Raw genomic sequence first — 144,179 nt, forward strand, 5'->3', positions numbered from 1 at the left:
TCAGTTTAGAATAGAGCCTATTCCCTGTCTAAAGCTGCTATCTTTGGCTATACTCATTGAAAACATGTCCCTGATCATAAGTACTGGCCTCCAACCTTTCGCTTTTTTTTTTTTTTAAGATTTTATTTATTTATTCCTGAGAGACACACAGAAGCAGAAACATAGGCAGAGGGAGAAGTGGGCTCCCTATGGGGAGCCCAGTGCGGTACTCGATCCCAGGACCCCGGGATCATGACCTAAGCCAAAGGCCAATGCTCAACCACTGAGCCACCCTGGCACCCTTAGCCTTGTAATTCTTGATCCTGCAGACCCAAGATCTCCCTGAGATGTGACAAAAGGAGGCGGGCTGCATCCTTGAGGGTATCTGTTCTGTTTGATCATGGAAGTTTCCATTTCCAGGGTGGACAGCGTTAGGCTGAAGGGTTGCAGTGTTGCTGAGACAGGTGAGATGGGCTCAGGCAGGGCACTCCTATTTTAGGTTGTATATCCATTTGTTCGGGTACATTAGAACTAACCTTTTGCCTGCTACTCTCGGCTACCAAGGAGAGACGGGTGGGGAGAAGAGTGGTTTGAAGCTTATTTACTCATTTCAGGTGAGAGCACAAATGGGAAAGGTTAGTGTTTTAAGTGAGGGAGTGGAGAGCAAGGTACAGGGTTGGAGGCAAATATTATATTCCAGTATGTTTTGACAGTCAGAGAGGTCCCGTGACAGATGTCTCTCTCACAAAGGATTGGAAGGTCTGTGGCATGGGGACTCAGTATTTCATCTGCCAGTCTAAGAACAGTTCTTTTTCTTTGGTACCCCTGTTAGGAAGCTGACTTCGGTTGCATAGCACCTGGCTTCATTTTATGCCTGCATCTAAGGCTGTGCTCGTGTTTCCAGAGCTTGGAGTCAAGATGGTCCTTCTGAAGCCCATGCTCAAACTTGAGAGTGTGTCAGAGTCCCTCGAAGGGCGTCTTAGCATACAGGTTGAGGCCTCACCCCAAGGTTTGATTCTTTATTCTGGGGCAGGCCTGAGAATCTGCATTTCTGACAAGTTTGCAGGTGATGCTGATTTGGGGACCCCATTTGGGAACCACTGCTCTAGTGAAATGGTTCTTAACCTTGGCTGTGCTGTGGAATAATTTGGTGATTCTGAAGATATAGATATTTGGGTCATACACCAAGAGGTTCTCATATCATTAGTTTGGGGTGTGACCTATGCATTTGGGGCTTGGGAAGCTCCTCATGTGATTCTAATGTCCTGCCAGGGGCAAGAAACACAGGCGGCTGGAGTCAGGACACCTGGGATCCAGCCCAACACAGTCTCTGTGATTTTGCTTGGACAAAATCTGACTTAGCTTTGGCTTCCTCGTGTGTAACACGGGGACAATAGCCCCTATGTCACAGAGTTGTGGGGATGACAGAATGAGGTGTGATGGATATTTTTTAAGTAATCTGGACACTCAGTGTAGGGCTCGAACTAATGACCCTGAGAACAAGAGTTGCAGGCTCCATAGAATGAGCCAGCTGAGTGTCCCTGATGTATGATGGATATTAGAAGGCTTCATGAACTATAAAATGCTACATAGGTATTTTTATTAAGTGTCTTCTAGTCTCTTGTTAATCAAAGTGTGTTTCAGATCAGGAACACTGGTATGACCTGTGAGCTTGGTAGAAATGCAGAATCTTAGGCCCTGCCCAAGATCTACTGAAGCAGAGTCTGCCTTGGAACAAGATCTCCAGGTGATCTGTAGGCACATTAAAATTGTCCTTTCCTCCTTCTCACTCTCAAGTGCCTGGTATATTAGTTTACTTTTGCTACAGTAACAAACCGCCACAAACTTAGTGGCTTAAACAATGTAATGGTATTATCTTACCCTTCTTGAGGTCAGAAGTCCAAAACAGATCTTACAGGGCTCAAATCAAGGTGTTGGCAGGGCTGGATTCCTTTGGGAGGCTCTAGGGGACAGCTTCCTTGCCTTTTTCAGCTTTTATAGGCTGCCTGCATTCCCTGGCTCATGGCACATCACTCCAACCTCTGCTTCTCTCTGACCCTCCTGCCTCCCTCTTTTAAGGTCCCCTGCGATTATACTGAGTCTACCTGGATAATCCACGATATCCTCCGCATGTCAAGATCCTTAACTCAATCACATTTGCAAAGTGATTTTTACTGTGTGGGGTAAAATATTTACAGGTTCTGGGGATTAGGACATGTACATCTTTGGGAGGAGGCATTTTTCTGCCTACCACACCAGTCTTCTCTGCTGCCTATGTCTTTTCCCACCATCCCCTAAAGATGCTCTTCTCAGTGTAATCTTCCTTTATGTGTGTCCTAGACATTTATTTCTTTTAGCCATCAATGCTCTCTTGTTTTCTGTCTTGTCCTCTCAGGCACCCATAAGCTGATTTAAACTAATCTCACGGGCATGGCGTACCTGAGTCGCTCAGTGGTTGAGTGCCTGCCTTCGGCTCAGGTTGTGATCCCGGGGTCCTGGGGTGGAGTCCCACAACAGGCTCCTCGCAGGGAGCCTGCCTCTGCCTATGTCTCTGCCTCTCTCTGTGTGTCTTTTATGAATACATAAAGTCTTAAAAAAATAAACTTACCTCAGCAGCCTTGAAAAGTAGTGATCTCCCTGTCATTGGAAGTATGCAAGCAGAGCTTGAATGCTCACATGTTGGGAGGGCCTTAGAGGGAATTCCTGCAGTGGTGTAAAACATCTGCAAAACATTGTTATTCCCATTGAGCTGGCTTTAAGTCCCTATGCAGCCTGTTTTTGATGGGACCATAGGAGTCTTTTCTCTCCCTTAGCTCCCTCCCTTCTTTCTCAGCGATCCCCAACTCTGTGTCCTCCTTGGGCTTTTCTGTTCCCTTTCTCCCACTACTGCATGGACTCAGCTGTGGGTCCTGTGGCTGTGCCCATGCCAGGGGATCAAGACCATGGAGAACGTGGTTCCTTCTTGGAAGGTCAGTGCTTGGTCCTCATGATCCTGAGGCTGAGGGTTCTCAGAGTCTCCAGCGTGGAGCACCAACAAGGTAAACAAGCTAGGATTGACAAAGGAAGGTAAAGGATGAGAGGGCTTATTCAATGGCCAAACTCTACCGTAACTAACACATTGAATGCTGATTGTAGTGGGCTGTCACCAAAGATGCAATGGGGTGCTTCATCCACCCTGAGGCCATGGGACCAAGGACCAGAGGTTTCAATTGGAATGGGAGTGGAGGAGAAGCCAGGCTTCAACAGAGGCTGCCTTCAGAGCCAGCTCTCTGGGCGAGGAGTTCTAGGAAGATATCCAAAATAAGTCACGCCTGGTTCCTTGTGGTGCCTAGACTAGCCATCTGCCTCTGTGGTTTAGCTGCATCATGCCCAGAGACAAAGGCAGCAGTGACATTTAATATTGCTTCGCGAATGACTAGACTGCTGCCTCCATTGCTATTAAATATTATGCAGTGGTATGAAAAGAATGGGATAGGTTTATATGTCCTGACACAGACCTCCAAGGCATACTGCTGATGGATAAATCAAGTCACATCAATATGTACAGTTTGGACCCATTTCGAACATAAAGCCCCAAACCCCAACTTTCTGTGTGTAAAAAATGAATAGAAATCACAATAAATGCATGTTAATGGAGAGTGAGTAACTTTGAGGAGGGGAGTGGGTCCAGGGGCAGTTTGAAGGGTGACTGTCACAATTTACTTTGAATACTTCTGACTTATTATGTATTTTCACAGTGAGGAGGTATTCATATAATTTCAAAAGAAAAAACCTCCTCAACCCCCTCCCCACTCCAGCTCAGACACCACTTTGCAAAGGCCTTTGCGGACCACACAAAAATGTATGTGGTGCACATACACATTTTATATATAAATATACATACTTATGTATTTGCTTTTGCTTGTACTGTTGTTATTTGCTTGTGCGGTACTTGTAGAAGGAAGTGTGTGTGTGTGTGTGTGTGTGCATTGGGAAAAGTGGCAGGGCAAAATAGGATGGGAGAAAACAGTATTTGAGGCTTTAGTCTCTTCTTGGGGTGGGAGGCACTTTGAGGCAACAGCCTTAGACAGCTTGGGCTTCTGAGCTGCCTTGTGGCAGTGATACTAGCTAACATACATGGGGCCTTTAAAAGCTGAGTGCTGTGTTAAATATACAACATATTCTCCTTTAATCCTCCCCCAAATTCTATAAGGTAGGTACTATTAATAACTCATTTTTACAAATGGGAAAAACGAAGTCCTGCAGAGGGTGGCTGATTTGTCCAAGGCCGCACAGCTCATAAGCAGCAGGTGTTGGAAATTGTCAGAGGTGCCAGAAGCTTGTGTGGAACAGCCACCAGGAATTTGTCTTGTCTCTTATCAACCATAGGGACAACATGCTGTCTCCTTTTCTTGCCAGTTTGTGCCTCTGTGCCTTCGTCCATCCTATGACCTCTGCCCTACAATCTGACATGTCTATGCTTTGGGTTTTTTCACAGGCGCCTGAGCTGAAATTAAGTAGAAGACCCTCCCCCCTTTTTGGGTCACTAAAGCCCAGGGATTGTGGAAAATGAGGATTGAATTATTTTTTTACCCTGAGCCCAACGAAATATAGGACTCTGGACTCACGTATATCTCGCCATTTATCTTCCCACTCCTGCTTTCCATTCTTGCTAGTACCCTCTCATTTAGCACTATGTTTTTTTTTTTTAATTTTTATTTATTCATGATAGTCACACAGAGAGATAGAGAGGCAGAGACATAGGCAGAGGGAGAAGCAGGCTCCATGCACCGGGAGCCCGACGTGGGATTCGATCCCTGGTCTCCAGGATCGTGCCCTGGGCCAAAGGCAGGCGCCGAACCGCTGCGCCACCCAGGGATCCCGCACTATGTTTTCTTTCATCTGCACTATGGTAGTCCTCTCTTAACTGCTTGTCCTCTCTTTCCCCATGTTGACGTACCCTCCCAGTGTGTTTACGGGGTGCCTGCTCTGTGCTCACTACTATGCTCAGAGCTTTTCACCCGTTCAAGTGACACCTCGTGACACCTCGTGTTATTCTCCCCAGCTTACAAGGGAAGCTGAGGCTTGGAGAGGCGAAGGGACCTGCCTGAGGTGACCCAGCTAGGAAGCAGTGGCAGAGCTGGGATCAGCATCCCGATTCTTATCACTCCTTATCCATTAGCTTTTTGCTACTCCATGCTGCAGAAGCCTAGGTATGGTAGGCTGAATAATGGCCCCCAAAGGGTCCATGTTCACATCACTGGAACCTGTGAATATCTTGCCTTACATGGCAAAAGGGACTTTGCTGAGGTGATTAAGGAAGAGTCTTGAGATGGAGTGGTTATCGTGGACTTTCTGGGTGGGCTCAAGGTTATAATCCCAAGAGTCCTTATAAGAGGAAGGCAGAATATCAGTGAGCAGTATTAGGGGATGATGGAAGCAAGAGGTTGGAATGATGCCAGGAAGGGGTCACAAGCAAAAATTGTAAGAGGCCTCTAGAAACTAGAGAAGGCAAGGGCATGGATTCTCCCCGAGAGTCTCCAGAAGGAACAGGGCCTAGGGTGGCTCAGCGGTTTAGCGCCACCTTCAGCCCAGGGCGTGACCCTGGAGACCTGGGATCCAGTCCCACATCGGGCTCCCTGCATGGAGCATGCCTCTCCCTCTGCCTGTGTGTCTGCCCCCCCCCCACATGAATAAATGAATAAAATCTTTTAAAAAAAGAAAAGAAAAGAAGGAATCGGGCCTACTGATGCTTTGATGTGAAATCGATTTCAGACTTCTGACCTCGAGAACTGGAAGATAATAAACTCATGTTTAAAGCAGCAGGTTTGTGGTGATTACAGCAGCAATAGGACACTCATACATTAAACTAAAGGATTAATATAAGGAGACAATTAAAAAACAGGGTTCTGGTTATATTGCTGCTTGGCAGTGCCTGCTGCCCAAGAGACATTTAGTTGTGATCCTACAAAGGTTACTACTTAGCCAGGAAGGAGCAGCTTGCTGGCCTGAGTTGCCAAATGCCAATGACCATGAAGCCCAGCAGAGGGCAGGCACCCTGCAGGGAGAAAGCAATCCTTGGAAGGGCTTTGCTCCAGTCTAGCTATATAAATAGGAAAGGGTCTTTAAAAGGAAGAAAGACCATATAATGTTTGTCCTTCTCTGATTGACTTATTTCATTCAGCATAATACCCTCCAGTTCCATCCATGTCGAAGCAAATGGTGGGTATTTGTCGTTTCTAATGGCTGAGTAATATTCCATTGTATACATTATATGGTCTCATTCAATTGGGGAATATAAAAAATAGTGAAAGGGAATAAAGGGAAAAGGAGAAAAAATGAGTGGGAAATATCAGAAAGGGAGACAGAACATGAGAGACTCCTAACTCTGGGAAACGAACTAGGGGTGGTGGAAAGGGAGGTGGGCGGGGGATGGGGGTGACTGGGTGACGGGCACTGAGGGGGTACTTGATGGGATGAGCACTGGGTGTTATGCTATATGTTGGCAAACTGAACTCCAATAAAAAAAGAAAAAGAAGATCCTCCTCGGCACTTTTGGGTTGCTCTGATTGTGTTGCATCTTAGCTATGCCTTCATGCAGGCTGGAGGAGCACAGCGAGTACAAAGATGTTTTCATTTGCCACCCCGGGCTCAGAACTTTCTTGCTCCTTTTATTTATTTATATTGCTGGGGCAAGTTCATGGAAAGCCTTCCCTCCCCCTGAAGATTAGGAGTTGGGTGATGAGGTGCAATGGAGATGGGGTGAGGGGAGACATACACATTCAATGAACAGTTCTTGCTTTTTTTCATTGCAAGTCTTTCTTGAAGGCTATTCAGGGTATTCTTCATGAAAGACTGCACTCCAGGGGCCCTTCCAGCCTAATTTTAGATTGTAGCCCTCTCAAGATGGCCATTTCCAGCTTCTTCTCAAGGAAGATCTGGGGTTAGGATTTGGGGGTTGCAGAAGCAGAGGCATTTGAACAAGAGCTGGGGGTATTTGGAATCTGAGAAGACGATTATTATTAATATTAGTAATACCTCTTATCACACACATTTTACATGCACGATCTCATTTAATGCCCTCAAGGTGATATTATCACCAGTGCACATAGAAGTTAATTAGAGCTAATTAAATCCCCCAAGTTCCACAGCTAGCACGTGGTAGAGTTGGGCTTTGAACCCAGGTCTGCCAAGTCTCAGAATCTAGATTCATCTAACTCGGCCACCTGGTCTCTAGAATTGTAATGTTACAGAAATGTGAGTTGCTGACCAGAGGCAGAGGGAAAGCCGTATGGCACCATCCTATGGCTTTGAAAACTTGTGCCCAGCCTCGTGACGGATGTCAGCGTCCACCATGAACAAGAAGAAGGCAGTCAGCCGACCTGCAGTGTCACTGGGCCTTGAGCCAAGATACCTGTGTTTCATTTCTGAGGGCTTTGCTTGCTTCTCAGTTTGTCTTTATAAGGATGTGTCTCAGTTGTCTGGCCACCTGCCCCTTTCCCTTATCTTTGGACTGTCTCCTAATCTCTGGATCAGTGTCTCACCTAGCACTCCTGTTAACTGGCTTCTCACTTTGGCCTCAATATGTCATCCTATGATGTGGTTCAGCAACAGAACATCCCAGAAGTCTGGCTCAAAATAGTGAGAATCACTGTGAGGAGGGTAAAGGTTGTTAATGCAAGGAATATTTTGGAGACTAGAGGGTAGGGCACTCATTAGTCATTGACTTGGATATTGACATGCTTTTAGGAACTCCTGCTCTAGGCAGGGTCCTGTCATTCCTCAAAAATACTTTTCTAGAGACACCTGGGTGGCTCAGTGGTTGAGTGTCTGCCTTTGGCTCAGGGCCTGATCCTGGGGTCCTGGGATAATGTCCCACATCGGGCTCCCCACAGGGAGCCTGCCTCTCCCTCTGCCCATGTCTCTGCCTCTCTCTGTGTGTTTCTCATGAATAAATAAATAAAATCTTTAAAAAAATACTTTTCTATTCAACTCCAGTTCGATTGGCCCACCTCTACTCCTCATCCCACCTGGTCTGATGATCCTATTCAGTTCAATTCTGCACGCATGGTCCTTAGGCCTGTATGCCAACAGGGATTTAACATCATGAATTTAGAGTAAATGTCATTTGTGATTACAGGTGGGCTCCACTTGAATTGGAGCTGTCTACTGCCCCAGCAATTTCTTCCTTTTTTTTTTAAATTTATTTTTTATTGGTGTTCAATTTACTAACATACAGAATAACCCCCAGTGCCCGTCACCCATTCACTCCCACCCCCCGCCCTCCTCCCCCTCCACCACCCCTAGTTCGTTTCCCAATTTCTTCTTTACTCTCTTCCTTTCTTCCCTGAAACTGGATTCTGTTTTTAAAGTCAGCTCATCAGAATCCTTATCCACTTCTGAAATTTATCCTGCTTGGGGTTTAGAAAGCTACTGATTTGTCCTGGGTGCTGGAGGAAAGTTGAACAATGACAAGCAGGTGATAAAACGGCATCTGTCATATATCTTCTAGAAGGCATATTCACCCCTGGAAGTGACTTGGTCTCCTCTCCTTCAAGAGTTTGGGATTCTCTGTCCAGATCCTCAAGATTATACCTAAGAGTCAGATTGCTGGGAGCAAGTAGCTGTGCTGAGCTTAGAGGGAGCCTGTGGGGGTGTAGTATGCTTCCAATTATCAATATCTGACTCACATAACTCATGCCAGTTCTCTTGCAACAGTTCTTGCCAAGTTTTGCAACCTTCTCTGAACTATCTGTGGATGATGATATTCACAGATAATGCTTAGATGCATTATCTGCTGCTAAGGCAGCAGTCCTTAGCTGTTGAGCTGTTGTTTACTGAACCATGGAACCATTTTGAAATCTTTTGGAAGCTATGGACCTTCTCCTTAAAAATGCACATGTTCATGTAACATACACATCATACAAACAAATGCAAGGTCCTGAAGCCCATGTATAGATTCAGGTTAGTATCCCTGGAAGAGATGGTAAGATCTTGTTAACACACACATCATGTCTTATTCTATATTCCTCCAGGCAACCTATAATTAAGAAACAGACATTGTTTTGGACCAATTGGCATAAGTAGGCAGGAACACTGAAAAAGGTGCTTCCACCAGAGAACTTTTCTGCAGAGTTTGACAGCATTGATCACTTTTTGCTCTCTTCTTGAATCCTACTTTCTCCTGTTGCTTCATCTTCATCTATCCTCCTCCTTGGTCTCCTTTGTTGGCTCCTTGGGTGCTTTAGACTCAACAATTTGCCAACCAGATTCATCAGTTTTCTCCCAAACCAGTCTTCCTCCCTGCCTTTGAACTATCCCTTGACTCGCTGTAGCTTTCCCTGACAACCTGTTGTCCACTCCCAGCTCCCTGACCCCCTAGGGGTCAGAATTAATTGATTTCTCAACTGGTTCCAATAACATTCACTCATACCTTCATTTTGACTCTCATATCTTTGTATTATGTTTATTCATACATGCAACTATCTGGCAATACTGTGAGCTCTTCAAGGGCATGGACTGGGTCTTGTGGTCCTTATGGTCTTATTTCCTGTAGTAGCCCTAGCACCTACCTCACCACCTGAGCACTCATAAACATAGAATATGCTTTTCTGTTGATGTCATGTGTGTTATTTTTATTTTTTAAAATTATTTATTTATTTATTAATGAGAGAGAGAGAAAGAGAGAGAGAGGAGAGAGAGAGAGAGAGAGAGAGGCAGAGACACAGGCAGAGGGAGAAGCAGGTTCCATGCCAGGAGCCCGATGCGGGACTCGATCCTGGGACTCCAGGTTCGAGCCCTGGGCCAAAGGCAGGCGCCAAACCGCTGAGCCACCCAGGGATCCCCTGTTTTTTAAAATATTTTTTTTTAGTTTAAAAAATACCAGTATGGGACACCCTCTCCTTTGCTGTCTATCTGAGATAAACCATCATCATCTCTTGCCTGAATTACTGCAAAGCTTCCTAGTCTCCCTGCCTCTACCCTAGTCTCCCTTCCCCAACCCCACAGTTTGCAGCCAAGGTGATTCTGCTAAAATGTAAGCCAGATTAAAATCCTTTGCTGGCTTCTCACCTCACCTAGTTAAATCTAAAGTTGCAACCTAACATGTCCCTGCCTGATCTGTTCCTCTCATCCCCATTTATCCTGTGCATCATGGATAAGGGTGCAGACATTGGAGCCACACTACCCAGGTTCAAATTCTGGCTCTACCATTGACATAGGGCTGTGTGACATAGGGCAAGTGACTTGACCTCTCTTTGCTCCAGTTTCCTCATCTGCAAAATGAGGATAATAGTATCTACCACATAGGATTGTTGTGAAAAGTAAATGAGTTAATGTATGTAAAGTACCTTGAACAGTGTCTGGTACATGATGGATATGAAATCAGATTCTGTTAAATAAAAAAAAAAATCTGTCATTCTCTTTCTTGCATGCTCCTCTCCAGCCACTCTGGTCTCCTTATTGTTCCTCAAACACACTCCTGTCTCAGGACCTTTGCACTTACTGTTCACTCTGCCTGAACATTCTTCTCCCAAATACCCCCTGGCTTGTTCCCCATCTCCTTGCAGGTCTCTGCCTCCATGTCACCTTATCAGGGAGGCCTTCTTTGATCCATCACCTTTTAAAAATAGCAACACTTCATCACTCTCTGTCCCCTTACCCTTCATAGCACTTTTCAACATCGCATGTATATTTATACACTTATTTTCCTTTTTCTGCAACAAGAATGTAAACTCCATGAGGACAGGAACTCTCCTTGCTTTGTTCACTGATACAAACCTAGCACCCATAACTGTGTCCAGCACGTAATAGTTGCTCAATAAATATTTGTTGAATGAATGAACAAAAGACAAAAGTGAGAAAATAAAGGTCATGATATCTCTGCCAAGATAACATGGCAATAAAATATGTAAGTGATATCTGGATAAAGGGAAGAAAATTCAAACAATATAGAAAGAAACAAAAGGAAGGTAAAAGCTTTTCTCCTATCCTCATCTGTTTCCCTAAAGGTTACTACAGCTCTGTGTATTTTTAATTTCATTGACCAATAGTTGTATTGGTGGCTTGCTATGTGTGCAGAAAAGGTTTGAGGTTTGAGGTGCTGTGGACTTAAAAATGAGGGACCTTTATTTTCCAGGATCTTACATACTTTCTGGGGAGATAACATGAAAGAACTAGAAGGAATGTGCTAATGAAACAGAACTGTGACTAGATGAGATGCATTTTATAGACATTGCAGTACCACAATTATTAGGACCTGGTGATTGGATAGAAATCTTTGGGTGAGGAATAATAAGGACCATGGAAATATGAAACCCCTGTTTTTGTACCTGGGCAACCAGGAAAATGGTGATAGCCTTGCTTGAAATAGGGAAGTTAGGAGGGAAGGCTGTTTTGGGATGTGGTATGGTGGGAAGTGAAGAGATGAATTTGGCTAGACTCATTGTTTGACCTTGCCTTGAATGTGAGAACTGCCTTTGGCTTCCTTAGCATTGCCCATAGAACCTAAACCTGAGCTCTCCATACAGTGGGTGCCAAATGAATGTTACTAGTGGAGATCACTAAACCTTGAACAGCAAACCCTGGTCCTCCTCTCAGACACTAAGTTCAGAAGGTCCCCTGGATCCTCATCCCCTTTCCGCTTAGACTTATGGAAATCTCTAGGCACCATCTGACCTACCAATTCCTACCAACTGGAGGCATGTTGTTGGAGATGTCCCAGGCAAACTGGGATTGTTTGAACTCCCAGGTTCAGAATATCTCTGCTGAACCTACTAGCTAGATAGTAGCAGTCTTCCCAAGTCCTCTTCCAACTAAATTGTCCTTCCCTTTGGTTGTTCTTAATCTACTCTTTTGCTTCAGCTTCCTTTTAAAACTTCATGATGATCAAGATCCAGATGTAGCCCCATTTCTCTCATTTCACAGTTGCCTGAAGAATCCAGCCAGATAATGTTGCATGCTAGTTTACCACTTTGCAGTGGCTACTTCAACCCTACATCTAAGCAACCTCAGATTCCCAGGAGCAGATAAAACCTGTATGCAATCTGTCACTGTTTAGTTTTCATTGCCAAGATAATTCCATAAAGTTAATGAATAGCTGAGCTGGATGGGGTGGGGGCACAAACACAGAATGAATGAAGGGAAACTTTGATTGGTGGAGAGTCTCCTGCTTTTGTCAGGATGTGGGTACATGATGGGTCATTGAGGGTACAGTTGTCATAATCCCATCATCAAAGTACTTTTATGAAATGCTTAATTTCTGGGGCTCTAAGCTGGGCCTACACAGAGAACTACCCAGCTCTGGAACTTCACTTTTAGACCAGGCATGGTCTGATACCAGTTATTGACATGGACACATATGAGATGGATTCAAAACTTCAATATGGCTTATATCACACTGAAGGTATGCCACCATACCTTCTATGGGTTCCTCATTATTTCTGGAGTGAAATCTACCAAGCAAATATATTTTGTCTCCTTAATGATATCATTAGCTCCAGAGGGCAGAGGACTTCACCTTACATTCCTGTCTACAGATTTTACTGTACAAGACAAATATAGATCCTCAGTAAGGACTGAGTAAGTCAACAAGACCTGATAGGTAGAGGCAGAGGACATCCTTTGAGTTAACTAATTCCTTCGAATCTCAGTTTCTTCCTCGGTACAAGGAAGGTAATTGTATGTATAGACTCCATGGGGTTAGTTATGAGGAGGGAGGGCCAGTACAAGTGAATTGCTTAGCACACAACGTAGCATATGCTTAACTATTAGCTTTCTCATTATTTATTTCTGCCTCCTGCTTAAGTAGGAGCGAGACTATGGGAAAAGGGTGAGCTCTTAGACAAATCTGGGTATTCGATCAGACTGGTTAGTTGCCTATGCATTTGGATTTAAGGGAGAAAAAAATGATTTCCCCTCTCACATACCTTCTTCACTTTTCTGCTGCAATTTCTGATCAGGGATGGTTTGAGGGGTGTGTGTGCGTGAGCGACTGGCTGGGAGTGGAAGCCCGAAAGGGGATTTTCACTGAGGATAGAGCCAGGGACTACAGTTGCTAGAGCAGCACCTTTTTCAATCTCAATTCAGTAAACATTTATAGCTAGCCCAATCAATGCCAGGCGTCCTCCAGCAGCTGAGGGTCCTGTAATAAACCCGCTTCACACCCATGCCGCGTTTCACAGACGGACTAAGCGAGAAGCTAGATAGAGTCCCTGATAGAGCGAAACACGCAGAGCGAGCCAAGGGCCTCTCCGCGCTACTACGCAAGCGCAGCTCCCCAGCGCGCCCGTCTTTCCGGCGTGGCGCAGCGCGAACTCCGCGGAGTCCAATGGGCGCACGGCATCGGCGCTGCGCACGCGCGACACAGACTCACCCGGAAGTTAACGTCTCCGTGCTGAGCGCGAACCTGAGGAGATGAAGTAAGGCCTCAGTTTACCTCTTAAGAAGTAGGGACCGGCCGCGGGAAGTTGCCCACCGGGGCTGGGGTGGTAGAGAGCCTGCGGGGCCGAGGGGTGGGAGAGGCGCGGAGACTGGAGAACTAGCCCTCTAGTTCTGCTCTCCCTTACCTCTGGCCAGGCCGCACTTAACGGCCGCTTTTCCGCCTCTCTCTGCAGCCCTTTAACTAAAGTGAAGCTGATCAACGAGCTGAATGAGCGTGAGGTCCAGCTTGGGGTGGCAGATAAGGTGTCCTGGCACTCTGAGTACAAGGACAGCGCCTGGATCTTCCTGGGTGAGAGTCACATCTTTCTGCACTGCTCATTCTCTCCTGGTGCGCTTCCTAACCTTTCAGCATTCCCGCCTTTCCTTCCTTCTGACGTTCATCACGCACTTAGATTTCTTTCTTCTGGCTGCCCCGTAAATCCGTTTTCTGTATCTCTTTTCTCTTCCATTTCTAGTTTGCTCCTCCTGCCAAGTCAGTGACCATAATAGTTACCTTTGCCGTTCACTGTGGTCCTTGCCACTTGGTTTCAGAGACTGTTATCATACCGCGCCCCCCTGTTACATAGCTGAGGAGGTTAATGGACTTCCTTAAAGTCACATGGGTAATAAGTGGAACAACCAGAACTATGGGATTCTAGAACTGATGATCTTAACCACCATCTTGTATTACTGCTAGCGCCCCCCCCCCCGCCCTTTCTCCTTCCCTCAGAATTCATTTTCCTCATTTACTTAACTTCTGCCTTCTGTCCGTGGCCATATTGTCATCTCTGTATTCACTTGTGTCGCATCCAATAATATGAAAGTTTGGGCAAAGAAGTTATTGCACCAGATATTGTGCTAAGCACTTTATGTCCATTGTTTTATTTAATTCTTACAACAGTTCTGTGAAATAAGTACTAATATCCCCATTTTACAGATGAGGAACGAAAGATTTGCAGGGGAATTTATTTCCTATGAAATGCTGAACAGTTGTCTATAGACAACCAAAGATTCCTTAGTCTATGTGAGGTGGGGTAATATTTTCATATTTAAACTGATTTTGCTGTAATCTTAGCTGTGAGTTTGTGAGTTCCGGGCACCTGGGTGGATCAGTGGTTGAGCGTCTGCCTTTGGCTCAGGTTGTGATTTTGGAGTCCTGGTATTGAGTCCTGCATCAGGCTCCCATTTCTCCCTCAGCCTATGTCTCTGCCTCGCTTTCTGTGTCTCTCATGAATAAATAAATAAAATCTTAAAAAAAAGAGCAGGTGAGTTCAAGATATGTTTGTGGAAACAGAGTTTTATGCTGCAAACTGTCTGCTTTGCAAGGTTTTGGGTGTGGGGAGTATTTGGTTAGTGATGACACTGACCTTTCCACAAAGTTAATCACTCCTTTTGCTGCACTAGTGCCGCACCTTATATATGATTCTGTTAAATCGTCAGACTGTGAGTTCTTTGAGGGCAGGCCCTGTGGCTTACTCTTCTTTGCACCCACATTGCTGGGCCTAGTGCATGGTATGGAGGAGATGCTTGGTAAATGTTTGTGGAACTGAAATGTGGTTTTCTCTCCTAGGAGGGCTTCCTTATGAACTGACTGAAGGGGACATTATCTGTGTGTTCTCACAGTAAGTCCTTTTTCATTTCCTGCCTTCTGGGTCATCAAATTATGCTTGCTTAATACATTTTGTGGCCTCACAAAGTCTATTTGTTTTATTCTAGTCTGACTGGGCTCCCTGCATGGGGAGGGCTGGAGCTTCTGCTCTAGTCTAGATCAGCCCCAGGACATGGTTATAGAGCTCCCAATATGGAAAATCCAAGAAGTTAGATGATTTAGGAGGCTGTCTTGGGGATTCTGGTCTATTTTTATTGCTTTTTAAGTGAGGCTTGTTCAGCCTGTGCCTACACCAGAATAGACTTACTCACAGGAAACTACCATGTTGGACTCCTTGGGCTCCTGCAAACCCAAGGGTAATCCATGATCACAGGGCCCTTCTGGCCTACACCTGTGTGGTGTTGTGGGATTAGGGCAAAGCACAGAGGAATGGGAGAAAAAGCAAAAAGTTTAGGCAGTTTTCTTGTTTCTAGATGGGTATAAGATTAGTAAGCAGAACCGGTCTCTTTACCCAGAAGCTGAGAATTATGGGCTGATGAGGAACAAGGATGAATAGGTGAACCTTATATTCTTCATTCTGCCCATAGATGAAAGCAGCAGCATTGGGTGGGAGAGCATCTTGCACTGGTGGTGGCGGCTGGTGGGAGAGGGGCTGGGCACAACCCAGAGCTACACAGAGTGGTTAGACAGTCCATGGGGCCTTAGGGACCCTGAGGGCAGAGGACTGTGGCAGAAGGATTTGGGGAAGTAAACACTGCCAGCACACTGTGGCGGAGACATTGCCATGTCAGGGGATGGTGGGGCCGTCCAATAGGAAGAGGACCGTGGCTGAGTGGTGGAGCAGCTTATGGAGGAGAGGGCCATGGAAAAGAAATTGGGCAGTACCCATGAGAGGGCCATGAGAGAGGGCTTCGGCAGCCCACTCTGGCTTAGCGCCCAAGAGAGACAGAGGCTGCTTTCTCTGACTTCTGGGCAGCTGGAAGTTTACAGCAGGTGCAGCCTGTAGTTTCCACCCCTTATGATACCTCTGTCTGGTCCAGCCTTCATAGGGGCTGTTTTTGTCTTATTTGCGTTGAGTGATGATCAGCTAGTGTGTTTGCTTATTCTAATTCTCTATTCTGGCTGTACACCTTGCTCTCCATGAAGATTGTCTTTGCCATTGGTAACAGTGGTTTTCAAGAAATGTTTTGTTTTCTGATTATCAAGGTAATGTATAATCATTATAGAACATTTGACAAAAAGGAAAAGCATAAAGAAGAAAATAGAACGTACTTTAAGGAAAAACTTAACATTTTGGTGTATTTCTTTATCATCTTTTTTTAACCATTTTTTTAAATGTTGGGTAGTCTAATATTTTGCTGTTATAAATTGTATTACACTATACATTGTAGAATATATATCCTTTGTATGCATTCCTGATACTTTACATAGTGAAATTACTAGGTCAATATGTTAGCATTTTTCAGATGTTTTATGAATATGGCCAAATTGCTCTCTGAGAAGTTTGTACCAGTTTCTACTGTAACTAGAATGCCCATTTTTTTTTTGGAATCCTAATTGGCAGTGGTTATTTTTAAGATACTTGTATGGTTTCTCATTATGATTTTACTTTGCCTTTATTTAATCGTCAGTTAGAACGTCTTTTAATAGATGTACATGCCATTATTTCTTGTTTTTTTATTTCTTGTTTTTAAGATGTCTTTTCGTGTCCTTTGCTTGTTTTCTTCTATTGGTGTGTTCCTCATTTTCTTAGTGATTTTACAAAAGCTCTTTTTTTTTTTTCTTTTTTTTTAATTTTTATTTATTTACTTATGATAGTCAGAGAGAGAGAGAGAGAGAGGCAGAGACACAGGCAGAGGGAGAAGCAGGCTCCATGCATCGGGAGCCTGATATGGGATTCGATCCCGGGTCTCCAGGATCACGCCCTGGGCCAAAGGCAGGCGCCAAACCGCTGCGCCACCCAGGGATCCCGATTTTACAAAAGCTCTTAATGGTTTTAATTCTGTTATGCCACTTTGTCATGTGTTGTTTACTGTGGACTTACTTTACTTAATTTGATGTGTTATACTACATTGCCATCATTATTTCTTCATGCTCCAGTTGTCCCAATTTGGTCTGTAGGAGTCTGTTTAAATGTGTTCTTGGGGGGATCCCTGGGTGGCTCAGCGGTTTAGCTCCTGCCGTGAGCCCAGGGTGTGATTCTGGAGTCTCGGGATCGAGTCCCGCATCAGGCTCCCTCATGGAGCCTGTTTCTCCCTCTGCCTGTGTCTCTGCCTCCCCCCCCATAAATATATAAATAAAATCTTTTATAAAAAAATAAACGTGTTCTTATATTTTTTCTTTTACTTTTTATTTTGAGATTATTTCAGGCTTAAAATAGGAAAGTTATGTAAAGTGATATGAAGAATACCTCTTTCCCCTTCGCTTAGAGTCCCCAGATGTTAACATTTTACCACATTTGCTTTGTCATTATTTCTCCCCATGTATACCTATTATTTTTTCTGAACCATTTGAGAGTTGCAGACATGTTGCTCATTTATCCCTAAATTCTTCAATATGTATTTTTCCCCCCAAATAAGGGCATTCTCTTGTTTAACTTCAATATGGTTATCAAATTCAGGAAGTTAACACTGATACAATATTATTATCTAATTTGTGGACTTTATTTGACTTCACCAGTTGTCCAGATGATCTTTATAGCAAAAGGAAAAAAATTGCTTTCTGGTCCTTTATCTGTGATATGAGTTGTTAATATTTTCTCCTATTTTGTCATTTGTCTTTTGACTTTGTTCTGATATTTTTCTGTGCAAAACTTAAATTTTTTATTCATTTATGTGTTTAAATTATATGGTAAAATTGACTTTTTAAAAAAGATTTTTATTTATTTATGAGAGAGAGAGAGAGAGAGAGGCAGGCAGAGATACATGCAGAGGGAGAAGCAGGCTCCATGCAGGGAGCTCGACATGGGACTCGATCCTGGGTCTCCAGGATCAGGCCCTGGGCTGAAGGTGGCACTAAACTGCTGAGCCACCCGGGCTGCCCTAAAATTGACTTTTTTAGGGGGTGTAGAGTCCTGTGAGCTTTTTTTTTTTTAAAAAATACATTTCATTTATTTATGAGAGAGAGAGAGAGAGAAAGAGAGAGAGGCAGAGATGTAGGCAGAGGGAGAAGCAGGCTCCCCAAGGGGAGCCTGATATGGGACTCCATCCCAGGACCCTGGGATTATGCTCTGAGCTGAAGGCAGATGCTCAGCCACTGAGCCACCCAGGTATCTCAGTCCTGTGAGCTTTAATATGTGCATAGATTTGTGTAGTCACCCCCACAATTAGGATGAAGAACAATTCCATCTCCCCAAAAACTCCTTTGTGCTGATTCTTTACAGTCTCATGCTCTGGTGTTTTATATGGCCAAATTTATCAGTCTTTTTTTTATTGCTTCTGAATTTTGGGTCATAATTAGATAGATGGGTAGGTAGGGAGAAATATGTCCTCTCTTCTAGTACTTGTATGGTTTCAATTTTATGCATTGAAATCTGATCCATTTAGAGTTATTCTTATGTATAGTGTGAGACATGGATCCAATTTCAGGTTTCTTTTCAATGGGTATCCAGTTCCCACATTTATAAAAAAGTCCATATTTCCCCCCAGCAAATTGGGATGTCACACTTATATTACTAATTTTTCCATGTATACTTGAGTCTCTTTCTTGGCTTTCTATTGTGTTCTTTTGGTCTGTCTGTCTCTTCATGTGCTAGTACCACATTAACTAATCATATAATTTTTTAGTATGTTTAATATCTAGGAGAGTTGCGCTCCCTCATTGTTCTTTTTTGAAAATTTTCTATCTATTCTTACATGCTCATTTTCCCACAAGAACTTCAGAATTATCCAGCTCCAGGAAAATAAAACACAACTTGTACTATATTACATTTAAGTATTAACTTGGGGGAGGATGTTGCTACCTATATGATGTTGAGTCATCCTATCCAAAAACAAGAGATGTTTTTATATTTGTCTAAATCTATGTGTGTGTCTTTCAGTTTTAAAAAGTTTTCTCTATGTAGACTTTGTACATTGTTTATTGTTAACTTTATTTCTAAGTATTTTATCTTTTTGTTGCTAATTCAAATGGGGTTTTTCTTTTTTGGGGGGGTTTTCTTTGATTACATATCTTCTGATTATTGTTTATTTGTAAGGAGTTTTATTTTTTTGACTTTATATCCTGTTACCTTACTGAATTATTATACTGTTTGTTTTTATTATTGTTCATGATTGATTTGCTTGGGTTTTCTATCCAGAGTATTATATATAATCTTCAAATAGAGATAGTTTTAGTTTTTTTTCATTTTTTGCATGTTTTCTCCTAATTGCATTGGCCTATACCTCCTGTACTAAACAGTGTGAAATAGTTGCTGACCTTAGCTGAATCCGCTCCAGTACAGATTTCCCCTGTTCCCTGAAGGTAGACTGTTCTACGAAAGCTTACTAAGCTAAAAATGCGTGAAGTGGTGAAGCAGTTACCATAATCATAAAAGCAAAAATCCTCTTCACCTTTCTTCCCGTTAGTGAAAACAGGTACTAAGTACGTGTTTTGTAAAAGCAAAGTGGCATAAAGTGAACCTTTAGGTAGCGGGGGAAACCTGTATTTTGTTAGGTAAGATGCAAGATATCTGGCCCAGATGTATGTGTATGATTGTGTTATTAAGTATCCACCAATTCTTGTTTTATTTTTATGACTCTACCTTTTAATTTATGAATCTTTAACTTATCTGGAATTTAACTTTGTATAAGGAATAAGGTAGATTTTTTTTCTATTTTCTATTTAATTTCTGCTTTTATCTTTATTAACTCCCATCTGCTTTCCTTAGATTTATTTTCTTTTATATTCATTCTGCCTTTTTATTTTATTTTTAAATATTTTATTTATTTAATGAGCGAGCGAGAGAGCGATATCTTGAGTAGAGGGGAAGGGCAGAGGGAGAAACGGACTCCCTGCAGAGCTGGGAGCCCAACACAGGACTTGATCCCAGGAGCCTGGGATCATGAGCTGAGCTGAAGGCAAATGCTTGACTGACTGAGTCACCTATGTGCCTCCTATTCTACCTTTTTAACAGTAAAATTCTTTAAGGTTGCAGATTTTCCCGAGCGTAGTTTTAGCTGCATCTTGTAAGTTTTGGTATATATTCTCATTTGTGTTATTTTTTAAATAGTCTACCATTGATTTTTTTTTCTTTATTTCAATTTCTCTTTCATCCAGTTGTTAGGAGAATAGGCTTCAAGTTCTAGCTTGTAGGGTATTTTTTATTTAAAATATTATTTCCAGCTGTATAGCATTGTGATTGGAGAACATGTTCTGTTTTTGGAGGTGATTGAAGTTTATTCTATAGTCCATTTTAATACATGTTTCATGGATTATTGAAATGGTACTATTTTTGTAAGATTCAGATATATATATCCACTAGTTTGACATTAATATTTAACAACATAATTGTTATATTATAGTTTATATTAATGTTATAATTATATATTGATATTAATTCCTCTGACCTTATTTTTGTCAGCTTTATGTGTTATAAACTTAAAGTGGTATGCTAAAATATAACTTTTGTTATTAGTTTCTCTTGGAATTTCTAAGAGTTTCTTAAGTTAAAATTTTTGACTTGTGAACTTATGTATAAAGTTTCATGACATATTTTTGTAATATATTAGGACCTTTTTAACAATTTTTTTTTAAATTTTTATTTATTTATGATAGTCACAGAGAGAGAGAGAGAGGCAGAGACAAGGCAGAGGGAGAAGCAGGCTCCATGCACCGGGAGCCTGACGTGGGACTCGATCCCGGGTCTCCAGGATCATGCCCTGGGCCAAAGGCAGGCGCCAAACCGCTGCGCCACCCAGGGATCCTATTAGGACCTTTTTAAGTGTAAAAGAGCTCTCTTAGTCCTGCTTAAGGGGAACTATTTTTTTTTTTTGGCCTTGAATTCATCTTCGATCTTAATATTACCACTCATTTTGTAATTGGGTGTTCCTGCTCTGTCCTTGTCTAATTTTTATTTTTAACTTTATGTCATCTTTTCCTAGATGTATCTCTTGTATAGATTATATTATTTGAATTGTTTTGTCATTCAATCTGAAAGTTTTTGCATTTTAAATCAATGGTGTCTTACTCTTTTATAAAATAAATAGATATGGGGAGATTGTTAACATTAATCTGGTGCGGGACAAGAAGACTGGGAAATCCAAAGGATTCTGTTTCCTTTGCTATGAAGACCAGAGGAGCACAATTTTGGCTGTTGACAATTTTAATGGAATCAAGGTGAGTGTGTTCACTAAGCAGGATCTGGCTGGACTTTTCCTGTATGTAAGAGTTCGATTTAATTTCCCACCTGATTGCCCCAAGTTCAAGGACAGTACTGGTCACCTGGATGTGTTGAGGGTTGTAGAGGTGTGGGGACATACTGACCAGGAAATGATCCCAGGAAATAATTTCATTGGCTTATGACCCTGCTGACACTTGTTCCTTTTCCTCATGTTCATCTTCCCAGGAACATAGGTATCATGTCCCTCACCCCCAACCAAGCCCCTGGTTTCTCACCTTTCCATTCTCACACCCTACTCTCATCTCTGATGTATTGGGCAGTAAAAAGACTAGCAAATACTGCTCTTCCATGCTATGCTGTGTCAGAGGATTTGGCGCTCTCTTATGGCTTCATCCTCTAAGACATAGCTCTGTGTGTCTGTCCTATGTCTCCACTGACTTAGCATTACTGGGCCTTGGAAATTCTCTAGATGAAGTCTGATGACAAATTCTACAAAAGTAACTCATTCTGAAGTTTTCCCTTGTCTGTTCCCTCTCAGAACACTCTTGGCCAGAGAAGGTGGTAGACAAGTCTGGCTTGTCTATGCTCTCCCTGGTTCCTCTGCTTATTTAGGAAAAGCACTGCAGTTAGATAAGCATTTTTTATAGGTTTGGGGGTGACTTTGGACTTGGAGAATTTGTCACTGATTGCAGCAGTATGGAACAGCTGAAAATCTCCATGAAAGGGGGATTTTCTAAAATGTTTTCAAAAGGGGAATAGGAAAGATGACCTTTAAGTTCAGGCTTAAAGGTAAGAATGAAACTCTGTTCTTGTATAGGAACAATAAAAGCCAGACATAAGCTTTTGGATGATTTTTTCCTATAGAATAGGTCTGTATCTGCCTGACTATTTTTAAGTGAGGGGCTAATTTTTTGTTGTTCACCCAGAGAGTTGTGATCCACAGCAAAAATAAGTGTGAGACAGTTGTTCCAGTATGGTGGGGGTAGAGCAAGGCGTGAGGGCTTAGGAAAACAAATTCCTTCCCCTTTCCCAAATATTGGTCTGCCTTGACCTCATCCTAATTGCTGTATCAAGAAAACAGCTGTAGTGCTGCACTCGCTTCAGGAGTTCTTTCTAACTGCCAGGCCATGGTATGTTTTACTGCAAATTAATGTGATTGAGGGTAATTCATTGTTTATGCATGTAAATTCTTAGTTTTCCCTGCTGCTTGTGCTTTGGGGCAGTACTGCTGAGCATTTTTTCATTTAATTGCATATGTAGAACCTGAAGGTTATTGTGTGGCACCCTGGGGTAAACTGAGGAGGCTGCCTGGTAGAGTTGCCTCAGGGACTCCAGCTGCCTACCTGATTGCCCCAGGGAGGGGCTGGGCAGATTATTATCTAGGTATATGTGCTGTGACATACCAGTTGGGCAGGTCTGGCTTAGATATTTCCCCAGAAATAGAATTAGCAGGAAGGTAAAGGGTGTAGTTTGAACCATGGCTTTCTAGGGTGTGGTTTGAACCATGGCTTTCTGCAGCTGGGTTCAAATAGTTCAGAAGTAGGGCCCTCTCTGCTGAAGCATTGCCTGTCTGTCTTAGATCAAAGGAAGAACTATCCGAGTGGATCATGTGTCTAACTATCGGGCTCCTAAGGACTCAGAAGAAATGGATGATGTGACCAAAGAGCTCCAAGAGAAGGGCTGTGGGGCTCACACCCCCTCCGTGAGTTCATCCGAGGGTTCCGAAGATGACAAACCCCCAAAAAAATACAAAAAAGGTAAAGCACTAAGACCTGAGAGAAGATTCTGGGTAGTCTTAGTGTTTGCTCCTCCTAGTATTCACTGAGAATTGGTAATCAGTTATTAGGTGTGAAAAGGAAGGGTGTGGGGAACCGTATAGTAATTGGGAAAGGAGAGGTATCAGTGGAAGACTAATATCATGGGCTGAATTCTGTTTCCCAGTTCATATGTTGGAGTCCTAATCCCTCGAGACCTTAGAATGTGACTGTATTTGGAGGTCGGGTCTTTAGAAAGGTAATTTGGGGATGAGGATTGCCTTATCCAGTGACTTGACCTGTCAAGGGGGACAGTTGTCAAAGTTGACTTCTCACAGATGCTTTTCTGGAAGTATAGATTATGAGTGCTTCCCAATGCTACCAGTAGTGCTTTCCTTTGGCATACCCTCCCCCCTTCCCCCTCTTCCTTTCCTTATTGGTTGTGCCCCTTTTTCCCTCCAGACAAAAAGGAGAAAAAGAGAAGAAAGAAAGACAAAGAGAACACTGACCAGGAAGTACAGACAGAGCATCCAGTCTCCTCTTCATCCCCCAGAAACCAGATGGAAAAGGAAAAGGATGACCCTGGCTCTAAAAAGCACAGCACCAAGAACCCAGAGAGGGGTCAGAAGTCAGAACCCAGAGAGGTGCGCAAGCACCACCACAGCTCTCCCGAGGTCAAGACCACCTGCCGCAGCAGAGCAGAGGACAGAGAGAGGGAGCCGAGGAAGGAGAAGCCCAGGCACGAACGTAGGTCCTCAAGCAGGAGGGAGGAAAGAGAAGAAAAGAACAGAGAGAGAGAGAGACAGAGAGAAAGAGAGAGAGACAGAGACAGAGACAGAGCCAGAGGCCGAAGCTCAGACAGGCATTCCAGCCGGCACAATGGGCGTTCTGAGGGGCATAGCCGGAGAGGTAGAAGCAGGAGCCGAGAGAGATCGCACAGGCGTAAGAGGGCCCGGCACTCGCGTGACCGGGACTCCTCCAACCCCAGTGACCGCAGGCACCACTGAAGCTGTGGCCTGTTTGACAGTCTACTAGTACTGGAAATGGACTTGATCTTGAAAATGCAGTCATACTCAATTACACTTTTACTGTGAGGTAAATCTCTGGGCTAAATTCTTCCAATCCCTTGAGTATGAGAGTCATCGAGAGCTGTAGTCTTAACAGCCACATATCCTATACTTTTGACAAAATCCATTGTTCCTGGGAACATGCTCAGGACTTAAATTTGGTTTCGTAAATATGGCCCTTGAATTTACGACCCCAGTTTATGACATAATTGCCAGGAAAGGGGAAATACCAGGCAATCTAGGGATTCTAGTCTTTGTGCTAGATGTTTAGGTGGCAAGCCAGTTGGCAGGTACAGCCATAGAATAGAGGAGTGTGGTTTAACTAGATCTGGACAGCTTGATGGGAAGGGGATAGTGATTCTTAACACCAGCCCCCTCTCTCTGCCCCCTGCCCTCCTTTAAAAAAATTTTTAAACATCTGTTTTTCAATGTCCATGCACCGCCTCACTATTTATTTATTTATTTATTTATTTTGATCGAGGTGAAATTCACATAACATCAGATTAACCATTTCAAAGGGAACAATCCAGTGGCCTTTGGTATCTTCACAGTGTTGTAAAACCACCACTCCTGTGTAGTTCTAAAACATTTCCATCACTCCAGAATGAAACACTGTGCCCATTAAGCAGTTACTCTCCATTCCCCCCTCCTCGTCTCTGTCAGCCACCAATCTGCTTTTCATTCCTATTGGAACTACCCATTCTGCACATTTTATGCAAGTGGAATTGTACAATATATGGCCTTTTGTGTCTGGTGTCTTTCACTTAGTATATTTTTGAGGTTCATCCATTATTGCGGCATGGATCAGTACTTTGTTCCTTTTTATGGCTATCCATGGCATGGATAGACCACATTTTGTTTATCCATTCCTTGGTGGATGGACATTTGGATTGTTTCTACCTTTTGGCTAGCCAGCTGTTTCCACATTTCAGACAGGCCAGGCCACTTTTGGGTCATTTCCTTTTCAAGTAGCTGTTCTTGCTGAGATGGGAACACTTTGTCAGCTTCATTGCGTATCTCTCTGGTCGCCTTGGCAGGTTTTTTTTTTTTTTTTCTCATTTTGAGAACCTTGTCCTTTTAGTTTTTCAGTCAGTCCCTTATTGAGTTAGGTAGGAATTAGTTTGCAGGACCATAACACCGCTGCTGAATTACTAAGCTTGCACTTCTGACCCTTCAAAACAAAGGAACAGAGCTTTAATAGTGAACACATTTAATTAGTTTACTTGGTATGTTAGTTTGGGTCCAAGATTAGATGTGCAAGAGATTTTGTTTTTAGGAGAAAATGCCCATGAAAGAAAATGGGAAAGGAGGCTGGAGAAGTCCGGAAAAGCAGTCCGACTCTGATAGAAGTCTAACCTCTGGAGAAGAGGGAAAGCAAGAAGGAAGGTTGGGTAGGAAAAAGGCTTAAACTGCTATGGAGTTGTGAGAATGTTTGAGCAAGACCAATAAAATGGGAGCCAAAGCACCTGTCAGAAGATTCCCACTAGATCAGCTTTGGTAAGCAGAAGTCCTTGCTCTTGGGCCATGGCACTCTCTTTATGTGTCCATCATCCCAGTTGTGTAGTAGCCACTGACAAAAGGCCTATGCACCTCAGTCATTTTGTCTGCCTGGCAGTTTAGTGCTTCTTCTGTGGTGGATGCTCTGATGAATGTTAGCATGTGATACAAAAGTATTCACACTTTGCCTTATCTCTCACATGTCAGTCCACAGTTTTTACACCATACCTCCTTGTCTCTGATTTTTACCTCTTGTCCTTCCAGTCTCTCAACTGGATGGCCAGGCCACTGGCCACTGCCCAGGAGTCTGTGTATACCCAATTAAGAGTCTCACATTATGCCTCTTCTTTTACACCAAGTCAGGTGTACTACGTTAGATCCCATTCATTGGAAGATGTTTCCTTCTCCACCCCTGAATGTGGCAGTAAGGCAGATACCATTCATCATCACTATGTGCCCACATACTGAACGAACCCACATAAAAACCAAGCTCAAGCTGTTTTCTGCCTCAGCTGGTCATACATACAGGGACCCCCATTTGGCTAGAGGTGCAAAGATAGAGGGGCTACCATTCTTTGCATCTTCTAGGTTTTTAATAGTAGCACTGATTTACTCTGGCTCCACTGAGATGTAATATTGTTTTGATTTATGTATCAATTAGGGTTTTACCGGGAAAATAACCAGTAGGATATGTATATCTTGCTGTAAGCCAATTCCTAATGAGAAAACATGCAGGCATACCTCATTTTATTATGCTTTGCTTAATTGTGTTTCACAGATAAACTGTGGTTGTTTTTGTTTTGTTTTTTTGTTTTTTGTTTTTCAAAGTAAGGGTTTGTGGCAACCCTGTGTGAAACAAGTCTCTGTCATTTTCCAACAGCATTTTCTTCGTTTCTCTGTCAGATTTTGATAATCACAACATTTCAAACTTTTTCATTATTATTACATTTGTTACGGTGATCTGTGATTGATGGTTATGATTTACTGAAAGCTCAGATATTGGTTAGCATTTTTTTAGCAATAAAGTATTTTTAAATTAAGATATGTTCATTGTTTTTTTTTTACATACAATGCTATTACATACTTAGTAAACTATAGTGTAAACATAAATTTATATGCACTGGGAAATGAAAAGATACATGTGACTTGCTTTATTGTGATACTTGCTTTATTGTGGTCTGGAACTAAACCCCCAATAGCTCTGAGGTATGCCTGTGTGTGTATGTGTGTATGTGTATGGCAAGGAATTGAATTATACAGTTGTGTGGACTGGTTAGGCAAATCTGAAATTTATAGGGCGGGACAGCAGGCTGGAAACGCTTGGGCAGTAGCTGATACTGCAGTCCATAGGCAGAATTTCTTCAGGGAAATCATAGTTTTGCTATTAGGTTCTTCAACTGATTAGATAAGGCCCACCCTGATTATCAAGGATAATCTCTTGAAAATCAACTGATGGTAGATGTTAATCACATCTATGAAATACTTGCATAGCAACACCTATATTGTTGTTTGATTGACTAGTTGGGTACTATAGCCTGAGCCAAGTTGATACAGATAAGTAACCAGTCAATGTATTCTTGTCCAAGGTGGAGGAGAACAGTTTTAGAGGTTTCCACTTGACTTTCCTCACTGTGACAGCTCCTGCCCTAAAAGCCAGGGACCCCTGTGGGGAATACTCTTTAAGTACCAACTCAATTCCAGTTACATACTTGAGGAGTGGGAAATGACCACTAGGTCAATCTGCAGGCCCCCTGTGAGTCTTGTTTGAGGCCAAGACTTCAGTGATTACTCAGCCCTGGAGCCCCCAGCCCCCTATTTAGGGCCATGATCATGCTTCAGGTGTCTAGGTATCAATGTTAACTTTGATCTTGAGTCCAGTATTCCTTGAGTGTCTGGCTGTCTCCCCAGTGTACAGACACTGATATAAGTGACTATAGGTCCCATTAGGGGAGGTCCTGGGGCATATATGTCATTGTTCTTCCTTTTAGGGACCCAGTTACCTCTTCCAGGTCTGGAAACTGAGCAAGAAATTAGGACTTTTCATTGGAGAAACCTCAAACCTCTGCTCCTCCACTGTTCTCTTTTTCAGCTTGTAGATCTTGATACCCTTGCTGGCTTTCCATCTGTATCATTCCTAGGGATACAGTCCATTTGCCATCTCTGCAACTCCCTGTAGGTAAACTTCCTTGGCTGTCCCTCAGGCCTTGTGGTTGGTTTTGGTATTTGTGGCCTCCTGGCTCTTGGTAGGTTGTGCCTCTACCTGTTCTCTATTGGTGCCCAGTTCTGTGATGGTCTCTTACTGCCATCCCTGACCTACAGAGGAGGTCACCTCTGAATGTAGTGATGCTGATGCCCCTTTGGCCACTGCCTTCCTGATGGCCTTGGTAAATGAGGTGTCTGCTGCCTCCCCTCATGGAACACTACTCTGTAATGTGGTTTTTGACCTCATGCAATCTCTCCACTGCAGTGTGTCCGCTACCCTCTGCTTTTCCATTCCTTTTGCCATTTGTCAGGACAGCTCAGACATTCCTATGTTGCTCAGTGGTAACCATTGCTTTCTCCAGGCCTCTAAGAACCACCTTAGTAGAGACTTCATATCCCCTGTGGGCCCTTGCCAGGGGATTAAATCTGTATTCTGAGAATGTGCTCCCAAGTTTGAATTTTTGCTTTTCTGCCCCTGTTGATACAGCACTCTTGAAATCTAACCCCAGGGCTTCCTTGATTCCTGTCAGTATCCATCAGCTAATTCTTGCAGTTCTTTGGTGTAGACTTTCTTCTCTTAATTAGACTCAGGACTAATGTGGCCAGGTTATGCTGGGATTTAATCCTAATTAGCAGTTTAGTAACCAGAAGAGGGGCTGGACACAGCCTCTTAGAGGGGAACACAAGTTGCCTTCTAGGGGGAGTTAGGTTCTGCAGCATCTTCCGGCACAGAGGAAATACTGTTATTAGGGAAGAGCCCTCTCTGCAAACTGAAGTCTGAGTGGGGATGTCTGCAGAGCCAACACCCTGAGGAATATCTGGCCAGATGTTCTCGCTCCATGTGTCAGGGTCCCAGGATTTTCCAACCACATGGAGTCGTGTGGCCCTGACTTGGGCAAAGCAGACTTGCCACACATTAAGTATTGAGTATTTCATCTGCCTTGAGTTCTGCCACTCCATTATTCTCTCCCTTTATCTGCTCCTCCACTGCAGAAGAGGACTTTGTAAGCTCCACAGAAGCCCTCTGGCTCTCACACTTCGTCTTTAGCTACTTATTAACTGTCAACCATTTCCATTATCCTGCTGCAGGGTGTCAGTACAACATAAGTGTCCAGACATCTCTACTGTCTTTGTAGGCCTTATTCTTCTCATATATTTAAAAAATCTGAATCCCTACATCTGCAAGATCATTCTCCCAGTTTTCCCAGGTTACTTCCAGAGAAATCTTTAGCAGTTGGGCTGCCCTCTTGTGCCTGGGATTCTCTCTACTCCACACCGCCATGAGGACAGTGTCTATTCTGTTCACCAGGCAATGACTGATGCTGTCCCGGAACCCCATCTTATCACAGCCTGTTTTCTTGGACCATCAGTGGCACCACTTGTGCCAGTTTGGGTTCTCTGAAAAGCAGATGCCAAGGTAGGATAAGGCATATTAGAGACTTACTAGGGAAAGCACCCTTGATGGAAAATGGGTGGCAGACAGAACTGCCCGACAGTACTCTATGCAGGCCTAAATCCTGTGGAGGAGAGAGGGAATGAAGGAGGGGTGAGTAGGAAAGATCTTGGACTATCTGGTACAGTTCTAGAAACATTCTGGCAAAGCAAATGGGTCTGTTGGGAGAGGCATCCACTGTGGGTTGTGAGCATCCTTGTACATTCTTGGTGAGGGTTTTTAAAGCAAGGCTTACCAGTCTCCTAATACAGAGCCATTTCTGTAGAACAAGGGGACCATAGTGGGACTACTGTTTGCTTCCTAGGGGAGGGGTGCTGGTTTGTTGCTCATTTCTCAAAGTCCCGGACCCTTGACCCTGGGCTCCTCAGCTGCCATGCAACCCACTGCATTGGTGGCATCCACCTGAGCCCATTACATTGTCTGTGGGACTTGGGACAGGGCAACTGGCAAAACTACGCCGATAACTCCTGCTGATGCTGTTTTCTGTGCTGTAATAAGTTGTCTTGTTCTGACCCACTAAGTCTCACTACTTTCTACACCTGTGAAGTAGTGACAGGTCTAGTCCTTGCTATCCTTTGTGAGGTTGGAGTTCCTCCCTGGCAGCATCTCTGACTCCAAGTCACCTGTTTTCTTATTTTTTGTGTATATATTTTTTGTATATATTTTTTATTGGAGTTCGATATGCCAACCCAGTGCTCATCCCGTCAAGTGCCCCCCTCAGTGCCTGTCACCCAGTCACCCCAACCCCCTGCCCACCTCCCTTTCCACCACCCCTTGTTCATTTCCCAGAGTTAGGAGTCTCTCATGTTCTGTCTCCCTTTCTGATATTTCCCACTCATTTTCTCTCCTTTCCCCTTTATTCCCTTTCACTAATTTTATATTCCCCGTATGAATGAAATCATATAATGTTTGTCCTTCTCCAATTGACTTACTTCACTCAGCATAATACCCTCCAGTTCCATCTACATTGAAGCAAATGGTGGATATTTGTCATTTCTTTTTTTTTTTTTTTTTTTTACTTCTTTTTTTTTTTTTTATTGGTGTTCAATTTACTAACATACAGAATAACACCCAGTGCCCGTCACCCATTCACCCCCACCCCCCGCCCTCCTCCCCTTCTACCACCCCTAGTTCGTTTCTAATGGCTGAGTAATACTTTTTATTGGAGTTCAATTTGCCAACATATAGTATAACGCCCAATGCTCATCCCGTCAAGTGCCCCCCTTAGTGTCACCTGTTAAGGAAGTCCTGTGTCTCACAGGAATGGCCAGTCTTAATATCCCTGCCACATTCAGTAATTGACGACAAGCAGCCTGTGGGAAGTTTGGCCTTGGTGAAAATGCAGGGATAATGGATTTCAGCTGCAGCAGCATTGGATTTCAGAGCTCAGCAGCTGTGACTGTTCATCACTTGTGCTCCCTGGAGTCAGAAATCTGAGAGGTGCATATTCACCCTGCACTGGGCCAGGCCTGAAACAACCAGCTAGCAACTGGTGTTAGCAGATCTTTGGGAATGGTGAATGTTTACTTGTTTCTTTTGTGGATTCACTTCGCAGAAGATAGTTGGAATTCACTGGTAGAAAAATTTCCAGTGATCTTAAGGCTAAACAACCACATTGAATGAAGTGCTCATTAAGAATGCTTTTCATGACATAAAGACTCCAAACTCTGGGAAACGAACTAGGGGTGGTGGAAGGGGAGGAGGGTGGGGGGTGGGGGTGAATGGGTGACGGGCACTGAGGGGGGCACTTGACGGGATGAGCACTGGGTGTTATTCTGTATGTTGGCAAATTGAACACCAATAAAAGAAATTATTTTTTTTTAAAAGAATGCTTTTCATGGGGCAGCCTGGATGGGTCAGCGGTTTTGCGCCACCTTTAGCCCAGGGCCTGATCCTGGAGACCTGGGATCCAGTCCCATGTCGGGCTCCCTGCATGGAGCCTGTATCTCTGCCTCTCTCTTTGTGTCTCTCATGAATAAATAAATAAAATCTTTTTTTAAAAAAAGAATGTTTTTCATTTTTTGTATTTTTTTATTGGAGTTCGATTTGCCAACATATAGCATAACACCCAGTGCTCATCCTGTCAAGTGCCCCCCTCGGTGCCCGTCAGCCCCTTGGACTACATTCCCCAACCCCCCGCCCACCTCCCTTTCCACTACCCCTTGTTTGTTTCCCAGTTAGGAGTCTCTCGTGTTCTGTCACCCTCACTGATATTTCCCACTCATTTTCTCTCCTTTCCCCTTTATTCCCTTTCACTATTTTTTATATTCCCCAAATGAATGAGACCATATGATGTTTGTCAGTTCTTGCTGTATCAGGATTTCTTTCGTGGTGTCCTAACATCCTAGTCTGTCTGTCTGTCCATTTTTGCTTCCTTTAACCCATTGGAGCATGAACCTAATAAGTATCTATCTTGGCAGTTTATGGATTCATTGAATCCTAAATTGGAAATAATCCTTATCTGGTAGAGGACATCCCTTCTGTAAACATGTTTCAAAGCTCTTGGAAAGGAATAACCTGGTTATTGTCTAAGTGGGATTCTAGTGAAGTGTAAAGTGTTCCTTGCTGTGCTGTTAGGACTAAAGAATAAAGTTAAGCGTTTCCTGATGTCTTTTATTTTATCTGAAAATGTAAACTTAGAAGACATAATTTGGGGTGTGATTATTTGCACTAGAAGGATTTAACCTAGCGTTCTTCCTTTACTAAATAAGTGGCTCCTGATTTCTACAAGTGTTACTGGAAACTGCGTCATAAAATAGATAAGAGCAGGTCATATTTTTCAGTAGGAAATAACAATTACATTTATGATAAGCATTTGGTATTCTATAAATTATGACCATCAAAGATACATTGTTCCCTAGATAAATCATTAAAAATACTGAAATAATGTGCCAGGTCCTATAAAGGGGCAAAACCGTATGATATATGTTAATAAGTTACTCTAAAGTATATGTGGAAAAGATTTGTTTAAAAAAATGAAGTGTATGCATATTATGCAGATATATGGTTGTTGTGATTGTATATTTATTTTTAAAGATTATTTATTTATTTATTTATTTATTTATTTATGAGCGACACAGAGAAAGAGAGAGAGAGGCAGAGACACAGGCAGAAGGAGAAGTAAGCTCCAGGCAGGGAGCCCGACACGGGACTCGATCTCAGGTCTCCAGGATCAGGCCCTGGGCTGAAGACGGCGCTAAACCGCTGGGCCACCCGGGCTGCCCATGATTGTATATTTAATTTGAGGCCAATATACTCTCTACAATGAACTTCAATAAAAAATGTGACTACTGGGGATCCCTGGGTGGCGCAGCGGTTTGGCGCCTGCCTTTGGCCCAGGGCGCGATCCTGGAGACCCGGGATCGAATCCCACGTCAGGCTCCCGGTGCATGGAGCCTGCTTCTCCCTCTGCCTGTGTCTCTGCCTCTCTCTCTCTCTCTCTGTGTGACTATCATAAATTAAAAAAAAAAATGTGACTACCTTTTGCCAGCTTAGGGTTTAGAAGAGTACTTTGAGGATGATTGGAGATGAACTAGCCTCTTTAAAGAAGCCATTTTAAAAAGTCTGAACTGATGTTTTCCTTTTTCTCGTGCCTCATGAGAAACTGAGGTATTAGCTATCATTCCATTCAGCTTAGGATAGGGTTACAAGTGGCTTAAGAAGTGATGTTGATGATGATCATGATGTTTCTTTAAGAGAAGGGCATTTATTAGCAAGTAGCTAACAACAGCCAAAAACCTTGATGATTATTAAATCTCTAACTTCTTTGGATTTTTTTTTTGTTAGTATGCCATATGATTAACAAATCAGAAAGTATACTTTGTGGGTGTTGTCAGAGCACACATCTTATTTTGCAAGCTGGTTTTGTTTATTTCCAATGTACATTTCTATTTAATTTTGTCACTATCCTTGTAATTTTCAGTGTCTGTATAGCATTCTTTCTTGTTAATACACTGTACCAGTTCCCCCTGCTTGGATTGTTTTAATTTTTCATCATAATTAATAGTACTGTTATGAACTTTTTTTATAAAGATTTTATTTGTTCGAGAGAGAGAGAGAGAGAGAGGCAGAGACACAGGCAGAGAGAGAAGCAGGCTCCATGCAGGGAGCCCAACGTGGGACTTGATCCCGGGTCTCCAGGATTACGCCCTGGGCAGAAGGCAGCTGAACATTTTTATATAGAGTGCTTTTTAAATTTTTCCTTTTGTATTATCCCCTTGGACTACATTCCCCAAAGGGGAGTTACCAGATCCAAAAGTACAAACAGAACCATCACTTGTCTTACTTATTGTTAGATTGCTTTTTAGAAAGATCAAATTTGTGGAACCATCAGCAATGTAGAGCTCAAATAGAATTTTTCCCTTGCATTCTGGACAGCACTGGATTTTATTATTTTATTCCTTTTCTCTTCTCTGGAATGTTTATTGTGATGCCTTCAGGTTATTCTAATTTGCATTTTCTTTCATTGCAAGTGAAGCTGTGCATTTTTATTTTTAGTACTTTCATTTATTTCTTTACATTTACATGGTTCCATCTCTAAGGACTGTAGCTACCAGCTCAAACATGCTTAGTGTATTTTGGCCAGCAGGCTTTGAACCACTATGATAGGCATCTTTCTTCCCATTGTAGTATTCATTCACCTTTTGACATTTAGTTCATTTGACAAAAAGCATTGTTTAAAGGGAGGGCTGACTTTATTTGAAGTCACAAATGCAACCATAGAAACAGACCAAATCAGTGGCTCAAGGAAATAGTATCTGTCCAATAGCATGTTTGCATTCTCTATCTTCTTCCTTTCTCACCTCCTCCCATCTCTTCCTCTCTCTCTGTTTTCTGCCTTTAGGAGGGAGGATATTCAATTAGACTTCCTTCTAAAGCTATACATTATATACTTGTTATTCATATAGTATATATCTCAAGAAGAGCACTAGATCCACTGGTAAAACAGATGGCTTCTGGAGAGGAGAACCAGGTAGCAGCTAGAAGAGCAGAAGTGAAGAGGCTTACTTTTCACCATACCATTTGTACTTTTGACTTCCAAACTGGATTTATATTATTATTTTTTTTTTATTTTATTTTTAATTTATTTATGATAGGCACACAGTGAGAGAGAGAGAGGCAGAGACACAGGCAGAGGGAGAAGCAGGCTCCATGCACCGGGAGCCCGATGTGGGATTCGATCCCGGGTCTCCGGGATCGCGCCCTGGGCCAAAGGCAGGCGCCAAACCGCTGCGCCACCCAGGGATCCCTATATTATTTATTAATAAAGACAAATCCATAGGTAAGATCAGGATTTGTCATCATTGCAAACCATTAAAAATGACTTTTTAAAAAATATTTTATTTATTTATTCATGAGAGACACAGAGCACGCGAGAGAGAGGTAGAGACACAGGCAGAGGGAAAAGTAGGCTCCATGCAGGGAGCCTGATGTGGGACTCGATCCTGGGTCTCCAGGATTACAACCAGAGCAAAAGGCAGTGCTAAACTGCTGAGCAACCTGGGCTGCCCAAAAATGACTTTAAAACTTAGGCTGCTGCATATGATGAATTTCAGTATCTAAGGGCAGGAATGAGTAAACAGATGAAGGCAGCCAAACTTGGGGATACGTGATATTTGGGCAGAACTACCTGCCATTTATTTGCAAAAGTTGGGTTAACATTTATGGCCTATAGGTACAGCATAAGGGAAATTTACTTGCCTAGAAATATTTCCCCAGGGAGTTTTGGATAAGGCCTTGACATTCCTTTGACCTAACTTTTTGGATAAAACTGAGGTATGGAATGACTAGTTGGGATCATCTTCCTGTTTACTGAGGATGGAGGGAGGCTAGAGTGGTGTTTCTGTCTCATGGAAGCAGTTTCTAGCCAAGCACTGTTTGAGGCCAGTTGGAAGGTACAGGTCCTGATATGCTCTTGTGATTCCTTGACTTTGGTGGTTCTAGAGGGGGCCTGTCCTTTCTCCATCAGTGGAGTTCTGGCAAGTGCAGGAACAGAGATGTGACTGGAAAGCATGAGGTCCCTCTGGCCACATTGGTGGTTTATGTGTCTTTTGAAGGGGCCAAGAGGATGCCTGGAGGCTTCAAATCCCCTCTGAGGAGTCAGATATTTGCACTGCCGTAGGTGTTTGGGGGATAGACTCTGGAAATGACTTTCAGGGAATTTTTTAAAAAGATTTTATTTATTTATTTATTCATGAGAGACACAGAGGTGGGGGCGTAGAGACACAGGCAGAGGGAGAAGCAGACTCCATGCAGGGAGCCTGATGTGGGACTTGATCCTGGGATGAAAGCAGGCACTAAACCGCTGAGCCATCCAGGGATCCCCTTAGGGAATTCTTCAACCTAATCTGAACATGCTACTGCCTAAGGCCATGTGCTGACTAGGCTGGCACTATCCAGTAAAGGAGCCACTAGCTCCAAATGGATATTTATTTTTAAAAAGATTTTATTTATTCATGAGAGACACACAGAGAGAGGCAGAGACATAGGCAGAGGGAGAAGCAGACTCCCTGTGGGGAGCCCGATACAGGACTCGATTCCAGAACCCGGGGATCGTGACCCGAGCCAAGGACAGACACTCAACCCCTGAGCCACCCAGGTGCTTCACTCTAAATGGCTATTTAAATGGAAATAAGATGAAAAATTCAGTTCTTCAATCATACTAATGACTAAATAGGCATGTGGGGCTAGTGGCTACTGTACTGGAAAGAAAATGTGCCCAGAGGGGGGAGAGAGAGAGAGAGAGAGAGAGAGAGAGAGAGAGGATTCCATTGGACAGCACTGAATTAGATCATTCAGGCATAGTGGCATTGTATGCAGCTCTGAAACCAGAGGCAAAAGCCTTCCTGGTGCTTTCTAGACCTACCCAATCCTACCTGTCCTTTGAGGATTGCCTCGATTGCAGTTCTTCCAGGAAACTCATACTGACCATTCTAGCTCACACCCATGAGTCCCTTCTTTGAACTCCTAGAGTACACAAAATATATGATGACTCACTCTTACTGGTGTTATACTTTTGCTTTTAAGTAAGTCTTACCAGGATCCCTGGGTGGCGCAGCGGTTTGGCGCCTGCCTTTGGCCCGGGGCGCGATCCTGGAGACCCGGGATCGAATCCCACGTCAGGCTCCCTGCATGGAGCCTGCTTCTCCCTCTGCCTGTGTCTGTGCCTCTCTGTCTCTCTCTGTGTGACTATCATGAATAAATAAATAAAAAAATCTTTAAAAAAAAAAAAAAAGTAAGTCTTACCTTCCAAGCAAGGCTTCAGTGCCCTCAGGAGCAGACTGAATCCCACACTGCCTGGCAGATGTATCTCAATGGGAGGCACTCCCTCTTTTTTGTGCCAAAATGCCTATCAGAAACATTTGTCAAACTTTTCTTCTCTCTAGCTGCCTTTTTGTATGTTCTTTGCTCTTATTTATTTATAAGAATTTAAAAGTACTTATAAGAATGAGTGTGTAGGACACAATGTCATGTTTCAAAAACCATTTATTTTTTGAGGAAGGTCAGCACCCTTATCGATGTTAGGTGTAGCAGCCTCAGCTTCTGTCCTGTTGAGGGGGTGAGGGTGAGGAAGATTTCAAAACATTGGCATTAGATCTTGAAAACACTTTGGACAGAGCTGATGATCCCTTCTTCATCATTTCAGACCCCTGTTTGGAAGTACTGGGCTTATCAGCATCTGTGAACAAACCAAAAAAGAAGTCTGGTCTTTTATTGGGCTTCCGATTAAGGCTGTCAGGCTAGGGGTTGATGATTTAGGATTCAGAAAGAAGCATTTATATAATAACTTCTGAGTTTTACAGTGCTTTCACAAAGAGTCTTTTTTTAAGTTTTTCATTTTCATTCCATTGTAGTAAACAGTGGCATATTAGTTTCAGGTGTACACTATAGTGATTCAACAATTCTATACATTACTCAGTGCTCATCATGATAACACAAAGACTCTTCATTTGCTCCTTCTGACACCCTTGGGAAGGAAACCAGAGACACTCATAAGATAATGTCAATTCTAAGACATTCTTAGATGACCTTAGTGACTTCAGATGAGGTGGGCAGGTGGCAAATTGGCATTAGAGCCCAGGCTCTGATGTACATCTCTGTACTCCCTGCACTCTGATGCTTCTTGAGCCAGGCTTAGCAGTACCTTCTCCCCCATGCCATCCAATAACTATCCAAAACAGCCTGAGGAGCTAATTCCAGATGGAAAGGTAACTTCCAATTCTCAACAGTGTGGGCATCCATTTCAGAATGTCCAGGTAAAAGCAGCAGTGCATTAAAAAAGGTTATCATTTCTCACTTGCTTTGGGTGAATTTTCAGTTGACTGACACCAAATGATCTGTTTGCTGTGTGAGCTATAAAGGACTTGTGTGGCCAATGAGTCTCCATTTGGAACCATTTTTTTCTGCACCACTGGTTTTGTGCAAATCCTATCATAGTTTATGTTAACAGAATGGTTACTGTATCTGTAAGGACAGAAATGAACATTTATCCATGTTGCTGATGCATCACAGTAGAATGTCATGAAAAGACACAGGGTAATAAAGCACATATTTTCTTGTTTCTAGTAAATGACAAAGTTCTCCTCTAGCTTTTGCAGTTATCTAGTTTTTAATCTCCGCAATATAACCTTGGGAATCTCAAGAATCTATAATTAAAAGTAAGGTAGGAGATAGCAAATTCACTCACAAATAAGGGGGAAAGTTTAGCTTTTCAAAATAATGATGCAGTACTGGAATGTGCTAGTAGTTGACAAAATAAGAACAACCTAGAAATTAATATGGAAAAAGTAAAAATCTGCATAGGCAAAGACAAAGGCTCAAATGGAGAGATGTACAGTCTGAAAAAGCAAGACTAAGACTTTTAGTTATAGGATTGAGCCATGTGCTACAGGCCATATTCTGAAAATCTCATGGGAGAGGAAAAATGAAGCTTTGTTTTTGCAATTTGAAGATCTTAGGAATGCAGATGCCTGGCTCCCATTTCCCAGAAATACTGACTGGGCAGTTCTGGGGAGGGGTCAGGATTCTGCATTGCTAATAAATCTCCTAGGTGATCCTGATGCAAGCTGGCACTAAACACCACGTTGGGACATTGCCCTGGTAGGTGCTGCATATTGTTCAAGACTGGCACTGGCTAGAATAACAGTGGACACAAAGCTCATCCCTAGGGGCACAGTGAACCCTTTGACTAACAATTACTCCTCCTTTCAAAGCAAAACTGCTGAAAAGGGAAATCAATCAGTGGGCATGAAATTCACTGTGTGTTGGAAGTAGGAGTTAGGTATTATATCAAAATGAAGCCAGCGTGGTGAGACCAACTGTCTTGCAAGATACCATGATGCTGCTTTAAATAGCTTGTGGGCAGTATAGTGGGGCTCACATGGTTGGCACTATTCCTATGAAGAGAGAGATGTGTTTATGTCCAAACTGAAATTGCCATGATGCATGCCAAGTGCTATAGAATGACACTTCATGCTATGAATTGATTTAGGTTCCCAATACAACCATATTTGTAAACAACAAAATACCAAAAAAAAAAAAAAAACAAACAAACACTGTAAGCTGTAATGGGCATGTGTTGGCCTAAAAGTCCTCTTTTTCTGTGGGTTTTCATAAACAGGCATCCCTGTAATTTCTAATCAATTCTCCTCTGTGGGCCTTTTTTTTTTTTTTTTTTTTTACTATTTTAAGCACCAGGTTGGCATTTATGTCTTTCTTCCTCCAAAAGCCCTATCAAAGCAAAAATGTGTCATTTGAAGTCATAGCTGCTGCCAGTGAGTTCCTGTAATGTGCAGAATGCAGGGGCTGGGGGGACGTGTCCCTGTCATACTAAAGGTACAGAAGAATGTGATTTTACTATTGGATTGGATAGACAGTTGAAACCTAGATGGGATATTTCCTACTTGCCACCAAACGCTGCAGGCTGTCCTTGGTCACTACCCATTCTGAGATGTAGCCCCTGGCTGGCAGGAAGAATGTAGGATAAAAGCTACAGGACCTGTGAGGTTAGAGCCCTGGTTCTACAACTTGCTGGCTTTGCAATGTCAGGCAGGTCACTTGCTTCCATTTTCTCTCCTTGAGGACTTGTAGAGGGAGCACAGTATGGGAAGTTATTGGTCAGTGACTCTCTTTCCTCATCAATATGATGGGCATGATGCTTCACAGGGTGGATGTGAGAAAATCACTTAGCAGAATGCCTGGTACATAGCCAATACTTGATAAAGGTTACTGCCAGGAACTGGCACCCTTTTGCTGTGAGGTTCAGCTCAGAGAGCCGCATAACAACTTGCAAATCGCAATACTATATACATAGTAAGTAATATTATTTTAACCCCATATTGGTGGTGGGTAAGGGTGCAAGGCAAGAGCCACTCACTGCAGGGGGAGTGAATATATTTAGAATGACATAATTGATAGTTTTATTATAAAATCATAAATATGTTGTACCTGAAGTGCCATCACTTGAAGGACACAGGCTGGCCAGAGCACTTTCACGTTGATAGAGGGTGATAAACTGCCAAGACAGAGGTGAAGTACTAACTTAAGTCTCTGTCCTTTGTTGGACAATGAACACCAGAAATATCTAGAAACCCCTAAAGCACAAAGCACAAATAACCATGTGGCATTTCTGTACCCCTGTGTTGGTACTCTGCAGGCTCAAAGAATTATCCTCTGGGATTTTGGCTGTTCTAGGCACGACTTTTCAGAATTCTTGCCAATTATGTCACCCAGGATTGGCCCCAGGCTTGGACATGTGCTGCCCTTGTAGGATAATTTCAAGGGCTCAAGTGTCCCAGGTGGCAAAAGATGCCAGCCATGCACACCTCCTCCCTCCTGGGGCCTGGAATAAATAATATGTTGTAAGTCCTTTTCTGAGGGAAGATAATGATGGAAGGAGGTCTTAAGGGGAGAAAGGTTGTCTAATCCAGTACCCCAATCTCCCTTTAAATTGTTATTAACAGTTGTGAGGTCTGGAGCAAATACGTGGCAATGTGGGGCTGCGGGGATAGTGGCTCAGATGCTGGCTTTGCTCTATGGACCTTTATCACCTCCTGGAATGCTAGAAGCAGCATGATCGCAGAAGGGCACAAAATAGGCTGGGGGGGGGGGTGTTGCCAGGCAGTAGGGTAGCCACTCCATGGTGGTGGCAGTTAAAAAGGAAGTGGCCAATCCATGAACCAAGGCATAAATGCATGCAAGATGAGAGAAGTGTGTTTCCTATTGATGGTGTGGAGGGCATAGTATTATTGTAAAAGTTTGACTAATACTTCTAAGAGGATTTGAGGCACTTTATGGCTTAAGACATTACAAAATAGGATGTTTAAAAGGATAAACCCAGGCAGGGACAATCTAAAGAACTGGTTCTCAACACTAGCAGCATGATAGAACCATCCGGATAAATATTAAAAACAGGCATGCTTGGGCCCCATCCCAATTGAACAGGAATCCCTGAGGGTGGGACAAGCATTTATCTATTTTCTAAGTTGCCCAGGTGACCCTAATGTGCAGCCAGGCTTAGCACTCCTGAGCTAAAGGAAGGGGGGAGGGGGCGCATATTGGGGGGAGGAAGCAGATGCTCCTAAATGGTCTGAAATAAGTAGGTTAAGTCAATCGTTTGCAATGTTGGCTATACATTAAAATCACCTGGGCAACCTTTAGAACTCCAAAGGCCCAGGCTGCAACCCAGACCAATCAGAGTCTCTGGGAGTGAGGCTCGGGAATCATTTTAGAAAGTTTGCCAGATTCCAATGTGCAGCCAGGGTTGCGAACCTCTGCTCTGTGTAGTAGTTCCCAAATATAGCTGTACATCTGACTAATGGGGAGAGGGCTATGGAACTCCCAACAAAGAGCCTAAATTTGGCTCTGATGGCTAAGGCTGTTCTTTCAAAAAACTATTGTTGGGCATCTGCTATATTTCAGTCCTGTGTAAGGTGATGGGCATACAGTTATGAACAAAACAAACAAATCCCTTGCCATCATGAAGCTTATAGTCAAGTGAATATAAAGTCTACCAGAAGATGACGGCAGGAATATTTGTCTGCTTCCTTTACTGAGTCTCTGGTGCCTGGCCCATAGTAGGCACTTGATAAAAAAAATTGTTAAATGAATGAACGATGGACTGAATAGTGACTTGAGTGTTGTGAAGAAAAATAAAGCAGGGTAAGTTAGGATAGTTTCTATCTTACATGATGTGGTCAGGGAAGGCCTCACAGAGATGGTGACTTTTGAGCAAAGACTGTAAGGAGATGGGGAAGGAAGACACAGCTATCCGGGGATAGAGTGTTCCTGGCAAAGAAAGAGCAAGTGCAAAGGCCCTGAGGTGAAAGCATGCCTGGCATTTTAGGGGAGCAGTAAGGAGGCCAGTGTGGCTGAAGGAATGGCAGTGAGTGGACAGAGGGCTTACAGAGTGACATATGGGTAATGGAGGTTGGGAAGAGAGAGGGTGAGCAGCTCATATAGGGCCCTGTAGACTATGGTAAGGACTTTAGTATTAAGGGAAACATGATGGCTTCTTTTCTGTGGCTGACACTGGGAAATATACGTATTCATATGTACAGTGACTAATGTTTCCCTGGAGCTGAATGCAAGCAGGAATTTCTGTGCTACTCAATAAAGAACACTGGATATCTTAATGGATCATGCCTTTACCTATAATTTTGTAATGGGAAAAAACTTAGCAAGTGAGAAGAAAAATCAGCAGAGTCAAAATGAGCTAGGGATTCAGCTTGACAATGGCAAAGCCTGTTAGCAGGCCTCCAGACTGGCCTCTAAGTGATGCTTGCGGTTGTCAAATAGATGTTAGTATTGCTAAATGAGAAGTGTCTGGAAAACTGATAAGGGGTGTGCACAGGTGTGTGCGCACGTGTGGGGGCATGCACTGGGAGGGCTTAGAGTAAACCTAGAGGAAAGCCAAAGTGATACAAAACAGAAAGGAGGGTGCATGCGGATCTATGGCTTTGGCTATTATTGGAAATTTCCTAAAATCGCCATAGGGAAGGGGCATTTCTTGGGATCACACTGAGGAGTTGCCAGCCTTTTGGCAAGCTGCCTGTGAAGGGTCAGTGCGCTTGGGGACATTGGGAAGGGGTTGGAATCAGGACTCATTTTCTTCAAGCTGCACCCCTTTCTCTTCGGAGTATCTCTTCTCTCCCTGGCCTCACTAGGTCCCTCTCCTGGGCCTGCCTGGGGTGCGCTGTGACTCTCTTCAGCTTTTCTCTAGAGGCTACAGGAACCAAACTGAGTGGCACTGTTCTAAGGTGCTAAGGGGGGCTGTAGCTTACTCTGTGCATTTGCAGAAGGACAATAATTTAACCCAAGTGTGAGGATTTGGATGAAAGGATTTTCAGGCACCAGAGGTTGGCCTCAGCTGGGAGAGGTTTGTGTGTGGGAAGGTGTGAACAAGGGAATGCTTCGTAACGCCCCTCAGAGCATGCCACCCGAGCAGTCCCTTATTTCTATCAGGGCTTCACTGGCTCACAATGAGGGGCCAGTGAAAAATATTTACCTTAATACTGCTTGCATTCTCCATATCTGAAAATTCAAAACTTTCTGTGATAGAAATACAATATTGGAAAACAGTTATTTCAGAGACATTCACAAATTGTGGCACAAACATTATCTCAATAGTTTTATCAAAGGATTGCGGAAATGAGGCAAACAGAAAAAAGTTGAAAAGGGGTGAGATTCCCTAGAAGTTTGGACACAGGTCTTGGTTCTTTACTCCCAAACTGGGAAAGATGGTGTGTGATGTGGTGGAAGGAGCACTGGCCAGAACATCAGGAAAAGAAGGGTTTGCAACTAGCTTAGGTATCCTGACGCAATCACTCAAGCTCTGTGGCCTTCTTTGTTCATCTGTAAAATGAGAAATTAGGTGGTGGGTGACTTCTAAGGACCACTGCAGCTCCCTGGTTGTAGACAGTTGAAATAACTGAATGAGGTTGATAGCTAAAGGAATGCTAGAAAGGAAGGTAGCTGGTCTTAGGATATGGTTACTTCCTATGAAAATTGGAAGAGTCAGCTGAGGCATTATCCTGAATTCCAGGAGACATCGGCGCATTGAAATTTGGCCGAAGGAGGTAGAAATGATACCAAGAGGAAAGTTTCAAAAAGACCCACAGCTAGGGAGGGAGTGAGAAGTAAAGGAGCAGTGGACTTGTATGGAGTCAGAAAAACTGTGTTTGGATCTTAGCTTCACTATATAGAGCTCAGTGAACACTGGTAAATTCTAACTTTTCTGACTCTCTTTCTTCATATGTACAAAGGGGATGGAACTACTTTCTCTCAAGAGGACCAGCTGAAGTAAGGTATATGTATTTGATAGACATTCTATACATGTGTAATCATAAAGAACCAAGATGAGAAGATTCTCTCTGGATTACCCTTTGAGCCAAGGATTCTAGAAGAAAATACAGTAAAACCTCAGGTATCTTGAATATGAGAGAGGTCCCATTACTTGAATTATCTGATGAAACTGGTTAACCAGAATACCCACTAAATTTTATTACCAGTTGCTAGTTGTTCAAAAGTGTCTGCATGTGCTTTCCTACCTTAAAGGGTCTTGTATGCTGTACATATTTGACTTTTTTTTTGATGATTGGGGCCATTTCAATATAATTTTTTAAGTGTCTAGGCTAAATGCATAGCATCCCTTCTGGGTATGTCTAAGAAGCTGTTTTGATAAAGAGGAAATGGAAAAATGGACAGTACCAGAGAGTCAGGGTCAAGTTGAGATTTTATTGTCTCCTCTGTGAAACTGAGGATGTGTATTGCTAGCCCTGACCTCGGCACTGAATTCTAAACTTAACTATCCAACTGCTCCTGTGATCTCTGCACTTGAGTGTCTAACAGCCTCAATCTCACACAACCCAAACAGAATTCTTGCTCCCTCTCCCCTCTCCACCTTTGTTCCCCTCCCTGTCTCACCACGTGGTACCACAAGCCACTTAGTTGCTTAAGTCAAAACTGTAGGAAGAATCATCCTTGATTTTTCTATTTTCCCCCATCTTCAACATTCCCTCCATTAGCAGTTCCTGCTGATTCAACCTTCAAAATACATGCTGAATCTGTTCACTTTTTACCACTTCCATTGTTACAACTCTAGTCCAAGCCACCATCATTTCTTGGCTGGATTATTGTAAAACCCTCCTCACTGTTCTCTCTGCTTTAATCCTCTCTCTACTCAGCTCACTATCCAAGTAGTAGCCAGAGGGATTTTTTTAAAAATTCATAAATTAGATTATATCACTTCTCTGCTTAAAATCTTCCACAGGATTCCTACTGCAACCAAAAAAACAATCCACGCTCTTCTCCACGGTCTGTGACAGGCCCTAACATGACCTGATGGTTAGCTATCTAACTCCATCCCATACCCATTTCCCTTCTCACTGGGCTCCAGGTACTGGCCTTTATTCTTTTCCTCTAACATGCCAAACTCACCCCCCCTCGTAGGGTCTTTGCACTTACTCTACCCTATGCCTGGGATCCTCTGCTTCCAGATCTTCCTGTGGCTCCTTCCTTTTGTCATTAAGATCTGATGTTTCTGGACTTCTTGAACTAATCTAGCCAGCCACTCTCTATCACATTGGCCCTTCTTTCTTTTCTTCATATTCCATGAATTCCAAAATTATTTACTGTGTGCCCACTCTGTGCCTCTTTTCTAGGTATGTGGGGATAGAGTGAACAGACAAAAATACCTGTTCTCATAGAGCTAAATTCTAGGGGAGGGAGAGATCCAATGAATAAAAACATGCAATTTATCAGATAGTATAAATGCTAGGGAAAATAAAGCAGGGAAGGAGGTTAGGGAATACTGGGGTGGCAGTGAGTGCTGGGGTTGCAATTTTAAGGAAGGCGCTCAGAGGAGGCTTTACTTAGAAGATGGTATTCAAGCAAAGATCAGAAGAAGACAAGGAGTGAGCTATGCAGATACCTGGGAGAAGAATGTTTTAGGCAGCTCGGCAAGTGCAAAGGTTTGGAGGAAGGAGAGTCCCTGGCATGTCTGAGGGTGTGTGTGGCTGGATTGGAGTGACTAAGAGGGATTGTATGGAAAAGTGCTCAGAGAGGGTACAGGGAATGGGAGAGTACTGTCCAGAGCACGTGGGGCCTTGTAAGCCCCTGTAAAGACTCTGTGTGAGATGGGGGTACTTATTCTTGTCTAGACATGTTATGTTTATGTTGCCCCCTGAACCCCCTCGCCCCCCCAAGTTAGGATGAGGGTAAGGACTTTGTCTCTCTCACTCATGGCTTTATCTCCGGAACTCAGAACAGTGTCTGGCACAAAGAAAGTGTTCAGAGAGGGATGCCTGGGTGGCTCAGTGGTTGAGTGGCTGCCTTCTGCTCAGGGTGTGATCCCCAGGTCCCGCACTGGGCTTTCTGTGAAGAGTCTGCTTCTCCCTCTGCCTGTCTCTGCCTCTCTGTCTGTGTCTCTCATGAGTAAATAAATAACATATTTTTTTAAATTTTTATTTATTTATGATAGTCACAGAGAGAGAGAGAGAGGCAGAGACACAGGCAGAGGGAGAAGCAGGCTCCATGCACCGGGAACCCGATGTGGGATTCGATCCCGGGTCTCCGGGATCGCGCCCTGGGCCAAAGGCAGGCGCCAAACCGCTGCGCCACCCAGGGATCCCAATAACATATTTTTTAAAAAAAGAAAAGAAAGTGCTCAGAAAATCTCTGTTGAATGTGATTGAATGAATAAACTGGACAGGTGCCAATATTACCAAAGGATAGAGGAATTAATAAGCATGACGGTGCAATGAAGTTGAGGAAAACAATGCAACAGATTCAGGGTTAGGAGACTTAGGGTCTATATGGTGACTCCGTGTATGACTTTGGATAAGTCACTTCCCCACCCTGAACCTTAGGCTTTTCATCTTTAAAGTGAGGTTATATTAGATGGCTTCCTTCTGGCTCTAAAGCCTGTGGTGATTCCATACTGCAGACTGCACACCAGTGATATATGATCTCATCCTCTGATTATGACATGTCCATGGGATTCTGGCAAACTTAATGGTACTCTATGGTTCATCTTTTAAGATTTTATTTATTTATTTGAGAGAGAGGGAGGAAAGAGAGCACAGCAGGGGGAGCGGCAGGCAGAGGGAGTAGGAAAAGCAGGCTCCTCGCCAAGCAGGGAGCCTTATGTGGGCTTGATCTGGGACCATGATCTGAGCTGAAGGCAGACACTTAACAGACTGAGCCACCCTGGCACCTCTATGGTTCATCTTTTAATAAATATTATTTCCACTTACAAGTGGAGAGGATAGCTTTCTTGAGTAACTTTTTGAGTGGGTTGCAGACTTGAAATAATCAAGGTCAACTCCAGCCCTCTAGTTAGAGTCTCAAGGCCACCTTTATAATGAAGAGTACACTCCCAACTGTAGACCAGTGCTGCCACTGTTAGAACCACATTCATCCTGAGCAATTTAAAAGAATAGGGGACCAAAAACTCAAGTTGTAAATATGCTAATGAGTCAGTTCTAACAGATCCAAAAGATAAAGTGGAGTCTACCCTAGCTAGATTCTAACATAAACAAATAAATTTAGGTTTAATTTTTAGCTTTAAAAGCTTTTTTATGGGGCACCTGGGTGGCTCAGTTGGTTAAGCATCTGCCTTTGACTAGGTCGTGATCCCAGCATCCTGGGATCGCTCAGCGAGAAGCCTGCTTTTCCCTCTCTTTCTGCCCTTAGCCCCTGCTCATGCTCTATCTCTCCCTCAAAAATTAATAAATAAAATCTTAAACAAGTAAAAAAAAGTTTTAAAAATATATTTTACTGGGGCTAAGCTAATCCTACAAAGCTAGCATACACTCTTAAAAAAGAAATGATTAAATCCTAGTAGCATGAGCTCTAGTCCACATATAAATGTGATAAACCCATATTTCCTGTATATTTCCTACAAGAGCATGGCAATTTTAAACTCATAACATCACACCATGTACTTTATACCAAATGTATTAATGAGATCTTAGTGATTCAGAAAAAGCAAACTAGTTGGCTCATGTTAATTACTCTCCTATATTAGGTCAACCTATTAGAGAACTCAGTGTTCACTTCATGTTTCACAATAGGAAACTTTATCGATGCAAAGAACAAAGTCTCCTTTAAATAGTATCTAAATTAAGAAAAAAAAATCAGTACAACCTTCTGTTATTTTGGCACTTGGATCTGAGGGACGATCATCATCATCACTAAAAAAAGATAAAAGACATTAGATTTTCTGTGCATTTAATAAATGAAGGAATACTCATTAAGTAAAAGAACAATCTGTCAAAATCATTATTCATATAGAAGGAAAGTTAGAATGGTATGTCCCTGAGTTCTCAAATCATGTGAAAATGACTGCTATATCGACTTTTATTTTGTTTTATGTGCGCCTCTTTTCTTCTCCAGTGACACAAATAATTGAGAGTGCCTGCAGTACTACTTCTGTATGTTACAACAATCATGAGGGGAGAAAGGATCAATGGTGGGCCAGGGGTAGGTGTCCTAAAATGGCATCAGGTAGAAAAGAAACTTTAATTTCATAGTGACAAGTGGAAAGGAATATATTTAACAATCTGGTAGATGTTTCTCCTTCTACCCTAGTTTTTCCCATGATACAGAGTGCTACCCTTCCCAGTTTGTGAATATTCTTATAAACATAAGAACAATTTTAGGCACATTTTGGCTATTCTAGAAAAAGCGTTAATCAGACTTCAAGTCTAGAGTGCCCTGTATTCCTCCCTTGTCTCCTATAGATACTGCAGAGTGCACCCCTTCTCTTCCAGCCTTCCCCAACCTGGATGTTCTTGTCTAAAGCTCAGCCAGATTTTAAGGCTCAACTCAAACTCCACTGCTTTTGAGCATTCTTCCCTGAATGCTCCACCTTACATAACCCCTCCATGTTGGGGATCCCTGCAACAGTGCCACACTGCTGCATGTTTAGGTACATAAGGAAACTAAGCAGGAAGCCCTTTAGGTGAGCCATCAGTGCAGGAACTACGGTTGACCTACAGGGCCTGTCTGTCTCTTAGGTTCTAGAATCTAACACATTAAACACTTAATCTAACTACACTGATTGGGCCACTATACTGGAAGAAGGAAGCAGAGACCAGATCAGTAGGGATGGGAGACAACATGAAAAGGGGACACTCAGGAAGTAACCACAGAGGAGAACAAGGGAAAGGAGTATGGGGAGTTGGAGGGTTGAGCCCCTGGCTTGCTCACATGGTTACTTGAGGTGCCCATGCTTTGCACCAACATAATTTTCATTTTGGGTTCCTATTTTCTTAGCTAACTCATATTGCTTTAATTGACTGTACCTAGAAAATGAAGGCAGATCCTCTTCATTGTATGAAGATGAACTCATAATTCTATGTAAGTAATATGCCGATTCAGTACTAGCTTTCATTTCTTCTCTCTGGAAAAGTGCAAGGCAGGTAATTATAAGAAGAAGATTTTGTAACAAATAAGTAAAATATAATGTTTCCTTAGTTATCTGTGTAGCATTTCTGATCAGGCACACTGGGTTGGCTCCTAAAATCTCACATGGCTTGCTAATAAATAGATCCTGATAAATAGACCTGAGTTTCTGTTGAGGCTATTGTTGTGGTGAACTTCTGGATTGGCCAGAGTTGTATGTATCTCTGTGTTTTCTTTTCTCGGGTTCACTGCAGTTTCTGGGTTAACCTAGAAATCGTTGCAGAGGGATATTCAAAGGGATTGTCTCACCAGGAAATCCTAAACCATGGGCATCTCCCAAACGCATGTACAGTGCAATTTTTTTTTTTTGATAGGGCTAACTCAAGAGGATAAGGCCTGGACCAATTACTAGAACAATACAGAACCAGAGACAGGAGCTGTGTGTCAGAGTGATAGTGGGGCTTATGGAAGGAAGAATATTCAACATACTTTGAATAACTTGCTATGTTTCAGCAAGTGGGGTAATTTTTGAGGAAAAAGTTGGTTAAGTATCTTGCCCAAAGGTCGCACCGCTACTAATGGCAAAGCCAGAATTCAAACCCAGATAGGCAGAATTTGCATGAATCTTTCTACTCCCCTCCGGCCCACCTTCTGGTCTGCCCACTGGCATGGAGTTTCTGCAAACAAAACTTCCAGTGAGTACTTAGAAGTCAGAATATAAAAAAGAATGAAATCTATGATTTTAAATAATTGGATTGCATTTCTCTTGTTTCCACTTTCTGTTTTTCTTGTCCTTCTAACTAACCTAGGACCCTTTTCATGATCCATTTTTCTTCAATTGAGGTTTCTGGCTTCATCTGTTCATCATTTCCCTTTTGTTGCAAATATCATCAAAGTGGGGAGAGCCTGTCCAGATTCAGTTTATGCCCTCTTATTCCTACCCAATGTAAATTTATTGGACTAAGTTTGTGAAACTCTATACCTTTTCTATAGAAACCCATTCTCATTGAGAGTCCCATTTGTAACTTACGCTTAGCTGTGTCTTTCTCTCCCAAAAGGAAGAATCTGTGCCAGTCGGGGATTTGGAGGTAGTCACATCAGTATTAGAAACAAGTCTTTGTTGTGTCTCCTCAGACTCTGTCCATAGAGTTGGTGATGCTTCAGTATTTGTTGTAGTTACAGTAGATCTGCGATGACAGCATTTCCCTAGAGACAGAAATTTTTTCAAATTTCTCTTGCTTATCAGTGGCTTGTGAAGAGCCACTGTGCCCATTATGGGCTTTATCTCTTCTTTTGCTTGATCATCAAACAGGTCTTCTGGAAGTTCTTCTTTCACAACATTTTGTAAAACAACTTCATCTTCATTGGAAGTTAAGCCCTCTTCCACTTTATTTTCTGAAACTTCTTGACCAATATCATGAGTTACCAACCGAATGATAAGATCTTTTTTGCTGTGGACATCTTTTAAAAGCTCCACTTTGGTAATGTCAGGCTTTATTAAGTTCTGGAATGAATTCCTACTAGCAGCCTGGAATTGAAGGGAAAATTAATATTAAAAACTATTGTCTTAGTCATTTTTCTTGTGGTTCTATATAGAAATAATTAAAAACTATTGTCTTAGTCATTTTTCTTGTGGTTCTATATAGAAATAAAGCAATTTTCACATGGTTTTCAGTTTCAATTGAGTAAAACTATCCTCAAATGCCACTTACTGGCAGAGTAGTGATATATTTAAAAGAAGAAATAAATAAAAATCATAAGCAATATTTTCTCATTTCAGTAATCCTCTTTCTTTTCTTTCTTTCTTTCTTTCTTTCTTTCTTTCTTTCTTTCTTTCTTTCTTTCTCTTTCTTTCTTTCTTTCTTTCTTTCTTTCTTTCTTTCTTTCTTTCTCTCTCTCTCTTTCTTTCTTTCTTTCTTTCTTTCTTTCTTTCTTTCTTTCTTTCTTTCTTTCTTTCTTTCTATCTAAGAATAGTGTCATCCAGTCCAAAGAAGGGAAACCTAGTAAGTTTTGTCTTCTGCATCAAATTTTACTTTTTACTTTCCAAGAACTGCAAAAGGCACAAATCCTTTAATTACATTGTTTTCACCATTTACCTGGGAAGATCTGTAACAGATTTAGATAGGACGTCTTTTTTTAAACTTCTTACTGAGGCAACAAATCATAGAGCAATCTAAATATAGATATCTTCATGAACAAAAGACAAGGTATTGGCTGACCCTGATTTTAAAATATGATTGTGAAAGACTTTGCATGTTCACTTTTCATCCTCCACATTCTAACCCTTAAACATATTTTCCAAAGGGAGCTTCAAAGAATAACTCTTCATTCCTCCTCACTTCCCTGGTCAAATGTCACTTTCCATCTTGCAATGGTAAAGACAGTTCAAGGAAAAGACAGTCATAAGTGACTTTTCCCATTTCTGTAGCCTTTGATGATGCCATAGAACCTTTACATTAATTTGGGTTATCAATCTTAAATCTCTATAAAACTGCAAACCAGAGTTTCAGATAAATGCTACCTTACAGTAGTATCTTTTGTGAGAAACAGAATCATAATCAGTCTTGATGATCTGTGCTGGTGGAGAGAAATAGTGGTTCAAAAGCTTAAAATTGTCTCTATGGCTCTCTTTGTGTCACTGTAAGAGTCTGATAGGCCTGTATCTGGTGTGTTAGAAGTTTTGGTATCTCAGAATAGCAAATAAAGCCTTGCTTGTGGATCACTGACTGAGGACTAGCCTGGGAATTGCCTGGGTTCCTTATACCGATCTCCTGTTCTTTCCAAAACCTCTATGCCCACGTTGGGGATGGACAGCACTGCTATCCAGATTGTTGCAAAGCATCTGTCTTAACTGAGCTAAGCTAGGTCTATTTGCTTTCCCTGAGACAGCTTTCGCTTCCATTATGAGTAGCGGCAGTAGTTGATTTGGATTAGATATTCTCTTCCAAATTTCGTGGGCTATAAAAAGATAAAGTACTGATAAAGGATGTAAAAGAAGAAAGCAGGTAGCCAAAACTGACAGATGATTGAGACGTAATGACTTAGAGGTAATGTTCTGTAGTTTAGACACATAGATTTTGTGCCCAAGGAGTTACTTATATATAAATGAAAGCTACTAAGTAAATGCTAATGTAATTTTGAGAACCCAGAGAGAAAAGGACATTTTAGAGCTGGAAAGGACTTTCATCTGGTCCAAGAAACTAAGGACCAAGAAGACTCCATCGGTGTCTATGACCATCTCAGTATTTGAGATTAAAAAGTACCCATAATGTATTCTCCAGCTCTGAGACTTAGTTCAGTGGGTTGGAAAATAATTCTAAGGAAAACATGCTCCTAGGCTTATGCTCCAAGCAGGCTGGTTCTCTAGAACTTTGCTCAGTTTGTAAATCAGAAACTATATCCTGAGTGTGAGTACATACCATCATCCTTGTAAGAGGCTCATTTATATGGAGGGAATTTGGTGTTAAGTGAGAATGCGGGGCTGGATGAGTATAGCTCCATCTCCTGGAAAGACCATCCCTATGCCCTATTGCCCTAAGATCTGCAATAAGAACTATTTTTTCAATAGTTATATTATACCAAGGACAGTGTTTTGGCATTTTTGGCCTCTTTAAAGTATATTTGGAGCCCAGATACAAGACTGCAGAAAAACTAGTTCATAAAAATAGAAGTAGGAAGACAGCTGGGTCTAGAGCAAAGGTAGAATGGGAAAGAAACTGGGTCCAGCCTGAATGTATAAGAGTATAGAGACGTGGGAAAGTATTATGTAATGAAAGTGAAATAAGAAGAAACAAGTGAATTCTAAAGTACTATTGATGAATGCTGCTAAGTAAAAACAATACTACTGTGGAGACTTACATTTGAGGATTTAAATCTTTAACCGGTTGACTTGTTATTCTAACTGGCCCATTTGGACTCATATAATACTATGATAATGTATATCCATAAAACAGAACTGTGGGGATTATAAAAATTGCATTTCTTCCATGTTGCCAAATGAGGACTACAAGTCTAGGCAGTCCTGTTTGCTGGTAAGGACATCTCCCTGCATTCCCATTCTTCAGGAAATGGCAGTTTAGTCTGACTAGTTAATGGAAAATAGCCTGCCACCTTTTACATGGAGCCACACTCCTGATGGGGTGAGTCCTAGGAAAGCAGAGAATTGCTTGAATCGGGGTGTCCCAATTCTATTGGGCTGGGCAAGAGAAAATTGACCATATTTTACAAATGCATTCTCATAGATCTGCCTGAGGAGGGAAATCACAGGACAACCAGGTCTCAGTAACTACCATTTCTTTTCACTATTGCGTTTAGCACTTACCTCTAATGGTCTTAGGTTCAGTCGTCCCACCTCATCCAATGAGACACGTTTTTTTTGCTTTCGCTTTCCTGCATCAGATATGTCCACTGAGTGACTCCTCCCACTTACTGACATCCTTCTCAGTGCCTCGATGCTATATCCAGTTCTAGTTAAACACTCCAGCTGCAGTTTCTCAAGAGGTTGTGTTTTTATAGAAAGGACTCCTAAGTGTTCTGCAACAATGTCTGGATCGATATTGATTGGCTGTTTCCCACGGTGAGGAACTATTTTAATTGGAAGTTCCTCTTCACTTACGTCTTGATCTAATTCTTTTTGCTCTAGCTCCGGCTGGCTTTTAACAGCATACTCATGCACCTTTTTGACAATTTGATCAATATCCAAATCGCTAAAGAGATCAGCCTGTGAATCTTTGGGGCTAACTGTTTCTAATGAACAGCTGGAAACTTTACTGATGAGTAAAGAAGCTATCTCTTTAGGGAAGACATTGTTTGTACCTTTCATGTTGTAATAAAGTTCTTCATGCGTTCCAGATTGTTGCAGTACCTGATTATAAACAGAATCAACCATCTGAGAAATAATTTCTATACTTTCTGGACTTAAAAAGGTTTCTTCAGGATCAGTAGAGACAACATTAATGTTATTTCTGGAAATTTCAGCTGTCACACATTTTGTCAGTCGAGATGCAATTTTCTTTACCTCAGACTTTGATAAGTTTTTCACATCTCTGCTTGAGGCCCATGGCACCTTTACTAGTTTAGCCAAGAACAAGGCCAGCGTTTCCTCTAAAAACCTAGCGTTTAACACAGTCTCCTTTCTGGTTGAAGGCTTTTTCTTTGACTTAAGGTCATCAATGATCTTAACCACTTTTTCCATAATTTTGGCAGCTTCCAGAACTAACTCTGAACTTGATGCTTCTTCTACTTGAGGATGAAATTCTGAATTGGAAATTTCCTTCACCATTAAAAATCCTATTATATCAGAGAGAACATTGCTCTTACTCATTAAATCTTTATACACTGAAATATGGGAGCCAGAGTGCTTTAAAACACTGTTATAAACAGAAGTAACTACTTTTTCAATAGTGGTACTGTCTGCTAAAGATACAGTGGGGGATTCTTTGGCCTGTGGCACTACTGTAATTTGACTTTTAGAGAGATATTCTTGGAATGAACTTAAGATTTTTGAGATTATTGTTTGCATTTCAGCATTTAGAGAATTGTTTTGTTTCTTATCTGCTTTTGGAAACATAGATAAAAGCTTTGACAAAAAATTTACAGCAATTTCTTCTATTATGGGAAAAGGCAGTTTGTAAGCCTGTGATGGCTGAGGCTGGGGAACTTCAGTGGTTTGGATGACATCTTTAAGGATGTTTTCAACAACACTGTCAATTTCTGTACACTGATGTGGTGTTAGCTCTCCAGAAAAGTAGTTCTGCAACTGGTTGCCAGCCACTTCCTGTACAACTAAATTAACTATGGTTTCTGAAAGGATTTTGCAACCACTGCTGGCACAATTTTGTATGCTCTCTTGAGATCCAAATTGTGGCAAGAGATTGTTATAAATAGTTTGAACCACTAATTGAATGATTTCATCATCATTAGGATGTAAGGATTGTACATATTGTACAATCATATCTTTATCTTTGGAAATCTCTGTCATAATTGTACTTACAAACTTCATTTGAAGGAAATCCAGTTCTGTGTGCAAATTATCTTCAGATGTTTCTGTTTTAGCACGGGCTACTGTTGAGAAAATTTTTGATAGAAGAGAAGAAATTATACTTTCTAAAAATTCATGAGGTAGCATTATGGTATATGGTGATGATGTTTGACATTCTTTGCAGGCTGTTTGGATGCCCTTATGGACCTTTTTCATAACCTCCTTAGATTCTAGAGGCAAACATGCTGCAGCCGGAACGTCATCATAAAGTAGCAAGTTTAGCTGATGCTGAAAACTTTCTTCTATCACTGCATTAGCTAGCTTTCTTGCCAAATTTTCACCATTACTATTTATGTCCTTGTAAATGGAGTCTTGAGATCTATATTCCCGCAAAATATTGCATATAGAGGAGTGAACAATCTTGTTGACCAGCCTTTTATCACTTGATGGTATGTTAGCCATAGAAGGTGCCTCATCAGAAGAAGCTGTCTTAGTTGCAGCTGCCATTTTTTTCTTTCGAGGTGCTTTATCCACAGATGGTTCTTTCTGCCTTAGAGGTACATTGTGAACTGATGAAACTTTATCTGCAGAGGGGAGGAACTGACTTCCCTGACCTGGGTTTAATACTTTAATTTGAGCATCTGAAAACTCCTTTAATAGAGAATTAATCAGTTTCATAGCTGTGTCACAGAGCTCAGATTGATTTACAGTATTGGTTACATTTTGACATGCATCATCGGTACCCCATGAAGAATTAAAAACCAATTTGTTAACTATTTCAGACAGAACACCTTCTAAAAAGTTAGCAGGAAAAACCCCACAGTTAATTTCTCGTGGATTGTCTGGTTTACTAGGTTTACTTTTAATCTCTCTATCTTTACTTTTTTTATTCTCTTCCTCTTTTGCAGGAGCACCATATTTAGCTGGATTTATTGAGGCAGGCTGGGCAAAATCCTTGACATCTACTTTGGTTATATATACTTCTTTATCACCTAAGGAATTTGGGGATTTTGAATCATCTACTGGTCCTTGGAAAGAAGATATTTCTAAAACATTTATGCAAATGCTTTCAGGGACATTTTGGACATGTTTAAGATGCAAGATCTGTTTGTCATCTGTAATTCCGTAAGCTGGAGAATCTCTCTTCTCTTGGATCTTTCTGTTTCTCACTTTGGATTTCAGAGATGATAATTCAGAAGGTGTATTTTCTTTTTCTAATGAACTCCCTCTTTTCTTTTCACTCTTCCTTTTATCTATTTTTAAATCTGGTTCCAGGACAACCTTTCTGTTTTTTGTATCATCAGTAGCTAATGAAAGATGTTGGTATATCTCAGCACCTTGCCCTTTCTCCTCTTTTATACTCAAACTGTCTTTCTTTTTGCTTTCATTCTTTCTAAGTGCCATACTCAAATCTGGCCCCCGACTATCTTCACTTTCCACATGAGTTGTTTGAGAAGTAACTTTTAATGCCTTCTCATTCTCTTTTCCAATTGAACTTTCCTTTTTCTTTTCATCCCCCTTTTTTTTACCTGCCACACCTCCACCTAACCCTGATGCTAGGGTAGTTAATTTGCCCTTCCTATTGTGAGTTATAGCAGTACATATCAGCTCCTGGATGCTGCCTGTCTTCATAGATGCCTCCACCTTTTTGAAATTCTCTTTTCTATTAAGTGCTCCTCTGCCTATTTCTAAAGTGTCCATTATGTCTTTTAGGCCTGAGGTTAGAGGAGTAAGTGTAGGTAATTGTTCTAGTGAAGAAACTGGATTGTCCATCAAGCTTCTATTTATTTTTGTAAAGGTATTATATGGTAGGTGTTGAACTCTTTGGATGATGTTATCCACATTTAGAAATGAAAAGAAGGTGGAAGACCAGTCTCCTGAAAAAAGTGGTTGAATCTTGAAAGCAGAGATTGCCTTTTTGGCTAAAGCAGCTATCATCTCTATAACGATGTTACTTCTGTCATCTTTTTGAAGATTGTTAGATCCATATATTTCTATGAACTCATTGTACACAGAATCAGATACTTTATTGACTGTCTCTTTATCTATTGGTGGAAAAGAAAACATTTCTCCAGCATTAGCTAGGACTTTGATTTCACTTTTTCTAAATTCCCCTATCAGGGCATTTGCGAATTTTATAGCCATGCTCATGCAGTCTTTTTCTGATACCTCTTTTTCCTTAGGGTTTTCAGCAATACTTGGGAAAGTATAAAGTTTGCGAACAAGGTCAATTATAATATCTTCCAAAAATGTAGCACTATACACAGAAGCCTGTGGGAAGCCTTTTGGTATTTTTTCTTTACCAGGGTTCAAGAGTTCAATGACATGGTCATTTTTGGGTAAGTCACAGAGAGATGATTCTTCATCACATAAAAATGGCTGCAGATGGTGGTCCACAATTTCTTTCATAATGAAACCGGCTATTCTCTTGAGGAATGAGCCTCCTTTTTTGTATGTATCACTCCATGTTTCATTTTCTAATTGAAGTTTTTTCATAATATCATTACATATGGAGTTAACGAAGTTCTCACTTGCCCCTAATTGCATACTTTCTACATGCTCCTCTGCTGTGGCAAGTCTAATTTCGTGTTCAGAAATTTCTGTTATAATTTCATCAGCCAGTTTTGAGGCTGCATTCACAAACTCATAATCTGGTGGCACCTCTTTCTCATTTAGTTCAGTTTCAGTCTCCGATGAAGGGAATATATGTGCTAGAAGCTTGTAAGTAATATCTTCTAAAAGAGAACGCGGCAATACAGTGATGCATGATGGTAAAACATGGCTATCATTGTTGATGCTGTCAAGCACATTTCTGATGATGTTCTCCTCTTGGAGGAAGGAATAGGAAGAAGTTACTAATTCTCCTAAAACTAATGACTCCACTTGATAATCATAAATTTCTCCTAATAGCAAATAACATAATTTTCCCCCAAAACTGATGGCATCACTTTGTATAGCTCTATAAATATGAATCAGAGATTTATAATCATCTAATATTTTTTCATAAATTAGGCTGACAGTTTTTTCAACCATTTCTTTATATCCTTCTGAAAAATGCAGACTTTCATCCAAGTGATCTGCAACTAAAATTTCTGATGTGGTGAATTCCAGCACAATTGATTTTACTAATGTAGTAACAATGTTAGTTACATTGGTTTTTGCTTTACATGAGTTTTTGGCAGCCAAGACATTATGTGAGAATACATAAAGGATTCTGCATAAAAGCTCAGAAATTACATCCTCTAAAAAGACGGCTGAATTCACAATAAGCAATAATTCCCTTTGTTTAGGATCTGTTGCTCTCTGATGAGAAGTTTGACCCACTGTACCTGAAGCAAGAGTTTTGTCTCCAGATAAGAATGACTCAAGATGATGGTTAAATATTTCTTTTATTATATAACTTGCTGTTTTTGTAATGGGTATATTACTTATGCCTTTTTTATCTTTTGTAAGAGACTGGTATAGATTTGAATTAGAAATATCAGTATAAATGGTATCAACCATAGCCTGGATATCTTTCTCTGAAATCACATTTTGTTTTTCATTTCCATGTTTAATAATGCATATTGCATGTTTAGAAATTATTGACATGATCTCATCAATCAGCCTCACAACTGTGTTGCTGGAGTCTGACTGCAAAAAGTCTGGATCTTCTGCACTGTCCTTCAATGGATTTATCTGAGATAAAACCTGAGTGACAATTTTTTCTAAATGTGTATGTGATAATATGGTGGTATATGTTGTATAAGTCTGTCTTCGGATTCTTAATTTACTAATAGCATAATGAACTCTCTTTATCAAAGCATCAGCATTGAGTCTTGAATATGGTTTAAAGGGCAGCTTTGCTATGAAATCTGGATGAATTTGGAAATCAAAAACTTCAGCCAGGATAATTTTAGTTACTCTTTCAGCCAATGTTTTTGTATCACTGAGAAAGTCTTTATCAGTTTCCAGTTCATATTCTTGTAAAACTTTGCTATATGCCGTGTCAATAATTTCAGTCACTACTTCTGTATGTACTGGTGGCAAACACAATTGTTCCTTAGCATTTTCTAGGATACTAACTTGAGCTTTTGAGAATTCTTCTGTTATCAAATATATGAGTTTTTCAGCTGTTTCCAATAGTTCTTTTCCTGAATCTCTTAATGGGTTTGTTTGCACAATACCTAACACCCTGTGGAATATTTTGCTTAAAACCCCAGAGATCACATCTTCCAAAAATGCTGAGGAGTAAACACCAGCAAAAAAATCCTGCCTTCTCATATAATCAAAGTGTGTATATGATGGAGGAAGTAATGACTTTCCATACACAAATGGATGGAGATGCTGCTGACAGATATTTTTAATGATAAAACATGCTATTCTATCAATAAGAACATTGTTACTGCTTATGATATCGTGTTCAACTGCTTCTTGAGACCCAGAGTTTTGCAACATATTTCTGAACACAGAATCAACGAGATGCTGAACATCATCCTCTGAATAAATAGATTTGGTTTCTTCTTCATCTTTTGAAAATCGAATTTCATGTTGGGAAATTTTCATCCTAATATCACTGATTAGCTTTGAAGAGATTTCACCACAATTAATTCTTGATCTGCCTTTTGGGGTTTTGCCATATGGAACAATGTTATATGTGGAAGGAAATATTCTAGATAATAGCACTCTAATTAGGTCTTCTAAGAGTGTGTATGGCAGCAAGGTATTATATGGAGATAAATGCAGGCTTGGCTTGGTAGATTCACTGCTGCCACTAAAGATGTTCTCAATAATGTTCTCTGCTGTTAAAGTAGCATGAGAGGAAGCTGACAAATCCCCAGAAAACAGTGGGTGAAGAAGATAATCAGAAATAGCTGCTACAATTAAATTGGTAACATTTTCTGCAAAAATATCACTGTCTTTGAGTTCTTCATTATCAATCTCAAGGGTTAGCCCATGCTGTTGCAGAATATTTCCGTAAACTGAATTGACGAGTTCATCCACAGTGTCTAGATCTACAGTGGGGAAAGCCTGCTCTTGGTTATCACGAAGAATGCAGATTTTAGCTTTGTTAAAATGGTTATTTATTGAGTTTACTATTTTTTGGGTCATTTTATCCAGTTCACATTCAGTGTTATATTTTGGACTGAAGACCTTTGATAATAGCCTGGCAATGATATCTTCTACAAATGCATTAGGATAAAAGTCCATTCCTAGTGATGATGGCTTCTGGGGTCTATGGGACTCTGTGACCTCACTGATAACCTCTTTAACCATATTCGATATTTCATCCAGTGGAGTCACTGAACAAGGTAAGCCCTCTCCACACAAGAAAGGTTGAAGATGATTTTCAATAATCTCTTGAATAATGAGACTGGCTATTCGGTCAATCATAAGTGGGCTTTGGCTTACTACGCTTTTCTGGACTGACACAAGAGAGTCAGACATCTGTAAAACATTATTATAAACAGACTCCACCATATTTTGAAGGGTTTTTTCTGTATATGGATGTTGACAGTCATATTTAGTGAGCCAAATCTTATGCTTTGAAATGGCTAACAAAATCTTATTTATTATACAGGTGGATATCTTATTAAAATCTGAAGTCAATAAATACTTCTTTCCCAAGCATGAAGCCTTCCAAGGTGGAGAAATGAGCTGAGATAATAGCTTCCTGATGACATCTTCTAAAAATGAGTGTGATAACACGGTAGTATAGCCCATTGAATGTTGATCTTGGTAATTAAGTTCTCTCAGGTTGTTTTGAAGTTTCTGCAATATATTTTCAGCTTTAAGAGGGTAATATGAATTAGGCATGAGCTTTCCTACAAAGCACAATGGGAGTTGGTAGTCTACACTCTCTTTCAATATGCCATTAGTTATCTGTTCTGCTATTGAGGTGGTATCATGTGTCAGACGACTTCCACCAGTGACTTGTAGTGCATATTCCCATGAAACATCACTATTAACTGAGTCGGCAATCTTTCTAACAGTTTGTTTATCGATTGGTGGAAAACATATCCTTTCTTCAACATCTCGTAAAACAGTGACTTGAGCATTGTTAAACTCATTCACCACGGAGTTGACATCTAATATATTTACCTCATTGAGTTGAGCTTCAGTGATGTTTACATTTTTGCTCTGCAATGAGGTGGAGAGCTTAAGGAAAATGTCTGCGATTATTTCCTCCAGAAATTTGGCAGAATAAACTCCTGTGTTCATGCCTCCTGGATATTGTGTGTTAAGAATGGCTGTTGCATTCACTTCCTTTTTACCTGGTCTTTGAAGAGGAGGTAGAGGATGGAATTTTCCTGAAAACTGCTTACCAAATGGGGCTTTCATTTTGGAATGAATCACCCTGAGATTATTCAGTGGTTCTGTCAAAGGCTTGCTGTCATAACTCATGAATCTTACAGAGCATTTACCCTGTCTTGAATGTTTTAATTCTGGCCTTTCTACTTTTGGGAAACCAGAGAGTCTTCTTCTTGTTCTATACGTTAAATGTTTGTTTGCAAAAAGTGGACTTCTGGGAGGTCGGTATATACCACAGGACAGTTTTTCCATTAAAGATTTTACCAAGGCATGGGAAATAATAGTAAGCATAGATTCTTGATCTATTTCTGCCAGATTTTCCAAAAGGCCTGACACGTCATAATCCTCAAGTGGTGAGCCATGGTTGATTGTTCCCCTGCAATAATTCTCTATATTTTGAAGTACGTTGCACAGTTGACCTTCTGCTGGTATTTCACCAGAAAGAGAACCATCTGTAAGGAGGCTGTTGGCTGTATATTCTTCCAAAAGTATTTTAATAAGTGTCTCACATACAAGATTCAGAATAAAAACTGATTTTGGGGAGAGCCCAGGGTTATTTCTAGGTATTCTATGACTTTGCTGGTTATTTGAAGATAGGAAACTTTTTTGTGGTATTTTACCAGAATCCCTATCCCAATTTGGGCATTCATCTGGCAAAACCAAACTGAAAACAATATTGGAAATTTTATTGACTACTTCTTTGGAGTCACGTGTTTTTAGGCTACCGACCAGAGTGCCTAACTTACATTCCAGAGAGTTTAGTTGATTTTTCTGTACTAGTTGATTAATTTGGTGAGTAGGAGATGATTTCCAATCTCTGGAGCCTGTCTGTCTTTTCATAGTTTTGGTTTTGTTGTGAATGGGCAAACTATGGCTTTTCAGCATGGAGAGTTGTTTGTTTCTTCCTCTGCTGTCAGGCTGGTGCTTTATTCCTATTTCTTTGGACAGAACATGGATCACTCCTATTAAGAGATCCTGAAAGAGATTGTCAAAGTCAGCCACAGCTACTCTTGGGCAGTAAATATATTTTGTTTTCACAGAAATGACTTCTTGTGTAGAGTCCACCTTTAAAATCTCACTATTAAAAAGGATTCGAATAATGATTTCAGAAATGCTTAAAGCAAGTCCTCTGGTAGAAACTGGAAATACTTGTGAATGAATTAAAATAACCTTGCTAAAAGATGAATCTTGGTTTTCCAGTGATTTCTGTTCTGTTCCATCATCGTCAGTACAATCAGACAGCCTTGATATTATATAGGAAATAACCAATTCAGTGAGATGTTCACAAAATTGATAAAGTGAAGAATTATAGTTAATGCTTCCTAGAGGCTGTTTGAATTCATATTTTTTCCTTAACAGTGTGGATGCAATAGATACTTTGTCATCAAGAGGACCTTAAAATAGAAAACATTACGATTTTTAGCATGCATTAAGGGGAAATGTTGAGCATTCAAAACACTAGCATTTTTTTATACATGAATTCAAGAAATAGAAAGACCTAGTCAAGAAAGGAACTGAGTTTTCTTCAAATCTCTATATCCCACCTGTGGAACTTTACTTTGGCAAGAAGGAAGAAAACAGCCTAATAAAATTCAGATCTCTAAGTGCTGGTTTATTCCTTGTATAGCGAAATCCTGGGGCAGATAAATGATTTTCAGCTTTAGTTGCAATGCCCTAAAGTGATTCTAGTCATGATTACAGACCTCATTTAACTTTTGAAGCCATTTTCAACTGTTTAGCTAATTATCCAGTTTGGGACTATATAGTACACAGTAAGTTGAGCTGGATGAAATTTCTGATGTTTGACAGTTTTGACACATAAAAATGGTTATTTCATATGGTTCAAACCAGTATGTGCATCTCAGCATTTACAGGAAGAGAGTGCAGATATCCTATTTGTAAGCATGGATTTAGAGTATTGTACTTAAAAAGAACTTAAGTCAGAACACTGAACATGAACAGAAGAAGTTTAAGGCCATTGTTCTTACAAACTGTATCATCAATAATTGCAAAGACTTTAACTGTATATCTCAAAAAGAAGTTGGATCATTACAGTCAACTATGTATGAAGCCTGACTATAATTTTAGAAGTCTTTTTAAGAAAATAAACACAAGACAAAGCAAACTTTCTTTGAACTGTTACCTGGGAATTGCCTTTAGGGCAGCTATATGTCCCAAGCAAGACATCATCATGTCATAGCGATACCTCATGCCCAATCAAAATATCTACTTTAAATTATGCCCATTTAATTCTATCTGTTGATAGTGAAAACTGAACAACACCTCTCCAAATAAAAATTATGTAAATCTGTCAACATTTTTTTCCTTTAGCATACTGACCAGTTGAAAAACACATCGTTAAACAACCACCCCAAATCCAAGGCTATTTTCAGAGAAGCAATGAATGGAGCTTCTTGGATTTGAGAGTTACAAATAAGACTCATTGACTTTTTTCCTCTAAAATGATGCCACCTCTTTATAAGTCATCCCTCCTCACTCACCTCTGGTTTCAAAGTTCTTGAAATGTGTGACCACAGCTGTAGTAACATATCTTGCTACAAGATGGATTTCATGTGGTCCCAGTTCCTGATCAGCAAAAGTAATGACTTCAGTCTCTTTGCTGGGTTCTGTTATCTCTAACTTTGGGTACTTGTCTTTCCACTTTTCTAGTAAAGTGAAATCTTCTCCACTTGCTGTAAGGTTTTTATTTTTTCCTTTGGTTATAGAGCTAATTCTTTCTTCCCATATTTTAAGCAAGCTTTTCTCATCCTTTTGTTCTTCAGACATTCTAGACAAAGGCTCTGCCTTTGATATAAAAATTGGCTTCATTGTTTCTATACTTTCATTAATATGTGGGGTTTGACTTGGAAGGTCATAACTCAATAGCATGGTATTAACAATATTTTCGGCAGCTACACATATTTTAAGTGGAGAAACTGTTGTCTGCATTTGGTTTGGCTTAAGAACTGGTTTGGGCAGCTCATAGTGAAGAACTCTTGGATTTTTACTTTCTTCCATTTCTATAAAGGACGTGGGGTGCTGTGATGCTGCTTCCACAGAGTCACTGGATTTCTGAGATAGTTTTTGTAAGACATTGTCTTCTGGGAGAGAGCTGTTTGCCTTCACAGATTGATCAAAATGGCTGAGGCCTTGGCCTTCACTTCTACAATATAATGGTTTAAGTTCTGATTCAAGTTCTTCCAATGGCTCTGTGGTTTTAGGAGTATCTTCTACAGAGTATCTGACATACGAAGGTAGATTTGATGACGTCTTCTCCTTTGCTTTTCTATCTTCCTCTGAATACAAAAATAAGCTAGGGATTTGTGGAAGATCATCCCCACAGCTAACTCCCTTTGACTTTGAAGTGAACATTTCCACCCCTGTTGCAAATCTGGGCCAACTGGCAGTGTAGGCATTTTCAGCTACTTGGGGCAGATTTTGCTTTGGATGGCTTTTGATCTTCGACTCATAGAAGTGAGTACACTGGTCCATCAGTGTGCTGATGAGCTGACTTGCCACAATGTTTTCTTCAAATGTGCTAATTGAAGATGGTTCCATTTGGCATTTTCCTTTGTCTAACCTGTTTTTAATTATACCAAGCATGTCATTGACAGTGTTAGCAGTATAAGTAAGCAGTTCTGAATGGAACGAGTGAAGCTGTTGAAGGGTGTTGTGCGTGTCCTCCTGGGAAATCATATTACTTGATTTAGATTCCTTAGGAAACTTATACGGTGGTTGTAACTTGGGCAGTATTGTTTTCATTAATGGCTTCTGTTGGACAGCAAAAAAGTTTTCAATAGGTATTTTCGCAATTTCAGAAAAGGCATACATAGAGATATGTTTAAACTGTAGGTCTGCAAATGATTCTAAGGTGTTCAGAACCCCTTCCATGATCTCTTGAGCAATTCGGTGGCTAAAGCCCTCACATATTTTGTCTTCCAACTTTGTGTGATATATAGGAATACTGTTGAGGTTGGTTGTTTTTAAGGAGCCACACTGACTTCTAGTAGTAGTTTCTTTCTTGGTTTCTAGCATTTCTTTACCATCTGTTATGAACATCTGAGTCATGAAGTATACCTCTAATTTTTCTAATAGCTTTTTAACAATTTCCTGACCAAATATATTAATTTGTGCTTGGGAGCCCTCAGCTCCAGAAGCAGCTCTTTTAAAGTTATGGTACCTGCTTTCACAAGCCTCAAGAGGTAAGGAATTTAAAAGTGAAACAGATTGTTCTAATTCCTTTGTTTTCATTGAAATTTCATTCAAAACAGTCTCAGCTATCATCAATAGTTTATATTTTTCATTTTCCATGTCATTTGATTCTGTTTGCCATTTATCAAACATTTGTCTAAAAATATCTTCTTTAGGGAAGATTTTCTCTAGCGGAGAAGAAACATTCTCCAAAGAGAAATGGGGCTCTGGATTTGCAAGAGAGATTGTCCTAAAACTCCCCTGTGAAAGTTTGAGATCATGTGAGTATGAGCCTTTTATTTGGCTGGCCAAATTTTCATTCTTTGTAGTATATAATCCTTGCAAAACTGCATTAACTATTTTACTTGCTGTCATGATTTGATCAGAAGTTAAAGTGTTTACATTTACCATTAGTCTATTTTGCCTCACCTTTTCAAATTCATTCAGAATTGTTTCCAGAATATTGATTATTATATCCTTGGCATACATTTTTAGTTCCGCAGTGGGGAGTTTTGTTCTCACTAAGGAGTTTTTGGCATCTCCTGTTGATACCAGGTATGGCAGACCAATGGCAGTATTGGACTGACTGCCTCTGAAAGTCCTCTCCCTAGGACTTAACTTGGACTTGCTTTTGGCTTTAGCACCACTAGGTCCTAGTTGTGGTTTTGTTCCAGATTTAGGTGAAGAGATAACGTTTGATTTTGCTTTGAGGTTTGTTCTAAAACTTACATTAGGGCTCCCTTTCGAACTAGAACTGCATGGTCTCAGAGATTGCACTCCATCAGACTGATCTTTAGGGGACAAATTCTCTTCTAGATACGGCAAAACAAAATTTGTGATCTTTTTGAGGACCTTTTGGACCAATTCTTCACCCACTCGTGATGGAGAAAATTGCAACAAGGTGTTTTCTAATGAAGTGACACTTCTGATGCCTGTGTAAGGATAAATTTGCAGTATCCCATGTTCAAGGGGAACACTTCTTTCTGCTTGTTTCAATTCCTGAAAGCATGTTGGATTCACCAGTAATTCATCATGGCCAGATACTTCCAATTCTCCCTTGGTCTCATTCTTTTCATATAAGGATGTCATTACTATTGAAAACATTTTTCTGAAAATACTTTCAACTATGTCATTTGCAACGTTGTTTATATGTGACTGCAAGGTTTTCTTCTGTGTTGCTGCTGTTTTCATTTTAGAATCAAATGTAAAGTGGGGGGGTTCGTTAAATGGAGGCCAATTGTCTATGTCTTCCATTACCCTTTGATACACCTTCTTTAAAATTTCCTTAACTGCACTTAACAAAGCAGTTGTTTTTTCCTGTTTAGATTCTCCATTTCTAAATATTTCTTCCAAAACCCTTCTCAGGTTTTCTGCTTCTGACATAATTCGGTTTTGATATGGGTATTTTGAAAAAAGAGACAGTTCAGCGTTGTCTTCCATCTTTCTTTGACCCGGCAATATTTCATTTTGTACAGCTAGTTGCATAAACAGGCTAGAATTCTGCTGTGAGTAAAACCTACTCGTCTTTAAAGATATTTTATCATGTAAACTCTTTAAGATGTTGTTGACAGTTTCACTTGCAATTATGTTTTCTTGGAATGAAGTATTGTTTGGATATGAATACATCTTTTGGATTTCTATATCTATGTCATTTTTTATAAGCATCAAAATGGTACTGGTGATTATGTCAGCATAATCCCTAAGACTGGCTTGTGATATATGAATTGCAGGTCCATGTTTTTCCCTGTAATTAGAAAATGTGTAATCTGTGACCTCTTGACCAAGAATGGTTCTAGCTGTTGAGATTTTTAGTATATTCACATCCGATGACATTTGGTTTGTTTCAAGAATTGCACTATTGTTTTGCTTACACTTTGTAAATTCTGGGCCAACATATGTTTTTTCTGTAGAATCAGTATCAGGAGTAAGTAGCAAATTAATTCTTTCTGTGGCAAAAGATTTTAATCTATTCAAAATGGGTTTAGTAATGAAGTGAACATTTTCCTCATATGGGTTGGAAGCAGATTTCTTGGCATCTTGTTTTTTAAGTACAGTTGTCTGATTATCATCAGAATAAACTGATTTCAGCTGTACATCTCTTCCCTTTCTTGCATATGGAAATATCACCTCATTCATTGAGTCTGCAACAGGAGATTGTCGATGCTCTGCTTTGGGAAATGCATCAGAAAATGTCAGGGGCAATTTCAGAGAAATAGAATCCTTTGCATTTATGCCAAGCATGATAGCAGAAGTGAGATTTTGAAGAACAATATCCACCATATCACTGGAAATCATAGTGACACACGACTTAGGAACTAAAAGCATTGAAATAGTCTTATTTACACACTTGGGGTTTGTTGCAGAGTTTGCTTCTAAATGTTTCCCACTTATGTTAAATTTATTAAGAGTAGACGCAGCAAGTAGGAGATTATTCTCATCTAGTGTTTTCTCACAGATGTCACTTAAGATACTCCTAATAGTATCTAGTATTTGCAATTGAAGTTTTTTTTGATAATCACTTTTATTGAACAGCTTTTCAACAATATGTTCTGGCTGATCTGGATTAATCTCTCTGTCAAATAGGTTTTTTTCATATTTGCCTTTAGTAGACACAATACTTAACACTGTGTTAACAATCTGACTTGGGATACTGTCAGAAACCACAATATTGTGGATTAAGAGTGGACTTTTTGTTTCTTTATCTAACTCACGTTTGATTTCTTGTAAAATTTGTCTAGCCACTTCTGTTGCATATGTATTTAATTTACAGGCAGTCAGTTGACATATTGAGGTGGTCTTTCCTGATTTGTTATGATCCACTAAGCAATAGGAAAACTGTTCATCAGAATAGGAATCTTTGGTTGATAGCCATGGTTGGCTTAAAGCAGTCTCATCCTCCCATAGAGGCAAAGCCAATGGAATTGTGAAGCTGATATGAGGACAAAAGAGAGCCGTCACTTTGGAAGTAGCAAATGTTTCTAAATTTGTTAAAACTGACTGTATAATACCTTCAACTACATTCCTTTTGGTCATTTTACCACTACTAAATGTGGACTGAAATGTACATGGATTTCTGTCCAATGTGGTAGAGTGAAGAGAGGCCTTTTCTCCACTGGCATATTCAGGAAAAGAGGTATTTCCTGGGTAGGTGATAGTGTTATATGTATTTTCACTTGCACTTCTATCTGTTATGACAGCAGAATAAAGTTTTTGAAGTATGGTTCTAACAACGTTATCTGCAACAACGGTTACGTCTGCCTCAGACACTAAAAGATCCATTCTTTTATCCATAGATTGAATTGATTTTTGAGCAACTGGCTTATCACCAGGATGAGGAATGTCACATAAATAGGATTGGGAGAGAGTAAGCACATTTAATTGATCAATTAAGTCATTCTGAAAAATTTCATTCAAAATATTTCTTATAATGGGCACAACTGGGGACTTTCCTGGCTCATTGAGTTCTACTTCAATTTTTTTAAATGTCCTTTCTAGTTCCCATTGCATAAGAGATTCTGGTTTAGTCTCTTCTGGTGAGATTTCCTCTCCAGCACTTTCTTTCTCTATATCTGCAGGATCATCTAGATGTGACTCTGGGTCAGCCCCTCCTGGAAGAAAATTTCCATAAGTTGGCCTGTATCTGTAATTTTCAATCTCTTGCTCTTCTGGTTCAGTTTCATTAAATATATGAGGGGCCCCTGCATCTAAAATTAGATTGACTAGATTCTTAAGCACTTCTTTATCTTGTAGTGGCTTGGTTATACATGTTTCCAAATATGGCAAGCTTACATTTAATTCCTTTTGAATAGCCTTCAAAATAGTACTTGATACTTTCTTTGCATGCATGTATAAAGCAGACTGCAATTGTTTTTCACGTGTGTTTGTACAGATGTTGATACTTTCACTTTCCCAGTACCTCTTACTGCTCTTTTTATTTTCATTGATTATAGCGCCCAGAGTTTCTAAATTTCTTTTGGCAAACTCTTTCAACTTAGCAAAAACCATTTCAAAGATACTGGAAACCATGACTTCCAGTTTATTTGGGTACTTTTCTTTTGTGGTCCCTGGTTTGGGGGCAGTTGTCTTTCCCTTGTCGTTAGTCACCCCTTGACTACCTGGCTGGATCACACTGGACACCATGCTAGAGATTATGTCAGAGCATCTGCCCATTTCCTCAATAAGCAAAGCAAATGATATGCTGTCAGTATCAATATATTCTGAGATATTTTTAAATTCTGAATTTGTGAAAATGTGATCCATCTCAACACTACATAATTTTCTAATGACATCTTCTAGAATTATACAAGAAATGAGCTGAATATTAGACTGCAATGCAGTTGTTCTCAAATTCTTGATCCACTCTCTGTTTTGTTCATCAGATAGGGGAGAGCATGGATGGTCTCCTATGAGCTTGTGTATCATATCATATAAAGTATCCCCAATTCTGTCTAACACTTGCAATCCGGTACATTTGTGAACTTCCTCTAGCATATGAGGACTTTGAGAAGGCACAAGTTTTTGTTGATCATTGTCAGAAGTTTCATATGAGACTTTAGACCTTACCTTATCTGAAGGGAGCAGAACATTGCTTTTACCTGTATTTCCACTCAACAGTTCATAAATGCAAGCTGCTAATGAACCTGTCATAATGTCATTGTTTAGCTTTGTGACAAAAGAGTCTAATTCCTTTTCATTGTCAGCAAAAATTCCTGTATCAATAAAGCCTTTGGGAGGGTCACTCTTCCCAAGATTTAGATTTTTCTTATTGTATTTCAGTTCTTTCTGCATAGCATCCAAAACAATTTTTACCACTTTAGTTGTGTAAGTACTAAGGTAATATTGAAATGAAGATTTCTTGTCAGGTGCAGGTTTCGAATGGTCCACAGGGCTTTCTGGTTTAAGGTGGTTTTGCAATTTTGGACTAATAAATGAGTTCAGCTTCTTAAAAATTGTGTAAGTGATCTTATCATTAATGTGAACTGCAGGTTCAGGTGTTGATTTAGTTTCTTCAGGTTCTAACCAGGGATGTTTTGTAGGGTCTGTGTCAAGTACAGATAAAAATTTCATCTTCCTTTTACTCTCCAGCCGTATTTCTAAAGGCTCTTCATTTGGTATGTCAGCATTATCTAGAGGAGTTTGAGGTACTGATGAAGAATGTCTGATAATGTGACTATAAGCTATGTGAAGTATTTTTAATACAGCATCTACAATTTCTTGAGCTACTATTTGGATTTCTGACACAGAGAACATCTGGTTCATCCATTCTTGATTGGACAGATCTTGTGGGCTTCCTGAGGTAAGAAGTGAAGCTTTCTTATCATTTTTATAATCGAAGTGACCAGAGGGCCCAGAAGATATGTCTTGGAGCATCTGTGCTAAAATACTTGTAATTATATTTTCTGAGGCTTTTTGTATTTGATGCTTTTCCTCTTGGCTGAAAAGCAAAAGGTCTTTATTCAAGCATGGCTTGTCCTTAAAAAGGCCCTTATTACCAGAAGCTGGAAGGTCAGTCTTTAATCCCCATTTGTAAAATGCTACTTGGTCTTGATAAGCTGGTTTTGTAGGTGAGTTCACATTTCTTTTGTACTTCAAATCAGCATTTTCCCTTGTTAACCAGTGATCAGAAACCTGTTCTTGTAATTTTGCCTTTTCATCTTTGATAGATGAAATCAGTACATTTTCCACAATCTTGTCTATTTCTTTGTTTTCATCTTCAGAATAAAGAACCATGCCAGGAACATTAATGGGTGAAAAGAGACATCCATGTCTAGAATCATTAGCTGTTCTGGTGCTGGCGAGTCTGTGCTCTTCCTCAGGGCCAGAAAGACTACTCAGTCCGGGGTATCTTCTCTTTTGAACATCTGTTTTTTCTGGTTTCTGATGTAACTGAGTCAAGACATCATCAAGTAGATGAAGGATGATGACTGTTTCCTCAGATGCAATGAGTTTCTCATTATTAAGTCCAATTTGTATATAATTTAGTATAGTGCTGATTGCTTCCTCTATATAACCAACCAGAGAGGATTGAGAAAAAATATTTGACACCAAGTTTTGTATGTGTTCTTTGCCAATCAAATTGGCTGCGTCAGGTTCAGCACTGGATTTCCTTTTGCTGGCTCTTTGAAGGAACATATATACTGGATCTTCCCTGTGTTGCCGATAAGCAAGGTCAGTCGTGATTTCAAGATGAGCAAGTTCATTTTGCTTAGAAGATGCAAGAGCTGCCAACTTTTCTAAAATCACGTGAATCATATCCTCTGCAATACCACTCATGTTCTCCACAGTGTAAGGCAGTGAAGCTTTTGAAGTTTTTTCTTCTGAAGACATGAAATGTTCCCTACTGGCTGTTAAGTCTGATTTAAAGTGAACTGACTGATTTTCTTGCGAAAATAACTCAATACATGTTTTCTCAACTGCAGACTGTAGCTTCTCAAGCACATTTTCCATAATTTCAGCTGCTGCTGAAGAGATATTGACACTGGGGAGCAAGTCTCCTTTGTCAGTGTCAGTGTGATCAACCAAAGTTTCGGCGGTAACAGAAGTGAGAGTGGGGATGGTCTTGGTTAATTCAGACACCATTTCATGAAGTATATTTTCTAAAATTGACTCAGATTCCTCTTTTAGGTGATATTTAAAGTTATTAAAAACATTCTTTAACTCCTGTATCTCATTTACAACTTTTGGTTTTTCATCAGAAGACAGTGGGTGTTCTAAGCCATCTGTTTTAGTGGTAGCATCTTCAGATTTCTTTGTACCTGTTTCAGTCCGTGTGAAAAGGTGACTATCGAGTTTATAGGTTGTAAGCTTGGGGGGTTCAGCAGTCTTATCATATTTAGGTTCAGAGGTTTTAGGTTGTTCTTTCCTGTGATGTGTTTTCCCTGTAACTGTTCTTTCTTTGTGGGCAGAAGATTGTTTTACGGGTGCCACTGGTTGCCCTACTGACCTGTCAGCTGTGTCTGCACAGGCCTCTGCCTGAAATTTTGCTGCCTGAATGCCTGTTTCATATAGAAGCATTTCACTGCATGTGCTGCAGAAACTCATACTACTGGAAGAGAGGGTAGTGTCATCAGGCATTGGGTATGCAATATTTTGCAACCTTTCTTCATATTTTGTGATGGCTGGATATAATACACTGGTTACTGCAGCCACAACCCAGGTCATTATATTATGAACTATACTGTTCAGTTCTTCTGAAGTTACCTGGAAAGGAGGTAAGCAGGACACAAGGGAAATCACATATGAATTTACTCTATTGTAAGGACAGGGGCTAACCTTTCATTCCTTTATCAAACAATACATAGCTAGAATCCAGCTATGGTGTGTAGAGAGAACACAGGAAAGGATCTATTTATTTATTTTTTATTTATTTTATTTTTGGAAAGGATCTATTTAGATGAAGAGATTAATTTCAAGTTGGTTTATTCTCTGTGGCTATAATCTATTCTTTTGAATAAGATTCCCTTTGATTCAAAATCCCTTGGAACATTGATTTTCAGCATTTATTGCTGAGCATAAATGGATTCCTGGTTAAAAAATAAAGATAAGTGGGTGTCTAGGCTCACAGAACACAAATGCTCTGGCAAGAAGTAAGACTGCGTTGATGATCCAAGTCATATTTCTTAAAAATAAAAACCAGATTATCTCTAACACAAAACAAATTTGCAGTCAAAACATTTATATGCCTTTGCAGAGATAGCCTCCTTTTATGTAGGCATCTGTCCTGCTAGTAGATAAGAGTGAAAAAGTACCACAGTGGAGGGGTCAGCCTGTGGCCTCTGTGGCCTGCCTGTTGCTGCCTTCCTGTCAGTTCACTGTGTTTTCATATATGCAGATAACTACAGCTACGTGTTAGGGATTAATTAATGGTCAACAACTAGCACTGATGATTTGGGGAAAATGAACAGGCTTTGGGTCCAGCAAAAGGTTATCAGTGTCAACTGTTTTGGAGAGGGAGGCAGAGGATGGTTCATGAAGAAACACATTCATTTAGGTTGAAAAGGCTGAGCTAGAACTGGGATGGACTCAAAGAGCCAGAAGGCTGAGCAGTAGAGGGAAGCCTTCACCATGAGCTGAAGTAGAAACCCAGAGGGACCAGGCCTAAATGGCCTTTCCCTCAATGGTTAATTGTACTTATGGTCACAGCTTAGACTGGACTGGAGGCAGATGAAAAGTGTACCTGCAAAACTCTCTACTGGCTTATGTACTTCTACTTATTGTAGATATATTTTAGGAACTTAAAAATCCTCCTGCCTATAATAAAATAGTATGTTTTTAAGTTATTGTTACCCTCAAGACAGCCAGATCAAGAATGCATACCTTCTACAGAAACTCATTTCTCAAAGCTGTGGATGCAAGTCAGTGGCCACAAAGGCTGGATGCCTGGCATTCTGGCTATGCATTATTTGATATCCTGGCATTTGGGCACCAGCTTCCCTATAATGTGGTGGTTGTCTCCCAGTTACCTTCAAAGTTAGCTTCCAGATTATTCAGGTTTAGGCTAATATTCAATGAAAAGTTAACACTTTGTCGTATGTAGCACATCTTTCCTGATCCATTAGAGAAGGTCTGAGAACCACTCCAGGAAAAGCCATTTTTTTTCCACTTCAGTTCCCAAATCTTTTAATGCATTTTTATTGTTATTAAATACACAGACCATAAAATGTACCATTTTACCATTTTAAAGCATACAGTTCAGTGGCATTAAGCATGCTCTCAATGTTGTGCAAACATCACCACTATCTGGTTCTCTTAATGCATTCTTTGTCACCTACTGCACCGACTAGAAAATGGCTGTTGAGTTTGAAAAACATAGTTTGGGAAAACAACATATGGTTGAAAAACACTTGTTTTACATAAATGTGTCCTAAATTAAACACTTCCAGGAATAACCGCTAAACATTAATAGGTAAGTTACTTACCTTCTTGGGCTAAATTGGTCCAAATCTGTTCTAATACATAGTAGCTAAGAATTTCAATATATATCATTTTCTTAATACCAGAGAAAAAGTACAGAAGACCCACACTCTTACTCTTAAGGTAGCTGAGAAGAGGCATTTTCAACCTTGATATATATAAAATAGGAGCATTCCTAAAGTTTTTAATGAAATGAAATGTGATAAACAGAATCTGATTTTCAGCTTCTTTTCACTATACTATTAAACCAAGAAATATCCTTTTGGTGCCAGAAGTCTAGGTCTTTGTGTTTGTTGCATGTTCTCTGAATTGAGCAGTGTATAGGTGAAAGAATGTGTAGGTGCACTATTCCCCTGAACCCCTCTCGTATTCATGAGTTGGGGCTCATGTTCACCTTCATCTTTACTTGGTCTAAGTTGCAGTTCTCAGGTGACCAGGTCCCTTCTCTTGATGGAGTACCATCCTAAGATTTTTCTTACTCTCGGAAAAATTAAGAGACAAATCTAGGCATCCTGGCTCACATGCCCAAGGGACAGGATGCTCAGCCCTAAAGCCAGATCTCAGTGGTCTGCAAAGGCATTTCCCTTGATGGCTTCCCATTATGGAGTGGGTTTGTGGTATTTGATGCTTTTCTCAAGATAACTAAATCTCCTAGTGCTCCCTCAACCTATCTTCCTGAGCCCTCTGCCCAAAGGGCCAATAACAGTAATTTTGGACCTCTGCAAAACTCCAGATTAACTGAGAGTGAAAGTTGAGAAGAGAAGAAGGCAAAGAGGGAGACTGACTAATGTCAACAGATGATTTTGCTCATTTTGTGATTCACAGATTTTTATCTAATTTCATATTATAAAATATCCTTAACGTGTTGCTTTATCAATGAATTTCATCGTACATACTTTTTCTTGACAGCCATTCTGTTGTCTGAAAAGTAAAAAGAAATTGATTTTATTACTTCTGATCAATAATTTATCTAATGACCCCCCCCCCCCAAATTCCTAAACATTGAATCAGATTATCTCCTTTGTGCTTGGGAGAATTTTTTTCTGTCTAGCAATTCACAAAAAATAATAAGCTTTATTTTTTGCCTAATCCCCCTATTTAGCCTCCTACTTAGATATTGGCCTGTAGGTATAGGACATGCTCCATTACTCACAGGAGTAGAATGATAGCTGAATACACAGTAGAATAGTAAACAGCTGCTGCATAAACTAATGTCTCTTTAATATTACTATTCATGAACTACTTAGCCATGTTTGTTTTCATAGTGGGTTGGGAAGAGCATGGGGTTGGGCACAAGGGGGCCCACTAGTCCTTTCTGCCTGTTCCTCTTCATCAGAGCTTCCTGATAACCTGCTTTTTGCCCACCTCCTCAAAATTGCTAGTCTTCTCCCCTCACCCAATAGTAGGAAAAGATCCATGGATTAAAATAATGGGTTTCTAATCATATGCAACACCAAATTAGATATAGCCATTTTCTAGGTATAATATTCTATTCACTGTTTTTAATGTTTTTATTTTTTATTTTTTAATTTTTTAAAAAAGATTGTATTTATTAGAGAGGGAGAGAGAGAGAGAGAGAGAGAGAGAGAGGCAGAGATACAGGCAGAGGAGAAGCAGGCTCCAAGCAGGGAGCCTGACATATAGGGCTCGATCAAGGACTCCAGGATCACACCCTGGGTTGAAGGCGGGGCTAAATCGCTAAACCACCCGGGCTGCCCTAAAGTTTTTATTTTAATCACACAGTGCTCATCTTAATCCCTATCACCTATTTCACTCATCCCTCCCACCCCCTTCCCTCCAGTAACCATCCTTTTGTTCTCTAAAGTTAAGAGTCTGTTTCTTGATTTGCCTGTCTTTTTTCCCTTTGCTATTTGCTTTGTTTCTTAAATTCCACATATAAATGAAATCATATGGTATTTATCTTCCTCTGGCTGACTTATTTCACTTGGCATTATACTCTCTAGCTCCATCCATGTCATTGCAATCTATTATATGTTTTAATCAAAATTATTTATTATCATTTACCAAATGTAAACAAAAATATATTCTACTAAATTGTAGCAAGAGAACAATACAATCATGTAAATTATAGAATACTTTAAAAGGTTAAAAAAGTCCCGAGACTCTAATTACAATTTATTTTCATATTTTCCTGCCTACATGGATCACTTGCCTTTTTTCTTCCTGACCTTCCTAAAGGAAAAAGGGTACTCTATCTTCATTTTTACTTGGCCTTACTGTGTTCTCAAAATTACTTTTTTCCCCAAGGCCTACAATTCAATTTTGAGAAATACAGTTCATCTCTGAAATTACAACCTAATTCCTAGTAGGAAAAGAAAAACTTATGGGTCTCAGCTGGGGTGAGGGAGCAGTAGCCCATCCTCAGATTACTACTTTTTTTGTAATGAGGAACCTGTAACATGAATGCTGATGTTGGTGATACAGTTCCTATCTTTTGGCTTTATTTTTCTAAGACTGTTTCTTAGGCCAACTCCAGCACAATTTCTTCTTGTAGGTCCTCTGGAACCTAATGCATCCAGATTCTTTTTTTCTGCTTTCTCTACCTCACACTACAGGCAGCAAGTGGAACCCAGAGTGTCCTGTGTATTTGTTGCTACCTGTCCCCACAGGCTTTCTGCCCCCAAAACATGCATTTAGATAAAAGGAAATGGCAAAGAACTGAAAACAAAACTAACCAGACAGATGAGAAAGACTCATATAAGGCCACTAGAAAATAGTTGTAATATCAGGTACAATCTACAGTTCACAAAAAATTATCAGATTCTTGGACAGAACATGCAATTGAACAGAAACATGCAAATGAACTTGCTGTTACATTGGAAAGTTCCATCATCATTCCAGGAGTGACATGGTATTTCATCTACTTTTCCCTAGTCTTAGGTGGTTTTCCTCAATAGGTTGATGCTACTAGAGGAAACTGTCTAAGATTTAGGTCATCTGTACTGCTAACTTCCTACTTCTTAAATAAAGTGGGCAGTGATATTAATAACCATTAGTTCAGAAGCCCCAAAGAGAAGACACACTTTTTTCACAGTTTAACTTGTCATATCACAAAACTATAAATACACCTTTTTGCTTCTGACCTTCTCCATACAAACTCACTTTAGTCCAGAAGATAACTTAAAAGATACCACATGGTTGGCCAGCCCCCCCTTGAGGATTAATGTGACAAACCCAAGTTTTAGTCTGCCTAATGATGAATATCTAATTTTTAAAAGATTTTATTTATTTATTCATGAGAGACACAGAGCAAGAGAGAGAGAGGCAGAGACACAGGCAGAGGGAGGAGCAGGCTCCATGCAGGGAGCCCTACGTGGGACTCCATCCCGGGTCTCCAGGATCAAAACCCAGGCCGAAGGTGGCGCCAAACCGCTAAGCCACCCGGGCTGCCCTGAATATCTAATTCTTAATTTAATTGGTGGCTTTCTGTTTGTATCTCAGGCCCATAGCTTTGAGGTGATGCCTGATACATCCTACTCATCCACACACATAGTCCCTCTATTGTCAAATCCATTTATTCATTCCAGTGGCCAAATGGGAATATAAAGCAGTACCTCTTTATCCTAACATCAGTGGTTTTATCTGAAAGCCAAAATCTGGGTGGTACCACGGGTGGCCTTCCTTTTTCTTGACATTTTATCCACTGCCCTGCCCTCAGTTTAATCTCTGGCATCCCTCAAATCTCACTGTCTTTTGTCCTGATGCTTTGTAAAGCACAACTGAAGTCAGAGGTAGTGCCTTATTCATCTTGGTATCCCTCTAATACCCAGAACCATACTTTGAACATAGTATGTTCTCAAGAAAGTTTGGCACATAAATTCCCACTTAACAAATCTTAGATGCATACTTCTCTCTACTCCAAAAGGAAGGCCATTGTGCAGGCCACAAATCATTAATGGACTTCTGTAATGGGCACCTATTTAACTATCTTCCATTTGTCCTACATGCTGCTGTCACAGGTGTTCGGCAGAGTTATTGACTTGATAATATCACATCCCTCCTCAAAGCCATTAGACTGTCATCCAGTGAATGAAATACAGACTTCTGAGGACAGTCTTCAGCATGAAAGACCTGCTGTCTTCTTTATTTTGTTTCTCCTCTCATCTTCCAACCCAATCATAAGAACATACTCAGTATCTAAATGCAAAGCTTAATTATTCCAACTGTCTACCCCACTGCTATCTTATCACATTTGCTTTCTTTTGTCCTGAATTCTTTGGTTTCTAATTCTGTTTTGTTAAGCTTGCCAGTACGGCCTTTGTGTAGGTATTAGAAAAAACAGAGAACTAAGGAGTTGAGAGGAGAGAAGGGAGAGAGGTAAGTGGTGGAAGAGGCATGATGCATCTAGCATTGAGGCTTGGGAAGCAAGGAGCTGCATCAGAGAAAGAGGACTAAGTCCAAGCCCTTGAACCTGTGTTCCTCTTTGTAAGGTAAGGGAATGGGACATGGGTGCATTGGGCAGAGCCAGATCAGATGGTGTTGTTAGCTCTGGCCTAGAATTGTCTTAGGTATAGCTAAAAGTACTTTGATGCTATGTATTTGAGGGGAATGGGGAAGAAGCTCCAGGTCATATGCAGAGCTCTTCATCTTAGCTGAACTAAGATTTTTAGCAAAAGGGTATCCAGAGCATTTGCTTTTGAAAAGACTCAAGTGATTCTTAGCTCTGTAGTCTAGGGTAGTGGGAAGGCAGGAGGAAGAGGGAAGCAGGAATTAACACTTTCTAAAACTACATAATCATCATTCTTCACTTTTATTTCTTTAAACTATCCTAATATTGGGCTAGTCAGTTTCCTTCCTTCAGCATCTTTGCATCTTATGAGTACTCAGTAAGTGAAACTGACTTCATCACTCCTAAGCATAATATCCTTCTTTCTTTTTTTTAAAATTTATTTATGATAGTCACAGAGAGAGAGAGAGAGGCAGAGACATAGGCAGAGGGAGAAGCAGGCTCCATGCACCGGGAGCCCGATGTGGGATTCGATCCCGGGTCTCCAGGATCGCGCCCTGGGCCAAAGGCAGGCGCCAAACCGCTGCGCCACCCAGGGATCCCAATATCCTTCTTCTACAAAGCTTGCTCTGAATGTCAACACCATTTACCACCACATGCTACTTCACCTACCCAACCATTTTCATCAGAATTTTGAATTTATAAGACCTATCCTGGATCTCATTTGATTTGAGTGTTTAAAAGATGGTGGTGTTGGATATGTGTATTCCATCAGGAGTTATTTTATATGCATGAAACATTCAAGTTTGAGGGGAATTGCACTTTAGCAGAATAAGTGGCCACCACAGTTTGAGGGCTGGAAGGCACCTAGGCCAAAAAAAGAATATCCTTTAAAAAAAAGGGGGGGGGATGATGGGCAGCCCCGGTAGCTCAGCGTTTTAGCGCTGCCTTCAGCCCAGGGTGTGATCTTGGAGAACTGGGATGGAGTCCCACGTTGGGCTCCCTGCATGGAGCCTGCTTCTCCCTCTGCCTGTGTCTCTGCCTCTCTCTCTTTCTGTGTCTCTCATGAATAAATAAATAAAATCTTTTTAAAAAAATGGGATGCCTGGGTGGCTCAGCAGTTGAGCATCTGCCTTTGCCGTGGGGCATGATCCCAGAGTCCAGGGATTAAGTCCCATATGGGGCTCCTGGCATGTAGCCTGCTTCTCCCTCTGCCTATTTCTCTGCGTCTCTCTCTCTCTGTCTCTCTGTGAGTCTCTCATGAATAAATAAAATATATATTTTAAAAAATCTTCACTGTCCTTGATTTTTGCATCATTAGAGATCCATTACTTTAGATTACAGTGCAAGTATCCTCAGGATGGGGTAACAGATTAAGTCATTAATACTATATGTAAACTAATTCATCATCATTAGAAAACCAATAACCTCAAAAGGCACAAGTAATGTATGTTTGAATGTGGACAGGGGGACGGGATCCCTGGGTGGCGCAGTGGTTTAGCGCCTGCCTTTGGCCCAGGGCGCGATCCTGGAGACCCGGGATCGAATCCCACGTCGGGTTCCCGGTGCATGGAGCCTGCTTCTCCCTCTGCCTGTGTCTCTGCCTCTCTCCGTCTCTCTCTGACTATCATAAATAAATAAAAATTTAAAAAAATGAATGTGGACAGGGGAAAAGAATAGATCTAGATCCCAGAAAATTACCTGGAAGGAAGAAGTAGTGCTACCTGAAAGGGGAGTGAAGGCCCTGGGTATTAGGGGAGTATAGAACAAAAAAGTGAGACTAGAGGTAAGGTATAAGAACAGAAATAACTCCACCTACTTTATAATTTTAGCTTAGTCCAAGAGGTTGCAAAAAAATGAATGCAATTAGAACTATAAGAACTGGGATCCCTGAGTGGCGCAGTGGTTTGGCGCCTGCCTTTGGCCCAGGGCACGGTCCTGGAGACCCAGGATCGAATCCCACGTCGGGCTCCCGGTGCATGGAGCCTGCTTCTCCCTCTGCCTGTGTCTCTGCCTCTCTCTCTCTCTCTCTCTCTCTCTCTCTCTCTGTGACTATCATAAATAAATAAAAATTAAAAAAAAAATAAAAAATAAAAAATAGATTAAAAAAAAAGAAGTATAAGAACTGATGATTCTGTGGGAGCATCTGCCCTTAAGCAGCACTCCTATGTAATTATTAAGAGGTTAATTTAAAATAACACATTAATTTATTAAGTTTTCTTACTTACCTAATTGACGAATCATAAGAAGGGAAGACTCCTTGAGCTACAGGTGAATTTTTGGAGAGAAAAAGAAAATTACTACTTGTTGGTATCCTTCACAGGCTACTTGTAAAACTGTGATTAATGTCTATTAATAGCTCTGTATCAGGTCTTTATTCCCTGTTGTCACTACTGTGTTTGAACCCTCCAGGGACTCCAAGGGAGGCATAAAATACTTTACAATCTGGGGCCACTGCCTACCTCACCAGCCTCATCTCTGGTCACCATTCTACATATATTCTGTGCTCCGGAGATCTTGAACAACACGTGATTCCCTTTGCCTGCACCCTTACTATTTACTTTATAACTCTAATATCACTCTTTTAAATCCTTATCTTTTAGGATTCACTCAGCTTGTGTCATCTCTTTCAGAGAGCCTTCCTTGAAATCTGCCTGCACAGACAGGCATCCTCTGCCAAAGCTTCTAAAGCACCCTAAACTTCCTTCTATTGTAGGACTTACAATGGTTTACAGTGTCTGGCATATAGTAAGCACTCAATAACACTTATTGTTAATAACACTTATTGTCAATTCTTTAACACAGGTGTTGGATCAATGTTTGTTTATTAGTCTAACAGTCACTAATCTCTTCCCACTCAGATACTGTCTAACATGCTTTGTACGCTATCTAGCAAAGTTCCATAAGTGGAATTAGAAAATATATCCAGATAATTACAGTAAAGGAAGACTTCATGTAGAATATCTCCATAGGAATACTGGAATGGTATATGTCAATTATACACCTACATCACTAAACAGTCTTAGACAAACGATTGCTCTGAATAATAGAAAATAGTATTACCAATTAGAGCCAGTTCAAAGTCAAGGCACATTGCTATTTATCTTTCTCCAAATAAATGTAAAGTGTATTGTGAGTAACCAGTAAAATCCAATGATCTGCTTTAAAACATTCACTTAAAATTCTATGTGCCTTCTTGAGTTTCCTTGTGTATGAGTATGTTTTTGCAGGTGTACAGTTTTGGAAAGGAAGGAGCTGGAATTGTGTATGAGCCTGAAAAACTAAGTGCGAAGATAATACTGTTGTGGTGGTTTTGATGTATGTCTACGAATTCTTCGGTAATATTCCCTCCAAGAAGTAGAGAGGTTAACTCTCTTCCCCTTGAGTGTGGGTTGGACACAGTGGCTTGCTTCTAATGAACAGTACAGGGTATAAGTGATGGTATAAAACTTCTGAAACCAGGTTATAAAATATATTGTGTGGTTTCAGCCCCTTTACCTTGGATCACTCCCTCGGGGGAAGCCAGATGCCATATCATGAAGATACTCAAGAAGCCCTATGGGGAGGTCCATCAGGTGAAGCACCAAGAACTCTTGTTAACAACCATGTGAGTGAACCATCTTGGAAGTGAACCTTCCAGTCCCAATTAAGCCTTTAAATGACTACAACAGCCCTGAATGACAACTTGACCATAACCTCATAAGAGATCCTGAGTCAGAATCACTCAGCTAGATCGTTCCTGGATTCCTAACCACAGAAACTATAAGATAATGTGTGTGTGTGTTTTAAGCCACCAAGCTTTGGTGTGATTTGTTACTTAGTAATAGATAATTAATGTGACTGTTACAAAATAAATAACTCTTCTACAGTTTCTGGGAATATGGTGGATTAAATATCCTGAAGAGCCTGTATGAAACCTATTACAAATGCAATGGGAATTTGATAAAAATGCAATTACAATGTAGAACTTCAGTGTAGCTCTTTAATGGCTGGACACATCTAGTAGACAAAACAATCAGTAAAGACATATACTCAATAAACGTAATTTAATATTTATTTAAAGCCGTCTATTCTTCAAGAAGAGAATATATTTTTTTGGTATGTCCATGGAGCACTTTCAAATAGTGATCACATATTTGGCCACAAGGAAAACCTTAACAACTCCAATGTGTTAAAGATTTACAGGTTATATTCTGTGCATTTAATTAAAACACTGGGACCTAAAATATTAATTTCTCAATAGTTAAGAAACATACTTATTGATAATTCTCAGATTGACAAGGGAATTTAGAGGACAAAATATAATCTACCTAGAAAAGTTGAACTAATTCTTTCTCTGCCAAACTTGTTCATATTTCTGTACTGCCTGTCTACTGAATGGCACCACTATTCACTACCCATTGAGTTGCCCAGTCTAGAAATCTGAGTTCTCTTCAACTCCTTCATTTCCCATATTCAATCAGTAACCAAATCTCATCCATTTGACCTCCTTAGTTTGAGTCAAATCTGTACCCAGCTCTTCATCCTCACTGCCACTGACTTTGTTCAGGACTCATTTCTAGCCTTGACTATTTTTTTTCCTTGGATCTGGATGGTTTTTATTTTTGTCTTCATATTGTCCCTTATTTTCCAAAAATTTACAAACCTATATACTGCTTTATATAATCTGAAATTGTTTCTTAAGTACATAAATGTAAAGATTTTAACATACACTATGTATGTTATATACATATGTATTTTTAACATACAACTATGGCAAAAAACTTGAATAGAACCCACCCCTACCCCACCTCACCACCAAACAAAACAAAACAAAAACAAAAACAAAACAAAACCTGAAAAAGTGCTTTTCTCTAGGTAATGGTTTTCCTCTATGTAGCTATATATATATTTTTAAAGATTTTATCTATTTATTCATAAGAGACAGAGAGATAGAGAGGAAGAGACACAGGCAGAGGGAGAAGCAGACTCCATGCAGGGAGCCTGATGTGGGACTTGATCCCGGGGCTCCAGGATCACGCCCTGGGCCAAAGGCAGGCGTCAAACTGCTGAGCCACCCAGGGATCCCCTATTTAGCTATATTTTTTAAAGATTGTTTTTGTATATTTTTTATTGGAGTTCGATTTGCCAACATTTGGCATAACACCCAGTGCTCATCCCATCAAGTGCCCCTCTCAGTGCCCGTCACCCAGTCACCCCATCCCCCCGCCCACCTCCCTTTCCACTACCCCTTGTTCGTTTCCCAGAGTTAGGACTCTTTCATGTTCTGTCTCCCTCACTGGTATTTCCCAGTCATTTTCTCTCCTTTCCCCTTTATTCCCTTTCACTACTTTTTATATTCCCCAAATGAATGAGACCATATGTCTGTCCTTCTCTGATTGACTTATTTCACTCAGCATAATACCCTCCAGTTCCATCCATGTCGAAGCAAATGGTGGGTATTTGTCATTTCTAATGGCTGAGTAATATTCCATTGTATACAAAGACCACATCTTCTTTATCCACTCATCTTTCGATGGACACCGAGGCTCCTTCCACAGTTTGGCTGTTGTGGACATTGCTGCTATAAACATTGGGGTGCAGGTGTCTCAGCTTTTCACTGCATCTGTATCTCTGGGGTAAATCCCTAGCAGTGCAATTGCTGGGTCGTAGGGCAGATCTATTTTTAACTCTTTGAGGAACCTCCACACAGCTTTCCAGAGAGGCTGCACCAGTTCACATTCCCACCAACAGTGTAGGAGGGTTCCCCTTCCTCCACATCCTCTCCAACATTTGTTGTTTCCTGTCTTGTTAATTTTCCCCATTCTCACTGGTGTGAGGTGGTATCTCATTGTGGTCTTGGTTTATATTTCCCTGATGGCCAGTGATGCGGAGCATTTTCTCATGTGCATGTTGGCCATGTCTATGTCTTCCTCTGTGAGATCTCTGTTCATGTCTTTTGCCCGTTTCAATATTGGATTGTTTCTTTGCTGTTGAGTTTAATAAGTTCTTTACAGATCTTGGATACAAGCCCTTTGTCTGATAGGTCATTTGCAAATATCTTCTCCCATTCTGTAGGTTGTCTTTTAGTTTTGTTGACTGTTTCTTTTGCTGTGCAGAAGCTTTTTATCTTGAAGAAGTCCCAATAATTCATTTTTGCTTTTGTTTCCCTTGCCTTCATGGATGTATCTTGCAAGAAGTTGCTATGGCCGAGTTCAAAAAGGGTGTTGCCTGTGTTCTCCTCTAGGATTTTGATGGACTCTTGTCTCACATTTAGATCTTTCATCCATTTTGAGTTTATCTTGGTGTATGGTGTAAGAGAATGGTCTAATTTCATTCTTCTGCATGTGGCTATCCAATTTTCCCAGCACCATTTATTGAAGAGACTGTCCTTTTTTCAGGGGATAGTCTTTCCTGCTTTGTCAAATATTAGTTGACCATAGAGTTGAGGGCCCATTTCTGGGTTCTCTATTCTGTTCCATTGATCTATGTGTCTGTTTTTGTGCCAGTACCATACTGTCTTGATGATCACAACTTTGCAGTACAACTTGAAATCTGCCATTGTGATGCACCTGGCTCTGGTTTTCTTTTTCAGTATTCCTCTGGCTATTCCGGGTGTTTTCTGATTCCACACAAATCTTAAGATTATTTGTTCCAACCCTCTGAAGAAAATCCATGGTATTTTGATGGAGATTGTATTAAATGTGTAAATTGCCCTGGGTAGAATTGACATTTTCACAATATTAATTCTTCCAATCATGAGCATGGAATATTTTTCTATCCCTGTGTCTTCAATTTCTTTCAGAAGTGTTCTGTAGTTTTTAGGGTATAGATCCTTTACCTCTTTGGTTAGGTTTATTCCTAGGTATCTTATGCTTTTGGGTGCAATTGTAAATAGGATTGACTCCTTAATTTCTCTTTCTTCAGTTTCATTGTTAGTGTATAGAAATGCCACTGATTTCTGGGCATTGATTTTGTATCCTGCCACGCTACCAAACTGCTGTATGAGTTCTAGCAATCTTGGGGTGAAGTCTTTTGGATTTTCTATGTACAGTATCATGTCATCTGCAAAGAGGGAGAGTTTGACTTCTTCTTTGCCAATTTGAATGCCTTTTTATTTCTTTTTGTTGTCTGATTGATGAGGCTAGGACTTCTTTTTTTTTTTTATAGGACTTCTAATACTATGTTGAATAGCAGTGGTGAGAGTGGACATCCGTGTCATGTTCCTGATCTTAGGGGAAAGGCTCCTAGTGTTTCCCCATTGAGAATGATATTTGCTGTGGTCTAGCCTTGACTATTTTAACAGTCTCTTGGATGGTAGTAAGCAGCAGCATGGCATCACAGCTAGAATTGGTTGAGTACAACAGACCTGGGCTAAAACCTTGGTTTTGTCACATACACTGGGAAACCTTTGGCAGGGTAATTCTCCACTCTGAGACTTAGTTTATTTGTATGCAAAATGGTAAATAAAAATACTTCTGTCCTCATTAAATTGTTGGGAGGGTTAAATGAGAGGATATAAAGAGTTTTGCATGGTTAACTGGCATATAGTAAGTGTTCAATAAATGCCATTATTTTTATTGTCTTCTCGCCTCTAATTCTTTTTTCCCTTTGTAGAAAAGACAAATTCTCATTATATTACACCCCTGCCAATATTCTTCGATAGTTGCCCTTCAATAACAGGATAAAAGATTTCTTGGCATGGCCTACCAGAAATGTAATGATCTAACCCTTCTCTAGCAGTCTAGCTTCATTTCCTGTAATTCTCTAACTTGAACTTTTAGATAAAGCAATTCTAAGAAAATTTGTATTTCTGAAAACATACAATGATCTGCTGTCTTGGTAAATCTATTCCTTTTCCTGGAAGGTTCTCCTTCCATTCATCTGCTTAGAAAATTATTTCTTATCCTTCATGTCTTAGCCCAATTGTGGCTTCTTCTGTAAAAGTTTCCCTGGCTTCCCTATGCTTCCACTGAACTACGTACATATCTCCATTACACTTATCATCATGGGTTGTGATTATTGGCATTAGTGTTCCCCCACTAAACTGTAAAACCGAGGATAGGGACCATGACTTTTCTACGTTGCATGTACGCAGTAATTAGCATAATGCTGTCATGTAGCAGAAGCTCAATAAATGTTAGTGGAATGAATGGGTTAGTAGATTGCAGGATTTACTTAACTGTTGCTAATGTTTACCTGACTCATTGGTAAAGCTTGATTTCTTGGCCCTTTTATCATTAGAATCAGCATATGTCACCTATTTATGCCACAAGAAAAAAAAAACAATAAAAATCCTCGAAGGAGCTTCAAAAAATTTGAACATTGGCTATTTCTCACATTTAAAATAACACATTTAAGAAAATGACTTTAGAAGTCCACTTGTGATAAAAGTACATGTTTTACTTGGTTTATAGTACATGTATTATTTACAGAATTCACAGGTTTGTAGAATCCATTGTTATTCTAAAATTAACTGAAGAATGCATTGAGCAGCATGGAAGGTAATCAACTGAGCAGCTAAAAAGATTATGTGTGGTCTTTAAACAAAGTTAGCTATAGGGGACATGATTTTAGAAAGCTGGAAGGCAGAGCGCTCATACAGGATGTGACTGTTTGATTTGGCCAAGAGCTCTACCTGCTTAGATAATTGTATAGAAAGATAAATCTAACACAGTAGACTTTATTTTTGCCCAGATATGAGAGCTAACAGAAGCCACTGGAAGTACATTTTCTGACACTGATGGAATGGGTGAGATAAGTTGGGAAATAGTAGCATATTCTATTGTAAATAAAAGTGGTCATGCTATTTCTCAAAATAAATCAAAATAAATCTCAAAATAAATGTAGCCATCTGATGTATTCATATTGTTCACATGTATTTTAAAGCCACCTTTAAAAAGTCTAAATTTATTTATTGACTTTTTGGGGCAAAGTATGTAGTATGAGGTTTGTCATCAATGTTACATTCAGGGCATACTTTTTTCCTGGTCTATAGTGAGGCTAGTAAGAAAAGTAATTCCTGATGTACGACTACTAAACTATCTCAAAGCAGTTAAGTTTCTTTTCTTCAGAAACTAAGCATACCAATTATGGATGTTGACAGAGTGATACAGTGCCCTGTACACAGCAGGTGTCTGATAAATATTTGCATATATGGAGAAGCATATTGTGGCTAATATGCTACATTTGAGCAGCTATATATAATTGAGCCTGCTGCTTAGTATGCATTTCATGTAGGACATTGCAAATGATGCTACTTTCTCCCTTAGTTGTGATGGTAGACTTTTGGGAAGATTTTGGTGAATTTCCTGCTTGATGACCTCTCTTTCAAAGCATGTTAACTTTTTAGAACAGCTGAGTCAGTTAATGCAGTGCTAATAGAGCCAGGGATATGGATTTGATTCTTAAAATGACAATCTGGCAGTCTACAAAGGCAATCTATGTTGTGACCAGAGGCTGCACCCTGAATGCTGCCAACTTCCCCCATCAGATGAGTGATCACTGGTCACAAAGGGGACAGGGCAAGGCAGCATGGCTATCTTGACACAACCCATCAGCACTAGAAGAAAATGATTCTCAAAGCCCGATTTGTTGCTTTCTCTGCAGGACACAAGTCTGTACTTTGAAGCTCTTGGAGCTCATCATTTAGGGAGCCTTTAACCTAAGGGCTAAGTGGGAGCAATCAAGTTGCTTCCGGTAAATCTCTATTAAATTGAGGCAAAAATAACATTCAAACTTTGGATCTGTTTAACACATTTAAAGTCTCAGTCCTACTACTTTTGCTGGCTTACAACTTGTCACTGATCGTCCCTATACTTACAGTATGACAACACTAACATAACTGGCAGCTATAAGCTTTGGAAGTCTGAAGTAGCACAGCATCATTACGGTGGGTTTGCATTTCAGTTTTTATAAAATATTACTATGGGGGGTTAATTTCAGGGAATAAGGCTGCTCTGAATTTTCTTTCAATGAATGAAATTGTGTTATACCCATATTGATCATAATTTCATACTTCATTTGCTCTGTCTGTATCTGGGACAAAAGAAATGTTACTTGCCTCTTGTTTCAAAATAGTCTGTATGGAATGTCTGGGGACATTTGCTGTTTTAGCAGAAACTCCTGGAGCTTGAAGTGAGTTATTTTTAATTCCTGGGGGCGGGGGGAAGAAAAGGTACCTTTTAATATGAAAAAATGATAATAGTTCTTACTGCCATAATGTCTGGAATTACCACAGTCAGGGATATATTTCTTCATGCAAGTAAAGGCAGTATCTCCAAATATACGATGCCTTCCAGTGTCTCACTACTACTGTCTGGGACAAGCCTGAATTCCCTAACTTGTGACCCTAAATTACTCTGTCAGCTTAATTTCCCACCACTCCTCCTGCCCCAGAATGAGCTGGTTTGCACTTTATTCAGTAGGCAAGAGGGACCCACCAAGGACTTTTGAATAGAGGAATTATAATGCTCAAAACTGTATTTCGAGAAGATTACATTCACAACCCACTATAGGATATATTAATAGGAGGAAAGAGACTGGAGGCATGTTATTGCAGTAGTTAAGGGCATGGGTGGTGTGAATGGAAAGGAGGGGAAGATTTTGAGATAGTTAAAGGAGGCAGATTGGACAAAACATGATAACTTTTGGATATAAGAACATGGGCAACAGGAAGGAGTCGAAGCTGACTCTGGCTTTGTGCCTAAAAAGAGGAACAGAGAACAGGTTTAGGGGTGACTGGAAGATGATGAATTTGGTTTTGTGCATACTGGATTTGAGATGCTGATTGGCCACCCAGGCAGAAATGGCCTAGCACTCCTGATGTGTGTATGGAATATGCATGGGAATCTTTTGCTGAGACGGACAGAGAATTAGCTAACCTCTAGTCTAGCTGTGGAGGTGGAAGCTGGATGTATTTTTATGTCTGGGGATAAAGGGTGGCATTGGAGGATAGAGGCTTTCCTGGGGAGAATTCTTTGCACAAATCACAGTACTTCAGAAACTTACTTTGCCTATCAGTATAGGCAGCCCCAGCGGAGACTCTAACTTCTTCCTGCTTTGCAAATTCCAAAGGGCCTATTCACCTAGCAATCACTCAAATGTGGGATACTAACATTTATAACCATGAATAATCTTTATATCTTCCTTTATCAAAAAAATCACAGATTTTATAATCATGGGAAAAAAGCATAACTTGGAAAACTATGACAAAACTATAATTATGTAACTGAAAGATAACAGAGCAATCATAAATATTGTTCATTTCTTACCTTCATCACTTAGAGTATGTGCTGTTTTAGTCATTTCTTTATCTTTCTGTATGGTTTAACATTCAAGAAAAAAACATTCATTAGTAATTAAGCTTCTAAAAGAGACTTGCTGGCTATAGAGCAATCAGATTGATACAGTGTCCCCCTTTGTTCCCCACCCCTTACCTCTCTCTTCTAAGCTCTGGTCTCAATGCTAATACATAAGATCAACCTCTTTGATGAGTATCTCTCACATGTACCTAAACTAACCTGTTCAAAATGAAGCTTATTATCATGTGCTCATGCAGTCCCATCTTTCCAAACTTGCTTTTCCTCTGTCTCCATATTTTTTGGCTAAAGACTTAACCAAATCATCCAATGATCCCTTCTAGAAAGCTTAGAGTTATTCCATTTATTTCAGATAGGGCCAATCCAATCCAATATAATTAGCACATTGCTTAGAATTTAAATAGGATATAAAATTCCTGAACTCAAGAAGTTTATCATCCAGTAAAGCAGACAAAAAAATATGATACAGGATAATGAGTTCTGAGAAAGAGGCAAGCCTGAGCACTACAGGAGCACAGAGAAAAGACATCCCACTTCAAGAGAACTATATATATGACAAAACATGAGAGACACCTAACTCTGGGAAATGAACAAGGGGTAGTGGTAAGGGAGGTGGGCGGGGGGTTGGGGTGACTGGGTGATGGGCACTGAGGGGGGGCACTTGGTGGGATGAGCACTGGGTGTTATGCTATATGTTGGCAAATTGAACTCCAGTAAAAAAATAAATAAATAAAATAAAAAAGAGAACCTATATACAAAAATTAAATCATCATCCACATCCTCATCCTCTCCCACTCTCTCAATCTACACATCTATTAAGTCACCAAATTCTGACATAGTCTGATTCTGAAATGTCTTAAATCTGTGGCCTGTGGCTCACCCTCATTGCCACTGCCTTATTTTTATCTGGACCATCCCAGTAGACCCAAGTCTTCCCTCTAATCTCCTCTGTCTCAAACACTGCATCTATGTCACACACTTTAATCAGATGATCTTTTTATTTATTTTTGATTTTTTAAAGACTTCTCTCTGTCTCTCTTTTAATTGCTTTTATTTGAGTTATCTCTGCACCCAAAGTGGGGCCTGAAATCATGACCCCTGAGATCAAGAGTCATGTCTTCCAACCGAGCCGGCTGGTTGCCCCCAGATTATCTTTTTAAGACCCATTTTATTCTTATGTCACATCTCTACTAAAAAATCAGCAATGGCTCTCTACTATAGAGAAGATAAATGCAATCTCCAACAAGGCATACAAAGCCTTGGCAGCAACCTACCTTTCCAGTCTCCTCTCCTGCACTGCCCTGGCTTTGCTGGCTCATAGTGCTGCTTTCACTTAAAACTTTCACATCTGCCTGTAATACTGCTTCACTGTAGCCTACATCTGTTCATCTGGAAACTTCTAGGCAGGACTAGTCTCTAAATCCTTTGTGCTCCCACTGCATTTTGTACAAATCAAAACTCTTCTCTTATTTTATGGTAATGACTTAAAAATACTTTATTTATTTGAGAGAGAGAAGTAGGGAAGAGCACAGAGGGAGAGGGACAAGCAGACTCCCCACAGAGCAGGGAGCCGGATATGGGACTCAACCTCCGGACCTTGGGATCATGACCTGAGCAGAAGGCAGACGCTTAACCGACCGAGCCACCCAGCATCCCCAGGATTTTTGTTTATATGTGTCTAATCCCTGGACAGTGAGTTCTCAAGAGTAGTGATGATGTCTTTTCCATCTCTGTATCCTATGTCAACTGTTTTGCCCCTTTCCCTTCTGTCTTCATACAGGCCCTGGTCCACAGCAAGTTCTTAGTAAACATTAGCTATCATCACTATCATCAAATATTTATGTCAGTTTCTGCTAAACCATATGGTACATTTAACATGAAGCTGACTCAGAGCCTTCTCTGCTAGGAAGAGGATCCAGACCTGTATAGGACCCCATAACTCTAACCGGTCAGTATCATGCCAGGAGGATATCCCATAGAAATAGCAGTTAACAAGGTAAATGAATGATCAATACAGAGCATCTACCTTTTGTTCTGTTTTATTTTTCTGTATGTCATGCTGAGAAGATATGAAGACTGATGATTTTTTGGCAGGAATCTTTACAAAAGTATGAGAATGCTGACCTGATCATAAAAGTAAATGAAAGAGAAGTCAGATAGCTTTAAAACAATTTTATCAAAATATGATTGGAGTACAGTAAAACCACAGATATTTAATACATACCACTTGTTCACTTTTGACATATGTACAAACCCATGAAACCAACACCACAATCAAGATAAACATTTCCACCACCCCCAAAAGTTTCCTTGTTCCCCCTTATACTTCATTCCTCTCTCTAGTTCTCCCTGTCTGCCAGGCAACCACTGATCAGCTGTCACTATAAACTGCTCGCATTTTCTAGAGTTTGCTATAAATGGAATCAAGCAGGATGTTCTCTCTCTTTCTCTTTTGGTCTGGCTTCCTTCATTTAGCATATTTATTTTGAGATTCATCAATATTGTCATCTGCAACAATTGTTTATTCCTTTTTCTTACTATGTAATATTCTATAGAATGGGATGTGCTATTTTTTATCCATTTGCCCACTGAAGGGCATTTAGGTTGTTTGCAGGGTTTTTTTTTTTGCTATTATGAATAATGCTGCTAGAAGTCACATATTCTCATTTTTGGGGGGCACATATCCAGAAGAGGGATGGCTGGATCATATGGTAACTTAAGTAAGCAAACTGTTTTCCACAGTGGTTCTACAATTTTATACTCCAACCTGAAATGTCTGAATTCTAGCTGCTTCAAGTCCTTGAAAATACTGATTTAAATTAAATTATTTAAATTCTAGCTATTTTACTGGGTGTGTAGTGGTATCTCATTGTGGTTTACTTTGTATTTCCCTAATGACTAATAATATTAAGCAGTTTTTTCATGTGCTTATTTGCCATCTGTATGTCTTCAGTGAAATGTTCATGCCTTCTCCCCATGTTTATTAGGCTGTTTCATTCTATATATTACATATTTTTCTGTATTTTACATTTTTTTTACAGTGAGTATATCTTCTAGATGTAGGTCTGGAGACCTCTCTTCTGTTGTGCTTACTTTTGGGGCTTAACAGATGTGAAACAGCCATTATGCAACAGGGCTATTGTTTCAAAACTTTATATTATTTTCTCATTTTTTACCTCCTAGGTACAAGAACTCTGCTCTAGTCTTCCATAGTCGTCTACCTGCTTGGGGATGGAACTAGGGGAGAGGAGGTTAGAATTTTTAACAGGAGAAATGCCACAATAAATACCCAAGTAATATTAAGCACCTGTCATTCAAAAATAGGATGACACAGCCAACACAGTATTCTTTGCAAGCCATACAACTGGCTTGAGAACGTCCAGAAATTTAACCTTCCTTTTTGTGTAGCAGCAGACTGGAATACTTAGCTCAGAAAACTCTCCCTTAGTGTACTGGAGATACCCTACTCCACCAAGAAGAGTTATATGGACTCAGAAAGAAGGAAGATATGACCTAAGGAAAGTTAGTTTGGGGAGTAGAGTTCACTCCTTTTATAGCTCAGAGATGGTGGGAATGTGGAAGGATGGTGGGAGAGGCTGGAGAGCAAAGAAATCAGATGAGGCTTCACGTTTTTCTTACTTTGGGCCTTGGTTGCTTCAGACAAGTGAAGTTAGCACAGAGAGAAAAGAACTATTGCTCTGCTCCCCATTTAGGACTCTAGAAAGAGATTTCAGGCTGCCCCTCATTTGCTGCCTCCTTCTCCGCACTGGGGACATGGCCCAGAAACTCTGCAATATAGTATGGTCAAGCAGAGCAAGGTTGGTCTGTCTGTCCCTCCTTCCTTCCTTTCCTATCCCACCCCCACTTCTTCTTAATTTCACTGTTAGTGATGTATATAACTGACCTATAAAATTGTAACATAGTTAAAGTGTACATCGTGGTGATTTGGTATATGTATATTATGAAAGGACCCCCCATTTAGTTAATTAACACATCCATCACCCAACATATTTATATTTTGTTGTTGTTGAAAACATTTTAAGTTCTGCTTTTAGCAAATTTCAATTATATACAGTGCTGTCAACTATAGTCACCATGTTTTCCATTAGCCATTCAGACTTTATTCATCTTGTAGCTAAAGTTTGTACCTTTTTTACCAACCTCTTCCTATTTCTCCTTGAGGTTTTGCTTTCTTAAGCCACTCTTGGTTCCTATGTGATGGACATGCCCAGAAAGGGCTGAGAGTCTAGCTGGGAAGCTTGCCAATAGGAGTCACTGGGGAGGAGGTGCGATGGCTCCACCCTGAGTGTTATGGAGCAGGCAACCAGAATTGAGGTGGAATGGGAAAGCCAGAGGGCTCTAAGCTCAGTGAGAATGGGCCAGGAGTCACTGGACTGATGGTTGAATTCAACTGTGAAAGCCCAATTGGCCAAGTACTATCTTAGTGGAGATAAGGACAGCTCTCTGGAGATCAGAGGAGGCAGAAGACATTTCATCCAAGCACCATGACTTTATTCCACCTCCATGAGGTCAAGGAAGCCACTGTTCCCTAAACTTGAAAGTGCTTATAAAGCACTGGAGATCTTGTGAAAATATAGATTCCAATTTGGTAGGCCTGGGGTGGGGCCTGAGAATCTGCATTTCTAATAATCTCTTTAGGTGATGCCCATACTGCTGACACATAGAGGAATAAGAACATAAGCTACACTTCCTACACCAGACATCTGGACAACATCTTTGGGAAAGAAGCAGAAAGATGGTGTACACTTCCTGAAAGTATGCATCATTACAGAAGGGCCCCCACAAAGGTCAAGTCTAGAGGAGTATGCTAGAAAAATCGACTACTGAGAGAGAAAGAAAAAGGAAGGCAGACACTTCTATCTGGCAAATAGTACTGGCCTTACACATATTAAAGAAGCCTATGCAAGAAATAGGTTGAAATTTCAGAACGATAACACCTGCTACTCTTCAGACTATTCTCAAAGGAGCAGGGGATCAAGAATGGGCAACATTGAGCACTATTTTCTGCTCCACTGTTGCAGAAAAATATGTGGCAGCATGAAACGTCTCTGCTGCCAATGAGGTGACAGAAGTTACTTTGAGCCTGGAAAGTTCAAAATCTAAGGAAGGGCAAGGTTTTGAGAAGGAGTGTTGGTTGGGGTCTTGGTCCTCACCAGGTCCTTAGGGCCACTGGCTTCAGAAACACCAGTGGCACCTCTAGTCGGCAGTTGGCAAGGATGACTCTCCAGGCGAATGGAACAAATGAGATGCAGGTAAAAGTTTCCCTGGGAGGTAGGACTGCTGGGCAAAGAGTGGTAGCAGTGGCGGTGGCAGCCAGTGAGGAAGAGGTTAAAAAATGCCTCGGGATCTTGTTGGCAATGGAAAAATACAGAAATGAGATTAGGAGCAGACGCCATGGAGAAGCAGGGCCCTCAACTGGGGGCTTGCAGACTTGTCAGCTGCAGAATGTGGGCTGCCCTGCTCATGGGCATATGGAGGCAATGACATGAAGTGAGAAATTAGGGAAGCTAAAGCAGGCAGCAAGAATGGCTCTAGCACTGTTGGTAAACATGACTCAAAATCCATTATTTCTAACAGAGGGTAGAGGGAGGATTTTTCTGCGTTGTAAGCAGATGAGGTCAGTACCAAGTCCCATCTTCCCACATATTACTATTTTAGCACTTCTAATCATAATCATTTCAATTTTGTTTTTGTCCTGGGTGTAGTTTCTGGTCACTGGTAGTATCATTTGTTTTATCTTTGAAGAAACTTAAAGAAACACAAGAAAATATTTATTTTTAAAATAGTAGAAATGACAAAGTAATCCAAGATAGATTCTAGGGGTTTTTTTGTGCCCAATAGGAGGAGAGGCATATGGAGTTGTAGCGAGGAACTGGAGAGGATAAGTAGTGGGGTCTCAAGTGGGAGGCAATTTGGTCCCCTGGAGGACATATGCAAATGTCTGCAGACATGGTGGTGGTTACAGATGTGGCAGAGGAGGGTTGGTTGTTCCTGTCATCTAGTGGATCAAGGCCAGGGATGCTGTTAAACATTCTACAAGGCAAAGGAGAGCTCCCACAACACAGCATTATCTGGTCCAAAATGTCAGTAGTGGCAAGGTGGAGAAACCTTGAGAAAGAGATGTGATGGAGAGGCAGGACAATGGCTTTTATGGTATTATCTTGTATAGTTAAAGCTATACTCAGGGAAACAGAGTGGTCTTCTGGGAGAAGGGAAAAACTGCATCCCTCCATCCTGCCCAATGAGAATGATGAGAACCTGGCCTCTTCTCTATGTGGGGATGCCAGTAGTGCACTAACTATGCTGGAGACACCATGAAAGTGCTCCTGATCATCCTTGGCTGTGCCTCAGAGCTCAGCAGAGGCAACAGTATGCTCATATCTCAGCTGTGAAAGAGGTGACAACAATTCCTGTATCTAATCATTTAGATAGACAAAAGGATTCCCAACTATGTGCTGATTGGATTTTCACTAGAATTTTAAGATGTGCATGACTGGGGCACCTGGGTGGCTCAGTTGGTTAAGCATCTGGTTAAGTGTCTACCTTTGGCTCAGGTTGGGATCCCTTCTCAGTGGGGAGCCTGCTTCCCCCTCTCCCTCTGTCTGTTCCTTCCCTGCTTGTTCTCTCTCTCTCTCTCTGCCCTTTCTCTCTCTCAAATAAATACATCAATAAAATCTTTTTTAAAAAGATGTACATCCCTCCATGTCTACATGGTGGAAGACAATGGCCTTATTATAGTGGTATAAGCCTATTTCACATGTGAAAGAGATCTCTTCATTCTCCTGTTACCTTTGTGATACTATGAACATTATTTTTAAAAATATTTCCCTTTTTATTTTTTTAATTTTTATTTATTTATGATAGTCACAGAGAGAGAGAGAGAGAGAGAGAGAGAGAGAGAGAGAGGCAGAGACATAAGCAGAGGGAGAAGCAGACTCCATGCACCGGGAGCCCGACGTGGGATTCGATCCCAGGTCTCCAGGATTGCGCCCTGGGCCAAAGGCAGGCGCCAAACCGCTGCTCCACCCAGGGATCCCAATATTTCCCTTTTTAAAAACCATTTGAGCTGGCCACTCTTTAAGATGCCTACCTGGACAAATGGTAAGTATTCGTCCTTTCTAATGGCTGAGTAATGAAAGGACGAATACCTACCATTTGTCTTGACATGGATGGAACTGGAGGGTATTATGCTGAGTGAAATAAGTCAGTCGGAGAAGGACAATCATCATACGGTTTCACTCATATGCAAAATATAAGAAATAGTGAAAGGGACTAGAAGGGAAAGGAGGAAAACTAAGTGAGGAAAAATTAGAGAGGAAGACAAACCATGAGAGACTCTTAACTCTGGGAAACAAAGTTTTGTGGAAGGGGAGGAGGAGGGGATGGGGTAACTGGGTGATGGGCACTAAGGAGGGCACTTGATGGGATGAGCGCTGGGTGTTATAGTATACGTTGGCAAATTGAATTTATTTATTTATTTAGTTAGTTAGTTATTTAGGCAAGTTGAATTTAAATAAAAAAATTTTAAAAAGATGCCTACCTGTAACTTTCTACCTACCTGAAGTAGAAGTTAACAGTCAAAGATGGAGGAAGCAATATACCTGCTAAAGTGATTTTTTTTTTTTGTCTCAGAGGCAGAGGGTACAGCCTCATTGTTTCACTGAACTACATTATGAGCTTTTCTTACTGACTCCCCTTTCCTAAACTTTCATTCTTTCCTTCCTTTCAACATTGTCTATTTTTACTCCTTGGTCCTTTAAAAACTTTCTCTTGCATACATTTTCTCTCTCATGTTTTTTTTTAAAAGCCCTTCATATAGGGGCACTTGGGTGGCTCAGTTGGTTAAGGGGCTGACTTTGGCTCAGGTCATAATCACCGGGTCCTGGGATGGAGCACAGAGCCTCTTTTCAGGCCCCATGCCTAGTAGGAAGTCTAGTCTTCTCCCTCACCCTCTGCGCCCCCCCCACCCCACTCATGCTCTCTCTCAAATAAATTAATAAATAAAATCTTTCAAAAGCCTTTTATTTTCTGTACTCCTTTTAAAACTTTTCTCTCTATTCCTTTTCCTTCTCTCTCTTTTGCATCCCTTCCCTCCTCTTCCCTGCTCTATCCTATCCTCCTCTGACCTATTTTATCCTATGTTATCCATCCATCCACTCTTTTTCTTTTACTATATACTGGCCCACTTTTAAAAAGTTTTCCATTTATTCCCTTTCTCTTTTTATTTTTTTTAAAGATTTTATTTATTTAGGAGAGACACTGAGAGAAAGGCAGAGACACAGGCAGAGGGAGAAGCAGTTCTCCCCACAGGGAGCTCAATGTGAGACTGGATCCTGGGACTCCAGGATCATGCCCTGAGCCAAAGGCAGCCGCTCAACCACTGAGTGTCCCATCTCTTTCCCTTTCTCACTCTCTTTGATGCACTCTTTACTGGTTTCTCCTTTTTGAAATCAGGTCTATCTATCTAGGTATCTATCTTTCTATCCATGCATATCTATCCATCCATCCATCATCTACCCACATTTACCTACCTAGATATCTATCCATCTTTAATATATTGTATATTTTATTGACTTTCATGTTTTTTACTGAAGTATACTGGACACACATTTGACTTGTACTTTGTAAACTCCCCCTCATCATACACAATAGCACCTGCTTTACTTAGTCGCCCTCCCTCTCACTCTCACATTGTCTCTCTATTGAACACTTTCCCCTGTGGACTTATTGCTCATACACTGGTCTTTTCTTCCTTACTTTCCGCTTCTGCTCTTTCTTCCTTTCATTCTTCCTCTCTTCTCCTTTCTACATTCCTTTTCTGTCTCTCTCCTCACCACCACCCACCCTGTTCCCTGTCCCTCCTATCTTCATTTCTCCCTCCCTTCCTCCTCCCCTCTACCCCACTTTTCCCTCCCTCCCTCCTCTCCTCCTCCCATCCTCCTTTTACTCTCTTTGTACTGGCTTCACTTCCAAACCTTTTGCCTTTCCTTCTTTCCTCTCTTTCTCCCATGCTACCTTCTCTGTATATTCTCTCCTAGTGGCTTCCACCTTTTAACCTTTTATTATCCATCTAGCTACCTTCTACCTACCTACCTACCATCTATCTGTCATCCTTCCATCTTTATTTCAATTTAAAAAAAGATTTTCTTCATCTGAGAGAGGCAGGGGGAGGGAGAGGGAGAGGAAGAGGAAGGGGAGGGGAGAGAGAGAGAGAGCACGAGAGAGAGCACAAGCAGAGGGAAGGGCAGAAGGAGAAGGAGAAGCAGACTCCCCATTGAGCAGGGCTCCATCCCAGGACCCCAGGACCATGACCTGAGCTGAAGGCAGATGCCTAACTAAGCCACCCAGGTGTCCTTTTATCTCAATTTTTAAAAAGATTTTATTTTTATTTATTCATGAGAGACACACAGAGAGAGGCAGAGACATAGGCAGAAGGAGAAGCAGACTCCCTGCAAGGAGCCCAATATGGGACTTGATCCCCGGACACCCACCCCAGGATCACGCCCTAAGCGGAAGGCAGATGCTCAACCGCTGAACCACCCAGGCATCCCTCAATTTTAATCTGACTTTTGTTAGATCGCTTTCTACCCGTCCTCCATTCTATTCTTTGTGTTCTTACTAGCCCCACCTTTTCAACTCCTCTGTGTCTCCAATATTCTATCTTTTCTTAAATTTTGTTATTTTCCTAGCCTCACCCCTGTTTAGAATTCTTCTCTTTCTTTCTTGCCTTCTTCTTTCCCTCTCTCCACTCCCTTCCTTGTCTCTCCTTTCTACCTTTCCCCCTCCATCTCCTGTCTCTATGTCTCCTTCCTACTCATTTCTCTCTTCTCCGCTGGATTGCTTTGTCTTCTGGTGAGCCTGCACTTTGGCCTTCCCTCCTCCCTCACCACCCCTACTTCCTGCTTTCCCTCTATTGTCTAGTCCTCCCTCCTTTCCTTTCTTTTTCCTGCTCCTTTCCTCCCTCCTTCCTTCTGATCTTTTTTTTAAAAAATATTTTATTTATTTAATCATGAGAGATATACACAGAGAGAGAGGCAGGGACATAGGCAGAGGAGGGAGCCTGATGTGGGACTCAATCCCAGGACTCTGAGATCAGGACCTGAGCCAAAGGCTGACGCTCAACCACTGAGCCACCAAGGTGCTCCCCTTCTATTCTTCATATACTCTTTTTTTTTTTTTTACTGGTTCCCCTTTTAAACTTTTTTCCCCTTCACACTCTCTCCTGTTACCTTTTAATATTATTGTCTTCTGTATGAGGTCCTCCTCAGAAGATCCTGTCTACTTATCTACCCAATTTCCTCCATACCTGCACCTTCATGTTTAGCTATCTTCTTCTTTAGATCTCTCTACCCCCTATTCCTCCTTTCCTCCTTTTCCTTCCTCCCTCCCTTTCTGCCAGATACCCTTTACCTTTCCTCACTCCGTTTCTTTCATTGTCTCTTTTTCTCTCTTTTCTTTCCCTGCCTGCCTGCTGCCTTCTTCCTTCCTCCCTTCCCTCCTGCTCCCTCCCGCTTCCTTCATCCTTCCTTGCCTTCTCCTATTTCCTTCTTTCTTACCTGTACCCATCTGCTCACCACTCACCCTATCCCGCATCTGTGTTCCTTTCTTTGATTTCCCCTCCTACCTCTTTCCTTCCTGCCTGCCATTCTTCTACTCTCTTTTTACTACTCCTCTTTTTAAGCTTCTTCCCCTTTCTCATCTTTTTCATTATGTATCTTTGTCCCGTCTTCACTGATGCTTTCTCCTATTTAAAAATCATTTTTGGCAGGGCACCTGGGTGGTTCAGTTGGTTAAGCATCTGCCTTTGGCGCAAGTCATAATCTCAGGGTCCCAGGAGGCTCTGGTCATGATCTCAGGGTCCTGGGATTAAGCCCTTTGGCCACCCCACTCTCTGCTCAGCGGGGGCGGGGGAGAGGAGGGGTCTGCTCCCCCCCTCATGTTCTCTCGCTCTCTCAAATAAGTAAAATCTTTTAAAAACTCAGTTTTTCCTACCTATACACCTGGATGGCTGTCTATACAGCTATCGATCATCTTTCTGTCTTTTATTGTCTTCCTTTACTGCCTTCTAGTTTTTATTTTTATTTATTTATTTATATATATATATTTATTTATTTATGATAGACATGAGAGAGAGAGAGAGAGAGAGAGAGAGAGAGAGAGAGGCAGAGACACAGGCAGAGGGAGAAGCAGGCTCCATGCCAGGAGCCTGACGTGGGACTCCATCCCAGGACTCCAGGATCACGCCCTGGGCCAAAGGCAGGCGCTAAACCACTGAGCCACCCAGGGATCCCCTGCCTTCTAGTTTTTAAAATTTTTTTTTTTATTTATGATAGTCATAGAGAGAGAGAGAGGCAGAGACATAGGCAGAGGGAGAAGCAGGCTCCATGCACCGGGAGCCTGATGTGGGATTCGATCCCGGGTCTCCAGGATCGCGCCGTGGGCCAAAGGCAGGCGCCAAACTGCTGCGCCACCCAGGGATCCCTTTTATTTTTTTAATTTTTTTTTAATTTGTTTTTTTTAGCCTTCTAGTTTTTAAATCTCTTGTACACCACACAATTGTACTTGATTTTCTTACTGGTCTTCCCTTCCACGCTCACATCCCTCCACTGTAAGTAACGTTTCCCCTACAGACTCATCCTGTATGAACTTTTCTTCCTTCTTTGCATCTTTCTGCTCCCTCTCTGCCTCTCTCTCTCTCTCTCTCTCTCTGGCTCATTATAACAACTTCTTTCCTTCTCTCTCATTTTGTATGTCCTTTTTTGTCCTATCTTACTACTGGTTTATCCTATTTGAAATCCTATCTGCCTGTCTACCTATCCAACCATCCATCCACTACTGCTGAGCTGTCTCATTAATTTGCCTGTCTTTATTTTACTCTATTTTTAAGTAATTTCTTTTTAGATCTTTTTTCCCTCCCTGCCTTCTTCAACTGTACTTAATTCTCACAGTAGCTCCTGCTTTTAAACTCCTGTGTCCCTCACCTGGGTGGCTCAGGGCATGATCCTGGAGCCTGGGATCGAGTCCGCATCAGGCTCCCTGTGGGGAGCCTGCTTCTCTCTCTGCCTATGTCTGCTTCTCTGTGTGTGTGTCTTTCATAAATAAATAAATAAAATCTTTTAAAAAATTTAAAAACTCCTGTATCCCTTACTCTCACATCCTGTTTTTTATTTTACCAATTTTCCTAGCCTCATCCTTTTCAGAATTCTTTGCTTTCTTTCTCCTTCCCTCCATTCCATCCTTCCATCTTTTCCTCCCTTCTTAAGCTGTCACACCTGCTTCCTATAACGTCTTCCTATTAATCTTTCTCATGCTGCTTTTCCTTTTTAGTGGACTGTACATTCAAAGTCCAATCTTTTCTATGTATCTATTTTATTTTACTGTATTTGTTAACTAATTTCTTCTGTTTAGATCTTGATCCCCCTGTCCATGATTATGTACTTAATTTTTCTCACTACCTTCTTCTTTTCAGCATCCTCTGTCTCTCATGTCCATACTCTGTTACTCCTTTACCCAGACTTATCCCTTTAATAAACTTCTTTACTTCCTGCCCCTTCCTTCCTTTAATCTAACCTCCTCTCCACTTCCCCCCATTTCTTTTAATTTCATTATATTCACTACTTTAATTTTTCCTGTTTTTCTCTTTTTTTTGTCCTGTCTTTACTTTACTACTGGCTTCTCTTTTTAAAAGTTCTAGCTATGTGTCTGTACATGTATATATGTATGTATGTATGAATTCATTGATTGACCCATCCATCTAATTTTAATGTATTTTTAAACCGACCTCTTTTAAAAAAAATTTTTTAAGTAAGCTCCAGGCCTGACATGGAGCTTGGACTCATGACCCTGAGATCAAGTTGAGTACTCTCCTGACAGGCCAGCCAGGGGTCCCTAAACTGACTTCTTTTTAGATCGCTCTTCCAAACTCCTTTGTCTCTCGCTCTCACAATCTCTTTTTATTTGGCTTTGTTCTACTGACTTCTCCTTTTTAAACTTCTTTCTTTTCCATCTCCCTTTCTCACTCTTTGTTCCTTTATTTTCTCCTGTATTTGTTTCTTCTCTCTTTCACTCTTTCTTTCTTTGCCTGTTTGTCTTTCTTTCTACTTCTTCTAGTCTCTGTCTCCTATTTCTTTGCCTTGTTTTTCCCCCACTCCTTCATCCAGCATGTGTGTATGTGTGTTTCATAACTAGATTCTTCTGTTCAGTTTTCTTTCTTTTTTTCTTATTCATTCTTCCCCTCTTCTTCTCTTCATTTCTTTCTTTTTGTACCATCTTTTTTCACTACCTCTTCCTTTTTAATCTTTTTGGTCTTATTTTTTTATTTATTTCTGTTTCATGCTTGGTATAGTTTAAATGACTCTTCTTTTGTCTCCCTTTTAAAAAAACCTTTTTTCTCTTTCTCTTGCTAGCTTGCTCTCTGGATAATCTTTTCTTATTAGTCCTCAATTAAAATTTGTTCTATTTTTAAGATTCTATTTATTTATTCATGAGACACACACACACACACACACACACACACAGGCAGAGACACAGGCAGAGGGAGAAGCAGGCTCCACATAGGGGGCCCACCGCGCGACTGGATCCCAGGTCTCCAGGATCACACCCCAGGCCAAAGGCGGCGCTAAACCGCTGAGCCACCGGGGCTGTCCTGTTCTTCTTTTTCTTTTCTTTTTTTAAAGATTTTATTTATTTATTCATGAGATACACACACACACACACACACACACACACACACACACACAGGCAGAGACACAAGCAGAGGGAGAAGCAGGCTCTATGCAGGGAACCTGACATGGGACTTGATCCCGGGGTCTCCAGGATCGCGCCCTGGGCTGCAGGTGGCGCTAAACCGCTGCGCCACCAGGGCTGCCCTGCCCTGTTCTTTTAAAAAATATTTTTCTTTGTCTCCTTCTGTTTCAGTCTGATTTTTTGGTAATGTTTTCTCTTACTGGCTCATTTTCTCTGTCTCTCACTTTACATATATCTTTGTCGCTCTTTGTCATATCTGTTTTTAGTACAGTCTCCTCTTATTGGCTCCCTTTTAAAATTGTTAATTAATTTTTTTAGAGAGAGCATGCATGTGATTGGGGCAGAGAGGGACAGGAAAAGAGTGAGAATCCCAAGAAGGCTCTGCACCCAGCACAAAACCGGAGGTGGAGCTCAATCTCAGGACTCTGAGATCATGACCTGAGCTAAAATCAAGAGTCAGACACTTAACCAACTGAGCTACCCAGGCACCTCCGCCTCCTTTTCAAACCTGTGGTATGCACAATGTTGTCTACTGATCCACTTTATGGAAGTGTTAAATTTGTTATAATGTACATGATATTGTGTGTGTGTGCGTGTGTGTATTCTTTACAATGTGAGCTGTAACTGGAAGGTACCTTGCATAGTGCTTAACATAGGTAGTGTGAACTTCTAGGATTTCCCTTTCCAAGGGTCTTCTGACTTCACCACATAAGCACAGAGGGTTTTTTTAAAGCCACCAATATTAAATATATAGATATGTACCTTCTACTTAGATACTTTATCATTTATTGTCTCTCTCTCACCTTCTTTTTCATCCCGTCCTTTGTTTTCAAATATATTTCCCTCTGGTTTGTCTTTCTTAAGGTCATCTTTTTGTATTTTTTGTAAATGATAAGTGATCCTTTTCTCTAGAAGTGCTTGTTTCTAAAATGACAAAAAAAAATATATTTAACCTTTACAAATTTAAAAGCAGCTTGCCGCTGGAAATGTAAAACAGATATTTGAAATCTGATGGTCTACTTGAAGGGCGCCCTCATTCCTATTTTGAGATTTCTGAAGTCACAATGAGTACTAAGCTAGGATGGAAGGAAGGATATCTTCCCATTTGTTGTCCAGCATTAAGAAGAACACGTAGTAACAACTAGATCCAATTTAATTCATTGTGCTTTTTCTGGAGATTGGTCCCATTTCCCACCAGTCTTTGAAGCCCAGGTTCAGACCACGTTGGGCCTCTCCATCCACAGCTATCCTCATGAGCTTAGGCGATTTTTGATAATTTATTCTTTAAAATATCAAAATTGGCAAAAGCTTTTCCTCAAATAGCCCGAGTTATTAGTAAAAGCTCACTTTACCTTCCGGTGAGCTTCCTCCCTGGCTTTTTTATGTTGTTCTTCAATTCTTTCTTCTCTTTTTACTTCTTCTCCAATCTTTGTCAGAAGTAACATTTCTTTTGTCTTCCATTCCTAAGGCACACAATGTTATGGTAGTTAGCAGAGGTTCTCTTTCATTATCTTTTTTTTTCTTTATTTTGTCAACAAGCAAATTAGATCAAGTCAAGGGCCTTACCAAAATTGGGTCAACCATAAGGCAAATCTTATGTTGGCCTTAGGATGGGCTTCTTTTACTGCTTTTTATTGGGAATATGTTGGTGGATGCAATGGGATGGCAAAAGGAAGAAAATTATTTTGCTATGGAAACTTAATTCATGTAAAGCTTTTACATTCATTTAGAGCTTAAAGATGGCTCTAAAAAGATGTTGGTGAGAGGGTTTTTTCTTAATTAACCAAGGGATGTATCATATGTAATCTCTTGCTCTTAAATGTATTTTGGTAGAGAAGATAAATAAATAGGCTTGATTGGATTATGAGAGAATTCAGGCATAATTATTTTTCACTAGAGTTAATTTCTAAAACTCGAAGAGCAGATGAGGTGTTACCGTAAATGCAACAGATATGTAGTTTGTGGTATCACTCTATGTTAAGTAAAAGTTTGTCGACTGTAACAGTGATAAAAGATCAATAGTGATTTATTCTATAAATTATTATTATTTTTAATAGTGGTTTAATTTTCAGACCTGAAATAGCTTTCGGTAATATGGTGGGACTGCTAAAACTGTTCATCAGTGAAACAACCATATGTAATTTCCTCTTCAATGTTTAAAATTTGGTTTTCCTTACCTCTTCAATTTGTCTGCGGAGACCAAGTTTTCTTCTGATGTGGTCTTGATGTTGTTGTTCTTCTTCCTTCATCCGGAGTATGCTCTGCTTTTCTGCCGTGTGCTCAACCTTGTCTAATTCCCTACTAATCATATCTAAATATCTGAGTAAAAGTGCAAATATAAGTGAAGGTAAATTAGGTGCTTCCCTTATGATGGTGTTATCAATTTCGATGTTCCCAAATCATCTTTCAAGTTGCTTTTTTATTTCTTGAATACAGAAAATGTAGACTTTTTCAGGGACCTTTAAACTAACCTGATATGCCAGCACACCAGACTGTACTAATTTTACCAGACTCTGTTATACAAGTCTGTTGTTGTGGTTGGGACAATGGCAAAATGTGGAACAAAGTGATTAAAAGAATTTCACACAGAGATGACACACAGCTCAGCAGTTCTGGGAGCATGAATTTTCAAAAACAGCTGAAATCAACCTAAAGACTGACTTCAAAACACAAGCTGATTTGAATTTCCTTTACAAATAAATGTGTACTGGCCTCTCTGTAATTCCCAAGTCTTTGAATGACCTTCCATGTACACAGAAGTCTGTGGACTACCAGTCTGGGATCCTGGTGGATCAGTGTGTATTCTGGCATATTATGATATGAACCCATGGAATTGAAGAGGTAGGGTAAGCAGAAAGAGAGAGAACTATATAGCTCATCTCTGCTTCCTGGGACCTGGGCTTGGTGTCTGAATGGGGACAGTGAATGTGTGTGGGCAGTAGCTGAATGAACACACACAACTGGTTGGGAACAACACCTGTTTGTATTAGCGTCAGGTAAAGTTACAGGAACTCTCCCTTTCTGAACCTGCAGTGACTTCAACTTAATTTTGAAACATGAGTATCTTTCTCTCTCTCTCTCTCTCTCTCTCTCTCTCTCTCTCTCTCTCTCCTACTATCGATGTTGCCATCCCAAGCTAAGGGATTTGGACTTTGGATTTCTTCAAATTCAGTTTGGCCTACCCTCACTTCTAGTGAGTCCAGTTTCCCAGGTAGAAACTCTCCTCCCAAGCCCTGGTACCTCTTAATCAACTTTCCTTTTTCTCCACATTGAAAACTATAGGGGGTTAAATAGTGTTTAATCCTTTTTGGGGCTCCTGCTTTCAACTCTTTCTAGTACTTTACAGCTTTCTGGGGTCTATAGTGCGTCCATGAAATATGTATCAACTTCAGTCATACCTGTGCTTTATTATCAGCTCTTGGTCTGGAGTTGCTTGTGTACCTTCCTGTAACAGCCATTCTTGGAAATGTGCATTTCCATAATTGTCATAGGCTCTTCTGGTTTCGTGCAATTTATTTACTTGTTTTTCAATCATTTTCTGAGAGAAAAAAATGGAAACCTTTATACTGGCTAAAAAAAACCTGTCCTTTGTAAGGCCTACCAAGTTTAGGTCTTGGTAAACCTCCTGTACTTTACAAATGGTTAATTCTATTAACCTGCATTTAAGTCTAGTGTGGCTCCATTCCAGATAAGTGAAAATATCTCTCTGTAAATTAAAGGCAAAGGTCTCATTTTTAAATCTCTTATAAATCTCTAGAGATATCATTTGATTTGTTACCTCAATAATTCTAGGTCAGGTTATTATAAATAAACATTCTTCAGAGGACCAAACCTTTCTTCCAAACTCTAAAGAAAAACTATCTTACAGACCCCAAATAAAACAAATTTAAGTATTAACTTACTTGTTCTCTTACATAGTTTCTTTCAAAGTCTAATTTTAAAGTGGTCAGATACTGCCTGTACTTATTCAATTCTTTCAAGGTACATATGACCTATAAAAGCAAAACCAAAAACCAAAGATATAAATAGAAAGTTGTAACAATCATAAACCTTTCCAGAGAAGAGTGTCATAAGAAGACTCTTTTTAGTAACAATTTGGGATGAAGGGTAATAAAAGCACATTTTGGTAGTGGTTTCGAAGGTGGTATCTAAAATTGCTCTATCACCAAGCAATTTCTATCTAAATAGTATTATTTCAGTAATCTGGTTCACATTGTAATCAGAAATTTACAATTCTCAATGAATTTGTTATTAAAACACCAGTATAATAGTGATATTTAACACCCCCCCAAATTTATTTCATCATGCTATTTTTCTGCTCGTTTCCATTTTGTCTCTAGTCTTCTCCAAAAGTATAGAAACTATTCCTTGATAGGTATACTGTGCCTTTATTACTTTTAGAGCCAGAGGAGAGGTGCTATACTACCCCAGGGAGAAAATACATGAATAAACACATTTATATGTCTGTCTTTACATATTTGAATCATTTGGTGCTGATCTTGTGATGTTATCCAAGAAAAAAGTTCAAGCAGTAACAAGTAGTCTTATTTAGAAATCCAAATACTGAGTAATTAATTGAGCTTTCTAATAAATATTCTTTACTATTTAGCCAAAGCTGATGCAGGTTCCTAGTGAAGTATGGGAGCAAGTGTCTATCATGTCCCTAAATTTCTGCTGGTTAACAAGAATGAGGCTTCAACCTACTTTATTATTGCTGGTGATGTAGCCGCCCTTCTTTAATCTCCTTAGGATATCCTTTCGCTTATGGTAAGCTTTTAAATGGGGATCATGCAGGCTTTTATAGCTGGTTTCCAAAAGTCGGCAATAAGGATCAGACAAGTTAAAGTCAAAAGAAGGCTGATAAAGCTGCAAACACACAGATTCAAAAGTATTATATAGGTAAAATGAATGAAATTTCACTTTAAACCTCAAGTTGTTTAAACCAATAGGTTGGCCAGTGAAAAATAAAACAAGCAAGCAGAACCTTAAGTGAGGGAATCTGGAAAATGGATTGATTTAGGTAAATTGAAGTGCATTTCTCTTCCCCTCTCCTCTACCAAAGCCATCTTTGGGCTGGGGGTGGTAGCCTGAATGTCAGTCCAACTTATGAACACTGAGGTGTGGTCCTAAGAGTCCTGAAGGCAAGTAGGATGCTTCATATGTGGGCAGGGGGAAAAGACAAGGTGTAATAGGGTTCTAGCTTTTTTTTTTCCATTTAGAAGCTTCCTTTATAAATTTATGACTGTTTGACGCCAGCCTCTTGTCTTTCTTAATGAACCTATATCAGGAAACTGGTTTCCCTGGCTACCTTAAAAAGGCAAAGAAAGATGTCCTTCTGGACAATGATTTAATTTAAAGTGGAACTAGATAGGAAGCCCATGTCTTTCCTAGAAGAGAAATGATCAACAGCGATGGCAACTTAAGCAGTGCTGCAATTAGCAGGTTGATTATTGCTTCTTCTTTTAGATGTTGACTATTGTGCTGACCAACTCTGGGCTACTGACCAATCAAGAAAGAGATAAATATCCATTTGTTGAGGCCAGGGTAAACTTTCTATTGTTGATTATAATAATTAGTTTCCCTGAACTGAAGAGTCTATTATATCATCACTATGTGCCAGTGGGAGGTTATGGCAGAGACTTTTAAAAGTATGCAAATTGTTCTTTTACTTCACATGTTATCTTTTCATGAAAGCAGAATGTCTAAGCTAATTGGCAAAGTATTTACAATTAACTTTCAATAAAAGCAATTTAAGGAGTTTGTGAACAGTTGCTACCTTAAGTATACTAATAAACAAGTTCATTCATAAATAAATTACCTGAGATTAAGTTTGGTATCAAAATGTTGAGGTATAGGTTCAGTTGTCAAGTTTGGATTAATGCATAGCTAAAGACATTGCTATATTTTAATCTGACTGAGAAAAACACAAACACCATAATTTTATTCTATCTGCATTCAAAATAACATGAAAGACCTTTAAATTTCCTGTTGCTGTAGTGATCTGCTAAAGTGGTCTGCAGTTGTGGAAGCAGTAAGGGCAGGTGATGGAGTGTGTGGCCTGTCAGGAGACAGTGGTTATGGTCTGAACTCTATCATCTCCTTGTGACCTTAGATAAATCATAGCTTTACCTTTACAAGGTGGTCATGAGGGTAAAATGAGTTATGAAAACACAACACCTAAAGGTGTAAATATAAAGTCTTAACTTCCTTGAGGAGATCCTGCTAAAAGGTAGTCTTCAGGGGAGCTGAATGTAGTGCCTGATCATGATTAAATGCATATACTTTGGGGTAATCAATATAATAAAGTATAGAGATAATCATTATAATTTAGTATAGAAAAAACTGGAAATAATTAGTTAACAAGTAGACAACAGGACAGAATAGAATTATAGCAAATAGAAGATATTTGAGGATAGTCTTTCCTCCTTTGTCGAATATTAGTTGACCATAAAGTTGAGGGTCCACTGCTGGATTCTCTATTCTGTTCCATTGATCTATGTGTCTGTTTTTGTGCCACTACCACACCGTCTTGATGACCACAGCTTTGTAGTACAACCTGAAATCTGGCATTGTGATGCCCCCAGGTATGGTTTTCTTTTTTAATATTCCCCTCGCTATTCGAGGAAAAAAACAATAGGGCTATAGTTACAAAGCAGAAAGCAGTGTTATTACTTGCAATGAAATGTTTCAGGAAAGCTAATTTGTGAGAGTGTGACTCAGTCAATTTCTGTGAGGTGGCATATATTTTATATTTAGTAGAACACTATGCGTTTTCAAAAGAGAAACTATGTTTTCCAGCAAAAAACCCTGAAAAATTGTTATATACTAGAGAAGTATCAGAAATACCAAGAAGCCCCTAGTCATCCTTGATGATGTGCTGGATAGTGGAAGGGTAAGGATGTCAGAATTATTCCTGTAGAATCTTTTGCTATTGTGATCAAGCACATTCTCAACTAGAAAGTTCTGAACCTCCTCCAGACTTGGCCTAAATTATGGACCAGGGGGTGGGTATCAGGCAGAGGACTTAAAGTGTGTAATAATGTGAGTGCAGCACACTGCGTCACTAACAGTGCTGAGTAACATGGTGCAGACCAAGGGCATGTAAGTTCCAAGGAAAGATGAGATAGGTGTTGTGACAGTTGGGAAAGGCTTTGCATAGTAGCTCTTAAAAGATGGATCAAATTGGAGGTCAGGAAGGGGAGGAAAGTGCATGCCAGGTTGTGGAAGCCAGACGGACAAAGGCACTGAAGTAAGAATTAGCAAGATAAGTGTAGGTAGGCAGAAAAGACCCCACCCAACCTTTGGAAACTGAAGCTTTGGGTTGGAGACAGGGCTGAATTGGATGGCTGGGGGCAACATTGAGGTTTTCCATCATTAAAGTGAAGTTCAGACACTAATCAATTCATTTAACTTCACGTGGTATGTGAAATTGAAGTTGACTGAAAGCAAAATCATAGCAGTGTTTCGAGTTTAATAGCAAGCTGAAAAGGGTAAAGAAAATAACTTAAGCACCATTAAAACTCAGTTTACCTTTTCACTTATATTCGTAGTATAGAATACATTGTTGCTTCCTGGGATAATAGGCAGCTTGACCCCAAGAGGAAGATCCAAAAGATTAGCTGCTCCGACCTCTGGAATGGTTTTTTTGTGTGAGCCCTGTCAGATACCATGAGAAAGACTGTCTATTTTTAAGAACTGTTCTTTTAGTTGAGATCGATCTACTCACATTAAAATGGGCTAATACCTCCAAATAAACCAAAGAATCCTACGCTCGGGGTTGAAAGAGCTCGCCCTGCTGACAACCTGGAAGGCCTGCCAGCTTCCCCGGGTTACCAGCCCGATCTCTGGGTCCCACCCAAGGCTGGTTGGTCCTGGCCACAGGCAAGCTCTCGCTACGGGCTGCCGGGCCCGGGAACTTGAAGCGGAGTCGTCAAGCACCCGCCTCTTTCACCCTCGTTCGGCTGAGCTCTCCGCCCCTTCCGTCCGCCGCCTTCCCGAGATCCTGCCCAGGAGCTAGGAGGAGGGTGACTACAGGCTGGCCACCACTCACGGTGTCGCACTGCTCTCTGTCGGCAGTTAGCCTGCTGGCGGCCGCCTTAGTGGCAGCGGCTTCAGCAGCCTTATAGCAGTTGCTGAGGTACAGATCCATGGCCACCCATCAGCCCCCAGGGTGCCGGGGGCTAGAGCTGCGAGCCGTCTTCGTTTCTCCTCTTCAATTACACCTTTCCCGCTCTACGCTTTGATCAAGTTTGGGCCGCCAAGACGGTGATCGCCAGGGTAACGCGTCCTCTAGGCCACGCCCCTCACTGTGATGCATTCTGCGCTGGACAGCTGACGTCCTCAACTCGCGTAGACCCTGCGGAGGTGAAAGGGAGCCGGGACGGCTAGCCGGGACGGCTCACCGCTCCGGCTGCCTTGCTGCCTCGAACCTTCGGCGCATGCGCAGGTTTTAGTGCCTCAGAATTTGGAGAAGTGGTCTGAAGGGGTGGTGTTGAGAGCGCACGCAGATTACGTTTCTCCCTAAAAGTAGCACCTCTCATTTAGACTAACCAGAATGTATCAAGTTTTGTCAGTGGGTCGCTGGCTGTAATTTTTACGATTCTTCCTGGCCCCCCCAACCAGCCGTGATTCTGTTCAACACATGTGCATATGTTGATTGTAGTAGTAATTGTGTAGTTTGTCTTAGCTCGGCTTTCCACTTCTGCGGACTTTTTAGACACCAAGCCCCCCCCCGCCCCGCCCTTGCCCTATGCATACCACCTCTCCAGATTCCACATAGGGCACAATAGCTTTTTAAGGGTTCAATACTTTCTTCCCTTGTCTTCCTTTTTCCTGACTTGGGCTCTTCATCCATCTGGCCTCCTCTCCCTCCCTTTCTCTCCCTTTCTCCAGTTTCTTTTTTCCTCCCTTCCCATTAGCTTAGCCAACATTTTTGAGTGCCTTCTCTAATACCAGACACTGAACTGGGTGCTGAGGAGACAACAGTGAGTAAAACAGTTCCTGCTGCTTAAGAGCTTACTAGATGGCAATACATTAAAGGCTGAGACCGCACCTGATGTGTCAGGAGTTTGTACTTTGTCTCTGTGTTGTTTTATGTATCTCTTTATTGTGATTAAAAAATTACTTTTTACCGTCATAACATTTTAACTGTACAGTTACATTTTAACATTTTAACTGCATAGTTCAGTAGTGTTAAGTATAATCGCATTGTTGTGCAACACATCTCCAGAAGTTTTAAATTTTCCAAAACTGAAACTGTACACCCCTTAACTCCTCTTTCTTTTCCCCCAGCACCTGGTAACCACCATTTTACTTTCTGTTTCTATGAATTGGACTACTTCAGATCACTTATATAAGTGGAATCACATATTATTTTTCTTTTTGTGATTGTCTTAATTCACTTGGCATTATGTACTCAAGATTTGTTCATGTTGTAGCATGTAGTAGGGTTTTTTCCTTTTTAAGACTTTAAATTATATGTATACACCACATTTTCTTTATCCACTCAACCATCAATGAATATTTAGGTTGCTTCCACCTCTTGGCTATTGTGAATACTGCTGCTATGGACATAAGTGTGCAAATATCTCTTTGAGACCCTACTTCAGTTTTTTGGCTATATACTCAGAAGTGAAATTGCTGGCTTGTATAACTCTATTTCTGATTTTTGAGGCACCTCTGTACTGTTTTCCATAGTGATCACACCATTTTGCAGTCTCACCAGTAGTACACAAGGGCTCTAATTTCTTCATGTCCTTACTGTTTTTTTCTTTTTAAAAAATGATTTTATTTATTTATTCATGAGAGACACAGAGAGAGGTAGAGACATAGGCAGAAGGAGAAGCTGACTCCCCGCAGGGAGCCCAATGCAGGACTTGATGCCAGGACCCCAGGATTAGGCCCTGAGCCAAAGGCTGATGCTCAACCACTGAACCACCCAGGTGCCCCCTCACTGTTATTTTTTTCTCCTCATTTTTTCTTTTTTTTTTTTTTCTCCTCATTTTTTCGATAGTGGCTCTCCTAATCGTGTAAGGTGATAGCTCATTGTGGTTTTGATTTGTATCAAAAATTATCTCTGATAATTAGTGATGTTGAACAGCTTTTCATATGCTTGTTGGCCATTTGCTGTCTCCATGTTTTTGGTCCACTTTTTTGTTCTTTTGGCCATTTAGTAACAATAAGTAGTATTTATTGGGAATTTACTAATTTCAGACACTATGCTCAACACTCATCTCTTTTAAGCCTCACAACACCTTATCTATGTTTGCTCCATCTCTACAGATGAAGACATTGCTTGCAATGGCAGTGGCTATTATGTGACACAGCTGAGATATGAACCCAGGTTAACTGACTCCAAAAGCTGTTCTTTTCTTTTCTTTTCTTTTCTTTTCTTTTCTTTTCTTTTCTTTTCTTTTCTTTCTTCTTTTCTTTCTTTTCTTTTCTTTTCTTTCTTTTCTTTTCTTTTCTTTCTTTTCTTTTCTTTTCTTTTCTTTCTTTTCCTATAGAACATAGTAATCAAAAAACTTCTGACAAACAAAAGTCTAGGACCAAAGGTCTTCAGAGGTGAATACTACCAAACTGATTCAATTTCCTTGATAGTAATAAGTCTGTTCACATTTACTATCTCTTCCTGTTTGCATTTTGGAAGGCTATATGTTTCTAGAAATTTACCTATTCTGGGTCGTCCAATTTTTGGCACATATTTTAATAAAATTCTCATGGTCCTTTGTATTTCTTTGGTGTTAGTTGTTATTTCTCCACCCTCATTTCTGATTTATTTATTTGTGTCCTCTATCTCTCTTTGATGAGTCTGACTAAAGGTTTATCAATTTTGTTGACTTTTTTCATAGAACTACCTCCCGGTTTCATTGATCTATTATTTTTAGTCTCTATATCATTTATTTCTGATCTAATTTTTATTATTCTTTCCTTCCACTGGCTTTAGGCTTTATTTGTTTTCCTTTTTCTAGCTCCTTTCAGTGCAAGGTTAAATTGAGATTTTTCTTGCTTCTTTAGATAGGCTTGTATTGCTGTAACAGTCCCTCTTAGAACAGCTTTTGTTGCACCCTCAAGATTTTGGACTATTACTGTTTCATTTTCATTTGTCTCCATGTATTCTTTTAATTTTCTCTTTGATTTCTTGGTTGACCCATTTATTGTTTATGAGCATGTTATTTAACCCCCATGTATTTGTGTGCTTTTTCCGGATTTTTTTCTTGTAGTTGATTTCTAGCTTCATATTCTTATGGTTGGAAAAGATGCACAATATGATTTCAGTCTTTTTGAATTTGTTGAGGCTTGTTTTTGGCCTAACCTGTGGTCTATTCTGGAGGACATTCCATGTGTACTTGAAAACAATGTGGATTCTGCTGGTTTTGGATGGAGTGTTATGAATATATCTGTTAAATCCATCTGGCCCAATGTGTCCTGCAAAGTCACTGTTTCCTTGTTGATTTTCTATTTTGATGATCTATTCAGTGGTGTAGGTGGAGTGTTAAAGTCCCCTACTATTATTGTATTACTATTGATTCCTTCCTTATGTCTGTTAATAGTTGTTTTATGTATTTGAGTACTTCTAATGTATTTTTAATATCAGCTATTGGGTTCCTAATCTTTGATTGGTTCTTTTTTATATTTTCTCTTTGTCTAAGGTCTCTCTCAGATCCTCCACTCTTTTCCCAAATCCATTAAGTGTCTTTATGACCATTACTTTGAATTATCTATCATGCATATTGTTTATTTCTGTTCTATTTGGCTCTTTTGCTGTGATTTTTTTCCTGTTCTTTTATTTTGGACATATTCTTTTGTGTCCTCATTTTGTCCAACTCTTTGTTTTTTATTTTTTAAAAAACATTTTATTTATTTATTTCAAAGTGGGGGGTGGGGAGAGAGCAAGCAGGGGGGAGTGGCACGCAGAGGTAGAGGAAGAAGCAGGCTCCCCATTGAGCAGGGATCCCCACATGGGGCTCAATCCCAGGACCCTGGAATCATGACCTGAGCCAAATGCAGTTGTTTAATCAACTGAGCCACCCAGGTGCTGCTCTGTGTTTGTTTCTATGTATTAGGAAAATCAGCTATGAATCCTGAGCTTGAGAGTAGTGTCTTTATGAAGAGATCCTTTAGTGCTCTATAGTGCAGTGTCCCCTGTTCACCTGGACCAGGTGCTTTAGGGGTCTCTCCTATGTGTGTTGCATGCACCCTACTCTTGTGGCTGAACTGCCTTTGCCTTTATTCCAGTCAACTGCAATGGTCCACTTGGTCCATTGTGGGCAGGGTGTTGTCCCTGTGCTCTTAAGGAGCCAGTTTCAGGTTGCTTTGGGCTTATAGTTGAATCAGGCCAGATGCCTGCCCCTAGCCCATTTTCAGGGGCTGTGGTGGCACCAAACTGCAGGGCACTCTCCCTGTGTTGACCCCTGAGTGGCTTTTGTTGGTAAGTATGGCCTGCAGTCAGACCAGAATTCTGCCTCCAGTCTACTGTTGGGTTTACAGTGACCCCAAAGTACAGGCCTTTCTCTTTGTGCTGCCCACTCTGAGGTTTTTGTTGGTGGGTGGGGCCAGCAGTCAGATGAGATGTCTGCCCTCAGCCCACTGATGGGGTTGCAGTTGAACTGGTATGTGTAGTTATCTTCCCCTCTCCCCAGGGCAGGAGTTGCTTTGAAGTGGTGCTGGTCACTATCATAGCTGCTTGTACAATGAGACTCCAGTTTGGAGGGACTCCTGCTGAGTAGGGCAGTTTGGATGGGGAGAATCCTTGGGAAAATGCATGCGTGGGGTTTGCATTTTGGAGTTGATAAGTTAGATGGAGAGTGTTCATGTTGGTTCTCACAGTTGTCTGGGTCTAGGCTGGGAGGAGCGGGGAGAGAAATGTTGCCCTCCAACTCTTGTTCTTAAAGGAGTCTCCTAATTATCCCAGCCCCTCCAGCACCTGTTCTGAAATTAGTAAATAAATCTCCTTCCCATAGACTCCAGATACTTTTGAAACTGCTTCTTCTATGCTGTATCTCTATGTTGTTTGTTATGCTGTCTCTTTAAGGGTGAGGACTTAGTTTCCTATCACTGTCTGGCTGTCCCAGAGCCAAGGCTGCTGATTTTTAAGGTACCCAGAGTTAAGTCCTGCTGGTTGTACAAACTAATGAAGTTAAGCCAGACTGGTTTTCAAAGCCAAATGTTAATGGGGACTTGTCTTCCCAGTATAGTTCCTTCATGTGTGGGGTGCCTGGTGTGGGGTCTGTTCTTTCCCTTTTCCATGATTGTGGTGTCCCTCCAATTTGTGGTTTGTCTCCCTAAGAGTTTCGTTTCCAGATGGGTCTCTGCCCCTCCCGCAATCCTGGTATGGCCTCCTCTTTATGATTGATTGTGGAGAGTCTGTTCTGCCAGTCCAGGTTGTTTTCTGAGTCAGTTGTACAGATGTGGCTGTAATCTAGGTGTATCCATGGGATGAGGTGAATTTAGTTTCCTCCTACTCTGTCATCTTCCCAGGCTCCCTCCAAAAGCTGTATTCTTTTTTTTTTTTTTTTAGATTTTATTTATTCACGAGAGACACACAGAAAGAGGCAGAGACATAGGCAGAGGGAGAAGCAGGCTCCCTGTGAGGAACCCGATGTGGGACTCGATCCCAGGACCCTGGGATCATGACCTGAGCCGAAGGCAGTTGCTCAACCACTGAGCCACCCAGGTGCCCCCAAAAGCTGTATTCTTAATCAAAGCACTGCACACTTGCATGTGTTCTTGTTTTAATTCCACATATATAGGGGATCCCTGGGTGGCTCAGCGGTTTAGCACCTGCCTTTGGCCCAGGGCGCGATCCTGGAGTCCCAAGATCGAGTCCCACGTCGGGATCCCGGCATGGAGCCTGCTTCTCCCTTCTCCTGTGTCTCTGCCTCTCTCTCTCTCTCTCTCTCTCTCTCTGTCTTTAATAAATAAATAAATAAACAAATAAATAAATAAATAATAAAAAAATAATTCCACATATATAATTATAACTCCCACATTTAACACTCTAGCCTGGTGATACACTCTACTACAAGCCAAACATCTCAATGTGGATGTCTGACAAGCAACTGAAATCGACATACTCAAAATTCAACTCAACCTCCCGTCAGTGAAACAGAACAAAACAAAGGCCTCACTATTCTTCCTGTATTTCCTCTTTCAGTGACTGGTACCACTGCTATCCAAGCTAATAACCTAGAAGCCTCTATTTCCCTGTAACATTGACATTCAATCTATCCCAGAGTCCTACTGTTTTTGCCTCCTAAATATTTCCCATATCTCTCTCCTTCTTGCCATTTCTTCTACAACTGCCCCAATTAAGCCACTCATCATGTCTTGTCCTCACTATTATCATAGCCACACTATTGTATCTCTTCCATCTTTCACCTCTCCAATCCATCTTTCATTTTGCCATAAGAATGATCTTTCTAAATTGCAAAGTGATCATGTCTCTCCCATGCTTAAAACTCCTAATGACTCTCAGGAAGAATGAAAGCAAAGTATAAAATATCTTTGTGGCCTGGTCTTCCAAGACACTATTGCAATACCACCTCTAAAACTTGACACTACAGTAATACAGAACTGCTTTTAGTTGCTCCTCTGCATGCAGCTGGCTAGTTCATAACTCTGTCTTTGCTTATGTTGTCACCACTGCCTTGCATAACTATGCTCTTTTTTTGCCTGGTTAATTCTGGGGCCTCAGTTGGAATGACTGGGATAATCAGGCTCTCTCTTCATGAGTTTTTTTTTAATCCTCTAGCAGGTAAGCTCATGCTTCTTCACACAGTGGTCTTAGGGTTCCTAGCATTGAGAAAGGACAAGCCCCAAAGTACAGGTACTTTAAAGATTTTGAATCACATCGGTCAAAGCCTAGGAGAAGATTAACCAAGGGCATGGATATAGAGAAGTGTTTTAATTGAAGATGATTAATCTAACAATATAGCACAGTCCACCTCTGGTCCCTGTGGTTCATGTTCCTCTATAAGCATAATATACTTACCTCTCCCAAGACCCTGAAAGTTTTATCCAATTATAGCATCAGCTCCAAAGTCCTGGATTTGTCATTTACGATTATATCCAGAAGTAGCTTCTTGTTATGCCAGAGAACTATCAACTATGAACAATCTGCATTAGTTACCTATTGTTACCCCTCCACTTAGGGGCTTAAAACAATACAAAACCATTTATCACTTCCTTGGCTTCTGTTTCAGACAGGGTATCAGAAGGTATAGTTTGTCTCTTCCATGATGTCTGGGGTTTCAGTTGGAAGACTTGCAGGTGGAGTCTGGAATCATCTTGAAGCTCTGTTCACTCACATGTGTGACAATTGATGCTAAATACTGGTTAGCAGCCTATCTGGGGCTGTTAGCCAGAATACCCACACCTGGTCTTTCCATATTAACTGGGCTTCCTCACAACATAATATCTGCTTTCCAAGGGCACACACACACACACGCAGAGAGAGAGAGAGAGAGAGAGAGAGAAAGAGAGAGATTTGAGCATGCACCAGGTGAAAGTTATGTTGCCTTTTATATGCTAGCCCCAGAAGTCGTGCAGCATTATTTTCACCACATTTTATTGGTTGAGGCAGTTACAAAAGTCCACCCAGGTTCATGGGGAAGGAGCACAGATGCCACCATCTCCAAGGTGTTGGCACGGCCATGCTCCTTCTGAAGCCTGTAGAGGAGTCCTTCCTTGACTCTTCCTAGCTTCTGGTGGTTTGCAGGCAATCTTTGGTTCTGTGGCTTGCAGCTGCATAACTCCAATCTCTGCTTTCATTGTCACATGGAATTCTCCTGGTGTGTCACTGTCTTCACGTAGTCATCTTATTAAGGAGCCAGTCATATTGGATTAGGGGCCCACACTACTCCAGTATGATCTCATTTTAACATAGCTGATTATATCTACAATGACCTTGTTTCCAAATCAGGTCACATTCTGAGACACTGTGGGTGAGGACTTCAATATATCCTTTTCTGGGGACATGATTCAACCAGTAATAGTTTGCCCTTTGCCCCCTTCCCCCAAATTCATGGCCTTCCCACATGCAATTTTCCCAATTCCAATAGCCTCAGAAGTCTTAACCCATTTCAGCATCAAGGCTAAGTCCAAGATCTCATCCAAATATTTAAATTAGGTATGGGTAAGACTCAGGGTATGATTCATCCTGGGGCAAATTTCTTTCCGTCTGTGGATCTGTGAAACCTAGAAAACAAGTTATCTGCTTCCAAGAGACAGACATGGGACAGTTATAGGACAAATATTTCCATCCAAAAAGGGAGAAATTGGAAGGAAAAAAAAGTGTCGCTGGTTTAAAGCAATTTACAACACAACAGAGTAATTCCATTAGGGTTTCGAGCTTTAGAGTAATTCTCTTGGTTCTGTTTATTGGACCCATGTCCTCAGCTCTTAGTGGTAGCCCACCATCTGGAAAGAAGAGATGGATTGGCCCCTGGCTCTAGGTGGCCTCCCTGACCCTCACCCCTGGACAATAACCCTACCGACTGGTCCCTGGGTGGAGGTCCCACCCCCAAAGTCTTGGGCACCTACCCTACCTTCTATAGCTGAGGGGGTGGCTCCTCCCTCTGGAAACAAGATGGTGACCTGAACTTCTTAGCCCTGGGAAGAGGCCCCAGTCCCTGAACCCAGAAGGGAGCTCAGATCTCTGAAACCCAGGACATGACCAGTCCCATGATTGCCCTCCCCCCACACCGTGGCCACCCCCTTTTCCTTGTCCTGAGTAGTAGCTCCACCCCCTTTATCATAGATGGTGGCTCTACCCTCTCATTCCTGGGCAGTGGCTCTGCCCTCTAGAAGGAAGTGGTGACTCTGCCCTCTGGAACTCAGGAGGCCTGGTTTGCCCAGGTGCCTGCAATGGCTCTCCCAGTCATTCTTTCTTCATTTTGTTCCTCTCTGTTCCTTCTAGTCCATGCTTGTAGTGTTTGTGAGGAGGAAAATTCTCAAAAACTTTGCCAGTCTCCCCTGCATTCCCAGAAGTCAAGCCATCAGAGAAGAGGGTTCTCCAGATTTTTTTTAAAGGATTTTATTTATTTATTCATGAGAGACACAAAGAGAGGCAAAGACATAGGCAGAGGGAGAAGCAGACTCCCTGCAGAGAGCCTGATTCAGGACTCGATCCCAGGATCCAGAGATCACACCCTGAGACACCCAGGCATCCCTTCTCAGATCTTAACTGGATAACTGTATCTCTATTCTTAGCATCTGCTGAGATGGTTGATTGGATCCTTGAGTCACACTCATAATCTCTTAGAGAATGTCCAGCTATACCTTTTTGTTCTCTCCAGAGCATGCTTTCCCAGTTTTTGCAATGTGATTAGACTGAGAATATTCCAAATCCTTACATTCTGGTTCCTTTTTGCTTAACAATTCGTTCTTTATCTCTTTCTTCTATCACCTTACTACAAGCAGTAAGGAGAAACCAGGTTGTGCTTTCCATGCTTTGCCTGGAGGCTTCCTTAGCTAACTAAGTTTTTCACTTACAAGTTCCATTTTCCTCCCAATAGTAGAAAATAATTTGGCCAAGTTTTCTGCCACTTTACAATAAGGATCAGTTTTTTTTTTTCTGGTGTCCAACAAATTGTTTGCTATCTCTGTCTGGGACCTCATCAAAAGCACCTTTAACGTTCATATTTCAAGCAACATTCTCCTCAAAGCAATCTAGATTTCTTCTATCATAAACCTCAAAATTCTTCCAGCCCTTATCTATGACCAATTTCAAAGTCGCACTGTTAGGTATTTGTTACAGCCACTTCCCAGTGCCAAAATCTGTGTTAGTTTTCTGGGGCATCCTTAAAGTACCACACCTGGATGGCTTCAAATAACAGAAATTTATTCTCAGTTCTGGAGACAGGAAGTCTGAAATCAAGGTATCAAGGTATCAAGGCTGTGCTCTCCCCTTCTTTGCCTCCTCCTAGCTTCTAGTGATTTGCCACCCATCTTTAGTATTCCTTGGCTTTCAAGTGCACAATTCCTGCCTTCATTGTCATATGATATCCTCTCGGTACGTCTCCGTTTTCATATGGCCATCTTCTTATAAGAACACCAGTTATATTGCATTAGGCGCCCATCCTACTCAAGTATGATTTCACCTTAGCTAGTTACATCTGCAACATACTGCGGTTCTATGGGTTAGGACTTCAACATATCTTTTTTTAAAAAGATTTTATTTATTTATTCATAGAGACACAGAGAGAGAGAGAGGCAGAGACACAGGAAGAGGGAGAAGCAGGCTCCATGCAGAGAGCCTGACGTGGGACTCAATCCGCAGTCCCCAGGATCACACCCCAGGCTGCAGGCAGCTCTAAACCGCTGCGCCACAGGGGCTGCCCTTCAACATATCTTTTGTGGGAGGGTGGCTACATAATTCAACTCGTAACCGAGCTTAAACAAGGTTAAGATATTCTTCTTTTGTGTGGGCAGCTTGGCATGGGGAATCATAGCTGGATCAATGTAAGGAGAGAATCCATACATGTGAGTGGCATGGTGTGGTGTGTCAGATCATGAACAGTGTGAGCAGGGCATCTACTCAGGAAAAGCTTGGTGAGGGAATATGAGCCCAAGCTGGATGAGGAGAGCATCTTTGAGAGGTGTGCCAGGTTTCTGATCCTGAACAAGGTAAGCAAGGCTATGCTCTACATGGGGGCAGGATGGGAGGAGTCTGGTATGGGTTATCAGAGCTACCATGGGGAAATTATTGAGACAATCAGCGGAACTTGAGGTCTGAAAATTTTCATTATTATATTGTGATTATGTAGGAAAATGTCTTTGCTCATATTAAATACTAAAGTATTTGGGACATCAAATCAGCAACTGGAAATAAAACTCCGAATTGTATCCGTCACTTTTCGTGTAAGTTTCAAAATAAAAATAATTAGAAATTCTGAAACAAATATGGGAAAATATTATAAAATTCCTAGAGACCTGAGTGGAATATACACAGGTACTCACAGTTTTCTATCCGATTATAATAGTTCCAAATAAAAAATTTGAAAATGAAAGATAATGCATGCTTATTAGAGAAAAGAAGAAAGCAAACATGAACTCATCACTCAAAGACAAAGTGAACACTGGGTATATTTCCCTCATGTTGAAAAAAGAGAATTATTAAAATAAATTGAACTCGATGATATAAGCTTTTGAAGGGCAGGTGATTTTTTTTTTAAGTTAAAATCAGATCATTTTCCTTTTTTCACTTCTAGAGAAGTTGAAATCACTCAAGGGGTCCATTCACTTGCAAATCATGACTATAGCCACCAGAGGGCGTACTCTCATCAAAGACCATACAAAGTTCGGAAAATAAAATACTGTCGTATTTTTTGAAATCTAACAAAACATTCAAATGAACTTCCATCCATCTTTGACAACACCAGCAGGGTATCCTGGTATCCCTTTCATTTATCTTATGTCTGCTTACTTTACTTTTAGAATGAGAAGATGTAGTCTGTGGGCTACATCACGGCTGTCAAAACATTGGCTTTTCTATTTAGGTTCTAATTCTACCTTTCTGCCCTAGGTAGTAGCACAAACCTTCTTGAGGTTCTTGCAATTTTCTCACATTTTCACGGAGGTGGAAATTGCCACAACTACCCTGTCAGTGATTTTGTCCTAATAGATCACCCTCCCTTTGGAGCTATGAGACTGATATATATTTTTTTAATAGATTAAATGTTTTCTTTTGTGAGTTCGATAGTTTTTGAGAAAAAGGTAAAAAATTTTTCTTTGTTCAAAAGGTAAATCAATCCTGATATTGGGGTGTTTCTGTGGGGGGGCGCAGAGCTGGGTTTACTTGAGGTGTTTAGGGGTGGCAATACTTTCTGGGGAACTCTGGCCTTGAAACCAAGCCCATTGCAGGACCCAGGATTGTACCAGTTCACGGGTGCTATGATGAATACATAATTTGTACACAGAAAGTGTCAGTGCTGAGAAAGACCTAAACAAACAACATCATTTTCTATCTGTACCTGGTAAAATCCTAGGGTTCCACAAATGTATGATATGAATTTTGTTAAGTTTTTAAGCCTGGGGTGCCTGGGTGGCTCAGTCAGTTAAATGTTTGCCTTTGGCTCAGGTCATGGACCTGGGGTCCTGGGAGGGAGTCTGCTTCTCTCTCTGCCCCTTTCTCCATTCATTCTCTCTCTCTTGCTCTCACCCTCTCTCTCAAATAAGTAGATAAAATCTTTTTAAAAAAAGGAAAATTTTAAACCCACACTTGTCCTGAAGGAAAATGTGTCCCTTTAAATGCTAGCCTAGCTTATTCTTCGGTAGACCTCAAAATAATTATTCTTGGTTTCTCAGTACTCATATTTAAACTTCTTTTAAATTTCATTAATTAGTAATAATAATAGCTGATATTTACCAAATGCTTGCTATGTGGCAATCACCTTGCGTGCATCATCTAATTTAAGAGTGCAGTTAACTTTTATTTTCTCACTTTATAGATGAGGAAACAGGTCCAGGGCTGGGGGTGGGCAGTGATTCTTTTTAAAGTAAAAATCAGATAGGTCATCTTCATTTTTTTACCATGAAGTAATTTGATGATTTAACTTAGCTCTTTTGGACATCCTAAGTCTTATTTACTTAACCATTAAACTATATGGCTTTTCCAAGTGGGCAGTTTGTAAAACTATGCTTCTCCCTCCACCAGTTCCATCCTGTATGCATTTGTTTATATGTAAAGTTGTATAAGCCACAAAGCACATATGGGCCACACTCAGTTGAAAGCTAAGCAAGCTTTCAGGAACATGCACTGGGTCAAACTCTCTGCTATTGTAATTACAGAAAAAATCAAATGAGAAGACTTGATGGAAGCTGTGTGGAAGTTTGAGGGGCAACAAAGTAGGTCAGTGTGGCTGGAGTAGAGTGAAGGGGGGTGGGTAACAGAAGGGACCAGATTCATAAAAGGGGAAGAGACTTATAAGGACTTAGAGACCTTTGTAAAGCTTTTACTCTGAATGAAAAGTGGAGCTATTGCAGGGTTTAAACAGATGAAAGACATGATCTGACTCAGAGGTTTATTAGCAGGATCATTCTGGCTGCTGTGTTAAAACTAGGCAGTGGGTAATCAAGGGTAGGAATTAGGAAACCAGTTAGGAGGTATATCAGTTTTTTTTGGACCGTAAGTAAGTACCATGAATGAAGTGGCTTTAAAACGATAGAAATTCATTGTCTCACTGATCTGGAAGCTAGAAGTCTGAAATTAAGGTATCATCAGGGCCATGCTTCCTCTGATTATCTGGGTAGAATCTACCTTTGCCTCTTCCTGTTGGTTGTTGATCCTTGGAATTCTTTGGCTTGTAGCTGCAGCACTTCCATCTGTGCCTGTGTTGTCATGTAGCTTTCTCACTGTGTATCTATCTTCACATGGGAATCTCCCTCTCTGTGATTCTCTCCTCTCTTTATAAGGACACCGGTTATATGGGATTAAGGGTCCATCATATTCCAGTATGACCTCATCATAACTTATCTAATGATATCCGCAATGATGTCTATTTCCAACTAAGGTAACATTCTGAGGTACTAGAGGTTAGGACTTCAACATACCTTTTTGGGAGATGCATTTAACCCCAAACAGGAGGATGTTGCAGTAATCTTGGCAAGAGATAAGAGGAGCTTGGGCCAGGGGGGCAGGAATAGTGGTAGTGAGAAGTAATATGGTTATGAATATGTGTTGAAGGTAGAGCAAAAACGCTTTGCTGATGAATACAAAATGAAGCCTAAGATAGTGATGAGTGCAAGATGACTCCAAGGCATTTGGCTTAGGAGACTGGAAGGATGAAATTAGCAAGAATTGAGATAGTAAATGTCAAAAAAGACCGATTTAGGGGAAAAATTATAATTTGATTTTGGACAAATTAAATTTGTGATGCCCATTAGACATTCAAGTGCAGATGTCTAGTACTGCAAGCAGGAAGCTATATGAGCCTGGAATTCAGGAAATGATTTGGAGCTAGAGACAAAAATTTGGGAGTGATTTCTAGCAAGCATGAGAACCCACTTATGACCTGAGGTCATGAAGCTTCAACTGAAACTTGCCCCAGCTAGGTAGAATCAGTTGCTGGAATGCAGATATAAAGAAGATGGAGAATCCAATTAAGTCTTGGTTCAGATTTTTCCAGGTAAGTGTCATTCCAGGAGAGGGAGTTGGAGAGTTGAGAAGGGATGCCACAGAGTGATTATAATAATGGACCATGGGATCTAACTTGGATAAACATGGAAATGATATGAGGGGGGTAACAGAGAGCAAAAAATAATGGTTAGGGGTAGGAGGATCGGTGGAGTGGATTTATTAAAGGGAATTGGAGATGAGACTGGGTACTAAAATTGAGATTTTTAAGGTGCTGCGGTAATTTGTAATGACAAGGTCTAAGAAAAGAGTGTGCAATGGATGGCTGAGCTTGGTAAGAGGATAAGATCTTTGGATTGGAAGTGAAGCAACTGAGAAGCCAGAGCATTGGATGGATTGTTTGCAATGTAGACAATGCACACATGTACATAGACTCCACATGGGTATTGAAACCTCCAAAAATGATGACATGAGCAGTTGTGAGAAAGAGTGAACCTAAAACCATTGATGAATAGGGAGATCGAATAGGAGGAGAATAGATGACTGCAATAAGGAGGGGTAGTAGGTGATATGGTCTGATAGCAAAGTGATTAAAAGGATCTGGGCCAGGGAGTTTAGGGAGCACCCATGAACAGAAAATGCAAGAGCAAGGACATATATCCTGCTTCTCAGCCCAGTGGAACATTGTGTATAAAGAAAAATGGCCACCACTTGAGAAAGCTGTACAGGAAGCAGTGTCTTCAGAAGGGAGTCAAGTTTTGGATAAAGCATGAAGTTCAAGGGAAATTGAGGATGTCAGGGATTTTGCAGAGAGCAATACAGAATGGTTGGGGAGGTTTGGGGAGAAGTGGTAGACTGAGTCTGATTAGGTATTCATTTTCATGTGGAAAAGAAGGTGAGTGAAAATAGATGATCAGGTGGTTTGAACTTTTGTGATGACTGAAGTAAATAGACATTTAGAGCATAAGTCCCAGTGATCTCTTGGCTGAGGAGCAGTTTTAAATGTAGCCTCTTCTTGGGTCTAGTGCCTTATTCAGTGCATAGAAGTTGGTAACAGAGATTACAGGGTGAGGTGGAGTGGTGGATCATGCATGACATTGGGTACTCCCATCGCCTTCTCAGGAGACGTGTCAAGTCTGGAAAAGGCTTGATCTTACCCATAGGAATTGTAATCCTCAGGCCTTCCTTTTAATCATGTTGGGTAATTGCAATATTTCTTTTGTTTTTTAAATTTTTATTTATTTATGATAGTCACACACAGAGAGAGAGAGAGAGAGAGAGAGAGAGGCAGAGACACAGGCAGAGGGAGAAGCAGGCTCCATGCACCAGGAGCCCGACGTGGGATTCGATCCCGGGTCTCCAGGATCGCGCCCTGGGTGAAAGTCAGGCGCCAAACCGCTGCGCCACCCAGGGATCCCTCTTTTGTTTTTTTTTCACATGCTGATCATCACTTTAAAATAGTGCAATGATGTTTGTTTTTGTAAAAATGATACATGATCATTATAAAATATTAAAGAACTTGAGGAAAGCAAAATGAAAATAAACCTCCACAAATAACCATCATCAACGTGAGGTGAACATCATCTCACACAACTGTGTGAATATTTATTTTGTAACTATTTTACATGCTCTTGAGTTTCTTTTAAATAATATGGGCTCACTCTGGAAAACTGTGTGGAGTTTCCTCAAAGAGTTAAAAATAGAACAGCCCTACAACCCAGCAATTGCACTGCTGGGGATTTACCTCAAAGATACAGATGCAGTGAAATGGCAGGACACCTGCACCCCGATGTTTATAGCAGCAATGTCCACAATAGCCAAACTGTGGAAGGAGCCTTGGTGTCCATCGAAAGATGAATGGATAAAGAAGATGTGGTCTATGTATACAATGGAATATTCCTCAGCCATTAGAAGCGACAAATACTCACCATTTGCTCCAACGTGGATGGAACTGGAGGGTATTATGCTGAGTGAAGTAAGTCAATCAGAGAAGGACAAACATTATATGGTCTCATTCATTTGGGGAATATAAAAAATAGTGAAAGGGAATAAAGGGGAAAGGAGAGAAAATGAGTGGGAAATATCAGAGAGGGTGACAGAACATGAGAGACTCCTAACTCTTGGAAACGAACAAGGGGTAGTGGAAAGGAAGGTGGGCGGGGGATGAGGTGACTGGATGATGGGCACTGAGGAGGCACTTGACTGGATGAGCACTGGGTGTTATGCTATATGTTGGCAAATTGAACTCCAATAAAAAATATACAAAAAGAATAATATGGGCCCATTATTATAAAGTTTGAATACTATAAATTTTCTAATTATCTCACTTGACTAATGAGGACATTGAGTTCCAGAGATAGGAAAAGACCTGTCCCATGTCGCTCATCCAGTCAGATTCAGTTGGGTTTTTTTCCTTTTTTTTTAAAGATTATTTATTTATTCATGAGAGACACAGAGAGAGAAGCAGAGACATAGGCAGAGAGAGAGAAGCAGGCTCCATGTAGGAAGCCTGATGTGGGACTCGATCCTGGCACTCCGGGATCACACCCTGAGCCAAAGGCAGATGCTCAACTGCTGAGCCACCCAGGCGTCCCTGGGTTTTTTTCCATTAAGCAGTGCTCCTCTCTTTTCTTGCCATCTACATGGCATATCCTCTGCTCTTTCACCACAAAGATATCTGAGTAGCTCACTTTGTCTTTTGATTTGAACATTTATTCATCTAGTCACTCAACAATATTTACTGAATTCATGCCTATGTCAGGCAAAAATACTAGCTATTGGGGGTGTAGTGGTGAACAAAACAGACAAGATTTCTGAAGTTGTGACACTTACATTCTACAGAATGCACAGAAATTTATGCTTTACTCCTTAACTTTATCCAATCAGCCCAAGACTCATATGATTGTTTATAACCCCAATCCTTCATTGATGATAAGAAAACAAAATAGAAATTGTTAGACTTAAAATCATACCACTAGCAAATGGGAGTACTAAATGAGTAATGGCAAGGAATAGATATTAACATAATTCATGAGGTCTAGAACACTTTTTTGTAATGATTCTTTCTTTGAGAGAAAGAGAGAGAAGGAAAGAGGGAGAGAGAGAAAGAGAGAGAGAGAGAGAGAGAACAAGCAAGGGGAGCAGCAGAGAAAGAGGGAGAAACAGGTTTTCCACTGAGCAGGGAGCCCGATGCAGGACTTGATCCCAGAACCCTGGGATCATGACCTGAGCCAAAGGCAGACACTTCACTGAGCCACCCAGGTTCCCCTTAGTTTTTGTTTTTAATAAAAAAAAAAGGATTGTGTAATTGGTATAAAAATTCAAATACTACAGAGAGACATAGATGGTATAAAGAAAGTTCTTTATATCGTCACCCCCAATCCCAGTCCTTATGGGTAACCATTAACATATTGATGTATATTTGATGCAAATACTTTCAGATCTTTTTCTACAAACAAATGTGTGCACGTGCATGTGCACACACAAACACAAGGGGCTCCTTAAGTTTTTTTGCTTTAAGCCATCAATAGATGGGAACTTAAAGTTCAGTAGTTGAGGGTGCATTCCTATGTTTTTCATTTTCTACAATTAGAACAATACAGCCGTATGCCAAGCCCTCTCTGGATTTAGTACTCGATGCTTGGAATGCAAGCAGATGCTGAAAGCTATTAACGAAGCCCTTGAAGGGAAGCCCATTCATGTACATTGTAGACACGAGGCCAAAGTTGAATGTAGTGGCCAACTGAGCAGCTGGCAGGGGGGCAGGGAATGAAGAACGTGCTAACATTGGTCGCAAGTTGATGGGCAATGGGAACCATATCATCTGCAACAGTGTCCCCAAATTCCTATAGTTTTGGAGACAGAAGCAATACTTAGAGTCTTATAGCCTTTTAACCTCAATTGTTAAATGACTGTGTTGCAAAACAAATATCCTGGTATAGTCAAAATAAGATTGATTTCTATCATGCCTAACATTGGAAAATGCCAAGGCTTTCACTTTTTAAATTCCTTAGTTTTAAAGAATAAGCCATAGTGATGTATGTCTGATTAGTGCCAACTTTCTAAACTCTTCAATGTTAACTCACTACTCTTCATTACCAAACACCACATGTGCTCTTTCGGCTTAGGCATGCCAACCCAGCTGCAGAAGACACAGTGGTGATCTCTATCAGGCCAACAATCAGGTATTTGCCTTCTAATCAGATTTCACAAGAAACTTCGATGAAGTTGTTATAACCAGACATGAAATAATTAACCTTTTCTAATTTAAAAGACCTAACAGGGAATGGTCTCTGTGACAGGTGTAAAATTCCATTCCTTCCAGAAAATTACTTGCCCAGCAGATGCTCCTTCTGACTGAAGATAAAGGAGGAAAGACTATCCATTGGAAGAAAGACAGTCTCTTCAATAAATGGTGCTGGGAAATTTCATTTTAAAACAAGGTTCATCTTTTATCATGAATATTGCACATACATGACATATTAAAGTAATGGCTTTCATTGGGGCACCTGGCTGGCTCAGTCGATGGAGCATGAGACTCTTGATCTTGGGGCCATGAATTCAAGCCCCATGTTGGATGTAGAGATCACTTAAAAAACTGAACTAAAAAATAAAGTAATGGCTTTCCATGCAGTAGTTCTGGCCCAATCTTGTGATCACTAATACTCATTGTTCACATACAGATGATACATATACACCTGTTTCCATTCTCCATCAGTGAATTGCAAGAGCACTTGAGTTCTAGTGCTTAGAGTCCCTGGAAGTCTTATAATACATCATAATATCAGGCTTTCTCAGAGAAGTACAATAGGTTAGTGCACCAAAGCCCTGATTGAAAATAGAAATTGTCTGGGGAAAATATCTATTTCCAATGCCATAGAGAAGAATCAAGAGCAAGAAGGAGAAACTATTTTTATACCATAGCGCTAAGATATAGAAACTTTTGACCTATCATTTGGATGTGACCTTGGGCTTAACTTAAAACAACTTGAAGCAATTTTCTGAATTCTTACCCTTCTCTTCCTACATGAACCCAGACTCATGTACAGAAAATTTCTTCAAGTCAAGTCCAATATGAATATTGCATTAATTCAACAGAGACCTGTGGATGTTAAGAGGCAGGCTTTAGTAGCCTGAGGTGGCCTTTGAAAGGGAGAGGTGCTTTGCACAGAGACCCAGTTTTCAGGGGGAGGAGTTGGGTGGATGATATCAATGGGAAAAGTGATGGAGCCTGCACCACCTTTGGGCTGAGCATGATTAGGTTTGAGAGGAAGTTAGTGAAGGTGAGAGGGTTGATGATCTTCGGTATGCTAACCTTGCTGAGGGATAACTGAAGTTAACATTAGGATGGCAGAGCTGGAAGGGGTGTAGGGGTAAAGCCTTCTGAAAGGTCAAACAGAGCATGCTGGATGTGTAAAACAAAATTGTTTCTCTTCTTTTCTTGCCTTGATTTCATTCTCTCTCTCTGTTCCTCCTGGGATAGAGAGTGTGAAGGATGGGTTTCAGAGAGTCTATGAGCTCCTTGAGATTTCAGGGAAGGGAAGGATCTGTAGTTTGTGTAAGCTTCTCCGAGTCGCTCAGATCCAGAACCCCCCAAAAGACAGAGGGTGGCTGCTTCTCTCTGTTCTGCCTCCCATCTAATCCAAGGTCTCTCTCTTATTTACGCATAAAATGTAAGCAAAGTTTTCTTTAGTTACTTTTATTTATTGAACAGTTTTACCTTTTATTGTGAAAAAAAGTGAATGAGATTTCTTCTATTTCTTGCCCATAAAACCTAATGTAGTTAATTTCTTTCAAGTTGTCCTTTGCCCTCTTTGGGACAGTTGCTCTTAATAGAAACATGATGGTCCATCCCTTCTATGGGTGCTTTGTATTTTTCAGGCCTACTGAAAAATAATATTCATGATAAGAATGGAGCAATTTTTGAGCTTACAGAGTAAACCAGGGATTTAACATACATTATGTTATTTAAAAATAGTGCCCACCCCACTGGGCTGTCGTTAAGGTTGAGTGAGCTCACATCATACATGAAGTGTTTGGTGCAATGCCTGATACATAGCAAACTGTCAATAACAGTAAGCTATTGTCTCTGTTATTGTTGCTATCACTGCCACTGCGACTATCTCTGCCTCTACTGTGAAATACATCCAATAGCCTTGAAAAGACAAAGTTCAGGGTCTAATAACCAGAATTCTTGCCAGATAGGGCAACATGGCTGGGTATAGGATAGTAGAAGGTTCTTGGGATATGGCGGAGGAACAATAGTTTGGAAGCAACAGGAGTAAGGAATAGGCTGACAACTGTCCCCAGTCTTAGCCCTGGGTAAAAGTCATGACTACTTCTGAAGATGGTATTTAGCAAGGCTGACTATTGTAGTGAATAAGAGGACATCCAGATTTAGGTTGCAGCCCTGGCTGTGTTATTCAACTAGCTGTATGACCTGTAATAAATCACTTCACTCTTTAGAGACTCAGTTTCCACATAGGTCAGATGGGGAAGCTAAAAGAGCTTAGCTTGGATGCTCGTGTGATGCCACATGTGAGATGATGACACATGTGTTAACCTCAGAGTGCCTGCTACCCAGTGAGTGCTGTTGCTATTATTATTAGCCTTTCAGCCACCTGCAAAATATTTTTGCATTTATAGTTGCAAAAATTTTATAGTTGAGAAAGTTGAGACTTAGAGGGCTTAAACAGCTTGTCCAAGGTACAATTAATAAGCACAAGGCTAGAATTTGAACTAAGATTGATCTGCCCCAAAGCCTCTGATCTTTCTGCCACTCCATGATGTTTCCCAGACACATTGTTCTTATCCCAGAAGTGAGAAGCCTTTCTCACAAGGTGAGAGCTAACCAGCCCCAAACATGTTCTTTAGCCCTTGAGCTACCCTGGCTTTCAAACCCAGAGAAAAGGAGCTGTTTGTTACCTACAGTTTGGTGGAACTATATATTTTTCTTCTCCAAAGCCTGCGTCCCCTTTTCATTAAATTAGTGTTATTTCCATGAAACAAAGGTGTTTCTGATGTTTCAGCCTTTTCATCTCCTGCTAAGCATCCGCTTTCTGGCAGCTTTTTATTTTCAGGTGGATTACTGTTGCCCCAAACACAAGGGTCTCAGGTCTAAGGATTTTCTGGAGTATTAGTATCTTTGTGACAATGATGCTAGCACTGGACTTGGAGCATATAGGAATTCCAAAATGTCACATTTTCAGAAGACCTATATGCTTTTTTCATCTCCTATGTGACACTGCACTCACACCTTTGGCTTTAGTTTTTTGGCATATGGTGCTGCTGGCTCTGGCATATGATAATCTCTGCAGCTTTGGTGTTGCTTCTTTTTTTTTTTTTAAATAGTGTGCCCTTTTAGGTGTCACTTGCATATGCTTTGTTTAGTACTGCTGGCATATGGTGCTCCTAGAGCCTCACTATTCTTACCCAGCAGAGTGGTACAAAGGGGCATATTTGTCTTGTTGAACTTGGAGAGAGTGAGGACCTAGTAGGATAAATGTCTCAGAATGTATTGGAATTATGAGTAGGAATTATTAATTGCATGGTATGAATTTATTTGACAAAAATTTACTGAATGTGTGTTATGAAGAAAAGAAAGCACTGTGCTGAATACAGCAGGAATACAAAGACATGATCTCCTTACAGATCATATGAGTTAATAGAGGGCTAGAACAACCTTTAAAATCTTTGTAGAGTTTGAATTTCCACCAGGAAAATACAAAAAAAAGAAAAAAAATCTTTGGGGATCCAGTGCTGGTAGGACCAGAGAAAGGTTCAGAAAGGAAGTGATATCTGATCTGGCTCTGGCACAAATTAGGTGCTCAAGAAATATTAAAATGGAATTAGATTAAATATGATAAAGGGCATCACAAATGGAGTGAATCATGTGAGCAATACATCACAATGTCAGGATGGCTATTATAAAACAAAACAAAACAAAACAAAAAAACAACAAAACCCCAAAAGGTAACCAGTGTTGGCAAGGATGTGGAGAAATTATAAGCCTTGCACACTGTTGGTGGGAAGGCAAAATGGTATAGTCATTACGGGAAATGGTATGGAAGGTCCTCAAGAAATAAAAAAATAGAACTACCATATGGTCAAGTGATCCCACTTCTGTATATTTATCTAAAATAATTGAAGTCAGGATCTCAAAGAGGTACCTATACCATGTTCACTGTAGCACTGCTTATAATAGCCAAGATGTGGAAACAATCTAAATGCCCATTGATGGATGTATGGGTAAAGAAAATATGGCATATACATGAATGGAATACTGTTCAGTCTTTTAAAAGAAAGGATTTCTGCAAAATGTGATAACATGGATGAGCCTTGAGGACATTATGCTAAGTGAAGTAAGCCAGTAGCAGAAAAACAAGCACTGCATGATTCCACTTATACAGGTGTCTAAAATAATCAAATTCGTAGAATCAAAGAGTGGAATGGTGGTTGCCAGTGGCTGAGAGAGGGGGAAATGGGGAATTACTAATCAATCAGCAGAAAGTCTCAGTTAAATGAGAAAAGTTCCTGAGATGTGCTGTACAATATCATGCCTATAGTTAACGACATGTATTGTACAGTTAAAATTTTTCAAGCGGGTGGATTTCATGTTAAGTGTTCTTACCACAATAAAATTAGTCACAATGTATACTGGGAAACAGGAAGTGGTTTAGGCCAGAGTAAAAGAAGTGTGTCAGGGAGGAGTTGGGGGTGAGGCTGGGAAGGGAGATTATGGCCTGGAATGCCAGGCTAAGGAGTTTGCCCTTTATTTAGCAGGCATTAGGGGGCCATTGAAGATTTTTGAGCACCAGAATAATGACATCAATTGGTGGTCAATGCTTTTTTGTAAAACAACAGTTTGAGAGAGGTCACGAGAATGGGCATGAAGCAAAAGCCACCATATTGGTTATCACGATGGCAAGACCTCCCTAAAGAATACTTTTGGTAGAATGGTAGGAGGAGAAGACAGATTTCAAAGATGTAAAGGAATGAGTGTGGTTGCAGAGGGAAGGTGAACGAGCCTTAGCAACTGATGGCCTGGGGGCTTGAATGGAAGGCTTATGGAGTCAAGCATCTTTGAAGGCAGAGAGGAAGGGGCCTGTGGGGAGAAAGAGACTAGTTAATTCGTACAAAGAAATCATGGAGGGGGAGGGCTGAGATAGGAATTAGTGGAAGGATTTTCCTTGGAAAGGAGCATTTTTTTCTTTTTCAGATATGGGAATAAAGGAAGAGAAATGAAAGTAAATATTTTGAGGGAGAGAATGAGCCACAAGAAAAAGAAAGAGCAACAAAAGTTTGTTCAGCATATAGAGCCTTACTGTTTTGGCAGAATGCTAAGAACACACCTCCCAATGCCTGTCCCTCCTCCAGGCTTCCTCCAAAAGATTTATGGCCTGATTGATTCTCTCCAGCTTCTGTCAGAGACAACTTGACAATTGGCTCAGTTGACTCAGCCCTTCTTGTAGTAAGTTGATATAATTTCTGGTGGGCTTCAAAGACAGTATAAATGGCTCTCCCCAGAGCACAGGCTGTGCTCAGCACCTAGGCAGCCTAATTACACAACCAATTAAACCTCTACCAGTTGAAAGGAATCGATGGCAGTTCAAGTTCTGCTTGAGTAGACTTTGCATTCCCACATTTACACACATTACAGCCTTACAGTCAAGGAGTTCCCAACCACTGCAAGGGGAAGATGTAAACATGACCTTAGAAACAGTAGGTGTTTTTACCTTCCCAAAGGGGGAGTCCCAGAAGTTCTCCATCATTTTTTTTTTGAAGTTCTCCATCATTAAATAGTAGGCAAGATCCCTTGAATCTTTCTGAACAGAAAGAGTCCAGGCAACTCTTTAAACAGTGGGAAGCTCAAACTTTTTGCTCTATTGCACCCATCTGGACACAGGCATGTTGGTTCTTCAGTATCTGTTCTTCTCAGGATTGCTGAAGTCCCTGGGTGTTGAGCACAGTAAGACAAAGTCTGGATTTTCCCCATAGAAAGCTTACAACTCTCTTTCAAATACATCTTTCAGAAACTAATTTAGCTGGTTCCACTGAAATGAACTGGGAAATAACCCAACAGAAGGATTGAAGAGGGAGAAGTGGGTGGGCAGAGAAATGTGTGCCAATTATATCACTACGTTGGGAGTGGCCACCCTGGGCTTTTTGCTTTCCTTAGGAGAATGTTGACTTTCTGAATGCAACACATTTTCCCATCTACTTAACTATGTTATTTAAATAAATTGCTTTGCTCTTGAGGGACTTTGTACTCTTTGGCTCAGTGCGAAACTCGTAGATTGGAGTCAGAAGGAGCTGTCAATATGGAATCTAATAGAGTTTTAGTGTGGGAATATTGGGGGTCAGCCACAACCTCACATTAGTTATCGCATCTTGTCATTAGATGACATGGATATTACTATAAAGAGTAAATCTGTGGGGAGCACGAAGATGAAAGTTATAAATTGGCTAGAAGTAGGAGATTTCAATGTGAAAACAAATGCTTCTATTTAAGATATAAACAAGCACACTGCTAAGACTCCTTGCTTTACCCTTAATCTCCTATCACTTTTTATTCTTTTAAATACTGTTAAGTTTGGATTATTCACTGGCTCTTTTAAAACAAGGCCAGGGCTTTTTTCTCAGTGGTCCCAGCTGACAAGAGTTCAGCATTGGCAGACTAATTTTAATAGTGGCCCAAATAAACTTAATTAGGGAGACTGCCCTGCTGCCAAAAATCACCTACTGCATTCCAAAGCCAATGCTGAAGGGCTTGCGAATTTCCTTTATTTTATATCATCCGTATTATGGCTTTCCTTCTTTGCTGCAGGGGCAAGGCACTCAAAAGCTTATTATTATTCTAGCTTTCCCCAGTAACCAGCTGTGTGACCTTGGCTAAATTACTTAACTCCTCTGAACCTCAGTTCCTACTATGTAAGAGGGAGATAATAGACTTAACTTTGAGGATTGTTAGTGTGTTCAGTGAAGTAATGCATTTGGAGTGGTTAGCCCAATGCCTAACACACAGTAGGTGCCAAGTAAATTATAGTTGTTAAATGTTTTTTTAAAGATTTTTTTTATTTATTCACAGAGAGAGAGAGAGAGAGAACATGAGAACATGCAAGTGGGGCAGGGGAAGAGGAGGGGAGAGAGAGAAAGAATCTGAAAGAGACTCAGCACTGAGTGGAGCCTGACTTGGAGCTCAATCTCATGACAGCAAGATCATGACCTGAGCTGAAACATAGATGCCTAATGGACTGAGCCACCCAGGCGCCCCTAGTTGTTTAATGTTAATAACAGTCATTTAAAGCAAATATGTAATGAATTGGATGTGTGTGTACTTTGGGAGTTGGTTCATTTTATTTGACCTGATTAAAGGTGTTTTGAAAAGGAAAGCATAAATGTGAGGATAGAGGGTTAAGAAATACATATCCACATGTCTATTTTCTTTGCACCCTAGAGTTTCATAATTAAGTTTTTAAACTAAGTTATAATAAGGGTGTAATAATCTGCCATTGTTAAAATCATCAAAATTCAAGACTGCAAAGAACTTCTGTGTTTTGTCACCCATAATTTATAACATCACTATTACTATTGATAACAATACATTTTTAAAAAATATATTAAGCAATGAGACTTAGGAGCCTATATTTGATATTAGCTGAGATATGAAACATCTCATTTCTCTTTGATCCATCATTTCTTAAATGGACATATCAGAAGAATTGGCACCTGAATATTCTGTAAAAATTTAGTCTCTTGGACTTCCATCCTCAGACATTCCAGTTCAGGGGGGTTGGAATGGGGCCCAGGAATCAGAAACATCACAAGTGATTGAGATGCCAGAATCCAAAAGTCAGACTTTGAAAACCATGGGTCAGTGAGATCCATCGTCTCCCTACCCCAATGGCATTCCTGGGTATTCCACTGTGCAAATCATTCTGTAGTCTGAGACCCTCTAGTGTCTTTTAACTGGCATGGCTTTAGAGGCCCAGTTCACCTCTACTCTTCTGAAGAGAAGAGATAACTCCTTAAACAAGGTTTGCCTTCTCCTCCTGAAATGAGGTCCCCCAGCACCCCACATCATTACCATACTTGTCTCCCAACTTCTGATTAGATACAAACATGACACCAACAATCATGTTTCATCTTCAACTTGTAATTGGATGCAATATGGTGATTATGCATCCTGATCGAAGGTCATTTCCATGGGATAATAAGTACTAACAATAATAGTCTCCTTGGGATGTTTTTGCTTTTATCTTATATGTCCTGTCCCAACTTCCCTTTCTCCAGAGTATCACTTCAGCATCTGCTGCTGTTTTGCCTTGATTTTTCTCATCAAACACACACACACACACACACACACACATCATATACACTCTCTTCTGTTGTTAACTGCTTCTCATGGCTAGTCCTCCTTCTTGGGCTCTCCCCTTCCTCCAACAACTCCTCTAATCCTCACAGTCACTTAGGATGGACTGATAAGAATGATCCATGAATCACTTCTGTAGAAGACTTTTATTTTCCTCCATCAGTGTGTAGCATGTCTCTCCCTTTTTTTGTCCTTCTCATTGTCTCTTATATTAACAGAAGACAATTTTTTAAAAGATTTTATTTATTTATTCATGAGAGACACAGAGAAAGAGAGGCAGAGACACAGGCAGAGGGAGAAGCAGGCTCCATGCAGGGAGCCTGACATGGGACTCAATCCCAGGACTCCAGGATCACATCCTGGGCCGAAGGCAGGCGCTAAACCGCTGAGCCACCCAGGGATCCCCTAGAAGACTAATTTTAATGGTCCATGGATCATGCTCTCTCTCCCTCCCTCATCCTTCTCCCTCATCCTCTCCTCATCTGTAAATGGGGAATTAGCATGGAAAAATATAAGGAGCTTAGGCTTGGAAGCTAGGTAGTCCAGTTCTGCCATTTACTAGCTGTGTGAACCTGGGCAAACTATCTCACTTCTCTGAGCCAAAGGTTTATACGATGGGAATCATTGTGCTTAACAGTATGCTGTACTTTGCAGTATTGTTTGAGGCAATAAATGATACATATAAAGTGCCAAACTCAGCGTGAGCAGTCAATAAATGCTGATCATTATTTTAATAACTACTACATAGAGGTAAAAAAATGAGATAATGTGTCTAAATAGCTTAGAGCCTGAGTAGTTGTACAACCATTAACTGCTCTCTTGTCAGTTGCTGTTTTTGGAAAACAGAATGGAGAGGCAAGAGAAATATCATTGGATCCTAAACCAAGGATTTAAGGATTCTTCATAATTGTGCCATCTTGCTTCAATGCAGTCAAATTGTCAAATGCTTCCAGTGTGCCTGACCTAATTAGTGCAATAGACTACATTTTCCGTTTCTCCTTAGAAGGCTCTGTGTCTTCCTCACTGTGTGGCACAAGTCATCTTCCGGAAACTCTTATGTTATGGTCTCTATGGCCCTCTGTGTGGGCTGCTCCAGGGCTTTGTGATGGTTGGTATAAAGACTATTTTTGGAAATCATTGTCCACCTTCCACCTCTTTCCTTTCCTTTCCTTTCCTTTCCTTTCCTTTCCTTTCCTTTCCTTTCCTTTCCTTTCCTTTCCTTTCCTTTCCTTTCCTTTCCTTTCCTTTCCTTTCCTTTCCTCTTTTTTCTCTTTACCCTGCATAAATCTGATGGTGGCATTCAAGACTGGAGAGGATACTAAATCAAATTCTATATTCCTATGCCACCCACCATGTATTTTGATGAATTCAATTTTTTAGTTTGCTTTTCTCTAAATAAAAAAAAAAATCATGGTATATCAGAATTCAGAGGATGTTTAGAGACCATAAGTCCAAACCACTTGTTTTGTTAAAGATTTTAAAAAAATCTTTATGAATGAGAGAGAGAGAAGAGAGAGAGAGAGAGGCAGAGACACAGGCAGAGGGAGAAGCAGGCTCCATGCAGCGAGCCTGATGTGGGACTCAATCCCAGGACTCCAGGATCATGCCCCGGGCCGAAGGCAGGTGCTAAACTGCGAGCCACTCAGGGATCCCCTGAAAACCACTTGTTTTTTTTTAAATTTTATTTATTTACTTGAGAGAGAGCACAGAGGGAGAAGGAGAGAACACAGAGGGAAAGGGAGAAGCAGGGTCCCAGCTGAGCAGAGAGTCTGAGATCACGACCTGAGCTGAAGGCAGATGCTTAACTGACTGAGGCACCCAGGTGCCCCTAAACCACATGTTTTAAAGGGAATTGACACTCAAAGATGTCAACTTATTTGTTCATCGCTAGGCAGGGGATTCATGACATATCTGAGGCTAGACCAAGTCCCTGACACTAGTCAAGAGCCTGTCCTCCTGTTTTTAATTTATTAAGCTATAAGTTATAGACAGTTCTGCTCTTTTTATTTATTCCCAAAGTTCTCCATTTTTAAATTGTTTCTGGCTCTCCCACTGGGAGTTGAATTATGTCCCTCAAAAATGATTTGTTGAAGTCCCAACCCTCAATACTTCAGAATGCAACTTTATTTGGAAAAAGGGTATTTGCAGAGGTAATCATGTTAAAATGAGGTCTTTAGAGTGCACCCTCATCCAGTTTGACTGGTGTCTGTATATAAAGGGGAAATTTGGAGACAGACACACACAGAAAAGATGGTGCAAAAACCCACAAGGTGGGCAGCCCAGGTGGCTCAGCGGTTTAGCGCCACCTTCGGCCCAGGGTGTGACCCTGGGGAACCAGGATCCAGTCCCACATCGGGCTCCCTGCGAGGGGCCTGCTTCTCCCTCTGCCTCTGTCTCTGCCTCTCTTTCTCTCTGTGTCTCTCAGGAATAAATAAATTTTAAAAATCTTTTTAAAAAACCCACAAGGAGAAGATGTCCACGTGACTGGAAGGATGTGTCTACAAGTCATGGAATGCCAAGGATTGTCAGCAAATGCCAGAAGCTAAGAAGAGACAAGGAAAGATTCCTTTTCATCAGAGGAAGCCTGGCCCTCCTGACATCTTGATTTTGGACTTTTGGCCTCCAGAGCTGTGAAACAATAAATTTCTGTTGTTTTAAGTCACCCAAATTGTGGTAGTTAGTTCTGGCAGCCCAAGGAAACGAATACACCCAATTTGAATACTTTCATAATCCCCAAAGGGTAGATATTAATAAATCAGAGAAGGAAATTTGTCAAAAGAGTAAGTACGCAGCACACAAGACTTGTCTGCATTAGATTACATTGTACTGTACTTGTACTTGGGAGTTAAGCAAAATGTTCAAGTGTCAGTGTTATGATTGCTTGCCCAAACCTTCTATTGAATGTGTAAAATCATTTTATTGTTTTGTTGCTTGTGCTTATTCTGAGATTTGGCGGATTTGTGAGGAATATGTTTTGGCTGGTGATTACATAGGGCAGATGTGATGGCCAACACCATTTTTCTAGGCATATAGTTTTTGAGGATTGTTATAGGTCCTCTGCTTGTGCAGCACTTCCCAGATATACCTTTGTTTTCTCTATCTTGCTTTTTAAAAAAAGATTTTATTCATTTATTCATGAGAGAGAGAGAGAGAGAGGCAAAGACATAAGTGGAGAGAGAAGCAGGCTCCCCGCAAGGAACCTGATGCGGGACTCAATCCGGGATCCCGGGACCACAACCTGAACCGAAGACAGATGCTCAACTGCTGAGCCACCCAGGCGTCCCTCCATCTTGCTTTCAAGCCAATGTATCTGGGCCCTGCTAACATAAGGTCTTTTATATTATTGCCTTGGTAATACAGCTGTAACTGTAGTCTTGCAGGACAGCAACAGGATCCAAGAATAGTGTTTTATTGCCAAGCATAAAAGCCAACAAATTCATACCGATAACTACCTTCTTGTCCTGGCAGTAGTATCATTACTAAGAATTGTCAATACACAGGTGGTGCTAATGTACACTGGAAAATACTCAAACCAGACCTTATGACAGATACTTTGGAGTTTTCATAAACAGGGATCTTTGCTTGTAATCTTCTTGATGGTGTTTTCCCAGGGCTGTGTTTGTAGTACTGCTGAAATTTAGCTGGCAAACAGTGTGCTGTGAAGATTGCATTGAAGTTGGGGAGAAGAAACAGGGGTCTAGCCATGACTAAAGCAATTGATGATGAAAATTGGTAAAACTTTACAGAGGGAATTATTATTATATTTTTTTACAGAGGGCATTATTAATGGGTATATGAAGCAGAATGAAAAGAGTAAGGGCTGGGGATCCCTAGGTGGCTCAGCGGTTTAGCGCCTGCCTTCGGCCCAGGGCGTTATCCTGGAGTCCCAGGATAGAGTCCCACATCAGGCTCCCTGCATGGAGCCTGCTTCTCCCTCTATGTCTCTGCCTCTCTCTCTCTCTGAGTCTCTCATGAATAAATAAATAAACTCTTTAAAAAACAAAACAAAACAGTAAGGGCTTTGGCATCACCCAAAATCTTGGGTTTGAATTCTGTGTGACTTTAGAATGGATTATGTGGATTATGCTACTGTTAATATAATATAATAAATATATTAAAATATAATTATATAGATCATATAATAATATAAATATGAAAAATTCCAAATACTCCAAAGGTAAAAAAATAATATAACAAACATAAATACACTCATCACCAAACTTTAAAATAATTATATATTACAAATACAGTTGTAACCTCATATATGTCCTTCCCCAAGCACATATGCCTCCCTGCTCCCTGACCCTACCACTCTCTCCAGTCCCACCACACTCAAAGCTATTCATACTGAAAACTCAAAACACTCTGACATATAGAGAGTAAAATTGCTTCTGAAATGGCAGGGGTTGCTAGAGACTCTAGTGCAGGGTTTATTAATATATCTAGGAAAAGATTATCAAAAGGGCTTGTTTAGGGAAGTCATGGATGATATTTCTATTTTTAAAATATAGATTATGTCAGGAAGATATTAGATTTCTAGTAGGCTGTGTGGTTTAATAATTTTTAAAAAATATTTTTATTTATTTATTTGAGAGAGAGACAGAGAGAGCCTGAGTGGAGGGAGGGACAGAGGAAGAGGAAGAGGGAGAAGCAGATGCCCTCCTGAGCAGAGAGCCCAACATTGGGCTGATCCCAGAACCCTGAGATCAGACCTGAGCTGAAGTCAGATGCTTAACCAACTGAGCCACCAGGGGCCCCCAGGCTGCATGGTTTTCTGAACAAGAACAGATTAATTAGTTCCTGTACAGAGGAATTAGTTAGTTCTCAGTACAGAGTTCCTATAATGAGTTCTCAGTACACATTGGCTCTGTGTAGATGTGATGCTTAAGTTTCTGTATCTACTTAGCTGTGCCACAGTACCCAGATATTTGGTCAAACATTATTCTGGGTTATTCTGTGAAGGTGTTTTTTGGATAAGATTTCATTAGTGGGGGGCGGGCAGGGTGGCTTAGTCAGTTAAGAGTCCTACTCTTGATTTCCACTCAGGTCGTGATCTCAGGGTCATGAGATAGAGTCCCGTGTCAGGCTCGGTGCTGGGTGTGGAGCCTGCTTAAGATTCTCTATTTCCCTTTGCCCCTCCCTACCCTCAAAAAATTGCCAAAAATAACTTAGTGGTGGACTTTGAATAAAGTTGATGACACTCCATAATTTTGGTGGGCCTCATATGATCAGTTGAAGGCCTTAAGAGACCAAAGCTTGATCTCTCCTGAGCAAGAAGGAATCATGCCTCCAGACTGCCTTTGTTTTTTTTTTTTTTTTTTTTTTTTTCCCCAGACTGCCTTTGGACTAAAGCTGCAACATCCACTCTTCCCTGGATCTCCAGGCTGCCAGCTTGCCTTGCAGATTCTGGACTTATCAAGCCTTCATAATCAACAGAAGCCAATTCCTTAATCTCTCTCTCTCTCTGTACAGACGCACACACACACACAAACACACACACTTTTGGTTTTATTTCTCTTGAGAATCCTGACGAATACAGTGGGTTAGGCAGCACTTCTTTTGTTTTCCAAAGGGTAAAATGGTGAGTGCTTTCTAATCATCTTGTTGGTTCTTATGTTTCCAATATATATGCACAGCTGCACATACCTTATACCTTATGTCACTCCTCAGTGCAAAAATTCTCCATGGCTGGCTCCTTCTGTTTACCAGATTAAGTAAAAAATGCATTGGTTCAGCATTCCAAGTTGTTCACAGTTCTCCTATTCACTATGTTCTTATACTCCTATACTCTAAATTGTATCAAACATCTCTGCAGTAATTTTTCTTAAATTTGGACAATATTCTCTCTACTCCCTGGATCTTCTAAAACCAAATGAGGACAAATCCTATCATGTTTCACGTATCTTCTAGAAGTTGAAAATTTGTAGGAATAAGACAAATACAGTCCTTTTTTTTCATAGAGTTAGCTTATACTCTGGTAAGGAAGACAAAGAACAAACGAATGAGCAAATATGATAATTTCAGATAATTAAGATTGAAGAAATTGAACTAGAGTAATATGTACATAGTGATTTTAGATTGGTGGTCAGAGATGTCCTCACTGTGGGGGTGACATTGGAGCAGCTTTGACTCTTGCCCTCAG

General features: G+C 40.7%; 2 protein-coding genes across 2 annotated transcripts; one reads left to right on the forward strand and one right to left on the reverse strand.

The window, feature by feature from the left end:
- The first annotated feature begins 13,242 nt into the window (after positions 1-13,242).
- On the forward strand, positions 13,243-26,663 carry RBMX2 (RNA binding motif protein X-linked 2). Its single transcript, XM_038588294.1, has 6 exons — positions 13,243-13,376; positions 13,572-13,687; positions 14,948-14,999; positions 21,172-21,301; positions 22,885-23,062; positions 23,522-26,663. Exons 1-6 carry the CDS (start codon positions 13,372-13,374, stop codon positions 24,064-24,066), a joined length of 1,026 nt encoding a protein of 341 aa, XP_038444222.1. The 5' UTR covers positions 13,243-13,371; the 3' UTR covers positions 24,067-26,663.
- A 10,130-nt stretch (positions 26,664-36,793) lies between these two features.
- On the reverse strand, positions 36,794-112,015 carry LOC611589 (fibrous sheath-interacting protein 2-like). Its single transcript, XM_038588838.1, has 22 exons — positions 111,643-112,015; positions 111,123-111,248; positions 108,297-108,458; positions 107,495-107,584; positions 106,991-107,130; positions 105,770-105,911; positions 104,945-105,055; positions 104,396-104,516; positions 91,852-91,949; positions 89,778-89,823; positions 88,568-88,659; positions 86,704-86,764; positions 80,754-80,790; positions 74,954-74,978; positions 63,455-72,344; positions 53,004-62,347; positions 49,713-50,210; positions 48,583-48,680; positions 47,423-47,469; positions 42,783-42,826; positions 39,725-39,791; positions 36,794-36,956 (listed from the first exon to the last, which is right to left on the reverse strand). The coding sequence occupies exons 1-22, from the start codon at positions 111,739-111,741 to the stop codon at positions 36,814-36,816; spliced, it is 20,481 nt and encodes a 6,826-aa protein (XP_038444766.1). The 5' UTR covers positions 111,742-112,015; the 3' UTR covers positions 36,794-36,813.
- Positions 112,016-144,179: the final 32,164 nt, after the last annotated feature.

This window comes from Canis lupus, chromosome X (genome assembly GCF_011100685.1).
Source record: "Canis lupus familiaris isolate Mischka breed German Shepherd chromosome X, alternate assembly UU_Cfam_GSD_1.0, whole genome shotgun sequence".
NCBI lineage: Eukaryota > Metazoa > Chordata > Mammalia > Carnivora > Canidae > Canis > Canis lupus.

Coding starts and splice junctions, on each gene's coding strand:
- LOC611589 (XM_038588838.1), bottom strand. CDS start 111,741: ATGGATCTGTACCTCAGCAACTGCTATAAGGCTGCTGAAGCCGCTGCC. Junction 89,824..91,851: donor AAAATAAAACAGAACAAAAG/GTAGATGCTCTG, acceptor TAAACCATACAG/AAAGATAAAGAAATGACTAA. Junction 74,979..80,753: donor TCTTATGATTCGTCAATTAG/GTAAGTAAGAAA, acceptor TTTACTTTTCAG/ACAACAGAATGGCTGTCAAG.
- RBMX2 (XM_038588294.1), top strand. Junction 13,688..14,947: donor CAGCGCCTGGATCTTCCTGG/GTGAGAGTCACA, acceptor TTTCTCTCCTAG/GAGGGCTTCCTTATGAACTG. Junction 21,302..22,884: donor ACAATTTTAATGGAATCAAG/GTGAGTGTGTTC, acceptor TGTCTGTCTTAG/ATCAAAGGAAGAACTATCCG.